The following is a 121,062-nucleotide window of genomic DNA, read 5'->3' on the forward strand; positions in this document are numbered from 1 at the left end:
AATGTTCAGTAGATGAGTTTAACTCTTCGGTGCCCGATAATGACACTTCCCTCTGTTCGTTGTTGGACACCCCAAACTCCAGTTGCCAGCTGATCACTGTTACCTCACAAGTCTCTCTCGCTGCCTGAAAGGAAAGCCACTCCCACCAGACGTTCTCTCTTGGGCGACTCCACCCATTTTAAGGAAGACCCGTGGTGTTACGTTCATCCTGGCCACCTGCCTGCTTTTTCGCAATGCCGTGGTAAGTTTTGTGATTTCTGTAATGGCATTGTTTGTTGCTAATTTCATTAAAGGATAAAATGCATACAAGCCAACAGCCTATTTCAGACTTAAACTTAGGAAATATAAACAGCATGAAGTGTATTGCTTAGTAATATTTGATAACGTACTTTCCTCTTAATTGGTGCACTTTTTATTTATTTTTATTTTGGTGCTTGAAAGGTGAGGGACAGTGGTACCTGCTACATATAGTAAGGCACCATGCGTGCTTCCCCTCACAATGTGTGTGAGAGAGAGAGAGGGAGCACCTCAGTCCTGACCTGAACACCCCCTCCCTGCCATTCAGTCCCTGGCCTCTCTCAAGGCTGACTGACAATTGTGTGAAATTGTTTTGGGTTGTCTATCATTCATTTCACTTGGACCGACCTGATCCAGATTTGAACTCAGGTCTCCTGAGATAAAAGGCATGAGTCTAGTAAATTAGCCTGCCGCTCCACCTAGCCTCCTCACACCCCTAGAACATGTTTGTGTAACAGTACAAAGTTATTCCCTGCTGTACTCAATCGAAACTACAGGAAAAATATGAGTGCTGGAGCACAAACAGATCCAATTGCAGGCAAGTTGTTTAATAACTGTGTAGAAACACACAATCCAATTGTGTGATCCTTGTAGCCATTCATTGCACATTTATAATGCCAAACATAAAAACAACAAGTTTCATTAAATGTGCATGGAAATTGAAAATACACCTCAGTGCTTTGTTTTTTTTTTAATAGACCTATTCTTTGGCAAACAGATTCATGTTTATATTAAGAAATGGATCAGTTAAATTCGCACAATCTATAATAAAGAAGCGCAGGCAAATTGGGCCATTCTGTTCAATGAGATTCTGTTCAATGAGATTCTGTTGAATGAGTTTCTGTTCAATGAGAAGGCTTTTTGATTGGCTTTCCTCGCATTTCCAAATGCTTGCCTGGAATACCAGCTGATGGTGATTCTCAAAGCTTTTAAATTCAAATTATTGTAGCACATTTACATTCTGAATGAAAAAAAAACATACAAATCTAAAATGAATAATAACTTCAGACTTTTTGCAAGCCCCTACAATTACAAGTCTGCGTTGTTTATTTCTGGTTTGGTATCTGTACTGGTGCATTCTTCCATTATGAAGACATGGTGTTGATGGCGATTTGGAGCAAAGAACCCGTGAGAGTCAAACCCTGTTTGTTAGGCCACTGTGACAAATGTGAGTGGTGTAGTGAATACAAAGACAGTCCAGACAGTGAGTTTCTCCCAAAAACGTCTGTATTTTTAATAAACAACACAAAAAAGAGCCGCCCCTCTACCAGCAATGGTATCGGGGGGGGGGGGGGGGGGGGTACACGGTGAGCGTTCACACTCCAAAACAAAAAAACAACAATTGCATTCCCACGTCCGGTGCATGAAAGTGTGCTCTTCGAAATCGGGTCCATGGTGTGTGCTGATGAGGTGTGGTGAGGGAAGTGCTCAGTGCGGTGTGGACTGGCTCCATGGCTGCAGCCCCTTGCTCTCACTGCTCCTCTGCAACAACAAAACAAACACATAACACCGAAAACAACAAACACAGCTCCGGCCATCAGTTTTACTTTTCAGCGCAAGGCAGCATACTGACGTAGCTGCTTCCCCTTTGTACCCATACACTCCTCCCTGCAAACAACCCGTCGCCATGATTTCTCCAATAGAGGGCAATCCCACAGCTGTTTGCAATGGAGCCATTCCAGGTTCTTGCAACTACACGCCCCTCCTAATATGGTCACCTTCCGGTTTCCACCTACCATCCATCTAGGAGGCAACATACCACCATCTTTACACAACGTCCTTTCTCGTTGGGAGGGAGATTTACAACATCGATCCTTTATCACATCTCACCCCCTCAGAGTGATGACGAAGGAACACTCGGCCAACTCTACATTCCCCAATGGGTCCCCTTCCCTTGAAAAAAAAACTGCATTTTGATGCTCCTTACCCGTGCGATGCTTCACATTGTAGTGGAAGGGTTGCAGCCCCAGATACCATGAGTTATTCTGGCGTTATTGTCCTTCATCTTGTGTAACCACCTTAAAGGAGCATGAGTAGTTAATCTCCTTAGGAGCCATTTTTTGCACAAATAAATGATAGGGTGTTCTACCCCATCAACTTGCTGGGACAGGCCTGCCCCCAGACCAGTGTGGGAGGCATCGGTCTGAAGGATGAACTCTTTGCTGAAATCTGGTGAAATCAGAGCAGGAGCTTGACAGAGTTGCTTCTTAATCATATCAAATGCCTCTGGACGCTGCCCTGTCCATTTAACTAATTTTGGAGCAGCCTTTCGGGTGAGCTCAGCCAGGGGGTTGACTATGGTGGCATACTCAGGGATAAAATGGCGATAAAAGCTGGCTAACCCCAGTAGTGATCTCACCTGTGACTTGGTTCTCAGGATTGCCGTCTCCACCAGCGCCTGGATTTTGGAGGCGATCGGCTTTACCCGGCCATTACCCATAATGTAGCCAAGATATTGGGTCTGTTGTTTGCCAAATGCACACTCGCCCAGCTTGGCTGTTACCTCTGCCTCCCTTAGGCACTGTAGGATGGCTGAAAGCCTAATAATATGCTCCTCCCAGGTGGAGCTAAAAATCACCACATCATCAATGTATGTGGCTGCGTAGTGATGATGGGGAGCCAAGACCTGATCCATCAATCTCTGAAAGGTGGCGGGGGCTCCATGCAACCCAAAGGGCATGGTCCTTAAATGGAACAAGCCATCTGGGGTAGAGAAAGCAGTTTTCTCTCTCGAGCTCTGAGTGAGCAGAATCTACCAGTATTCCTTCGTCCAGGGTTGAGATTAACCATGCCTTACCCAGACGGTCGAGGAGTTCATCCACTCAAGGCATTGGATTGCATCGAACTTGGAGATGGCATTAACCTTTTGAAAGTCCACACAGAACCGAGTGGAGCCATTCTTCTTGCCCAGCATCACGATTGGACTGCACCACTCGCTCTGGGAAGGTTCAATGACTCCAAGGTCGAGCATATCCTCCACCTACTTGCGACCAGGCCCCTGCGACACTCCAGGATCCAGTATGGTCTCTCCCGAATCCTGACACCTGGTGGAGTAATAGTAGCATGTGAAATATCATTGGTTCTGCCAGGCAAGTCAGAAAAAACATCATTAAACCTTTCCACTAGAGTTTGCGTTTCTGATCTGGAAGTAACTATTCCCCCGTCAGAATATTAGTTGTAGCAGGTTTGACAGTGGGACCAAAATCCTCTTCACAACTGTCACCAGCTATAAATAGGGCCTCCCTTTCATTCCCGGGCTTTACCAAATGAACATGATAAATTGTGGTTTTATTTCGGAGATTGGGTTGTCTGTTTTCATAATTTGAATTACCAATTCCCCGTATCACCTCATATGGCCCCTGCCACTTAGCATACAACTTAGGTTCCGATGTGGGAAGTAGCAACAGTACTTTATCACCTGGCCGAAAAGTCAGAATTCGTGCTTGTTTGTTGTACTGCTGCTCCTGGCGATGCTGAGCTAGTTTTAGGTTTTCTTGTGCCAAACGACCAACCAATTCTACGTGGTCTCTTAACATAATTACATACTTGACCATGTTTTTGGAAGTTTTTGTTTGCTCCTCCCACCCTTCTTTTACATGATCAAGGATACCCTGTGGTTGACTCCCATACAGCAGCTCAAAGGGAGAGAACCCGATCGAGCTCTGAGGCACCTCTCTCACTGCAAACATCAGGTAGGGGAGGAGTTTAGCCCAATGTTTCTGCTCTTGGTTGACAGCTTCAGCATCTGTTTTAAAGTCTGATTAGAACGTTCCACCAAACCATCCGTCTGCGGATGAAAATCGGACGTTTGAATGGATTTAATTTGCAAGAATTTATATAATTCTTTTAAACATTGTGACATAAAATTCGTTCCGTGATCAGTGAGGATTTCTTTTGCAATCCCTACTCTCCATATAATATGTAAAAGCTCTCAGGCAATTGCTGCAGCACTAGTGGATCTCAATGGTACTGCCTCTGGATATCTGGTCGCGTAATCCACCATTACTAAAATGTGCATATATCCAGAGTCAGACTGGCTCAATGGACCCACTATGCCCATAGCAATGCGTTCAAAGGGAACTGAGATCAGGGGCAGTAGGACCAGCGGGGCCGGGCGAACCCGCCCCGGCGATACTTGCTGGCATTCCAGACACTCCGCTACATATCGTGTTACCTCACTAAAAACTCCCATCCAATAAAACTGAGCCAATATTCGTTCCCGGGTCTTATCGTTACCTAAATGGCCCGAACAAGGGACATCGTGAGCCAACCGCATGATCTCATGTCGAAAAGACTGGGGAACAAGTAATTGTGTTACAATCTGACTTTTGCTCGTGGCTTGGGATACTCTATACAGTAAGTGCCAGACAATAATGTCGTGAGGATATGTCAGCAGCCGGTTATCCTCTACATCCTTCCCCTCGATAGACCGAACCTGCCACCAGATGTCTGCCAGCGAAGGGTCGTTCTTTTGTTCCAACGCTAGGTCCACATCTCGGTCCCAGAATTTCGGGATATCGAGCAGAACTAAAGTAGCTTCAGCACTGGGGGTCTCAGTAGCCTACCTCCATAGGTCACACTGAGTCTCGATCCCCTTTCCCTTACATTTGACTCATTCTAAAGTTTCCCCAATCAAACCCCAGCCTTGTTTCATTAACGTTCCTTCCCATTTTCCAACCCTTGGTTCTCTTTTTGTTTTTCTTGGGCGAAATTGGGAATGGAACAAATCAGTGTGTAGAGGAAAAATATCCCCAATAGTTTTCCCCAATGCTCCCAAGGTCTTACTGGAGACTGGCTTTACCGTTTTGTTAATCATAGTATCAAAATGTGGCCAGTCACAACCTAAAATAACTGGATATGGCAACTTTTCAGCCACAGCCACGATTATGCGGTGGGTATGACATCCAATCGTCAAATATAATTTAGTGAAGGGGCAGTCCTTGTTATCCCCATGGATACAGGAAATGACCACAACCCCACGTGACCACCAAGGTACCCCCACCAATAGAGCTTTTCTAATTAAAATGTTTGCCCACATCCTGAGTCCACTAATACATGGGTGATCACATCACCAACCCATACATTAACAATACAAGGCCCCTCACAATCATTACCCCTGGACTTACCTGGTGCTGTCAGGACATAATGGAAGGTCACACCACATTCCATTGCCGCTGGGCAATTCCTGGCAAGGTGGCCGACCTCATGGCACCGGTAACAAGTGGGGCGAAAGGGTGTCCATGGAGCTTGTGTGTCCCGCTGCCGGTTCGACAGCGGGGAGGGATGCTCTGCTCTTACCCCTCTGGGGGTCACATTTGATCTCCATTGTGCTGGAGGGAAGCCGCCCAGGGGGTGGCATTGCAGTGCTGGTCTATGGGTAGTGGGGGTGAAGCGTTGTCGTGGTGGTCCCGCCAGTCATGGCTTGTTGGAGGCAGGAGCAGATGTGGCAACCACTAGAGGGGTGGGCAGGGCATCCTCGAACCCTTCAGCCAATCTGACTGCTGCATTTAGTGTAGTGGGACAGTGGCTGCTGACCCAGTTCTGTGTGTCTGGCCCCAGCGCCTTTATGAACTGTTCAATGGCTATCAGTTCCATTATTTTTTCAGCATCGTTGGTGCCGGGGCAGAGCCACAGGGTCACATGGTCCGTGAGTTGTTGTGCCCCGATGTGAGGTTGCAGTCCTGGGGGTCGCTGGTATTCACGGAACCCGCGACGGTGTATTTCCTCCGTGATGTCTAGTTGCTGGAGAATGGCCTGCTTCACCTGGTCATAATTGAGAGCATCTTCATTGGTTAGGGCTTGGTAGGCTGCCTGGGCTCCTCCAATCAAATTGGAGCCCAGCTGGGTAGCCCATCACTCCCGAGGCCACTGTGCTGCAGTTGCCTGCCTCTCAAAGGCTACCAAATAAGCCTTGGGATCATCCTCCAGCGACATTTTTACCACCCTTATCTTTGGAAAGCCAGTTCCTTCCCCCGATTGGCTTCCAAACATGGTGTGTGTCCGCTCCATCATGGTCGCCATCCCCTCCTGGTGTCTTCGCTCCTGTGCCTCCTACATCACTCCCAGTGTGGCCACATCCATCTTGGATCCCTCTTCTGATCACCAACTGTGACAAGTGCGAGTGCAGTGAATACAAAGACAGTCCAGCCAGTGAGTTTCTCCCAAAAACATTTGTGTTTTCAATAAACAACACAAAAAAGAGCCGCCCCTCTACCAGCAATGGTATCAAGGGGTACATGGCGAGCGTTCACACTCCAAAACAAAAAAACAACAACTGTATTCTCATGTCCGGTGCATGAAAGTGTGTTCTTCAAACTCGGGTCCATGGTGTGTGCTGATAAGGTGTGGTGAGGGAAGTGCTCAGTGCATTGTGGGCTGGCTCCATGGCTGCAGCCCCTTCCTCTCACTGCTCCTCTGCAACAACAAAACAAACACGTAACACCGAAAACAACAAACACAGCTCCAGCTGTCAGTTTTACTTTTCAGCGCAAGGCAGCGTACTGACATAGCTGCTTCCCCTTTGTACCCATACACTCCTCCCTGCAAACAACCCGTTACCATGGTCACAGCCACCATAAAATTTTGCTATGTCAAATTTGTACAGTATTTTGGGGGTTTACCACCCTTTTCCCATACCTCAACCTTAAATTTATAGGCTTTACAACATTTACAATACAACATTTTGCTGTAAACTTGTACCCTTTGAAATCCAGTGATGATTCAAACATGTTCACATTAATTTCTGTACAGGTGACAAAACAACATTTTGAAAAATATAATTTTCCAAAACAATTCAGTCTCAGGTACATTAGAAACTGTATTATATTCATAAAAAACATAGACATACCTAAATCACACATCTGGATTAATACAGTTATAAGTAATGTTAATAAATAAACAAACAGATCAATGAATGCAATGACAGCCCACATATTATCTATTCACTACCAACGCAGAGCCACTGAATTGGACATTTAAGCAATAGAGTGTGATGTCTGTCATTGTAAGATATTGTAGTGATAGTGCTTTTAGCCACCCGGGAAGTGAAAATATCCCACAACAACACACCCCCTCAGTGCCATATTGAGATCATACAATAGCTATGAGGTAAATTAAAATGACAAACCACTAACGAACAGAATAAGATCTGTGAAAACATTTTGAGATATTGCCATGGTCATAACATCACACAGCCCATTGAAATGAAGAGGAGGCTGGTTCTTGCAAATGTATTATTGTTGTTATATTACTCCCAATATATATATATATATATATATATATATATATGTGTGTGTGTGTGTGTGTGTGTGTGTATGTGTATGTATATATATATATATATATATATATATATATATATATATATATATATATATTTATCAAACAAAATAGTTTGGGTCCGTGAAACTGGTTTACTTAGGTCCAGATTCCAAGGTTAAAGCCGATTTATTGTTAAAATGACAGTGCCTAACCCACCTCTTAACGGACCAGCTGCTGGAGGAAGAGTTTGGTCCTACGCTATTATTTTCATTCGCGGAGGATTGTACAGGGGTTAAGTGTCCTATTGTTTTGCCATCCCTTTTAACAAACGGCTCCCGCGCATTAAAGAACCTCCCCCTTCCTAACTTAAATCTCAGATAAATTTTGGGTCTCATCAGGCGATAGCGACACTACGTGTAGTGTACCCTGTTCGGCAATGACATCTGACAACTGACGGACTAATTAGTCCCCGCAAATAGTCGTTCACCAGTTCATGGACCAAAACGGTTTGGGCCCCTTGTTTGTCACGGCTCTGATCGCAATCACACAACAGTTTAAGCACAGAAGCGCAACTTACTGACATTGTATATAGAGCGGTGTGCAAATGTATTAGAACAGCTCAAGATTTGCCATGTATGTCCTTTATATACCTACCTTACCAATTTTCGCATAGAAACAATAGGCACTCATGTGAAAAAGTTGACCACTTTGTGCTTTAATTAGGCATCTTAACAACTTCTAAAAAATCTCATGCATTTTATCATATGTCACTATGTGTTCTTTTTCTCTTACTTGTTTTAATTAATTGCATGTGTTGCCTATTAAAGTCATCAATTAAATTAGACAATCACTATTTTGACAGATTTCCAAGATTATTTGTTACAGTTTGATTTCTTATGCTCAACAAATCAGAACTACAGAAGCAATGGGGTGTTGTAATAAATGTGTACACTGCTGATTTTACAGATTACAGGATTTCCATTACATGAGAGTAGATGTTGAACTTCATGCTAATTTGAACACGGCTCTAGCCAAGATAAGTACCAACTAAGATGTAGCTTTGCAGTAAACTAGTGTGATTCATCTGCATCTCCATCCATTTGCGCTGTTTTCCATCTGATGATGTAGATATCCTTCTGTCTGGTGTTGATTGCTGAGGTGTAATGCTGGCTCCAGGTATCAGCTCATTTTGCTTCCCTAGTTGGGAAGGTGGATCTGCTGGTTCTGCTGGTTCTGTGGATCAACCCAGTACGGTCTCCCCAGCGCATCAGCATGACAATCGTCTGGATTAAGCTAAGCAGGGTACATCTCTGGGGTCTTCAAGTGGGCTCCTTCCATCCTCTGTGTTTCGTTGACTAGCCCACGACACCTCAAGAGGGCTCAACAGTGATTCTGGCGTCCCAGCATCACCCCCCTCCATCCCCACTCAGCTCAGCTCAGCTTACTTACCTGTACATCAGCGTTGCTTTCTTTCTATTGTGCTTGAGATCCCCATCCAGAATCTGTCCGTCTCAACCACAGCCAGTTGCTGCTCCTTTCTGCTGCTTCATAAGATCTTCACTGTGCGATGCAACTCTTGGCCACTGAACACGATGTCTCTGAGAAACCGGGTTGTAGAGTGTGCCACATATCCTCGACAACCCACCTCCACTGGGTAAACTCGGACTCTCCACCTTCGCTGTTCCACATCAGCAGCTAGTTGAGCATACCAAAGTTTCTTCCTCTCATATGCCTCATCCACAGCATCTTCCCATGGCACTGTTAACTCTACCAGATGAACAATGCGTGCTGATCCAGACCACAAGACAATGTCTGGTCGAAGATTAGTGGTGGCAATCTCAGGTGGAAAAATAAGCCATTGACCAACATCTGCCAGCATCTTCCAGTCTCTAGCAGCTTCCAGTTGTCCTGAACAAGGCTTGATTTTAACACCTTTTCTTGGCGGTTGCTCTCCTGGATGGAGGAATATTGTCTTTTGTGTGTAATGCTTTGATGGAACTGCTGGCAACTTATTGGTCAGGTTACGCTTGTCTTCCAATGCTAAGGCCAAACATCGCAGTACCTGGTCAAGACACCAAGTAAACTGTCCTTGTCTAAGACCCACCTTACATCCTGTCAAAATGTACCTTAATGTTGCAGGTATTGAAAACAAAGGACATGAGGGATCCTCACCCACCCAGAGGTTTAAGTTCTGTGGTGATGGGAGAACATCATCCTTTTCTGTTCCATTGTCCATAGGTCTTGCCAGCTGATCTTGCTTTGTTCCACACTCTAAATAAACAGTCATATTTATTGAGGGCTTTACAAACAGATGTAGTTTGCTTCATTGTTTGTAAATGTCAATTTAAACAGTTGCTGCCTAACTAGGAAGAAAAAAAAACAACTCAGCAGTTTCATGTAAAGACTCAAAAGTGTGCTTGAAGTGTTTGTTTCTATTGTAACATTACAGTTCTCATTGTATTGATGTAGGTCTATGTCACCCCTGAACACTAACACAGAATTTGTCTTCTTGATTTTTTTTTTTTTTTTTGGTTCCTGGGTAGTAAGTGTTATTTCCTAATTGCTTATGCCTCAAAAGTAAAGGAAATGGCTATTATTCCCCACAAACTTTGCTTTTGTGACCAGGACAGTGATATTTTGAAATTTACCTATTTTCCAGAACATTCCAGATAGATTCAGTGCTGAGTAAACTTGGAGTAACTTCTAGAACTTTCTAGAACTTTCCAGTAATATAAATAGTAGTATAAATACAGGGTCCTTTTGCCCAGCAGTTCAGTTTAGTTCCAGCTGCCTAAGTGGATACATATCTGCATTTTTCTGAGATGGCATCAAGAGGCTGCAGTGGTGACATTCCTGATGGGTCTCCAAGGCGGTTTTACCAAGTTTCCCTGCTATCTTTGCCTTTGGGACAGCAGGGACACCAAGGCGCACTACCACAGGCGGGACTGGCCACAGCGGACCGAGTTCTCTGTGGGGAGGAACAACGTCAAGTGGGAGCCACTGGTGGACCCCCGGAAGGTGCTGATGCCACCACTGCACATCAAATTGGGCCTTATGAAACAATTTGTCAGAGCTCTAGATAAGGAGTCGGCAGCCTTCAAGTACCTTCAAGACTTCTTCCCTAAGCTGTCTGAGGCAAAGGTCAAAGCCAGTGTCTTCATCGGACCACAGATAAAGAAGATCCTGGAGTGCAATGAATTCCCCAAGAAGCTCACTAGTAAGGAGAAAGCGGATTGGAACAGCTTTGTCGCAGTGGTTCGGGGCTTCCTGGGCAATCACAAGGCCGAAAACTATGTGGAGCTGGTTGACTCTGGTGAAGAACTACGGCACAATGGGCTGTAGGATGTCCCTCAAAGTCCATATCCTTGATGCTCATCTTGATAAATTCAAGGAGAACATGGGAGCGTACTCGGAGGAGCAAGGCGAGCGCTTCCACCAGGATATACTGGACTTTGAACGCCGCTACCAAGGACAGTATAACGAGAACATGATGGGAGACTACATTTGGGGGCTGATTCGTGAAAGTGATTTACAGTATAATCATAAATCCCGAAAAACTACTCACTTCTAAATCTTTTGTAGTCGTTTTTGTATTACTTTAGTATAAATACATGTTAATTTGGATTCAAATGTTGTATTTTTCTGACTTTATGTGAACGAAAAGACCGTTTTCTCATTGGAAATAGGTAAATTTCAAAATATCACTGTCCTGGTCACAAAAGCAAAGTTTGTGGGGAATAATAGCCTTTTTCTATACTTTTGAGGCATAAGCAATTAATTAAGGGTTACACAGTGGGTGCTGATTCCTAATTGCAGTTAATGCAGTGAACAAAAGGTGTGACTTCTATTGAGTTGCGGGTTGATACCAGGTGCTTCCATATCCATGGGCAGGACTGCACCTATTACCACAGTTTCAGAGGAAGCAATCACAACCCCAGAGATTGTTTTGAAAACACCTTGGGTTACACTGCCCCCTGGTGGTACGACTCGGTAAATGTGGTACTGCATGAGAAAACTCTAAAGTCAGTAAAACACACATCATTGAACAATTTTGGTATATATGACGGCAGAATTGCATTGTACTCATAAACATTATTTTAATACTGCAATATAAAAAGTCTTTGCAATGTAGAGCTTATCGAAGATCTATATGGGAACTGTGACATTTTCAAATCTAGTTTCAAATCTCATCTCAGTGTAATGGTGTTTATCTTATCTGAAACAAAAACACAATGAAAATGTGAAAAAGCGCCAAGTTATCAAAAATGCCCAGCCATTAAAGTGGAGATATCAAAAACACAAACCAAGTTTCAAAAAACCACAGGGGCAACCTTGCCCAGCACAAAGCAAACAGGCACAACTGTAAAACCGATGGGGGCCAAGGTTGCCCAATTGTTTCTACTAACTTGGGTTGTGTTTTCGATACAAGTTAGAAGAAACAACTGGGGCAGTCTTGGTCCCCATTGGTTTTATAGTAATGCCTATTTGTTTGTTTTTTATTTTAGTTTCATACAGTAATTAATGGCAGTGTTTATATCTGATAGTGAAAAATAAATAATAAATATAAAATATATTTAAATAAATATCATGTCTATTGAAATGTATTGATTTATGTATTCATTTATTTCAATATTTATTAATGTATTTATTTATTTTTGTTTTACTTTTATCATAGCTGTATCCTTCAGCATAGCTAATTATCAGAAATGAATGTTCCCATTTGTCCAGTGGGGACCACAAATAGCGTTACTCTCATCATCCAGTATCGAGAGGAACGGTACTTCCTTGCACCAATAGGGACCACAATGAATGTTGCAATGACAGGAACCCAGCATTTTTTAGAAATCAGGATCATATTTAAAGACATTGCAGGTTCATGAAAACACTTTGTTGTTGCAATTACTCATCCTTCATATATACAGTGCCTATAAAAAGTCTATACCCCCTTGAAATTTTTTCACATTTTGTGTGTCAGTGCCTCAGAGTTTCATACATTTAAATGAGGATTATTTTCCACTTATCTACACACCATACTCCACACTGTTAAGGGGAAAAAAGTTTTTATTGAGAAAAAAATTATATATTAAAAATACAAAACTGAAAGATCATAATTGGATAAGTCTCCACCCCCGAGTTAATACTTGGTGGAAGCACCTTTGGCAGCAATTCCAACTGTGAGTCTGTTGCGATAGGTCTCTACCAACTTTGCACACCTAGATTTGACAATATTTGACCATTCTTCTTTACAAAACTGTTCAAGCTCTGTCAAGTTCCTTGGGGAGCATTGATGGACAGCAATTTTCAAGTCATGCCACAAATTTTCGATTAGATTTAGGTCGGAGCTCTGACTGGCCCACTCAAGGACATTTACCTTTTTGTTCCTTAGCAACTCCAGTGTAGCTTTGGCTTTGTACTTTGGGTCGTTGTCATGCTGAAAGTGAACTTCTGTCCCAGATTCAGCTTTCTTGCAGAGGGCAGCAGGTTTTCCTCAAGGACTTCTCGTACTTAGCTCCATTCATTTTCCCTTCTATCCTAACAAGTGCTCCAGTCCCTGCTGATGAGAAACATCCCGATAACATGACACTGCCACCACCATGCTTCACAGTAGGGATGGTGTTCTTTGGGTGATGTGCTGTGTTGGCTTTGCGCCAAACATAACGCTTTGCACTCAGGCCAAAAAGTTCCATTTTAGTTTTGTCAGACCACAAAACTTTTTGCCACATGACTCCAGAATGTTTCTTTGCATACTTGGTTCGAGGTGGGCTTTCTTGAGTAATGTCTTCCTTCTTGCCACCCTACCATACAGGCCAGATTTGTGGAGTGCTTGAGATATTGTTGTCACATGCACACTTTGACCAGTCTTGGCCATAAAAGCCTGTAGCTCTTGCAAAGTTGCCATTGTCCTCTTGGTAGCCTCTGATCAGTTTCCTTTTTGCTCGGTCATCCAGTTTGGAGGGACGGCCTGATATAGGCAGGGTCTTGGTGGTGCCAAACACCTCCCACTTCTTAACAGTAGAACCGCCATGGGATTAATGAGATTTAAAATGTAAACGAACCTGCGTACTTTCACTGCAATGCATTACATTCACATGCACAGATTCATTTACATTTTAAATCCAAACCTGTTAAAATGACTACCGTGGTGGTTCTAGTGTTAATAATCATCTTGACTGTGCTCCAAGGGATATTCAGGGCCTTTGAATATAGCAGAAGGAACCTACAGGAACTGCTGAATTTATCCTGAAATCATGTGAATCACTACAGTTTAACACAGATTGAGGCCACCTAACTTGATGTGTGATTTTGAAGGCGACTGGTTACACATGAGCTAATTTAGGATTGCTATTACAAGGGGGTGGACACTTATCCAACCAAGCTATTTCAGTTTATTTTTAATTAATTTTCCACAAATATCTAGAATATTTTATTATATTTTAATGCATTTTAATTCCAGGCTATAAGGCAACAAAAGGTGGAAATTTTGAAAGGGGGTGTTGACTTTCTATAGCACTGTATATTTAACTTTTTTGATAAGTCTGTGTTAAAAAGAAAACATCAAATGCAGGTGAACATTAAATGCTTGCTGTGGAGATTCAAAACCAGTTAAAAAAGACATGAAGACTGAAAATCACTGCCTAACTTGTCTAACACTGTCTAATAAACAATGACTCAATGGGCTAGAAGATAAAATCTACTGAACTGGTAGGATTCAAAACGCTGAGATGAAACTACAGGACTGAACAGCGTTGCAGGCAACAAATATTAGCGTTTCCGTCTTCCAGAGGGGGCAGAGCGTGATCGCCCAGGGAATTCTTTACTAAATGGCATCAAAATATGTGGTTCTGAAATTGGACTAAATCCAGCATGTACTTCGCATGTAGAGCATACGGCTTCTTCTTCAACGGGACAGTTTGGAACAGTTCAGGCTCTACTCAAATTGCAATGCACTCTGGTAAGTGTAGCCCTGCAATGCACTCTGGTACGTGTATCCCTGCAATGCACTCTGGTAAGTGTAGCCCTGCAATGCACTCTGGTAAGTGTAACCCTGCAATGTACTCTGGCAGTGGCGCTGGCAACAGCACTGGGCACTCCGGCAGTAACGCTAGCAACAGCACGGGGCACTCCAGCAGTAATAATGCTGGCAGCAGCACAGGGCACTTCAGCAGTGGTGCTGGCAACAGCACTGGGCACTCCGGCAGTGACGCTAGCAACAGCACGGGGCACTCCAGCAGTGATGCTAGCAACAGCACGGGGCACTCCGGCAGTGACGCTAGCAACAGCACGGGGCACTCCGGCAGTGACACTGACAACAGCACGGGGCACTCCTGCAGTGACGCTAGCAACAGTGTGGGGCACTCCGGCAGTAATAATGCTGGCAGCAGCACAGGGCACTCCTGCAGTGACGCTAGTAACAGCACGGGGCACTCCGGTAGTGGCGCTGGCAACAGTGCGGGGCACTCCAGCAGTAATAACGCTGGCAGCTCTGGACACGCAGATGCTTGACCCTCTGGAAGCGTAGATGGTAGGTGGCGCTGGCGGAAGCATGCCTGGTTTCTGACATGCTCCCCTCGGCAGCATGTGGTGGGGCTGCTGAGGGGTTAATTGATAATCAATTAGTCAATTAACACCTGGCCTCCTGCCGCACAATAAGTTTCAGTAAGGCAGGGAGGGAAATCTAACCTCCCACCCCAAAACATTTGTATTTACAATCAAAACAAAACCATATTTTATTTAGAAACTCCGCAAAATATACATTATTTATAGGGGCAGGAAGTCCTGCACAGGGTTTGAGAAACCACCCCTATGACTGTCACTAGTAAAAATAACTCCTTATTTTTTAGACTCTTTTTACTACATTTGTTTTAAATTCTAAGCAGACAGGAAAAAGTAAGACAAAAAAATCACAGCTATACACACCATTGAGACAGGCTATTAAATACTTCCATATCAGAAGACAGCTTTCATTTAGTTTTTTTTTTTTTTAGCAAACACCACACCTTTTTATTAATACCTGCCAAATTAAAACATGTTAAAGGCTGTAACTTAGATAATGTGTCTTCATTCCTCTAATACGTAGAACACAATAAAAGTTCTATTGCTTGGCCATTCCAGGTTACTGACAACTTGCACCCTGTTCCCACTTGCAGTTTAGGCCGGCATAGGGCCACCTTATCTCATGTGTGAACGCTCGAAAAATGAAAAGGCGGCCCTGGGCCGGGTGAAATTTAGACCAGCTTTTTGATGTGGCCTAAAGTATCAATACTGCCTCAGGGCCGGCCTGTCTGTATGTGTGAACCCAACACAGGCCCTGGGCTGGCCTGGTTGAGCATAGTAGATCAAAACAATATTGGTTTTAAGGGGTAGCACCTGGGACGATGCAGAAATTAACCCTTAGCGGTCAATTTATTCAGCGCTTGTCAGGCGCGTCAGGTCCAATTTATTTTCACACGCGCTGTTTTAAATATTTTTTTTCCAGAATAAAACATGTTTAAAATATATTGAATCGCAAAAGAACAGTCCTGCATCTCCAGCCAAGCCCCACCCCTTAGTCGCTGTGTTTTTCACATACCTCTTTATAGACATAGATACTCTCCTGATCACTCGTTTTATCACCAAACTCCTCAATAATGCGATCCAAGTCATTATTTTATTACTATAACATCTCAAAAAGCTCTGCAAATGTCTGTGATATTCTTTGAGTGTTGGATGCAGAAGCAGCTATCTCCTTTATGTCTGTGTTATCTCTGGTGAAAACCTGCAAGGTTGTCCGAGAACTCTCAGAAATACTGAGCAGCGGGCCAGAAATAAACCCACCACGTATCTTGGATTTTATGGAACCTACAGCGATCTCCAGCCCGGAAAATAGCAATGGGGAATGAATTGAATACACCGACACCTTTGATGATGATAATGCTGGGTTAGTCATGAATGGTAAGTATTTCTTCATTGTAGAGCTTTCATTAAAACGATAAAACTTGTGCTCTCTCTCTCTCTCTCTGTATATACACATTTCAGATTGTAGCTAAGATTGTAAATCTCAATATTGATAAATAATGCATGCAGCGTTGCATATTCAGTCATCATTAATATAATAATCTGTATTGTAACTAATGTAATGTACATGTCCTTGTTTGCTGCATTTACACATGATCCAACATGATCACTTCTTTCCACAGTAACCGACTGCACTGTCAACACACGCCTTTATCTTATCTTATGCAACAAGTGCAGTACCAAAAGTGTTGCAAAAAATAAGATTGCCATATTTACGTATGCAAATTTCCCAGCTCAATCTGTTATGTTGACTTCCGGGGATGCGGTGTTTATGTCACTGTTTACATTCTCAACAAGCACTTCACCGCAATTTAGGCTTCCTTTTGAGCCACATATGTGAACGCACTTAGGCCTCCTAAAACCTCAACTGTGAATGGAAATTTTGAGGCAGCCCAGAGGCGGCCCAAGGCCGACTCAATAAGTGTGAACAGGGTGTTGGTTATCAACAGTGTGTATGGAACAAATTTATGTCTTCTTAACCCATAGTCCAGTCTGTAATAGATCTGCTATGAAATTGGGGTCCACCCTGCAATCTAAGCTAATGATGTTGAAGTGACTTGTCTGTACTTATCTATTACAGCCTATATGGAAACTCACATTGTCACAGATTAAAGTCAATCAACTGCCAATATAGAGCAGATGAGTAGCTCAGGAAGCTATTACTGTAAGTCATGAAGTGTCAGCATTACAAGAAGAACTTTCTCCATCTAACAGTAGCAGCTGCAATCATTTGTGTCATTTATTTCCAAAGCACACAGAAATGTGATTGTCTAGTTCGGTGAGTCAGATACCATTTTTATAGAAATAAAATGTTTGTTTATATTTAAAAATACATTTTAAAAAAATCCCTTGATCCCTTGACATTTTTTGTAAGAACAGAATTGACAAATGGGAATCTTTAAGAAACATTGTGTTAAATATAATTTGCAGGCCACGGTACAGTGGGGGTTTAGATTTGCCATGGACTATTAACAGTAATGAACAACAAACATATTTGTCTTTGAAAGTGTACAAGTACCAGTTTTAGATAGTGCTGTGAATATTATTTTTTCCGGATTTAACTTGACGTAAATCACAATTTTTTTTAGAGTTAACCAAAAAATAATAGTGACTTAGCTTAATAGATAAATGATAACAAAAACATTGAAATGTGTAGCCTACTTTCAGATTCAAAATATTGAAAACATGTACCATAAATTCAACATTTAAAGTCAATATGACAATTCAATCTGGAAAAATTACATTAGTCAACATTTGGCAGTCAACATTTAGCTGACACGTTAAATCTGTGAATCAAACAGTGAAAATAAATCAGTGAAAAAATACATGGAACTTAAATCTTTATTTTCAAATGGCAAGGTGAGGTGAACTGCTGGTATGGAAAGAATGGAGGGAGATGGAGAGAATCCCTAGCATGAACAATGAAAGCCAGGATCCAGTTTTGACTGAAGGAATAGGATGAATCCGATTCTGGGTGCAGAAGTTTGAAAACACTGACCAGGCTGTAAAATATGAAGCTCTTGAAGGGGCAAGGGCTTCAGACATGTAATGCTAAGCAGGTTGAAGAAGGTTACTAAGAGTTGGATTAAGTCGAATAGCAGCTTCACCACCATGGGAACACTACCTGCACTGCAAGAGGAAATACCAGGACATGCTGTTGGCATTCCTCAGTAGTTACTGCACTGCCACAGTGCCCACCCCCAGCACCACATCTGGTCCTGACTTCATAACCAGGGGGAGAAATGGAGCTCCCACTGCCGCCTTCTGGGCCAGGGGCTCCCTTCCTGGCTTCACTGCCAGGGGTTGCCTGTCTCACACTGCCTGGGGGTAGCCTGTCCCGCACCCCCTGCCTGTTCACACACACACACACACACACACACACACCTATGGGTTTTCTGAAGCTAGGGTTTAGCTACACCACTGTGGAGCTCTGCAGGGCTGGTGTGAGGGACCACTGTTTTCTGGGACTTGTCGTCCTTCAGATGTTCCCTGTATCTGACTAAATCTGTTCTAAATTCCCCCCTATCCTGACATATTTAAAAAACATGACACCTAAACTGAATATTTTCTGAATCAATGTCTGTGATAATGAATGTTGTGTTATTTTTTCTTTAGAAGTCAAACAGGCTGTGGAATTGATACCTGGGCTAAAGGAGGAATGACAGTTGTATACAATGTGCCTCTGGTAGGAATGGAGGGATCTTGAATGGCTCTTGGAAGAGTGCTGAAATCAACTCTCATGAGTCATATTCTGACAAGAGGTGCTTATCCAGTGCAGATTCGTGGAGAAGTTCTGTTAGAAATGCATGTTTCAGGAGTGATTATCAGTAACACCGTTTTTTTTTGGTTCCTGGGTAGTAAGTGTTATTTCCTAATTGCTTATGCCTCAAAAGTATAGAAAATGGCTATTATTCCCCACAAACTTTGCTTTTGTGACCAGGACAGTGATATTTTGAAATTTACCTATTTTCCAGAACATTCCAGATAGATTCAGTGCTGAGTAAACTTGGAGTAACTTCTAGAACTTTCTAGAACTTTCCAGTAATATAAATAGTAGTATAAATACAGGGTCCTTTTGCCCAGCAGTTCAGTTTAGTTCCAGCTGCCTAAGTGGATACATATCTGCATTTTTCTGAGATGGCATCAAGAGGCTGCAGTGGTGACATTCCTGATGGGTCTCCAAGGCGGTTTTACCAAGTTTCCCTGCTATCTTTGCCTTTGGGACAGCAGGGACACCAAGGCGCACTACCACAGGCGGGACTGGCCACAGCGGACCGAGTTCTCTGTGGGGAGGAACAACGTCAAGTGGGAGCCACTGGTGGACCCCCGGAAGGTGCTGATGCCACCACTGCACATCAAATTGGGCCTTATGAAACAATTTGTCAGAGCTCTAGATAAGGAGTCGGCAGCCTTCAAGTACCTTCAAGACTTCTTCCCTAAGCTGTCTGAGGCAAAGGTCAAAGCCGGTGTCTTCGTCAGACACAGATAAAGAAGATCCTGGAGTGCAATGAATTCCCCAAGAAGCTCACTAGTAAGGAGAAAGCAGCTTGGAACAGCTTTGTCGCAGTGGTTCGGGGCTTCCTGGGCAATCACAAGGCCGAAAACTATGTAAAGCTGGTTGAGACTCTGGTGAAGAACTACGGCACAATGGGCTGTAGGATGTCCCTCAAAGTCCATAACCTTGATGCTCATCTTGATAAATTCAAGGAGAACATGGGAGCGTACTTGGAGGAGCAACGAGCGCTTCCACCACGATATACTGGACTTTGAACGCCGCTACTAAGGACAGTATAACGAGAACATGATGGGAGACTACATTTGGGGGCTGATTCGTGAAAGTGATTTAAAGTATAATCGTAAATCCCGAAAAACTATTCACTTCTAAATCTTTTGTAGTCATTTTTGTATTACTTTAGTATAAATACATGTTAATTTGGATTCATACGTTATCTTTTTCTGACTTTATGTGAACGAAAAGACCGTTTTCTCATTGGAAATAGGTAAATTTCAAAATATCACTGTCCTGGTCACAAAAGCAAAGTTTGTGGGGAATAATAGCCATTTTCTATACTTTTGAGGCATAAGCAATTAGGAAATAACACTTACTACCCAGGAACAAAAATTGTGTTACATAGTGTAATCAAAAGATCCGATATGGCTGTTTGCTTGACTTTAGTACAATACATTTCTATAGTGCTTTTTGTGGTCAGCAGCTCAAGCCACTGTACAAGTTAAGAAGTTAAGAACAAGCTTAAACCTAGTCAAAAACCTTTGTCAATAATTGTCCCGCCAGTTTGTCAATTTTACAAATTGTTTCATGCACTTGCTGTGGATAGAGGACAGGGGACAAGGAGATCTGCATTTTACAATCGTGGGGTGTTTTCTGTTACTGATATCATTAAATGAGCTAATTACGATAGCTATAATGTTTTCTTGACAATGTGTTTCTAATTATTTTGTATTTACAATGTGTACTTTGTGGCGGAGTGTCCCGCCCCTTTGTGTTTATTAGTGTTTTATGTTGTATGTAGTGTGTTAATGTTGTTATTTATGTATAAAATACATGGGATATAAATATGGGTTATGAGCATGAGTGTTGAAAATGTATATTTGTATTTAGGCACGAAGATTGCACAGCACTTCACGTGCAGGTAAAATGTAATAATATGTGAGCACAGGGAATTGCACTTTTATTAATTCACGTGCAGTTGTACCTAGACTCCAATTGAATGAGTGATTAGCAATTGAGTCTCGGTACAGCTGTATAAAAGCAACATGTTTTCACTCATTCAGGGTTGTGTGTTCGGAAGTGGAGAACGGGTGAGAGAGGGGAGAGTTAAATTAAAATAATATAGCAATTGCTACAGAGTGCTGGCTGAACCAGCACAGTACTTGTTTGTTGGGTTCGTCCACGTCCATTTTCTGTTTTGTCTGTCTGTCTGTCTGTCTGTTTGGCCAACATGCCCTTTATTTTCAGTGTTGTGTTTTGTTTAACTCTTTTTGTTTGTATTTTTATTTAATAAAACGCTGGACGTCGTAGCGTCTCAGGTTCACCGCCATCACATGTTTTTGTTTCTGTGTTCTTCCGGGTCTGATGTCACCACTACCGTCATCCTGGTCACAACTTACACAATTATGAATAATGTCTTTTTTTCAATATTCTTAAAAAATAAAAATAAATAATTTCATAATTATTTGTATTTCATACTAAAAAAATTCACATTAACAAAACTGTACCACTGCTGCGAGACTACGTGTACTATTCGCCATGTGCTGTCAGATCAGGACTTCACTAGCTGAGCTAGGGAGCTGTAGCATGCTGCCTCCACATTACAACTGGACACAATTAAAGGTACGGTTACCAATTCCATACACAACACTTACAAATATTACAAATGTAAAAAAATGCTGCGTTCATTGCAGTCATCAGCCGCATAGATTAACCATTCAGCAGAATAAGGCAACAAACAATTGAGTAGAGACACAAACCTAGTTGTAAGGGTAAGTCTTGGCTTTACAACAGCCATTTAAGATTGCACATGGTTACTAGTACATGACCGCATCCAATCATTAGCCTACCTCTTGTTTTATCTGCCTTTTAGTTTAACCAATTAGATAATAGTCCAGATACTTTGCTTCATTTACTCCCAGAGTGTATTTCTTTGGGTTGTAAGTTGAAGTCCAAAGGGCAGTAAGTTGAAGTCCAAAGGGCAGCCGCACGTATTGGAACAGGCCGTTTGGGTGGTAGAAAATGCTGTCTTCTCGCAAGTTGCGGGGGTCAGAGGAACTTGCCATTACCCTTAGTTAGGTCAAGTGTACTAATAAAACGTGCATCTCCTAGTCTTTCTATCAACTCATCTATCCTCGGCATGGGATAAGCACCCCATTCGGAAATGGCATTCAACTTACGGAAGTCGTTGCAGAATCGTACTGATCCACACCATTACTATCGGGCTAGACCACTCGCTGTGTGATTCTTCAATGACTCCCAGTTCCGACATCATCTTCACTTCTTTTATTGCCATTCTCTTCATCTCTGGTGCCCGGTAAGGTTTTTGATGGACCCATATCCCGGGAGGTGTGATGATGTCATGTTAGATGTTATGGGTGTGTCCTGGTAAGGAAGAAAACACATATTTTTTTTCATAACCAACTCACGTAACTCCTGGGTTGGGAAGAGGATACATCTCTGAAGGCAATTACTTCCAGCGGGTTCTTTGAAGAAGAGGAAGTGGCCGAAAATACTGAAGTCTATGTTTTGTCCACAACAAAGTGCTTCTTGACTCAACAGGTTAACATGATACACCTGTTCTGGCTTTCTCCATCCTGGCTGACGGATGAGGTAGTTCACAGGGGTTAAGTGAGATGATTGTACACTCGCCTCCGGGCTTCTTAGGCCTTTATGCATTCTCTCATTTCTTCGATGTCTTCTATGACAGTGTTGTGTGGACTGGGCTGTTGTTCCCAGTTCTCCTTAGTCACATCTAACGATCCACTGGACCTGTGGGAAAACAATAGTTCAAATGGTGAAAAACCAGTGGATGCCTGGGGCATCTCTCTTATGACAAACATCAAAAATGGAGAACCCAATTTTGCCCATCCCGCTCCATGGTCTGTCTGAGCATGGATTTCAGGGTTCTATTAAGTCTCTTGTCTAGGTTGTCAGTCTGGAGGTGATATACAGAAGTGCACAGTTGTTTGATTCTAAGTAATTTAGAAAAAAGTCTTTCATTACCTTGGACATAAATGTCGTGCCTTGCTCCATCAGGATTTCTCGAGGTAAATCTACCTGGGAAAATATCTGTAGAAGCTCTCTGGTGATGCTCTTTTTGTTGGCACTATGCAGGGGAATGGCCTCTAGATACCTGGTGGTATACTCTACTACAACAAGTATATGTTTGCAGACCATGGTAATAGTCCAATTAAATCCATAGCAATTCTATCGAATGGTGTGTCTATCACTAGCAACGGGATTAATGGATTTTGTAATAATGAAAGTGGTGAGGTTCTCTGACAGTCAGGACACCCCTGGCAACACCTTACCACATCTGCATACACCCCCAGCCAGAAGAACCATTGTAACAACTGTTCTTGTGTTTTTTAAATTGTAAAATGTCCACCCAACAAATAGCTGTGGGACAGGCTCAGCGCTGTTCGCTGAAATGGGGTGGATACCAACAGCTTTGCCACTGTGATGTCATTGGACTTCGTGCCTTGATACAAGAGATTATTTCTCATGGAAAAATTAGGAAAAGTAAGTACATAAGCAGGATTTATAGGTATACCATCTATTACCTTGACATTCTGTCGTGCACTCTGTAGCGTGGGGTCTTCCAGCTGAGTGGTACCAAATCTTGATTGTCATAAGGATTTCCAGGCCCCTCGCCCTGCTCTTCCGTTTCCTCCTCTTCCACCATTTCTGGACCATTAATCCCCTCTGGGTTTCCTGTCTCTTCCTCTCCAAAGAGGATGCAAGTGTTGATCAAGGCAGTTGGCAGGTAAGTACCAAGTCGTTAATTTTCCTTTTACAGGGTGGGGAGTTCTTTGTCTTAGTTTTCATTTTCTTTTCACTGGAAAATGTAAATGGTACCTGGCATGCCGTATTACTGGCACATTCGTCGCCTTTGTCTTGTAGTCCTTTCCACAATTCTTGAAAATATGGACAGTCGTGGCCCAGTAGCACAGGATATGGTAGATTTTCAATCAGCTCTAGGTTACCTCTAAAGTGCCCTCTAGTGGTGTAAATCATCTGCAGTTGGATAAGATTTGGTGTCCCCGTGTACACAGGTGATGTCCATGGCTGGAGCAGCAGCCATCTGTGGCTGGGTTAGTAGTGAAGGTATGATGAGGAAAACCATGATGCCAGAGTCTAGAAGAGCTTCTACTTCTTTACCTCGCACTTGTACTCAACTGAGGTGCGGCAGGTGGAGGTGTGCTTGTACATGGGCAGAAATGACATGACAGTGGTGTAGGTTGGAGGTGTTGATCTTCATGGGTTCCTCCTTCTTGGGACAATTCCAGACGATGTGTTCTATTTCACCACAGCTGTAGCACTCTTGGGTGTCTGTATCAACAAACCCTCTATTCTTTATCTTCACTTCAGGATGGGAAAAGTGGTCCTGGAGCATACGTTCCCCATCCACACCATTTGGATCCTTTCTTTCCAAACCCGGGGTGGCTGAAGTTGGGATGCTTTTCTCCCTGCTTCTTTGAGGACTCTCTTTTCAGGGGTGGTTCTTGCCAGGTGGCTGGGTTTGAGCAGTTCGTCGGTTGCTCGACAGCTCTCAATGAGGTCCACCACGATGTGGTAGGACTGCCCCGACTGACCACCTTCTTCGTCTCATAAGGTAAGCCCCGGATGAAGTGGTCAATCACTATTCTTTCCATGATGGCACCAGTACTGAGTGTCGTACCAGACATTTTTTTGTGGAAAGGTCAAACATCTGGGACCTGGGTGCCTTCTTGGCTTGGAATGTCCAAGTGTGGAACTGCTGTGCCCTCACAGAGACAGTGACTCCCAACCATGCTAATATTTCCTTCTTCAGTTCATCGTAGTCATTGGCTTCTGTGGCTTCCAGATCGGACCACACCTTTCGTGCTTCACCACAAAGAAATAGAGCCAGTATTCCTGCCCACTTTGTCTTTGGCCACACCTTTCGTTCCTCAGTGTGCTCATCATTTTCTAGAGATACCTTGTGGCCACAATGGTAGACCAGCGGTCTGTTGAGCAATTTTCAAAGCAGTGATTTCACAGTCAATTTTTGCATGTAAATTGTTTCCGCTTGTTACCAATTTGCTTCTTGTTGCATGTTATTGGAGGTGACTAATTGCCTCAACAGGTCTTCCATGGCTCCACCAATGTAATGTTTCCTGGGGCAGGTTCTTTGTAAGATGGGGATTACACACAAAACCGCATAACACAAGAACAAGTAAAGTTTAAAACTTGTTTATTTTAACAGGCTTTGCAGAGGATGAGGGGCTTTGGGAGTGTTCTTTGCAAATGTTAAAACATTAAATAAAACAAACAAAATTGTCAATCAATCAAACAGACAGAGGTCTTTCAGTCTCTTCATCGGTTCAGGCCAGGGTTCGTTACCATGAGTAGTTTTCATACAGAAAAATTGTCCAAGTTCTGTACAGGTTCTCCAGTCCAGCCTTAGTTCATTGTTGGGTGTTCAATCCTCAGTGTAATTTTTCTTTTCTTTCTCCAAAACTCTTCTCCAAGGTATCTTCTCTCTCTCTCTCTCTCTCTCTCTCTCTCTCTCCTATTCCTTCACCTGCCAGGATCAAAAGACAACAAAAGAAAGCACAGGGACCAGCTAAGTAGAGCAGACTGATTGGTCTGCAGATTTGCCTTGATTACACCTGGAAACAGGTGTGACTGTTCTACTGCAGTCTGGAAATTTCCACTGAGCTGTCTGTGGTCCTGACTATGGAATCATTCATGCTGCTGTCCGTGGTCCTGGCAGTCAAAAAAGAGAGAAACCTTGCAGGCACAAAACATCCATTAACAACACAATCCTTGAAACTGCTACAATAGATAGCAAGAGAAATAGGGGAAGGATAAAGGCAAACAAAAACTAACTTGTAATCATTTTATGTTCAACTCCCAGTTTCCTTCCCTCACACAATGATTTTATTTAATTAATTATTATACAAAAATAAATGGCTTGAGCTTTCATTACTCACAGCTTCAGAACCCCAAAACACTACAATATCTAAAACAAATACTCAGAGATGCTCTTCTCGTGTTGACTTGCAGAATCAGCCACCCCTACTGCATCACTTACAGTACCACTTAGTAAGTTTCTTGAATGCATGTTACTCTGCTACTTGTTTCATGAATGCATGCTGCTCTGCTGTTTGTTTTGTGAATGTATGCTGTTCTGATGTTTCTTTTGTGAATGCATGCTGCACTGTTTGTTTTATGAATGCATGCTGCTCTGCTTTTTGTTTTGTGAATGCATGCTGCTCTGCTGTTTGTTTTGTGAATGTATGCTGTTCTGATGTTTCTTTTATGAATGCATGCTGCACTGTTTGTTTTATGAATGCATGCTGCTCTGCTGTTTGTTTTGTGAATGCATGCTGCTCTGCTGTTTGTTTTGTGAATGCATGTTGCTCTGCTGTTTGTTTTGTGAATGCATGCTGCTCTGCTGTTTGTTTTGTGAATGCATGCTGCTCTGCTATTTGTTTTGTGAATGCATGCTGCTCTGCTGTTTGTTTTGTGAATGCATGCTGCTCTGCTGTTTGTTTTGTGAATGCATGCTGCTCTGCTGTTTGTTTTGTGAATGCATGCTGCTCTGCTATTTGTTTTGTGAATGCATGCTGCTCTGCTGTTTGTTTTGTGAATGTATGCTGTTCTGATGTTTCTTTTGTGAATGCATGCTGCTCTTTTTGTTTTGTGAATGCATGCTGCTCTGCTGTTTGTTTTGTGAATGCATGTTGCTCTGCTATTTGTTTTGTTAATGCATGCTGTTCTGCTGTTTGTTTTGTGAATGCATGCTGCTCTGCTATTTGTTTTGTGAATGCATGTTGCTCTGCTGTTTGTTTTGTGAATGCATACTGCTCTGCTGTTTGTTTTGTGAATGCATGCTGTTCTGATGTTTCTTTTGTGAATGCATGCTGCTCTGCTGTTTGTTTTGTGAACGCATGCTGCTCTGCTATTTGTTTTGTGAATGCATGCTGCTCTGCTATTTGTTTCATGAATGCATGCTGCTACTATTTGTTTCATGAATGCATCCTACTCTGCTGTTTGTTTTGTGAATGCATGTTGCTCTGCTGTTTGTTTTGTAAATGCATGTGTTTTGTGAATTCATGCTGTTCTGCTATTTGTTTCATGAAAGCATGCTGCTCTGCTGTTTGTTTTGTGAATGTATGCTGTTCTGATGTTTCTTTTGTGAATGCATGCTGCACTGTTTGTTTTCTGAATGCATGCTGCTCTGCTGTTTGTTTTGTTAATGCATGCTGCTCTGCTATTTGTTTTGTAAATGCATGCTGCTCTGCTGTTTGTTTTGTGAATGCATGTTGCTCTGCTGTTTGTTTTGTAAATGCATGTTGCTCTGCTGTTTGTTTTATGAATGCATGTGTTTTGTGAATTCATGCTGTTCTGCTATTTGTTTCATGAAAGCATGCTGCTCTGCTGTTTGTTTTGTGAATGTATGCTGTTCTGATGTTTCTTTTGTGATTCCATGTTGCTCTGCTGTTTGTTTTGTAAATGCATGTTGCTCTGCTGTTTGTTTTGTAAATGCATGTTGCTCTGCTGTTTGTTTTGTAAATGCATGTTGCTCTGCTGTTTGTTTTATGAATGCATGTGTTTTGTGAACTCATGCTGTTCTGCTATTTGTTTCATGAAAGCATGCTGCTCTGCTGTTTGTTTTGTGAATGCATGCTGCACTGTTTGTTTTATGAATGCATGCTGCTCTGCTGTTTGTTTTGTTAATGCATGCTGCTCTGCTGTTTGTTTTGTTAATGCATGCTACTCTGCTATTTGTTTTGTAAATGCATGCTGCTCTGCTGTTTATTTTGTTAATGCATGCTGCTCTGCTATTTGGTTTGTGAATGTTGCCTAACCTGCAGTCTGCATTGTCATGTTCAGTTAGCTTAAAATAATAAAGCATACACCCAAAAAATGTTAAATATCTTGTCCACATGCCATCTTGCAGTTGTGTCTATCGCAATGCAGTTTCTATTCATATGTTTTTATTAAGCCTACATGTAAAACTTTCAACATTAGAGGTTTGGTAGAAATATTAGATCAAGAAACCCCAATATTGGCCACTTCCCTGGCAGGACAGGATAGAAATATCTAGTGAGATAGAGTTTGAAGCCCAGGACTCAGAATCTGAAAACCACGTGCACTGAAGTGTATCCTAAACATGCTCCCCCCTGCAATAATGCTGAGTTTCTGTTTCCGCAATATGCCACTGATTGCAGTGGGACTGTTGCAGCAGGGAGTATGAACTTGATACACAGCAGTTTTTAGAACATTCCTGAGTAAGAGTTAATTCCCTAATTGATTTGGAACAGGGATGCCCCAACAATTGCTCGCAGAAGGGTAGCATTCAAATTATTATAAACTACATTCAAAAACATAATTAATTTAGTTTCCGCTTTGAAAGTTTATGACAAAGATATTAGCAGTTTAATATATATTTAAAAAGCAACAGATTGTTTGAGTTATTTTAATTTTATCACTGCCCTGGGGTCCACTGGAAATAAACTTGCCCTCAAATGTAGGTCTGTGTGTGAGGAAGTACTGGTGGAGTGAATTGCATCCTTATTGGTGTGTTTACACTTACAACTTGGACCTGAACTGGCTTAGGTTTACACTTGAGCACAGACCTAGGCTGGCTCTGGCCCTATATGCACGCATATAGCCCCTGAACTGTAGTGCGTGACCGATGACGTCATATCGAATTGACAATCTTTGCATGAAGACATTTCTTCACCCCAAAAGGTCCTCGTATTTCCATATGAATCACAAAGTACCTGAAAGGGTTAAACATACTCATGTAAAATTCAGTTTATTGGATTACTGCCAAATACAATCTGAAACTAGGAATGTATGATTACAGGTAAGTGAAGGAAATTATCATGTTTACTATGTAGAGAATTGGCAACAGATAGACAGGCAGGCAGGCAGAAAGATGGACTGACAACAGTCCCTATTTTTTTGATGAGGACCTAACCAGTAGTAACAAAAATAGTGTTCAAAATAAATAAGAGTGCACTAACAAGTAATGTAATCCATTCAGAACTGTACCGCATTGTTCAAAGTTATTTTATTAATATTAAAATTAGACAGCCCACCTGTTCACATACTGTAGTGTGAAGTGTCACAGTATCACCAGTGCAGCTGAGATGAGGCTCGCTCAGCCCTTTCATACTAAATATATTCCTGGAATATAAACGTATATACAAATTCATACTTCAGAACGTCTACATTTTCCGAACATTTATTTTCTTAAATGTGCTTTACCATACCTCTGTGTATTGCAATGCTTACCTATGCTGTATTACACTTTGCTATGCTTCTACTATCGGAAACTTATATAATAGAGGGCCCTGGGATTTACTCTATCCAGTCTGTAAATAAATAGACATATACATTGCACTCCAACAAGTGTGAACAGATGAATAAATGCAGAATCCCTTACTACATATCTTAGCATTTCCTGAAAATGATCCCATCTCCCAGGAGTCTCATTCAGATCGTATTCATTTTACCTGAGTTTTGCTCCCTCTATATTCACTCTGTGTTTGCGTAAATATGCAGGTCAGTACTGTATGTCCAGGCCTAATAAGTCCTAGTAGTTCTACAGGACAATGCTGCTGTAGTGCGGATCACAGTTCCCATCCTAACTTGTGCACTGCAGAATACATTTAGTATCCAAAACCAGGACTGAATTCCAGAGATGCACTCAAACAAAGCTGGGAAATGTGACAGCACTGCCTCATCCCATATAGTACAATGGCCAATTGAAAAGCATTGGGTCAACACATACAGTAGTTTTTATACCAGTAGTTTCAGGTCTTTATACCAGATGAATCCATTAGAAAGAAACTCAATTAGATTAATTGATGCAGTCTGGTCACAGGTTTAATGTACAGAAGCTGTGTTTCCGATGGAAGTCTTCCTGAATTCCACGAAATGCAGTGTGAGAGATTGAGGCCAAAGCAATCCGAACATTCGAAGAGCAAAAACTGCCGAGCACAGATTTCACAGATTGTATGGTGCACGCATACAACTGATCTTAAAAAGGTCTCAGATGTGCAGTTGTGAAAGAAACACATGCAGACCTGTACTTTTATTTTAAAACATAAGATCTGGTACTACTTTAGGTTAAAGGAAACACAGTTTCTGTGCCTTTTGCTCGGGTTATCTGTTTGCACTTGTACTTGCTGGGTCATTTCACCTCAGCAGTGCCTTCAGGATCAAAGCATGTTACTGGCTGAAAGCATGTCAGTCAGTAAAGGAAGCAGCTGATTATACAGTGCCTATAGTAAGTATTCACCCCCTTGCACATTTTTACAGTTTGTTTTGTTACAAGCTGAAATCTGGATGCTTTAAATGGGATTTTTTTTTATTTGATTTACACAACCTACTCAACACTTTGAAGAGGCAAGAGAATTTTTTATTGTTAAACAACAGTTAATGAAAAATAAAAAAACTTGGTTAGGTAAGTATTCACCCCCATTTGTCAATACTTGGTAGAACCACCTTTGGCAGCAATTACAGCTGTGAGTCTTTTAGGGTAAGTCTCTACAATATTCGCCCATTCTTCTTGGCAAAATTGTTCAAGCTTTGTCAAGTTGGATGGGGAGCGTTGGTAGACAGCAATCTTCAAGTCTTGCCACGCATCCCATTGAAATGTATCAAGATTTCAGGTTGTAACACAACAAACTGTGAAAACATTCAATGGGGTTGAATACTTATTATAGGCACTGTAGACAGGAAAGAAGCCACTCTCCAAGTGAAATGACCTTGGAAGAGCAAGATCACCTAAAAGCTTGGCTTACAAACAGAGATTTAGTCTGTTTTTTTGTTTTCTTAGGGTATCCGATTTATAATTTTTCCTGATTTTCTCCCAATTTGGAATGCCCAATCGCTATTCCACCGCATTGCATCAATTCCCCACATGGCTCAGGAGACACAAAGATTTAGTGGATGTCCTCTGATCACACGATCAAACCAGCTTCTTTTTTCACCCAGGAGCTCAAGAGAATATCTCAGTGAGCTATCGACCTGTGAAGAATAAAGGCCAGCCCTGCAGGTGTCCGCCTGGCAAGCAGGGTTCGCTATAGAGTGATGAGGATAAACAGTCCCTGACAGTTTTACCTCCCCCCCTAACCCACGGGAGCGCCTGAGCCAATGCGATGCTCTCTTCAGAGTCCCCAGCAAAGACCTGCCTACTTCGCACAGCCAGGACACCAACCTGCGCTGTATGACTCTCCCTGTGCCCCATGTGGCTGCGCTTCTACCATGCGAGCCACTTTGGTACACTGTTTGAAGTGAAAATACAGGTTTGCTATACGTGTCTTTCTTTCTAAATTACACATTTGAGATCTATATAATGTATGGCTGTGCATGGCAGAGAAATGTATATGGAATTATTTTGTTAGCTACAATTACTATAACTTCAAAGCAGACTGATTGAGTGAGACATTTTTTCTTATTTTTAAGCCCCAACTGATGGTTTTCTACCGTGGATTTACAAATAATAAAAGAAACTTAATACATTCAATGACAAATGTTTAGACTACATGTCTTTTTCAATGTCTTCAAGGTACAGTGTTCAATGTGGTTGCATTGCCAGCACTCAGGAGTAAAATAAACCCAATGTTCTTCCAGTTGTATCCACTCGAATGTCTCAATATTTGTATATCATTTGAATATAAAAGAAGACGTAGAACAGTTCCTTTTAAATGGCGTACAGCTTCAGTTGTTCTTCCACGTCTACATCTGACATCTCTCCAAAGGCGTCCTTGTTCTCCTCCAGCAGTCTGAAGATCGCGGTCAGCTGCTCTCTCTGCACTCTGAAACACAAACAGCACAGATTGGTGGAGGACCTTTCTTTTGGCCCCCAGTTTTAAGAAGCTCTGATCCCATAGTGCCTAGTCTTTACATTTTAAACTATTTAGTAAAATGTTCGAAATTTGCATTCGAGCAAATGCTTAACCGACATTACAATTTTCCCTTTCTAGCTCGATGTTGGATCCTGTCCAACATCACCAAAAAGAAGTCAAGCACAGGTCTCTAGTCGTTTTTGCTCTGGAGAAAGCAGAGAAAACCTTTCAATGGCCGAGTGAAACCGATAGGAGCCGACAGAAGCGGAAAAAAGGGGCGAATATGAGCAGTGCAAGTAGCCCCTGCACCACAGAGATAACACGGATATAAACAAAAAGGAGATAGCTGCTTCCGCATCCAGCGCTCAAAGAATATCACGGACATTTGCAGAGCTTTTTGAGATGTAATAGTAATAAAATAATTACTTGGATCGTTTGGCAATAAAACAAGGGATCAGGAGAGGATTTATCAGTATGCACAACTATGAAGAGGCATGTGAAAAATACAGAGAACAAGGGGTGGGGCTTGGCTGGAGATACAGTACTGAGTGTCCTTTTGATATGCAGTGCCTTTTAAACCTGTTTTACTGTGAAAAAAACACAACATTTAAACAGCGTTTGTAACATAAACAGCGCGTGTGAAAATCTAATCTTTCTATCAATTACATTTTGGAGGAAAAAAAGCAAGGCAGGCCTTTTAGACTGCCAGGCAATGCAGACTCCCCTATATTGGGCATTGTGGTAATCCCACATTAAATTAGATAGCATTATGTAGAAATTAATAAAAGGGCTACAGCGTTCAAACAAATATACATTTTATGTTAGATTGTTCTGCTTACTTCTCCTGATCCACGTATGAGAAGGTCTTGTCATTCCAGATCAGGTGTTTGTTTCAATTATGTTCTGAACTGTTAAACTGGACTAATCAGGCCTCTGACCAGGTCCTGAAGCAGGACATTATGTCATTGTAACTGTTAAACCAATGGCCGTCCTGGACCAGAGATCCGCAGAGTCCACGAATAAGACATTGTTTGTGAAGTGCTGTCAAAGTATCTGTGCTGAAACGTCAAGAGAATGGTAGTCTCTGTACACACAGGGAATAACGCAAGACAATGCACATCACTTCCTTGAGATAGAACAGAGACAAATTTCAAAGTCCTGCATACTGTAAAACAACAGCAACACCCAAGGCAATGAAGCAGAAAAGCATTTAATCAGTGACACAAAGCATATTTATATATAGACAATTACAGGATACATTGCAGTTACTATTCTGTGTGCACACTGTGGTACAATGAAACCCAGCTACAGTACACAATATATATATATATATATAGATAGACACACCCACACAGACACACACAGAGTAATGTGAACCCTGTTCAGAATAGTTCTTGTTCCAAGTACTGATTAGAATCTGAATCACATTCAAAACTGAAAATCAATCCAATCGAAATCAATAGACGTTTACAGGACTCTACAGGAATGTGTCGCTAGTTTACAGATCTGTCGGAAATGCAAGAAATCTATAGAACACGGTGTCAATCTGTAGGAAAATGGCAAAACAAAAACTACTGACTCTATAACAATATGAAAAATTAAAAAAAAGACCCTGTCACTAACTGTTCAGGACATAAGCATAAAATACCTTAAAGAAATGTAGACACATGAGCATTACACTGGATTAAACAATTACATTTATTGGTAATTAAGTTGGTCATAATTCAGGGAGTACAATATAGCACATACTATGAACTATACCCATATGACCCTACCATTTTCATTATGGCTTTTCATTTTTAAATATATATTTTTTTGTTCATTGCATATACTCAGATGACCATAGTTAATATACCGTAAACCAAAATAATATATATGAAAGTCAGTTAAGCAGACTAATAATTATGTTTATCCAACCAGAATATAAACCCTTAACCTTGAAAAAAACAACACCCTCAAATGTTAGTGTGTATTCATCCCGAACTCTTTTCTATCCCACACCTACCAGAGGCAGTGCTCATTGACACTCACACACTGAGATCTTGTCTTTCACTTGATTCCCAAGAGCTTTGTCAAATATGCAGCCATTTCATGCACAAAGTTATCATAATTAAAGGTAAAGATATGTCAAGTGTTAAGGGCATGCAAGAAGCAATGTGTTTGTGTGACGGGGAACTCCCCGTCTATATGAATATGTTTGGAACTGGCAGGGAGGGGGTTAAATTTCTCCCTGCCAGAAAAACATGCAAGAATGTGGCTGGAGCTCTAATTAAATAATTATTGATTAATTGGGCTCCAGCCACAGGGAATAAAAGCCAGGGGAGAGGCCCAGGGTGGGGGTGTTTTCTGTTTGTGTGTTTTTCTGGAAAGGTGTTCTTTTGGTTTGGGAGTTTGTTTTATTGTTTGGTGTTAAAGCCTTGGAACCTGACCATTTACTTTTGTAAGTTCACTTATTTTTGTTTGAACCTCTTTTCTGTTGGCCCTTGTGCCTGTTTGTTTGACTATTTTTGTATAATAAAGAACTGTATTTTTGCCTTTACTCTGTCTCTGAGCCTCAATCCACTCGCCAGCCTGTCAGAGTTTGTCAAACCACAAACCAGCTCTGATAACTAAAGTCATTGTGTGCTTGTAACAGTTACTTCAATCTCACCCGTTTTACACTGCCAGTGTGCAGTCTCAAATGAGAACTTAGAAACTGGAGGAAGCACTTTGAAAATATGGCCTATTAGGTTTTAAAATACAAATACATATTTAGAATAGCAAGTGTTTCTTTCAAAACATAGAACAAACAGAAATACACAAGTAAGACTTCTGGAATTATTGTGCCTTACTGAAGTATCTGTAATTCAAACCAACAAATTGTATTATTGCATTCCAATGCAGAACTCTTGATCCATTCCACTCATTACCATTTTATATTGCTGTAATCCGTTGCCCCTCTTTGTCAATCGAAAATTTGCAATCTGATTTTGAGTCCATTCAACAAGATTGAATTAAGCTTCTTTTAAATTTTAGTAAGACAAAAGCTAAGGTATTCTCTGCTACAAGGACAAATGTTACTATTGATTCAACTTTAGTTACTTTAGATAACAAAGTCACTGACTTAGTTGACAATTACAACTATCTGGGTAGTTGGCTGGATAGTAATTTTGATTTCAATGCCCATATTGACCATCTTGCAAAAAAATTGAAATTTCTGTATAGACTCAAATCTTATTTTTTTCTGTGGTTACAAAAAAAAAAAAAAAAAAAAAAAAAAAAAAAAAAAAAAAAAAAAAGGCTAATTGATTGTATATCTACCATAAATGAATTATGGTGACACAGTCTATAGGTTTTCATCACCCTTAACATTAAGCAAACTGGATCCCATCTATCATGCAGCTTTGAGATATATTACTAATTCAAGTTACAGCACTCATCATTGTGTGTTATATGGTTTGGCTGGCTGGATCTTGTATATGTTTTTATACAAGGACATTCCATCTAAGCTTCTTCCATACACAAATGAATACTTTACAGTCGCATGTAGTAACTGCAGTCTTAGATCACACTCGTGTTTGTATTTTACGGTTCCTAAAGTGCGTACAGAGGCTGCTAAAAGATCATTTGCTTATTTTGCTCCTTGGTCTTAGAATGAATTACAGTTTAAACTTAGTTACAGTCCCAAATAACTTTAGTATAATTCCAGAGTAAGCTGCATGATTATCTAATTGACAGTTGTGCTTCTTTTAAGTAGTTGATTGCACCTGTCACTAATTGATTGTTTATTATATTGAGTATGACTTGTCTGTTTTAAAAGTATTTTATTTTTGTATGTTTGTACTGAAATATGTTTTATTGTACTGCTGCTACCTTTGTTGGCTAGGTCTCACTTGAAATAAAGGTTTAATAAGGATTACAGTACAGCCAAAATAAACTGATATTTCACCAGTGTGGAGAGCACTGCATAGGAACCTGCATTGCTATCTATCCACTAACGATTGGCATGGTTCTTTGAGTTTTAAAGCATTCAGGATACCTGTGTATTCCCTTTACCGACACTAAAACACATTATCTGAAAATAAATACATAAATCATACATACATACATATACACACATACCTAGGCACAGTTGTGCCTAGTCAGGTGTGTGTATCTTTGTCAAATCTCTATCAGTTATAAAATAATGTGTTCAAAGTTCACTCTAAATGTTCAAAGGGGGGGGGGGGGGGGGGGGAGAAAAAAAACAGTAATACGTTCATCCTAAAGATTTTAATACGTGAATACATTGTGGAATAAATGGTTTTCAGAGTCAGGCATGCAGACGACTATTTTAAATAAATGGAAAAAATAGAAGTACAGGTGTTGATGTGACTAGTGTTGATACACTTTTACAATGTAAAAAAAAAAAAAAAAAAAGTGACATTTGTTGTAAATCTCAGACAGATTTGATATTGTGCTGTGGGATAGTCCAGCAGCCTTTCAGTTCTGGTGAGTGAGGTGGCACTGCCAGCGACAGTGAAGGCCAAGCTGTGCAGAGAAGTCTTCAAGAAGTCCTGAAGAGGCCTTGTCTCAACAAGAAAGGGGGTGGGGCTTTAAGTCTTTACTTCAGTTCTGTAAGACACAATTAAAGAAAGGACTGTTGAGTTTGTTTTAAGTACAATTTGCAAACCGCAAATACAACTGCACACCCCTGTATTCTGAATCTGTCCCTGTATAATAAACCGTTGAGCCAAACCGCCTTGTTATCAGTTACTCTGTGGTAGAACTGGGACAGATTCAGAATACAGGCTGTTTGCTGGCAACCCTATTTAGAGGATGTACCAACACCAGTTCTTGTTTGTGCAACTTCTTAATTGATGCAGCAACAACCCTGCACATTGTGCAGCATCAATATAACTTAAATACACTTAAAGACACGCTAAATACAAATATCCAGCTATTTTGGATTCTTGCTTTAATGGGTTTTTGCTTGACAGAAGATGTGAATTTTCCTGGTTTACAATCTTATCAACCTCTTTGACTGGATTTCAATTTCAAGCATGGCTAGCAAGTTTGGTCACTCATTGATCCCAATTGCAAGACAATGTTAAGTCTACCTCTACAGGACAAAATTCCCACACTGCAGGATTGTTCTGAATGTCATTCTTCAGGTTCCTTGAAAGCAGACAGTGCTGTGCCGCCCACATTTGCACTCAAACCCAATTGACTGCCCAGCTCGATATGGACTGTAAATGTGTTTGTGTTTAGCAGTGAATACACCAGGGAAGAATTGACACAACTTCCTTCTTCACAGATCTGCTGCCAAGTGTGAGAGCTCTAAACATTATCCTCACACTTTTTTTCGTCTATCTCTATGGGTTTGTAAAATATGGGCAAGCACGTTACATTTCACGGATAAACGCCTGCTCTTGCTGCCAACCCCTGCATATGCATATGGCACTGGGGATTAATTACCATGAGTTTAGAACAGGACACTTATACCAGCACAATGAGAGTCACGGCGAAGGCCACAAGTTCACAGTTACGCATTCCTGTGTATGTCTTTGATTTATGTGACCATGGTGCTGTGTAACTGTAAAGGAGATGTTGCTTCTCACAGTGCTGACCTGTATAAATATTTTTTAAAACTAGAAATGAGAATTTTTGTAAACAAAAGTAAAGCCTTCCCAGGGCATACTGGCACATCTTATTGAATGACATGCTTAGCATCATGTGTGGCAATGCACCTGGGACAAGCCGCAGCAAGGGTCTTACCACACACCTCGTCATGGATTACTGCGCACTAGAATAGAAAGAATATGGAACATGCTAATTCCAGCCTGTTGGAACGGTTAGAGGCTAGTGTACTGGTGTAATTGTTTTACTCTGATTTGAAGAGCTTCTGATCTTGAGAGGGTTACACAAAAATGCACAGAGAAAGAGCCTGTCTTCTTTAGCTATCTTTCTGGCTTGTAACAGTCAGTCAATTATAGTATGTCAGTCTCTCAGTATTTTCAATGTTGAAATTAGTTTGGGGTTTGATGAGGCCTTGTCAGGCATTAACCTTCTTTAGATGCGAAAATTCAACTACTATTATAAATGTAGGGTTTTAGTAAGAAAACAAGATAAACATGTATGCAAGTGAAATACAGTAAAACGTGAAATTATAACAGCAAGCAGCAACAAACAGAAATGAGAGGTGTGTATTATCTTCTGGTACACTCTTGTCAGGTGACATAATCCTTTGTCAGCCTCTCACTTTAACAGACTTGTATCAGGTTAGTATGGACCATTTGGATAACAGCTGGAACATTTGAAGCTTGCAAGGATTTCTGAAGCCTTAGCCTACCAAAGTGTTCTTTATTCCTGAGCTGCGTGGTGGTATGGAGCCCTGTAAAAGGCAGGGGGTGAGTTAATAGTCAGCTACATGCACTTAGTAAATATAAAAACAGGAAAGCCAACTTACCAGCGGTGAGCATCTCAGTGAGTGCTGGGGGGTGGGTGGGTGGTGGGGGGGGGGTTTGTTGCATCATGCGGAGAGCAGGAGAGGCGAAGCAAAGCGCAGCAGTCCAAAAATGCAAAGTAGATTAAATAAAAACTAAACACAAAAAACATTTAACAGCTTGCTAGAGGAGCCCCAACATTACGATTAGTTTACTAGAAAAGATCCAGACATTTGATTAATTGAAAATATTACTTTAAAGTTCAACGCTGAGAAAAGATTTAGAAAAACGTCCTCTGGTCATACCTTTTAATGTATTTAAAAACACATTATAATTAAAACATGAATTATTTTTGTAGTCATAATAATTACTGTACGGATTTAAAAAAAAAAATGTTTCAGTTTTTTTTTTTTTTTTTTTTTTTTTTTAAATTTAAAGATTTAAATCTTGCCATCACAGTGCAAACTAGAGGCACCAAATACCATTTGAAGTGACAGTGAGTTTCAGCTTCATGGCTCAGCCTAGGGAAGGCTAAAAAAAAGTTCCAAGCTTTTAAAAACAGAAACAAAAATCCTAAAACAGCAAAGTATTTTACTGAACATAATTTATTTTTAGTATCTGGTATTGTAAACCAGTATAGAGCCCAGTGAAATTTTTTATTTTTTAAAATTTCTCACTTTATTTTTCACAAATTTGGTTTTATTTTGTTTTATTACAGATACACATTAATAAAACTAAAATATATGTATATCAATAATAGTATAGTATACATCATGTTTTAACTACATACATATTTTTTATTAAACATTATCTGATTTTTGTTAACATTTTGACAAGCAGACCTCTCACAGAAAAATTATTTGAAATCATCAGCAGCAGTAATGGTAAAGTACAATCCCCCACTCTTCTTACTGAACTGCCTACTTACAGTAAATACTGCCCATGCCCTCTATAAAAATACAATAAGATAAAATAAATATGTACTTACACTGCTCTGCTATTGTGGGGCTGTCATAATTGCACACATGGCAATCTACCCATTAAAAAAAACAAAAAAAACGATAAGAACTATTTCAATCCCATTGCAAGGAAGCAAGGGCTTCGGTACACAAAACAAGCTTGGGGTTTCTGTATTTAAACCCAAATTGTTTCAGTGTAATGTTTGCACTACTTGAAATAAAAAAGCTACGTTTAATTATTTTCTCACCGACAACTGCATACATCCCCTCTCCGCAGCGTTATCGAATTGTCATGCGCGGTTTATGCATTTTAGAAACAAACGTCTCTTCTCTTCCATCACAATCTGAATGCCCAAATCTGCGCAAGTGCTAGTCAGAGGTTCCGTTTCCCTTCAGACCGTGTCTACGGTAATGGCTGAGCCTTGACAACTATGACTGCAAGTATTTATTTCAAAGTATCTTTTGTGTAAACCACCCTTTTAAAAAAAAAAAAAAAAAGTCATTCTAGGTTTGCATTTGTTTATTTCGTTTTTCGTTTTATTTTTCATATTTGCGAAAATAGTGAATCAAGGCCACTTTCCCTTTGAAAAATGTAGGTGACAATTAATTAAAAAATAATAAATGCAGAACACACTATTACAATCACTATTCATAACTGTATTAATAATACAGACGAGTCGCTTATTAAAATGTTGAGTTCTCGTTTTAGTATTCTTCATTCTGCTTTTAAATGAGATAGTCAAGACTTGGACGATTTAAAAGCACATTTAGTTTCACATTAAAAGCCCATTGTGAAAGGGTTATTTCTACGGATTGTGGGTATTCACTTGTTATGAACTGAACCCTCACTACGATATTGGGGATCAGTAGCCGGACCTCATAAACTCTCCCTGCTTCCACAAAGACACAAGTCCTGGTTCACTTACTCGCTGATCTCAATCCTGACGATCGAGTCACAAACAGTGTCTTGTTGCTGTTGTCCACGGTCTTGTTTTATTTCGCTCTCACATTTCAGGCTAGGCAACACTGTCACTGATAATTCTATTGAGCCGAACGCTGACCCTTTCAGCCAGACCTGGATGCAACAGCAGATGTGCTGTAGATGCGATTAGGAGGAGACTGAGTGTTCAGTGCAACCTCTCTTTATGGTCAGGAGCACCTCAGGATACGCCCCTCCAGCCAATAAGGGACTTCGGGTCAACCAAACCTTGACAGAGCCCCGTTATTTAATTAGCTGTTAGTGCGTCCTCATCGAGTACCCGAGCTGCATGGTAGGAAGTGACAATCATTGATACAAAATAAACAAAATGAAACGTTAGGTTATTTACCGTAACCCTGGTTCCCTGAAAGAAAAGATGACCAATGACGACATTATGTATGGGATATGCCTGTCCATTGGGTAGGTATCGCTGAGCTCTCTATACTAGAGCTGCCGATAGGCCCCTTTCTGGGATGATGCACTCGGTCCCGCCCACAGAGGGATTAAAATCGTCATCCTGAGGAAGCCATTTCTCTTTTTCCATCGAACCCGTGGGGCGACCCATGCGACCTCGTGGTTGGTGGTCATCTTCTCTTGAGGGTTACGGTAAGTAACCTAACGTTCCCTTTCAATTTGAAGACAATCACCAATCACCATCGACATTATGCATGCCAGTGGTTTTCAATATTTTTAGGCCCCGTACCCCCATTTGGAATATTTCCAAAAGCTAATTTGTTTAAAGTAGAAAGGGGATATTTATATCAGGCAGTCAAAAATGACTTTTAGCAGAAGTCTCCAGACCTTCTCAAACAAGGCATGAAGCAGTGGTATCGGCGGGAAAGCATACAAAACGCATTGGGCCACTCGTGGACTGCTCTCAACTCCCACACATTTATGTGCAGGGATGTTCAGCGATCCTAACAGGGTCCACGAACTCCTCTGCCTACTCAGCCCGCGCCCCAACCAGAGTTGGATGCATCTGTCATCACCAGTTGATGGTTGTGTATCACTCCCATCCTTATGCCTTCGCTCGGATGAGAGGCTTGCCTCCACCAGCGTAGAGCTTCCCAGCATAGGCGAGACACGGTCAGCTGACTGTGTCTTACGCTTGGGTGCGGCTGAAAGCCACTGAGCCACACTTGAATCGAGCGCATGTGGAGTAACCCTAGTTGGGTGGCTGATGAAGCTGCGGCCATCAGACCCAATAGCTTAACACAACACCAATTATACTGTGAACCCTTGTTGAACAGGGCCAGACACCTGTGAACAGCAGCTACTCTGTCGTCCGACAGGTAGGCTAACATCATACGGGAACCAGCCGGAGACCCAAGTAGACTGTACTTTGCACCGGGATTAACTGGCTTGTCACAATCACTGTGTGGGCCACTCCTGCTTTCTGCGACTGGGACAAATCATCCAGCTATCCAGATAGTTCATCAACCTGAGTCCTTGCAGCTGCAAGGGAGCTAGGATGACATCCATGCACTTTGAAAACGTTCAGGGGGCTAAGGAGAGGCCGAATGGCAGCATGGAAAACTCAAAGATGCTCCCCTGAAAAGCAAAGCGGAGATACTTCCTGTGCACTGGACGAATAGGGACATGGAATACACGTCTTTTCAGTCCACTGTAATAAATCATTCGCTTGGCCAGACCGGACTATGGCGGTGCCAGCATCTCATTCTGTCCCATTCCAGAGTACAAGAGGGGAGCCGCGAAGCCGCAGCAGGAGAGTTGAAGGCAGATGGCAAAAACACGGTAGAACAGAAAGGGGATAACACACCCGACTCACCAACTGGCAGCCAACAACAGGCCCAATCCAGCTGCCAGACGCCGGCTGGGGGAAATCACTCGACAGCGGGGAAGCGGCAAATCCCTGCCCAGTGGAGGAATGGTATTTTCCCCCAAGAAAGAAATAGACACAAGGTGACTGCACAGGACACACACAACAGACAGTAAAAAGTAGAGCAGACTACAAAGTAAGCTAGGAGGCTGCTGAAAAACAAAAAGAAAAGACTCAAAATAGAGAGTATGTGATTCCAGTAGTGGCAAGCCGGCTTTCAGCACGAATGCAAGGGAAATACAACACGACAAAACTCTTTTCTATCAACACACTCAGTTAGACATAAAGGTCTTCCCAAACCATCTTGAGAAAGAAAAAAGAGAGATGGCTTCCTCAAGATGATGGTTCTAATCCCTCGGTGGGTGGGACCGAGTGCGTCATCCCAGGAGTGGGCCTATCAGCAGCTCTGGTATAGGGAGCTCAGCAATACCTACCCAATGGGCAGGCATATCCCATACATAATGTCATTGGTGGTCATCTTCAAAATGCAAGGGAACTTTAATTCCCTGTGCAGAGCTAACGCCCTGCCACACCCATAAATCAATTAAAGTGATTTTACTATTATTACAACATACATTTTATACGACGGCCTGGTCTCATTAGTAACATCTTGTAACAGTACTTTCAATCTGCAACCATAATATATCTGCTTGCATGTATTGAAACATATTGTTAACTTTGTTTAAAGGCACTTTATGTTACTGTAATAAATAACATATTGCTAGTTAGGTTTACCTATACAAAATGCAGATAACCGGCCAAAGGTAAATAAACACACTGCAGTCTCACATAGACAGTGGTCGTCTTCTTGTATCCCAGAGCTGGCTGTGCTTGCTGCTCTTGGCTGCTCTCCGTTTGATGTCACACGCAGCTACTAGAGAAATATGGAAGGCCACCTGGATCAAAAACGCGTAGTACATGTTTAAAATATTCGCTACACATACTCATTTGGACCAATCAGAGCACAGAAACATCTACGTGTACCAATTTTAATTGGTACGTGTTCTAAAGAAATGGCACTGGCTATGTATTTCCAATGTTGGCGTCTAGTCCTTTTACATTAGTGGCTTGTCATGACAATGTATTCACTTCTATATGGAAGTTCATCTGGGTTAAAAATGTGTGCTGTTAGTACATGTTTCAAATCAATTATTAAGTGTAAAAACAAAATTGTGTGCCCCTGCACTATTGGAGTGTGTGTGTGCGTTTTTGTATGTTTTGTTTGTTTATTTATTAAACAAATAAACACAACAATAAATAAAATGAGCATCAAAACAACCACAAATACACACACACACAGCTGGCTCTTTGAGCTAAAATTATATATACATATATTTATTTATTTATTTAACAGTAAATTAATTAATTAAATAAAAATGATTGGACAGGCTCCACAGACCCTACGAAAGTGGGCACAGGTGGCAAAGAAAGGCCCCCAAAAGCAAAAGACCCAATGCCTCGGCTTCCCTCCTCTACAGGCGACAAGGGCCCTGACTCTTGTGCTGCCATGGAGGGGGAAAAAGACAAGCCTCCCAAGGTGGTTCAGGGCTCCGCAGAGGAAGCGGAGCCCATGGAAGAGGCTCCCTGCGAGAGCCCAGAGGGTCAGACAACGCCCTTGGGGCGGAAGCCCTCTCGGACGCACAGGAGGCCCTTGAGGCTGGCCCTGAGCTTGCCACTCGAAGAACCCGAGAGCGCACAAGATGGCAGTGCTCTTGGAGGAAATCTTCTCCCCCAAGACGACACGGATCAGGAACCTGGCTCCCAGCCCACCGCCGAGGGGCCGCAGGGAGGGAAGGAACCCGAGAGAACAGAAGATGGCGGTGTCCTCGGGAGTTGTCCCCTCCCCCAAGAACAAATGGACCGGGAACCTGGTACCCATTCCACCACAGAGGGGCCAGTTCCCGTCGCGGTCACCGAGGGGCACAGGAGGGGCCGCTGGAACATCGAACACCTCAGGCTTCCCCTTCTGGCAGCGACGAGGGCCCTGGCCCTTGCACAGCCGTTGAGGGGGAAATGGAAACATCGCCGCAGAGGGAGGGGATGTCCCTCCCTCTGAGGACTGGGGATGACCCAAGACCATGCCTCGGCAATGCGCTCGTTATTTTTTTTTTATTGCTTTGGTTTAATATAATATAGCAGGCTAATGTTCTGATTGAAGTAGGCTACAATATTTTTTTTTTTTTTTATTAAAAAGTTGTTGTTGTTTGTTGAAATGAATCAGCTTTCATATTTTGTTGTGTGCTACTCATTTACTCAAACCATGATGTTTTTCAAATTTAGTACCGGAAGGCTTTTTTGTGTATAAAAATGACACTGGAGTTGCAGCCAGTGTCATCTTACTTAAAGGCACTCAAGCAGAAATCGTAAAGTAATTTAAAAGTAGGCTACAAACGTGGCAGCAGACTGTCTCTCTTTATCCTGCACAAGAACTTGCAGACTTGATACAACTGTGTTGAGAATTTAAAAAGAAAGCATTATGAGATTTTTAACTAGAGGTACCGGGAATATGACACTGCACGCCCACAGTTTCCTTCAGATTTCTGGCCAGTTTTTGTAGCTTCAGTATTCGGCCGAATCTTTTGAGATGGGTTTGGTATTAAATATCTTGCATTCATTCATATATAACCATTTCCATTACATGAGAGTAGATGTTAAAATTTCATGCTGATTTGAACTTGGCTCTTACCAAGATAAGCACCAACTAAGACGTAGCTTTACAGTAAACTAATGTGATCCATCTGCATCTCCATCCATTTCTTTCCATCTGTCGGTCTTCAAGTGGGCACCTTCCATCGATGTTTCATTGACTAGCCCACGACACCTCAAGAGGGCTTGACAGTGATTCTGGTCCCCCAGCCCTGCTTACTTACCCGTACATCAGCGTTGCTTTCTTTCTATTGTGCTTGAGATCCCCATGCAGAATTTTTTCATCTCAACCACAGCCAGCTGCTGCTCCTTTCTTCTGCTTCAGATTGAGACAGAAGAAGTTCTTCACTGTGCGATGCAACTCTTGGCCACTGAACCCGACATCTCTGAGAAACTGGGTTGTAGAGTGTGCCTCAAATCCTCGACAACCCACTTCCACTGGGTAAACCTGGACTGTCCATCCTCGCTGTTCCCCTTCAGCAGCTAGTTGAGCATCCTGAAGTTTCTTCCTCTCATACGCCTCACCCACAGCATCCTCCCATGGCACTGTTAACCCTACCAGATGAACAAGGCGTGCTGATCCAGACCACAAGACAATGTCTGGTCAAAGGGTAGTGGTGGCAATCTTAGGTGGAAAAATAAGCCATTGACCAACTTCTGCCAGCACTTTCCAGTCACTAGCAGCTTCCAGTTGTCCTGGGTGAGGCTTGGTTTTAACACCTTTTCTTGGTGGTTGCTCTCCTGGATGGAGGAATATTGTCTTTTGTGTGTAACTTATTGATCAGGTTATGCTTGTCTTCCAATGCTAAGGCCATTGATTAAAATAACAAATATATTTAAATCAATCACCTCTGAACTTTAGTTCAGCTTTTTGTCTTTCATCTTGTCTGGAGGCTCTGCCTGCTCTGTAGATTTGCTGTGTTTAAGAACTTTGAACTTTATAACAGCAACACAAAGGCTAGGCTCAAGTCATCTGGACACCATGGCACAGAAGAAAGCACAATAATAAATAAATAAAATGCCAACAGATTTAATTGAATACATGTAATGTCATCTTTTGTTTCAGTAGGGGTCTTTACCAGTGAAGTAACGCTACACCCCGACTGACTAGGACAGTGCCCAGTATTCCACTGTCTAATGGTCCCAGACTGTGCTTGACAGAGCCCCGGGAATGACTGACAGACAGGCAGAGTGCTAAGGAGTGACAAGGGTTAGGTATTTCATAGCTGGAATGACGTTTGTTAAACATGATGTACGGGACAAGTGTGGTGTCAAGTTGTTGTATTTTTATCTTAATGAACGTGTCCAGTCTGTGCCCAATATGGATGTAGCGATACACTAATGATAAGATACATGTGATGGCCTTGATGGGCTACTTGTATGGTGCATACTAAGATCAAATGATCATTTCATGTTGGACCATTATGTTAAAACACACAATTTAAATGGGATATAGAGAGTATGTATTCATACCACCTAGAAAACATACTTATTCTTCACTTAAGACCCATTCGTAGAACTACAATGAGCTATGTTGTGCTTTATGTTTTGTTTATGATATGCTACACCATATAAAGAAAGTATCATGATTTATCACTGCACAGTGAATTATTACACCCCTAGTTCCTAACATACTTCCCTGAAAAATATGCAGCTTACCTTGCTGTCAAATATGTGTGTTGTTTAAAAGGCAACTCCTCATGAATGTGGCTTATCTTGCCAAAAAGGTAAAGTGCTACCTACTGATAGGGAAGTAAAACACACAATGTGTACAGCTGAGCTAATGAGTCTTTGGGTAACTCAATCCTTCCATGCAACGATGATAAATGAGCAGCATGTAGAGTGTGACAGGCAGACAAAGTGATCATCATTCATTTGTTAACTGTCCCTTTACCTTTGTATGATGTTTGTCTCATGCACTGCCAAGAAAACTAAAAGAAACTTGTTTCCAAAGTGGCAGGTCACTGGCTAGCACCGGCTCGCTCTTCTGAAAAGACTAGGACACATAGGTCTGTGACAGGCAACTACAACTGAAGAGAAGGTGCTGAACTCGGCATGACAACTTATTCCTTGGCTTAGGTGGAAGTCAGCCATCTAGAAAAGAAGCGGAGCTACAGTACCCAAATTCAATGACTCGGACAGGGAACGGCACAGCACAGCATCTGCGGATTGGAGGAGCGGATGCGCTCGTTAATGTAAGGGTCATGGGGGAGGGTATATAAGGGGTCGTAGCGTAAGTAACCTGTTCCTTGGTAAATGGTTAGATTCAGCCTTTCATTGTGAAGCCAAAAAAGTAAGTGTTGTGTTTGTTTGTCTGTGGAAGTAAAAACTGTTGTTTGTCAATTCTAGACTACTAACACGATTCGGAGCCGTCACTATTCAGGCAGCATCAAAACTGGACACCAGCACTTTCCGTTTATTCACGGAGAACTGGCTGCACCACGAGCACTAATATCATTCATTGCAAACTGTGTCTGCGTTTTGTGTCGGTGTGCAGGACTGGACATTTGGTTACGGGTCAAACCCGGGAATTATAAATACAGAGGGATACATTATTATTATTATTTACAGTTGTTTGCCATCAGGCTCTGGATATTGTTCATTCAGTAAACACCTTCGCACCCTTAAATTGTTGTCTGTCTGTTCATCCTACCCTACTGCATTGCCTTCACCTGCACTCACTTACCCACTTCTCCACACATACACACACAAAACAATTTTGAGGAAAAACTATTTGAGGAATTGGAATTAGGACCACTGAGAATGACCGCAAACATCATCCAATAATATGACAGTAAAACAATGTATTACTCTTTAATACAATTAAAACCAAAAATATCTTTCTAGAGAGGAAAAAATAAATACATAAAAACTTTGCCTGTCTCAAAGTACAATCTGGAGCCAACAGATATAAATACATTCCATTCATCTGACAGCTCAGTGCTGGTGAGATCCCTGCTGCCCTCAACCCTGACGTTATTACTCAATTTTACTGACCTCTCGTGAGTATGAAATCCCTGTGCACAAGCATGGCTCAAGGCAGGACAGGGTGCAATATTTGTTTCCGGTTAGGTTTCTGCTAACTCTGGTTCAGTTGTTGTGATTTTGAGGTGACAAATGCAACAATGAAAGATTATGGCTGTTTTTCAGGTTTTTCCAGCTCCAGCACTAACTAACTTCATCATAGAGGTGGACTCCTAAACCAGCAGAACTTCTTTTCTACATGCAACGTCATTTCATCGTTCTAAGATGACAGCACCCAAAGAAAAGTGGAGTTTGGAAGAGGAGGCTTTATTAAATTTATTTTCTTTGGGACTGTGCTTATTTTAAAAAAGGCAAGAAGGAAATGCTGTATTCTGAACTTGCATTCAAATTCAACATAGCAACCAGTTCAATTATTTTAGCTGTTCTTGTGGTTATAAACAAATTTGTAATTGTAGTTTTTACTAATTATGTTTGACAAAGAAATACATTGTAATACAATAAAATACAACCTAACCTACTTTTATAAAGCGCTCTTCATGCAAAGCATCCCAGGGCTCTTTACAATAAAACCAAAAAAGAAAATGAAAACGCTGAAATGATTTGCGATTGAGTTCCAGGAGCAGGGAGCTGAAGAACTAAACGACCTTGCCAGGACAAGCCAGTGCTCCTCTTTGCTGGCATCTTCTAATGTTTCTAACTAATATTTTGTGGTTGTTTATCTAAGAGTATGTTTAGCACTAGACCTTTAATTTATTAACTAAGCTAATTGGTTTGCCCTGATGCACAAGTGATCACAATGTGGCTACAAATTCCAGTTTGCTATACTGTTCAATGAAGTTGTGAAAATCCAGACTGATGATGAATATGTGCCCTCTGCTGGATATTGAAAGTATTATTCCAGCACACTATGGGCCTCATTTACAATTTAAATTTGGAGTTAGTGCACATGTTAAATTTACTGCCCCATTTACTAGCAGAGAATGCATTAATTACATGCACAGTATTTGGCTAATTTACACACAATACTGTGCACACTATATGTATTGTGAGCGATAACTTAAATGTGCACGATAATGTCAGAGACTTACCCGTGACCACTGTGATATCAAAAGCCCCAGCAGTCCAGGTGTATCTTTTGGTCAGTAGCTTATTGTGAAGGTGGAGGTGGCTTACATTGACAGAAAATGAGCAAATCAACACAGACACAGCACTCAGCAGCAGGACAGGCAGAGGCAACGTAAAGTGAAACTGCACTGCTTACCCTTTAATTAACATGTATTCCTTGTCTGATGGAAAAAGGCTTTATTTTAATGTATTTATTTTTAAACTGTCGCCTTTAATGAATAGAGCCCACCCACTAGTTTCTAAAATTGATGTAATGATTATTGTGTAGTTTTGGAATTCTTTAAAAACAACCCGCCTCTTTAATATAACATGCATATTCAACATGTGCAGTCTGCATTGTATGAGTGACATTCCCTTAAGCCAACCACAGCTCAGAGAGCTAGTAAAATAGCCAATCAAATAGCACAAAGGATCTGTTTCCACATGCACACACCACACATAATTGTGATTAGAATAGCAAATTGAAGGCTTGTTTAAACTATTTATTTTACTTTGTGTAAAATTTAAAATCGGTAGCAAAAAAGTAGGTAGCTGGAGATGTCACAGAAGCAAAAGGTGGAGGCAAAGACAGAAGATTCAAACAATTTTAGACGGATGATTTGTTCAATGAATAATTGAAAGCAGGACAATGTCTGATTTGCACTGCAACAGTTGCAGTTATGAAAGATTATAGTCTTACATAGTCACTAGAGCATATTCTTCGTATTCTTATTCCTAGCCCCTTTGAGATTGCCCTTTTAGTGTGTACTGGATGTGCAGAGGACATGTGTAAATACTGGTGCATGTCAGTAGGTTTATAGAAGAGGTCAGTCTCAATTGAACCTTCAAGTTTTACTATGGTATCTAAAAATTCTATTTCTTTTCTTGTCCATAAAAGGTCCACCTTAATATTACTGTTTATTTCGTTTGCCATTTTATGAAACTGGAAAAGAGATTCTTCTCCATGTGTCCAAACCCCCAAAATATCATCTACAAACCGAATGTATTCTAAAGGTTCTCTTTCTGATTTTCTAAGTAATTGTTCTTCCCATTTCCCAATGTACGTACTGGCAAAATGCATTCCTAATTTAGATCCTATTGCTGTACTATCGTTTTGTTTGTAATTTTTATCAACAAATGTAAAATAACTTTTGTAAAACTACATTGATCATGTTGAGCACCTCTGCTGTTGGTATTGATTTATCTAGTCTATTATCTAGTGCTTTTTGACAAGCTTCTAAAGTTTCTTTACGAGGGACACTTGGATACAAGGATTTTACATCTATGCAAAATAAAACTGTATTCTCTGGAAGGTTGCGCTTTAGTGATTCAAGTCTTTTTAAAAGTGTGATGTATCCTTAACAGAGCTTGGTAATTTCTCAACATGTGACCTAAGTTGTTTTTCTGCTGTTTCACCTATTATGTGTGTTGGATGTGCTGACTATCATTCGCATAGGGTGATTTTCTTTGTACTATATAGGTTTCTGTAAAAGGCCAGCTGATCTGCCATAGCTGTATGTTTTTGAAGCAAAATCATTTTTTAAAAAAAGGCTTTGTTAATATATATATTAGTTATTTTAACCACTTCAGGTTACTGCCACGTTTGTAGCCTACTTTAAATTACTTTACAATTTCAGCTGAATGCCTTTAAGTAAGATGACACTGGCTACAACTCCATTGTCATTTTTTATACCCAGATAAGCTTACTGGATTTGAAAACGTCATGAATGATACAAGCAGCTTCTTACACTACTTGGTTTGATTAAATGAGTAGTACACAACAAAATACAAAAGCTGAACATTAATTTCAACAAAGAACAATGACAACTTTTTAATGAAAAAAAAAATTGCATCCTTCTTCAATAGGAACATTAGCCTGCTATATTACATTAAACCAAAACAGTAAAAAAAAAAAACCTATCTGGTTCTCTATTGCCTTTTTCAATGAATATAATTTAATCAATACAGACTAAAAACATACTACGATAACAATTATGTAGCCCAAGTTTAATAATTTTTGTAATCTACCAGCAGCTTCTGTTGCATACACATCGCTGATAATAGTGCAGACCGTGGGTCAAACCAATGTTCATGCTGGGGTGCGTATTTTATTTATTTATTTATTTAATCAATGTTGTCCTTCTAGAGTCCTCTGAATGCCTGTTAATTTGTTTTTTTAAACCATAAGAAACGTATAGAGGCTTTTTTTATTATTTATTATTTGTCCTGCGGTTGCCTTTAATGAATTTTTCGGAATGTACTACTACCTTGAATATGATGAATATGTGAATGTAAACATCTAATACTAGTATGTACAATACTCTTTCAAATAAATGTGTTATGATTTTATATGAGGCTGTGTAGTCCAGTCGTTAAAGAAATGGGCTTGTAACCAGCAGGTCCCCAGATCAGCCACTGACTCATTGTGTGCCCTTGAGCAAGTTATTTACCTCCTTGTGCTCTGTCTTTCGGGTGAGATGTTATTTTAAGTGACTCTGCAACTGATGCATAGTTCACACACCCTAGTCTCATATCGTATAAAGCGCTTTGTGATGGTGGTCCGCTATGGAAGGCACTATATTAAAACAGAAGATTATTATAATTTTTAATGTACGATTCACGGCATTATTGTTATTGCTCTTTTTACAACTGGACTTGCAAAACTTTGAAACACTCCTGCTCTTAAAACCTTTCTTCAAGCTCCACAAGGGTAAATAGATCATTCTTAACCTATCAAGAGTTGCCTACAGCTATTAGATTTAGAATATCCATTGTGTTGTCTTTGCTTATCCATGTGTACTATATAATAAAACTAGTTAAAAATCATTATTTCTTAAATTGACGGTGTTTTTTTTGTTTGAAACAAAGTGCACTTTTACAGAGAGTAAACATTCATGATTTAAATCAATTAAAATTAAGCCAGAATTACAAATTACTATTGGAGTAATGTATTGCTGTAGTTTATAGCATAATTGGTGAACTATAGTGACTAAGTTCTTTAATAGCAATTTGTGAGGAAAGATGAAAAAACGTAAATATATACGACACAATACAGTGATAAAACACATAACTGATCCACCCATCCGATGTGTGCCGATGGGGAGGGGGTTGGGGTTCGTATTGTACATTTGTACTATTGTACCCAACTCCAGAGTGGACTGTTATCCCGACTATTTGAGCCAGCGGTGCACAGTTATTGGAACTAGCGCATCGCAATTATCGAGCAGATATTGGTATATTCAGATGAATTAGGGCTTTCGCCCAATTCAAATTTAATTGCGCTGTGTGCATATAGAATATCCACCTAGAATACATTTGCATCACATGTTTCTATTTACCAATGCATTACCATATGCTAATAGGACTGTAGTGCATGTTTCCACACTCGTCTGTTGGGCATGGGAATACGCTATAAACATCACTATGATATGAACATGTTATATATGTTATGGAAACAAACAAAAAAAAAAAAAGTGGCTTATTGCTTGTATGTTTTTGCCGCAAATTGACTATGGTGATGCATTATATAGGTTTGCATTACCATCAACTGTAGGTAAACTGGACTCGCTATATCATGCAGCAGAGGTACAATACAAACACAAGATTTAATACTCTTCATTGTATATTCTGCAATTTGGTAGGCTGGACTTCTTTGGCTTTACGAAGGTTGAAACACTGGTATATTCTGGTATATAAGGCTATTCAATGTAAATTATATGAATATACTTATAAATGAATACTTTATAGCTTCCTGAAGAGGAAAATTATTGAATTCTGATGAACTTTAAATCTTGTGTGTTACGTGTGCACCCTGCATTTCTATATACATTTAATTGAACACAAGGTTCCTTTGAGACTGTAGCAAGCAGTGAGTGCATCAGCTGCAGCTGGCCTTTTCGGCTTGTGAACAACAGCGATCCCCCATTGCCAGGAAAACAACTTTGATAACTCTGAGACTGTCTCTGTTCTGATTCTATCTTGTGCTGTGATAACGGAGGATTGCCAGGAGAGAAGTTACACCACAGTTGACACCCCATCAGATCAAAGGATTTACAACCTGGCCCCAGGAAAGAACTGCCCAGGACAATTGGTTCTGGTAGGCTCCAGCACAGTTGGAACCACATGTAATGAACAAAAGGCCTTACCACAAACTTATGCTATATTCCAACTAGACACACACCCTATCTTGTAACTCTGTATAAAATCTAATGTAACCCTTCCTTGTACAACAGTCTCTTGTAGACTCTTCCCTTGTATACATTGATTCAAATATCTAGAGCTGATAATAAACCTGAATCCTGAGTCTCTTTGGATAGCAGAGAATAAATCCATTACACTTCCCATAGTAACCATACCTAAGATATCATTCTTTTTCACATTTTCACATCCCAAATGTGCATACTGAGGCTGGTAAAGGATCCTTTGCTTATTATGCCCCATGGTCCTGGAATGAGTTCCAGTCCAAACTAAAGCTGCAGACCCAGATAGCTTTATTGAAATTTAAGAGTAAACTGCATGATTTCGTGACCTAGAGTTGTAATTGTTTTAAATATGATTTACCTGTGTCTTAATTGTATTTTATTGTGTACTTGTTCTTGTTGCCCGATTGACTTGCTGCTACCTGCTTGGCTAGGTCTCACTCGTAAAAGAGGTTTTAATCTCAATGTGACTACAAGGATAATAAAATAAATACAATTATATAGCCAATGCTACATATTAGTAGGCTGTGGCATGCATGGGGTAGGGGTCAGGACTGGTAGGTGACGCAACGCAACAATATTGATATACTCGTGAGAGGTCGCGACGCTTGTATAGCGGATCGTCGCTGTAGCCGCTGTGCTGGAGGTACAGGGTTAAATCTCTGCCTGTGCAATGCATTTTAATTTTTTTAAATATGTTTTTATTTACAAATATAAATATATATATATATATATATATATATATATATATATATATATATATATATATATATATATATATATATACACACACACACACACACACACACACACACACACAGCGCTCTGGAAAAAATTGAGAGACCACTGAAAATTTTTCTTAAATCAGCATCTCTACATGTGTAGCAGCCATTCCAGTCCAGTGTCTGTTGAAATCCAACACAGGCACACCTCATTCTACTGAATGAGGTACTGATTAGGGGATCACCTGAACCAAATCTTATTTAAAGAGGAAAAGTATAAAAACCACTCCTGTGGTCATCACTATCCTCTTGCAATAGGACCAGCTGGATGGCAAAACAGTGCTACTAGTACCTCAAAAGTAATTGGAATAAAAAAATAACTATTGACCATGCCCAAAGAGTTGAAAAGGAAAGTTTTGAGTGAGGAAAAGAAGGGTTCGATTCTTGCTTTACTGGCAGAGGGATACAGTGAGCGTTGGGTTGCTTCCATCCTTAATTTCAAAGACGGCAGTTCATAAGAACAAGGTCAAGCAGCACACATTGGGGACAACAAAGCTACAGACCGGCAGAGGGCGAAAACGACTCTCCACTGACCGGGATGACCGCCAACTCATTCGAATGTCACTCAGCAACCGTAAGATGACATCAAGTGACCTACAAAAAGAATGGCAAACGGCAGCTGGGGTGAAGTGCACGGCGAGGACGGTTCAAAACAAGTTCCTAGGGGCAGGGCTGAAGTCATGCAAAGCTAGAAAAGAGCCCTTCATCAATGTAAAGCAAAGAAGAGCCAGGCTGAGGTTTGCAAAAGACCATAAGGATTAGACCCTAGAGGACTGGAGTAAGGTCATCTTCTCTGATGAGTCCAATTTTCAGCTTTGCCCAACACCTGGTCGTCTAATGGTTAGATGGAGACCTGGAGAGGCCTACAAGCCACAGTGTCTCGCACCCACTGTGAAATGTGGTGGAGGATCGGTGATGATCTGGGGGTGCTTCAGCAAGGCTGGAATCAGGCAGATTTGTCTTTGTGAAGGACGCATGAATCAAGCCAAGTACAAGGTTGTCCTGGAAGAAAACTTGCTTCCTTCTGCTCTGACAATGTTCCCCAACTCTGAGGATTGTTTTTTCCAGCAGGTCAATGCTCCATGCCACACAGCTAGGTCAATCAAGGTGTTGATGGAGGACGACCAGATCAAGACCCTGTCATGGCCAGCCCAATCTCCAGACCTGAACCCCATTGAAAACCTCTGGAATGTGATCAAGAGGAAGATGGATGGTCACAAGCCATCAAACAAAGCCAAGTTGCTTGAATTTTTGCACCAGGAGTGGCATAAAGTCACCCAACATCAATGTGAAAGACTGGTGGAGAGCATGCCAAGACGCATGAAAGCTGTGCTTGAAAATCAGGGTTATTCCACCAAATATTGATTTCTGAACTCTTCCTAAGCTAAAACATTAGTATTGTGTTGTTTAAAAATGAATCTGAACTTATTTTCTTTGCATTATTCGAGGTCTGACAACACTGCATCTTTGTTATTTTAACCAGTTGTCATTTTCTGCAAATAAATGCTCTAAATGACAATATTTTTATTTGGAATTTGAGGGAAATGTTGTCAGTAGTTTACAGAATAAAACAAAAGTGTTCATTTTACCCAAACACATACCTATAAATAGTAAAACCAGAGAAACTGATAATTTTGCAGTGGTCTCTTAATTTTTTCCAGAGCTGTACATATATTAGACACACACACACACACACACACACACACACACACACACACACACACAATACCAGTCAAAAGTTTGAGTACACCTGCTTGAAACCAGGATAGACATACAGATAGACACTACCAATTGCTCACACAAGGCATGACTGCGCACGTTTGTCTGGCCAGGTCATCATGCAGCATGTGGCATAGATGAGTCGAGACGATAACTGGGCACGATTTGCTCATTGCTGAGCTCCTCATATGTGTGCCGAGGCCAGTGCACCCTTTCAGCATATCTTCACTTATGTCGGGGCTGCTGTTGCTGGATGTGCTTTGCATCATTCACATCCACATGTCGACGGACACGCTGCATGCTACTCACGTTTCCCATTGTTGCCTGTTTGTAGTCAGTGCTGGAATGGTAGTGTGCACGAAGTTAATTTGCGAATTCGAAGATCGGGCCCTCAGCATATAAAAGTGTTGCTAGTGCTAAGAGGGAAGGAAACCAATTTGAAACCCTTGGTTATCAATACTTTAAGGGTACTATCTGAACAAAACGAGGGCGATAAAGAATGCATTTAACCTGGAACATTCACAATGATAAACTACGCAAAAAACATTATGAAAATCGATCATTGAGGAAGATCTGTCTAGTTATGTCTCCCATTAGCACCAGTTCCATGACTATTCATTTGAAATAGTAAAACACACGGGGTACACTTCTACACAGTGGTGACTCTAGGATTACAGGCTACATGGCCACATGCCAAGTTATACATGTATGTGAACTGTTGCATTAGACGGAAGTGTTGGGCTGTATCGTTAAAGAACCCAGGAAAGGGAAAGAGGCTATACCTTACCAATGGATTTCTAAAACAGTGGCTGTCCTGGTTGTTTAAAAGAGAAGTAAAATCGGTGGTGAACTCTACCCTGGAAAAAGATAAAAGGCAGGGAAAGCCATCATAGAGAGTTCATATATATATATATATATGTTGTCAAGATGGGTCAAAGACCTATTCAAGGATATATGTTTAGTGAGCAAGTGATCTAAATAAATGAAACCTTACCCAATCAACATCCATCCAGCAACCTATTCTAGTGTATAGTATTCTCTATAATTCCACATTTAGTTCAGTTGACATTAGGGCTCAAGGCAGGGCACAATAAAGAGCTCTGTCTGTATGCAGTGGTTTTCCTGGCACAGTCCCTGTTGCCTGCCTTGTTTTTATATCTCTCCATAGGAATGCAATGAATTGTCACCATAGGTTGGGCTGGTAGAGTCCAAGCAGTTTATTTTAGAGACTGATGCAACTCCCATGTTAAAAGAAACATAAGGCTTTCTACAGCTTCAGGGCCACAATCTATATGTGAACATCACATTGTTCCTTAAACTCCACTGCATTCTAGCTCCACCCCTGCAAGTGAAACCTCATCCCCTGCGTTCTAGCTCCACCCTTCAGTGTTTTAGCCCCACCCGCTCACTCTGGAACGACGGCTCTGTTGCTTGTTAGGGGTTTCCACGCGTAGTCCTCTATACATGAACGCAGTCTAGTTAGGTTTTTTCAACATCCTAAATATTGCTTTTGTATCTAAAATTCCTTTCCAGTGCCCATGATAACTGGTGTTTCCTTTGTGTGTGTCACAGATTATAACACAAGCCTGTTCAGTTAGAAATCTCACACACAATTTTAGCATTTATAGGGTGCAACATCTATTAATTCCCAGGTGACAGTAGACACACATTTACCCTTTACATCAAGCACAAACATAAACTAATGCAGCTTGTAATGCAAATCCAGTAATAACACAAAAAACAAAAATAACTAAATACATACATAAAGCCAGCACACAAACACATTGCTCACTTTAATAACCTTGCACAGTCCTTTCATTTAAACAAGTTGCTGTTTTTTAAAGCTAACAAAAGAATTCCAGTAAATCTCACCTACTAGACATTCCAACATATCACAAATCTCACATTTCCTTTATAAAAGTTATAGGTTATGTTAAACATGCATTTGATTGATCATCAGTGCATCTCCTGTCATGAAGGAATGAAGGGTACATCTAGCAAATTCACTCAATTTAGAATGCTTTTGTTTTTTATCTATTAGGATTTTTATTTTTAAAACTACAGGCGATTCATAATTCACGCAACACTGATAAAAAACTGGAGAGAAAATTGCCGATCGTATGCAACCGAAAAGCCTGACAGTGACCTGTCTATGAGGCACTGTTTGGCCATGAGGGGGTTGTTTACCAAGGTTAGCATTTAAATAAAACTTGGAGGGGGAGTGGGGGATGAAATAAAAAACCTTTACCATAATGTCATATTTTCCTACAAAACGTAAACATCTAATAAATGACGGCAATAGACTGGCAATGATTCAGCTAGCTCTGTGTGCTTTGAGGCTGTTGTATAAGAGATGTGTCTGGCAACACTGTGTGATGTCTGCAGCCTCGCTCTGAGTTAATGGACTGCAAGGAATTTTTGGATGTGGACCGAGTTTGGTGTTCTAGAAAGAGTTTGGAGATGCCCAAAGGAAAGACCTGGACTGGGTTGTACAGTTACATAGTTCATTATCAAAGATACATTGTAATTCTGCCATTGCAAACTTTCATTAATCCTGCCAAGTCAAAACAAAAGCTGCCAAGAATAAAATATAAAAAAGTATATATCTATTTAGTATATGCACGAGTAGGATTAACTGGAACTCCTGCGAGAGGGCGAGGCCCTACCTCTGCTCCTCCTTCAGCTCCTCGCTGCTCATCATAGTCTCGTACTGACTGGCTCTCATCTTCCCTGGGCTGTACTTCAGGTTCACTTTGTATTCTTCTTTGTCATCTTGGTCATCACCATCTGCTGAGAAACACAACGGGAACACAAATTTAAACCTTCTCTAAAACAGCTGAAAAGATTTCCGGAGCTGCAAACTCGATTTATTTAGTCAAAATGGGCTTTAAAAAAACATTAATTAAAAAACAAACAGTCTTGAGAATAGGACCCCTAGGTATCAGAGTGGTTTCAATCTCCTCCCTGCCTGATCCAGGAATACACTGCTTACAGTGATTTAAACAACTGTTTTCAATAAATCAATTATCCACTCATCCATCCATCTGTCTATAAATAAAGACTGAGGCTACAGAATGCATTACACACAAGCGTTTGAGGCTTGGCTTGGCTTCAAATCCAGCTTAGGCCAGTGAAATTATTGCAGTGGTCAAAACCACCACACAGCTCGGTAGAGCTTCGGTGAATGTTCAGGTCAGGATTAAGGGGGTGAAAATTCACATTTCCCTGGATTCTTTGTGCAGGGCTCCTACTGCAAGTCAGGATTGCCTGCTGGAAATTCTGCTTATTTCTTACCTATAAAATTTAACTTTGCTCATGTTTCACTTTATTTCTTTTCTTTCCCTCTGTTGGCTACATGAACAACTGCACCTAGTGACAGTGGACCAATTTGCATGTATTGTATACAAGGGTACAGTCTAATATGTGTCACATTATCATAAACCGAGAAAGAGACCACTTTACCAAAGGATACAGGAAAGTGAACCAAAAGGGGATGAGAGAAGTGTTGAAGCTACACATACCCAGCTCTGGAGAAGCCTGCACTGACTCCACAGTCTCTGCCTCACTCTCTCGTTCCTGAAAGACAAAGAAAACAGCAGTTAATTAAGGTTTGATACACAGGACTAACAGACAGTTACACCCTCTGCAAAGATACATTAAAACAGTAAGGCTGACACTTCTTACTGCAAGTCTTCCATTTGAACTGCAAACCATAAGTTAATAGTCCTGTGTAGCAGTTCTTACTGTTCAAGGAGGACCACGAGGCCAAGCTGTTAACTGCAGAACACTGCCGTATGTTTTATGCAAATTTAAAAAATTTAAAAAAATACTAAAAGGGGGAAATTCACAATGCCTTTTCTCCAAATTGTCATTAGCACATTTGTGTCTTAAGAAAAGTGGAAAAAAAAACTTAGTTAAAAAGTACAAAACTAGAAATGAACAATGTAAAAATAATGAAAAGCCCTTGAATTAAATTCCAGAGTTGTTTATTTCTAATATTGACATAATGACACATTGGAGCACGTGACTAAATTCCCGATTGCCATTTAGTTTGCTAACCGCTTAAACTTGTAGACCTATACAGCTAGAATCACGATTATAGCATAATTGCTGATTTCTTCACATACAATGATATGGTAAGGGTAGCAATGATTATCTCTTTCAAAGACTGATGAGTTGATTTAGCGGATCTTAGGACCATCAAAAACACCTGAAGCCATTCAGCCCATCAATGCTCATCCGGTTTCTCGTAGCTGTTTGCTGTCAAAACTTTTTCAAAGCTGGGCCCGAAAGGATCCCAGTGGATCAGTATCAACATGACGAGGTATCCCATTCCATCACTCACTCTGAGTGAAGAAGCGTCTCCTACCCTCTGTCTTAGGTCTATCGCTACTTAATTTACAACTGTGTCCTCTGGTTTCTGTGCTGCACTTAGTGCAGGTGAAAGGGTTAACTTTAAAGATTTTAAAGACAAATCAAGTCATACATGATTGCTAAAGAAGGTGATGATGTGGCAGCGATAACGAGTTTTGACTGCACTGTTCACTGGCTCAGATCAATCTGCAGCTAAAGGGATTGAAGCCACAGACAGTGAGTCAGCAATAAGCCCTCCATTTCCTAGCTCTCTACATCTCCACAGGCAGCTAACAGCTGGAACAGAAACACTGCTATTTGCTTTCTTAAAGCAAATTTTTTTTTTTAAATAAATAAATAAATAAATAAATAAATAAATAAATAAATAATCTACAATTAACTTAAATCACAGGATTTCTTTCTTGTTCCCTTTTTTTCCATAAATTTTTGGCAGCACAAACAGGCTTGGAAATGTTAAAAGTTCAAATAAAACCAGGCAGTTATTTTTTTAATTTTATTTATTTCCAGCCCATCGTATACTATGCGTTTCCCATGCTTTACTTGCGTGTGCTTTGATTTGCCACAGTTGCCCTTTTCTCCACGCTTACTGTGCTGTGCTATACCAGCACCACAGTAAATGTTACTAAAGCATGGGTATGTATCCAGCGCATTGACTAAAAATAACAGATACATGAAATAGTGCAACAGTGACCAGGTAAATGCAAGTGTAAACTGCGGCAGCAGAAACACCCAGAGAGCTGTCCTAATGATATTAACCCTCGCTATAGATATCTAGTACACACTTATGTCAAACTTTCATTTTTGCATCAATCTGGAAGACCACTTGCCTATTGGTGACGAAACTTTGTATGAACATCATGAAGCAAAAGTCACATGTTTACATTATAGGTATATAGGAGGATGATGGTCTGTAGATGTATGCCACTTTTTTTTTTTTTTTTTTTTTTTACACATACTTTGGTAACACAAGAAGTTATTCCACGAACAGTTAAATACACTTTACATGATACCAACACTTGACACTTCCCTTATAAAACTGTTAGGCTGATTATTAACAAGCACAATGTGTCTGTCCACTGGGTATGCATATTATATTTTTTTGTTTAAATAATTGTAGATGTAATTATTTATTTTATGAATCTTTTTCAATTCTTTCCAGGTAGGTTTATTTAATGGGAATTTAGTTTTTAACACAATGGAAGAATAGCATAAAATTAAACTTAGGGTAGCTGTAATCATGGTTATGGTGCTATTGAAGGTACACAAGGACAGGCACCACTAGCTCACTGGCGATATGTATGGAATGTACTGTCTGCTATTTCTCAGCTGTTGCACAGAGCCTCCGACCATGTACAACATGGAAAACAAGACTAGAGATAGCAGGCTGAATAATATCTGTGGAATATATGAAAATGATCCAATGACTCATCCTGGAATGAACAACCCAGCCAGCCTGCATCACCCCTCAACTTTCCACCAGTGGCAGCAGCACTGAACTCTGATACAAACAAACAGTCTGAACAGCACACACTTTGAAGCTGCTAGCTCAAAGCAGCTTTTAAAGTGATTGGCAGCTAGCAAAACAATAACATACATTTCTAACGATTCACTATATAGACATCAAATGTGTATTTCTAACTTGGTTAAATAAATCTCTGTTTTCATGCCTTTCTTTCAGATACTCTTGCACTTTCCTGGTCTCTTCACTTTGAGAATAAAATTGTCCCCATTCAAGGCCTTCTTTCCGGTCCTTAACCAACCAACCAACCAACCAACCAGTGACTTCCATCAATTGTAGGCTGCTATAGCACTGCCTCTAATAAATACACAAACCAGAGCTGAAAGGTCACAGCATACAATTCTACAGGTGTCCATGAAACAGGATCAGAACACTCAGAAAAAAAGAAAAAAAATAGATAAACCTCTCGTTTATCTAGTTTGAAGGAAATAAATATGTTCAACGGCACTTTTTTCCATGTTTAGTTTTGGAGAAAATATTTGTTTTCAAAAGACTACTTGGGTACAGCGCATTGTGTGTAAAAAAGTTTCAAGAAATAAAATGCAAGCATGCACAAGCCCTTTATTTAAAAAATAAATTAGCAGACGCCGTGTGTACGAAGATCAGTTTACAGCAACATCTGATCTGTGTTCAGCAGCTAGAAGCACGTGTCTGTGCTTTGAGGTCCCGCAGCAATATCCAGCACAATAATAATAATCCCAGAGTGAAACTAGAAAATCAAAGGTTTGCAGCATTGTGTCCCTGTAAATTCTCATTGGTTAAAAGTGCAGTCGGAAACAACAGCTGACCGACAGAGGGATGACAATGATTGAAGAGGACTGTCACATCTGAACAGCATGAAATCAACAGTGCACAAGAACACCAACACTGTCCGCAGGGAGTGAGCAAGCTGCATTAACCAGCCAGAAATAGGGTGTACTGAGGGTGTGGCCACTTTATTATCAACAAAAAAAAGTCACCCCTACTCCTGAACATTCTTCATTCAGTTGTAATGTAGCCAGAGATTCAATTAGTTTAACCCTCTCCTTCCCTCCTCCCTCACAGAGCTCTCTCCAGAACCACTCCAGCACCAGCCTGACACTGACAGTCTCACAAAGGGTCCCCCAGAGTCCACCAGCCTGACCCTGACACTCTCACAAAGAGCCCCACACACTCCACCAGCTGACTGCTCAGAGTACCTGCTCTCCTCGACAGTTGCATGTGAGTGGTGTCTGCCTGTCTACCTGGCCCGCTGCTTGCTGTCAAGAACCAAACTGCACAACGCTCGAGGCAGGAGAGCATAGAGGAGGTACAGCCAGTCTTCTAGTGCAGGCAGAATGGAGAGGTCAGATGGGGGTGTAGGGAGGGATGAGGGTCTGGAGGTAGCTGGATGCAGTCTGGTCAAGGTATCGGTAGGCAAGTACAAGACTCTTGAACTGGATGCGAGCAGTGATCAGGAGCCGAGAAGTAGCATGGGAGAAGCGAGCCAGAGAGAACAGAGGGCAGAAGAGAAAGAAGGCAGCGGGAAAAAGGCAAGAGAAGACAGAGGTGTTGAGAAGGGAGGAGATGAAGCAGAGTAGAGCAGGAATTTCTTCCATCTCAGCCATGGAAAGCTGTAGGTCTTTCAGAGTTGTCATTGGCCTCTTGATGGCTTCTCTGACCAATGCCCTTCTTACCCGGCTCCTCAGCTTGGGAGGAGGGCCTGCTCTAAACAGATTCTGGGGGGTGCTGTATACCTTCCACTTTTTAATGATTGACTTGACTGTGCTCCAAGGGATATTCAATGCCTTTGAAATCTTTTTTATACCCCTCCCCTGATCTGTGCTTTTCCACAACTTTATGCCAGAGTTGTTTTGAAAGCTCCTTGATCTTCATGGTAGTATCTTTGCTTTGAATGCACTACCCAACTGTGGGACCTTACAGAGACAGGTGTATTTAATCTGAAATCATGTGAACCACTTTTATTGCACACAGATGGACTCCATTTAACTTACTGTGTGAATTCTGAAGGCAATTGGTTGCTCCTGAGCTTATTTAGGAGTGTCATAGAAAAGGCGGTGAAAATTTATCTAATGAAGACTTTTCAGGTTTTATTTTTAATTGATTTGACGTTTCACCCCCCCCCCCCCCCCCCCCCCTCCCATTTTTTCACACATTGAAAGTGTTTAGTAGGTTGTGTAAATCGAAGGAAAAAAATCCCATTTAAATGCATCAAGATTTTAGGTTGTAACACAACAAACTGTGAAAACGTCCAAGGGGTGTGAATACTTCCTATAGGCACTGTATGTCTGTGTGTGATTACGTCAGCTGCCAGCTCTGTTGCTGCCTTCCCCCGTGCACGCTACAATATATTGAGGGACACAAAGATAGTTTGTTTACTTGCATCACATGCCTTTTAACATGGTATACTGCAGGGTACTGTGCTATAATAAAGGAGCATCACCAAACAGGGCTCTGTATAAAATGCTGGCTCTCTCTTCCCAGAGTCCAGCTTCACAAAGCCGCTGCAGCCAAACCAGGAAGGCAAGTCACAGAACCCTGAATTTGTTGTCCACAAAAACAAACTGTAACCATGATGGGATGGAAAGAATGTCATGCTTAAATAAGAGATAAAAGGCTGATCACTTAAAATACAAATGTGTGTTGAAACAGCAGCAAGTGCTCGTGTTCTATCCAGCCTGGAGCAAGGTAGCTCACGGGACAGACCACAGGTTGGGTCTGTTTCTTAAAAGAATAAATTACATTGAAGAGTAAATCTGTTTTGCTGTTGATTATTTTTTTTACCCCCTGACACAAATGAGCCCATATCTCCTGAGACCACCCTTAATAGGACACCCTCTGAGAATACAGGCCCAAGAGGGCTTTCATGGCAAAAAGCCAAAGCATTGTCTAAATATTGTCCTGAAGTTTAGAGAAAAATATTTGAGAATCTTAATTTTCTTTTTCCACCATTAGTTAAAATGGAAAGGATGGGTCAGATGGGGTTCTGAAACCTTTAACACAGGAAGTGAACGGCAAGCTACTTCCCACAGAATAAATGGAAAGAAAAACTGCAACAGCAAAACCAGATGTAAGCAAAACACGTTAATGTGACATACAGAGGGACAGACAGACTCTGACTCTCTCGATAACATTACTACCACATTTAGTGACAACTGAATAATCGGTTCTCCAGATACAGTATATGCAAAAAAATTTTACATGTCTAAGTACCATGAGCTACATTTAGCCAGCCTTATGAACTTGTAAAAAAATTGTGTATGACAAGTTTAATAACAATGCATTGGGCTGCTATCAAGTCTGATATACGGTTACATTCTTAGTACTATGTTGAATAATGTCTTGCAACAAACTTGCATGCAAAGTTCAGAGAAATATTTTGCTAGGAGATACAAAAAGTCTGACCACCACAGTTCCCATGGAGCTCCTACCATTCAACTAGCTTTTCAGAACCATCCAGATAACTGAGCCCTGCACCCGTTCACCCTCCCTAATGAACTCTCTTGATCACCAGATATGGAATTCAATGGAAAGCAACGAGAAGCAAAAGCAAACACACCCTTCACATAGGGCTACATAGCCCAGATTCCTTTAAATCAAATCCTGTGATTAAACAGACATAGAAATCCTACTGGAGTTGCCTTGGATGAACAAGTCATTTATTATTTCTCTCTCTCGACAATAAAAAAATAACCGTGTTCCCAAAGCACATACATGGCAACCAACTAAAATATATACATTAAAAACATATTTTTATACTAAACAGTATTCCCCTCCTTCCTCTATATTGAATAACTCTCTCTCTATATATATGAAACAGTACCCCAGTCTCTCCCTGTATATTAAACAGAATCCCTCCTTCCCTCTCCCTCTTTTCCCTCTCTAGTGTGACATGTTAACGGTTTGTCCCTCAGGCTATGACAGGTCTCCATGTATGACGAGCCAGTATGGTTGTATGTTTGTCTTCCCCCAGAAAGTTTGACAGTTTTTGGGTTTCGTGCATTTTGGGGAATTGTGGGACTACAATCACCAAATCTGGGGAAGAAAGTGTCTCTTATGTTTTTATATTTTTCATAGTGCATTAGGAAGTGAATCTCTTTTTTGACCTCTCCTGTCTTGCAGTGACCACAGAGCCTGTTCTCCCTGCCAGCCAGGTTTGCCTGTGTCTTTCAATGGCTACGTTGTGGTCACTGAGCCAGTATTTGGTCAGGATCTGGCTCTGCTTTGTGTTTCTGACAGTTACAAGGTATTCCACCAGGGTGTAATTTGTATTTATGGTCCGATACCACTCGAGCTTGTTTTGTGTTTTCGTGTCTGTATCCGAATGGTCCAGATTTGAGTGTTTGAAGTGTTTCATAATTTGGTTGACACTAATTGGAATTGTTTTTTGCACAGCTGTCTTGAAGCTGACTGATGTCAGTGCTGCTCAGAGAGCTTCAGGACCAATTGGCTGAGGGGACTCTCTTCTGGGCTGAGCTCTTGGTAGTGCAGGACTTTATGATGGAGTGAGTTTGGGTCTCTATTTTAATGCAGTATTTTAATACTCTTTTTTGGAAATTAATACTCAATGGAGAAAGGCCCAATTCATTTGGTGTTTTTCGTTGTAATTTAATTGTGTCTCACTCTTTCTCACTAAGTGTTTTTCACAGCGGTAGGGCAGCATATAGTCAGAAGACTTATTTGCAGGGTGCTTTGTGGTGGCAAGACTATCAATCAATCACTTATTTTATATAGATCCTTTTATAGTGGACCACCAACACAAAGTGCTTTACAAGATAGTGAGGAACAATGCATAATACATTAAATACAGTGAAATATAGGACATAGTACATTAAATACAACAGTAAAAAACAATGCAAATACATTAAATATAGGCATAATACATTAAATAAGAGGGGAGGATGTGAATTCTAAACATTGTGGATGTGTGTGTCAAGCAGAACCATACGAATAACATGGAGTGAAAAACCTGATATAGCAATTTAGACAACAGCTAGTAACAGATATCAGGCTTAGAGAGCATTCAAAGCAAGAGAACAAGTGGGTCTTGAGAGTTGATTTGAAGCGAGTGACTGTGGGAGCTGCACGCACTAAAGCTGGGAGAGAGTTCCAGTGTCAGGGCCATGAAGCTAAAAGAGCGCTCTCCAAGTGTGGCGCACTTTTACTTGGGTATAACAAGCAGGCCTGAGTCAGAGGACCTCAGCTTGCAGGCAGGGACACAGAGTTGGAGAGGTACTCCAGACCTGTGTGACTGAAGGCCTTCTAGTCTAATCCTTATTGCAGGAGTTTTAGTTTGCTCAAATTCATTATGATGGTGTGTTTGCCAGACATTGAGCAGCAGTGCACCAGAGTTTCAGAGTTAAGTTGTGGAAACCATGCTGACTCCAGAGCAAAAAAAGGAGTCCTTCAGATCCTATTAGACTTGAGCAATGATTGTTTCACTGAACTCACTTCCATTCTGCACCTTATACAGTAAGAATTTTCAGTAAATTGAACTCCCTCGCTGCCACAGACAAAGCAACTGTTTATATATTACAAGTAAAATATTTGCAATCTGGTATAATTTTGGTGGATTTTATTTTCATTTCTTCCCACTTTGTGAATATGTAGAATATAGGGTTGCCCCTCCAGTCCGGTCGACCCAGCACAAGGGGAGTTTGTTGTTTTTAAAGTCAGTAAGAAGCAGAGACTATTCAAACTCTATATATAAAAACAAACTACAAAAATGAGGTACGTCAAATTATGCAAAGCATCTTTACGCATTTTACTTTGTCTGGTGCATTATGATCATGTTTGACAGCAAAGAACAAACCCCAGGCATTACAGTAAGAGATACAATGAGGTTAAGGTCTCACAAGCAAGTGGCTTGTTACTGGGTTTGTAACATTAACAGATTGCTTTTACTTTTATAAATCATTGTACATTGTGTAAAGCCACTTCTGAATCTGTCCTCTTGTACTTTACCATGCTACCAGATTGTGACTCTGCCATTTTAAGCCACCGTTATTTGATCGGTCTCTCTTTTTCCAACAAGCCATAAATTTGAGAGAATGAATCTCCCACTGAGGATGCCATTTCCTGTTAGTATCAATGACAAAACTCGACAGTAAAATGTGTGCAATATAGGAAGCCCCTGCATAACATAAAACACTAAGTGGATGGAATAAAATAAATAAATAAAACACAACAACCTACTTCTTGTGTCCAAGTCATTGCAAGCTTTTCTTATCTGTAGCTAATTGACCACCCCACTGAACCATGCAAATCAAACCTCATTGATAAGCGTTTCTAACATCAAGTTTATGTGCTTGCTTTCTAAGCAGGATGTTGCAGTCACATCTGCTTTATAAAAACTTGCCATTATCCCTATTAAAAGCTGTCCTGTATTAGAATCCTGATCAGTTTAACAGTAAAGGAGTCTCTGTCTACATCACTGCGGCAGTAACAGACTTCCTGGAAGGCAAGGAAAGCAAATTGAGAACGTTCTTTGACCTTGTGTAGCACCAGATGTCTGTTTTAAAAATGGAAATGGGTGTTTGCTATAGCATGTGTTTCTTTAAAACTGCACATTTGAGACTTCTGGAGCAAAAAGTAGTGCAAAACTGTAAGACTCAGAGAATTATTGTTAGGTTCAATTACTTTAAAAACAAGAACAGGGAGTGCTATGACATATAAAGACGTAACAAAAAAGGTTAGACCTAGTTACTTGCAAGAACATCTTATAATTCCAACTTAACACACTTACTAAAAAAAGGAAATAACTTGCAAAAGTGATCTTGGTTAAATAGACATGGTTGATTTACAATAGCTACAGAATATTAACAGAAGGGATCGGTCAGGTTACTAAACCTCATTTCAAAAATCGTGTTCTGAGGGGTAGAAATTGGCTTTATCAGAGAACACCCAAAAAAATCACAACCCTGTACCTGCAATACTTTGAAAACACAAACAAAGTCACGAATGCTGAAAAGTACAAAAACAAAAGGTGGAGTTTAAAATGACAAAACATAGTAAAACTCTGCTCAATCTGAATATTGTTAATATGCTACAGTGGCCAAGACTGTGGATTCATTTAGCAACATGGCAAAAATCACGGTTGGTTTACTCAGGGGAGAACGCAAATCCTTATTTCTTTTAGCATCAGTCACCTGGATAGGGATGTTGTAAATGCATTATGTTTTTAATTATTTGTGCTCTTTATCACACATGTGCAACGATGGCAAGGGTAAAACAAAAAGAAAAACATTAACTTTCTATTTTACTTTTATGATGTATGCAATTACCCAGAGTTCTGCGGCTCCAGTATAAAGATTGAGACCCTTTGGTCACGAGTTGGTAATGTCTTTCCTAACCTCACTTGAAAACAGTAATTAGGGACATCCTCTATCGGTTAGATGCCCAGTGAGTCCAGGCAGAGACAGTCCAGGCTGGGCCCAGGGCTCTCCTCAATAGCTTGGTAACATCCATTGCTTAGGTTTGTGTTAAAGTCACCCATTGATCTTTACTCCTCCTGATCAGTAAGTGAGTTACAGCTGCCAGGCTACGTTTCAAACTGGATAGAAAATGGAGTCAAATTGATTGGGAATCTCAGCCCCTTACTGAATTTTGCATTTCTTTCCCACCATATCATAGGTTTGTCATGCAATACTGTGACAGAGAAAGAATGAATCTTGGTTATAAATCTCCCTCCCGACCTGTGAGGGTGCTGTGTAAAGGGAACAGAGTGCCCCGGAATGGATGGTCCCTCAATTCATTCCATGAAAAGGTGGAAGTCGGCCATCTAGAAAGGGGGCGGTGCCATGGTACACCAAGTTATTGCCCCAGAAGGGAAGTGATGTGGCAAACGCGGATGGGAGAAGAAACGGTTGCACTTGGTAACCAAGGGGGTGTGACTGACCGTAAAAAAGGGGATGTGGCTAAACAATCTGTTCCTTTGTTATGGTTGCGAACGAATCCATGAAGGAGAACAATAAAATAACTGAGCGTTTAGCGTTTGTTTGTTTCGTCGTGTCTAATTGTACTCGTTTGTTCTTATTAGATGGCTAACACGTATTGTGAGCTGTCGCTTAAAGCCAGCACCAATCCAGACAACAATTCACAACTGTATACAAATAAATTGTATTTCACCACTTCCACGTTAGCACTCATTCTGGACTTGTGATTGCGTGTGTGTGTGTGTGCGTTATACTGGATTTATTATTTATGGACTGTAACTCATTGTTTGGAACAGTGCAATACACATTGCTGTGTATTGTCTGTGATTATTCTTTGCAGTCACCAGACCGGGATTACAAAATAAACGTGTTTGAATCATGAACTTTGTTGTCTGTCTTATGTTTCATAATCACATCACCTCTACACCTGCGCACTGCAAACCTCTTTGCCACAAATACTCATTACTTCATGGGTAATTTTGCCAAACAGATCTGTAAAATAATAACAGAGGCGACATGGAATTCCCCTGCTTAACAGACAGCTAATACCAAAACAATCCAGCTACACTGTTTACTGCAGATAGTGATGATGAGAAAATATCTCCCACACTGCATCCCATGGCCTTGGGAAGAGTACTGAAAGAAACCATTTAAAATTTAAATGAACCGTAGAATTTCATTACATTGCTACTGTTGTTACCGAGTGCTTAAAACCATGGATGATTTTAGAGTTTCTGGACACATGAAGAGTTGAATTCTCAGATTATGTTGAGAACACCAATGTTAGTTTCTTAACAGGGTTCAAGAAATTTACCTTTCCAACACCCCCTCCTCAGACGTGACAAGCATCTTGTCTTCTTAAATTAATGGAGCACAGAAAACTGTACTTGTGGTACAGCCAGTCTGACAGTACTCCCAATCACTGTGTGACCTACGTCAACTGTACAGCTAGCGTGAGAACACAGTCACAATCACTGTGTCACCTACCTCAACTGTGCCAATGGACAAGTCAGCTGAACACCCAGCAATGCCAGTATTGTAGAAGCAATGAGACTCTGGTGGTATATTGGAAGTTTCAATTGAAATCAGGGGCACTGGAAATGTGAAAGAGCAACAGTGCTGTAAACTAACGGTGCTAGGAATAGGAGCCTAAACATTACAGAACAGGAGTTTCATATTTTCCTCGCGCCAGTTTGTCTCTAGCCAGGAAAAAAAAACAAAATAAAACAAAAAACCTTCTGTGATATTTAATAGATTTAGAAAAAAAAGACATTGCCACTGAAATATAAAGAAGTTAACTTTGTTAATGATCTGTTAAGAAATAAGACAACATGACTATGAGCATCTCTCTCTAATATAATGCAGATTGGACAAAGAAACATCGCAAAAAGGGTCCACAGCCACACCTGCTACAGCCGAGCTGAATCCCTAGTTTAGTTCAACTCAGGAACATCGAAGGAGCATATAAACTTACTCTTCCCATTAAAATCCAGATCCAAAACATTTCCTTGCAATAACTACAACAAGAGCACATGGACTGTTAGTGAAGAAATGTCTGCTTTGCTTGAACACTCTACTGGGATTTTATTAGCTGGGAAGACTTCTCTCCCGATATACTTGATGCTCCTTGACAGGTGACACATTCGGAATGGAATGCACGCATTTACAGAGTTCCAATCATTCACATCAGCAGTTTGATCAATGAAAGAAATGGACAGTAAAGTGACTTGTCATTTAGAGGGGTCCTGCTTCTAATAGATCACTTACCTCATGTAATGTATGTTAATAAACTCTGTACAGGTGTTCACAATCCTTTGTGATTACTACCACTTGTTTTCTTTTATATATTTATTTTTACTGTTAAAAAGAGTACAACTACTTGCCTATTTTGTATTAGGTTTAGATGTAAAATTGAACAGTGGGTAAATATTCCTTACAAACTAACTTTAAAAGAAATCAAAATGGTTAAAGGGAATTATCAGTCTCGACAAACAGCAAAAGGATGAATCAACAGAAGACCTTTATATATGTTGCAGAGTGATGCTAATTGTAAGTATGTGTTTAAACAAACATCAACTGAAAATAGCACATTGGTGCCTGAACAAAAACTGGGATATTGTAGCACATTTTCCAGTCATGGAGATTACAAGCAAACCACTGTATTGAAGGTTAGTGTGGAGAAAGGAATCAGATTGTAACCATTATGGTGGCAGCGAAGGTTCACGTGGGTGCTGTCTCGGTTGGCAGTTGCAGTACCTGTTTGGATTCAATACGACGTATGCCACCTGCAGTTCAAACATAAAAGTGTTCACATCAGAACAGCTGCATATACCAACCAGCAAAAATGATCACTGTATTGAAATTATGAATAATGAAATTAAAACCAGGGATCATTGTGTTTTGGCAGTCACTGGTGTACTGTTTCTCTCTTTCTGTATGTCTTAAAGGTTTTCCTAGTAAAAGCAAATCAACATTTAATAAAGCATAGGTACAAAATCTAAAGTCCAAAGAGGTATGGTAAACTATATCTTTTTTAAAAAGCATGTGAAAACTGCGAAATTTACTATGGAAATGTACCATGGTAAATAATATTTTATAAAGAATAACCTACTTCTGAGATCCAATAAGCTGGAAAAGTGTACAAGACAGAAAGAACTACTAATAGTGATCACCATGCTGATTTTTAACCAATACTCCATAACTGTGTGTGCCTGTGGGAATCCTTTGTTTCAGTATATGTGCGTGAGTGTTGTTGTTAAATAGTCTCAGCCAGGACTGAACTTTAGCAACAATCACTGCAAGTTTGCTTTTCTAAGTGAAAGTTAACCAGGAAGCCATCATCCCTGTTCTTCACCAGGCCCTGGATTGTGATCTCAGCAGAAGGGTATAAAGTGGCGTTCCTAGACCCAATGTGGGGTTACAGCATTTGAGGTACTTTCAGAGGAGATGTTCAACAAAAGGTCCTGTCTAGACTAGAACACTCTAAATGTGACAACAGCTTAAGCAATGCATCCAGAGGCTGGGTTTGCATTACTGGAACATATCTTTTAACCAACCATTTAAAACTGATGACAGTTCTTCAAAAATATAACAACTGGTGGGTTGGGAGCTCTTAGTACATAACGAATAGTTGAACTACAAACATTTTCTTCTTCACAGAAAAGGTCTCCCTTGTGCAGGAAATGTGGCCGAGTCAAGATAAAACTACAGCCTGGAACTAAGGCTCAACCGCAGAGTGATAATATTGTTATTTTAGGGAGCTTTTAAAACAAGGCAAGAGAAATGGGAGTTCTATCCAGTCTCCCATCATGTGCATTTCCAGATTCCTTGTTTTCCTGTGCTAGAGCTTGCTGACCTCTGTATAAACTAGGAAAGGAAACTCTGTGCCGACTGGCTGCTATGCACCAACATAATTGGAGGAGATTGGAAATCGGGACGTTTTGACGACGTACGTTTTCGTTCCTGTTATGTTTTGCATGGATTTTATTGATTTACACAGACATCGTATATAATAATCAAATATGTTATTCTGTAGTATTTTCTAACGTTTGTGTAATTATATTCCGAATGACTTCACACCAGATCCTCACCAATTTCTTTTCTACCTGAAGCAAAAAGAATTTCCCTTTGGAAGAGAGCTCAGCCTCTTAACTCTCTACTTGCCCTGCACTGGCTGCTGCAAAGCCAAGGATATACAAAATACTAGAATGTCTGTAGCATATATTATTATGTTATGCATAAGACATCAATAAAAGATACAACATTATATAAGGCTGTGTGGTCTAGTGGTTAAAGAAAATGGGCTTGTAACCAGGAGGTCCCTGGTTCAAATCCCAGCTCAGCCACGGACTCATTGTGTGATCCTGAGCAAGTCACTTAACCTCTTTGTGCTCAGTCTTTTGGGTGAGATGTTGTTGTAGGTGACTCTGCAGTTGATGCATAGTTCACACACCCTAGGCTCCTATCTTGTAAAGCGCTTTGTGATGGTGGTCCACTATGACAGGCGCGATATAAAAATAAATAAATCATCAAGCAGTATACAAAAGCTGCATCTCCCTGTTTTAGTCATGACGGGTCAGCAAGCTAGATGAGAGGGTTGATAGCAGGAGCTTGGGTGTCAGGTGGAACAGGCTCAACATCAAGTAATATTTAGAGGCTGGTAGGGTACTAAACTAAGTTTTACTTGCACTGAAATGAACACATTAAGGGACCCTTTATCATTCGAGAAATCAGTAACACTGAACGGTGCTCTATCAAACAAAGATTACATTTTTTGCTGTCAAAATAAGCATTCTAAACAAGTTGAGTAACTATTTACTGTGAAGTCTACTTCCCTGTACTTTAACTATTTATCTCTTGAACCAAATAACACATGCTGGAAGAACTGGGCAACACACTGCTTTTCCCACCAATTCATCAAATACCTTAAGTTCAACTAAACGAACACCACCTGTATTAAATCCAGATCTTTCATTAAACATCCGAAATCATTTTGTAATTACAAATGCAATTACCGAAAGCAATTCTTGAAATGTTCTGGTATTTCAGAGTTTAATATTTCAGCGTAAAAGTTATTTATTGTATTCAGTGCTTTGGGATAGTGCTAATAAATATATGAAATTAATCAATTGTTCACATATCTGTTTTTAGGAATTGAGAGGAACAGCTGTTCCTCGCGCCAAGTTACAGCGAAACGCAAGAACTGCCTGAGACTCTCGTTACAGCACGGATACTTTACATGTTTTCGGGTGTTGGTGCAGCAAAAGCAAAAATCAGTCAAAAGCACCATTTCACTTTTAATTTGTAGTTCCCAACACTCTTAGCTGAAATGTAGAAAAAAAAAGAGAAGTCGTCGATACCGGTCATACAGTAAAAGGAAATAAGTCGCCAAAGGTAAAAATGTCCTTCTCCTCCTTTTTCTCCCGTATTTTTTAGCAGACCCGAGGGACTTTTATCCACGCATATGTATATTACAGGACATCCAAGTTTAATGACAATTAACTTGTTTTGTCAATATGGAAATATACTAGGGAACTGGGGCAAAGTGGTTGATTGTGTACAGGTGCAGGAGTGTCGCAGTGCGCAATAAACAAACAAGGAGAGTTATAATTCAGTAGGAAAGTTATTTTATTGTATCCAGGTCTAAATAACTGTACACAATGTGTACTGTGCGGCGTAAATAACGGGTTACAATCCCAAATAAAACAAATATCCTCCCCAAAATAATACAAACACTGTCACCAGTCCTGGAGTCCATGGAGTGCAGTAGTGCTCGTGGTGGGCGATACAGTTTATTTAGTGACAATCATGCAGTGCTGTTCCGGATTAGTGCTGGCCCTTGGCGACATGCTCCGGAATCGTGTTTAGCCGTCTAGTAATACACAACAAGACAATTACAGACAAACAAAACACTTATGAACGTCTCTATTATTTCTCACAGGGTCTCTCACACAGTCCTTACAGTTCAATAGTTTTTAAACCAAGCAAAGGAACAGATACATCGCTTTGAACCCTATTTATACCATCACTCATGACCCCTTGGCAAACGATTAGACGGCTGCTCCTGTAATCTGCGGCTGCCCCATTATATACCTTCCGGGTCAATGAGTTAGTATAATGAAGCTCTGTCTGTTTTCTACATGACCAACTTCCTTTTAACCCACTGAACAAAGTGGCAGGTCACGTAGTCCAGAGCATTCTGTTCCCGTTAATTAGTGCCCTCATAAGTTGGGAGGGAGATTTACTACCAAGAATCATTGTCTTTCTGTCACATTAACACATTTATTTTGCGATTATATGATTTATTTTGGTTTTAAAATGGAACATTTGCCTGCAAAAAATCTCTCTTTATATAAATATAAAAAAAATCTCTGGTATACGTGGGATTTGAACCTATAACCTTCAGTTTGCAAGCACTACTGACAGTGCTACACAAGTAGTTGAGACAAGCAATATTTTGAAAGAGTCAGCCACCTAGAATTCTCAGGACAGTTATATTTGAGATTTTTTGAGTCATCATTCATTTTCGTCATCATCCTCCCCCATGAGATTCTGAAAAGTTTCCTTTCAGTGTAACGCTCACTGTGGACCTTATTAGCGCAAGGAAGTACAGTTTCCTCTGGAGAGATTGGTTGATGACAGTAACGCTATTTGTGGTCTTTGTAGGTCCTGCAGACCTCCACTATGTATTTGCTTCTGATATTATTGACCTTTTCCTGCTTGATGGAACAAAATCTCTGTTCTTATTGTACACACACTCTGAACGCAGTCTGTCAATGTCTACTTCCTAGCTGTTCTTACTGTATCTATTTAAATTTAGAATAGCGAATAAAGTTTTTTATTCAATCGAAAATAGTGTTAATCAGCGGCTATAGCAACTACTCTATGGTTTTATTCACATTGTAAATCAAATGGATGCAGACTGACATTCAATAACTTTATTTCAACGGATCACCAGCAACAGACACAGTACCTGTTCTCTGACAGCACTTTGAATAACCTGTATGAACACAGCACCATGATTACCAATAACACATAAAAAGTAGCCTAACAGTAAATACTGCTATTTAGCCAGCTGTACAAAGATGCAGTCAAATACTATTTTAAAAAAAATTATCGATAACAAACACTTCACAAAATAGGGTACAAACAGCTGCATGTAAGTAGAATATTTTAATTAAATATGATACTGTATTAAATTGTTATTTTCGCCGCAACTGGAAGCAGCCTGTAGGGTCCACTGCTTGGATTAAACCAGAGAGCCTGAACAGACCGTGGAAGATTGAGAAAACTGCATTACTCATGGAATACTGAGAAACGCTTGGCAACAAAATAGTTCTTTTTTAAATTCTGGATAAAAAAACCATTAACAAAAGGTAATTTTTCATTTTGTTTAATGTACCATAGTGTGCACGGGCGTATGGGTCAGGACTGGCAAGTTCTTTTGTACAGCGGTATCGGCACTATGCTTCCGAGAGGGAGGTCCCAGGTTCGCGTCCCACCCGTCTGTCAGAAATTCCTGCCTGCGGGAACCAAGGTTTGTTACAGTATCCATATTCTAATAGCATTTGAGCCCTCAGGAGCCTTTTCGCCTTTGGCACAGACGTGGAACTGCACGAAGCAGACATTACCACACGATTACACCCGCTCCTTCGAGCAAAATGACCAATTATGTCTTCCCTGTTGATTTGCTGTCCAGTACTGCGAATTGAGTCTTCATTACGGTGTCCTGTCACAGATATGATTTTCCTTGTCTCTAGAGCAGCATCAGAAAGTATCAATGTTTATGTAGCTTTTTATGTTATGACATTTGTTGTAGATTAGCACACTAAAGGAAAAAAGCCAGTATTTATACGCAGATTGATTTTAAATTAAATTCACTTGAGCACGTTCCAGCAGGCATCTATGCAAAATAGAAGCCCGCTAGGTCTAGAAGCGGATGTTTGCACTCAATCATTTTCTAATTTTTTTATATATATATTATATATATATATATATATATATATATATATATATATATATATATATATATATATATATATATATATATATATATATATATATATATATATATATATATATATACACACACACACACACACACACACACACACACACACACACACAGTGCCTTGCAAAAGTATTCAGACCCCTGACCAATTCTCTCATATTACTGAATTACAAATGGTACACTGAAATTGCGTTCTGTTCAATTTTTTTTTTTTTTAAAACACTTAAACTCAAAATCAATTATCGTAAGGCGACACTGGTTTTATGTTGGGAAGTATTTAAAAAAAAAAAAACTGAAATATCTTGCTTGCATAAGTATTCAACCCCCACACGTTAATATTTGGTAGAGCCACCTTTCACTGCAATAACAGCTTTAAGTCTTTTGGGGCAAGTGTGTACCAGCTTTGCACACAGTGTCGGAGTGATTTTGGCCCATTCTTCTTGGCAGATTTGCTCCAGGTGGTTCAGGTTGGTTGGACGACGCTTGTGGACCTCAATTTTCAAATAGTGCCACAGATTCTCAATGGGATTGAGATCAGGACTTTGACTGGGCCACTGTAGGACATTCACCTTTTTGTTCTTGAGCCACTCCAATGTTGCTTTGGCCTTGTGCTTGGGATCATTGTCCTACTGAAAGGTGAATTTCCTCCCAAGCTTCCATTTTTTAGCAGACTGAAGATGATTCTCTTGCAGTATTTTCCTATATTTTGCTCCATCCATTCTTCGTTCAATTGTAACAAGATGCCCAGTCCCTGCTGATGAGAAGCATTCCCACAGCATGATGCTGCCACTACCATACTTCACTGTAGGGATGGTGTGTCTTGAGGCATAGGCAGTGTTAGGTTTACGCCACACACAGAGCTTTGAGTTTTGCCCAAAAAGCTCTACCTTGGTCTCATCTGACCACAAAACCTTTTCCCACATAGCAGCTGTGTCACTCTCATGCTTTCTGGCAAACTCCAGATGTGCTTTCAGATGGTACTTTGAGTAATGGCTTCTTTCTTGCCACCCTCCCATACAGGCCAGTGTTATGCAGAGTTCTTGATATGGTTGACTGGTGCACCATTACTCCACTCCCAGCCACTGAACTCTGTAGCTCCTTCAAAGTGATTGTTGGCCTCTCTGTGGATTCTCTCACAAGTCTCCTTCTTGTTTGAGCGCTGAGTTTTGAGGGACGGCCTTTTCTTGGCAGTGCCTGGGTGGTGTGATGCAGCTTCCACTTCCTGATTATTGATCCAACTGTGCTCACTGGGATATCCAAACACTTGGATATTATTTTGTACCCTTTCCCTGATCTAAGCATTTGTATTACTTTATCTCTAACTTCTGTAGAATGCTCTTTGGTCTTCATTTTCCTTCAGATTCACAGCCTTACCAATGATCCTTCAGCAGTGGTGTTTTTACTGTGACAGTAACTTTAATGGTTCACAGGTAGAGGCCAATGGTAAGGCAACTGTGTCCTCGTTAGGGCAATTTCTTTCATTGGTGCAAACTGGGAGCTTCCACAGCACAGGGGTTGAATACTAATGCAAGCAAGATATTTCAGTTTTTTATTTCTTAAAAATATTTCCCCAACATAAAACCAATGTCACCTTACAATAATTGATTCTGAGTTTCAGTGTTTAAAAATAAAATATCAAATAGAATGAAATTTCAATGTACCATTTGTAATGCGGTAATATGAGAGAATTGGTCAGGGGTCTGAATACTTTTGCAAGCCACTGTGTGTGTGTGTAATATTATATATTTTATGTAGCTGGAAAGTAGGACTAGTTAGAGTTTAAGTCCTGCCTTTTATATTTGAACCCTCACATATACAGTGCCTACAGAAAGTCTACACCCCTTTAAAAATTTTCAACATTTGTTGCCTTATAGCCTCTAATTAAAATGCATTAATAGTTTTTTTTTTTTTTTTTTTTTTTAATTTATCCACACATCCTAACCCATAACTTCCAAGAGAAAAAAAAAATACTCTTAAATCTTAAAATTAGGTCAGGTGTAACCAATCACCTTCAAAAAATCACACACCAAGTTAGTGGCTTCCACCTGTGTTAAACTGTAGCGATTCTCATGATTTCAGGATAAATTCAGCAGTTCCTGTAGGTTCCCTCTGCTGGGTAGTGCATTTCAAAGCAAAGGCTCATGGGCACCAAGGCTCTTTCAAAAGAACTCCGGGACAAAGTTGATGAAAGGCACAGATCAGGCGATCAGTATAAAAAAATATATATCTATCTATCTATATATATATATATATATATATATATAATCTATATATATATATATATATATATATATATATATATATATATATATATAATCTATCTATATATATATATATATATATATATATATATATATATATATATATATATATATATATATATCTATCTATATATATCTATATCTATATCTATATCTATATATATATATATATATATCAAAAGGCCTTGAATATCCCTGTGATGAGTCAAAGGGGTTTCGGTCTGTGATTCAGCCTCCCGACAGTAGGTGGCATCAAACCAACTCGGGACTTCCCTTACCAAGATCTCGTGACCATGGCAAAAGTCATCTTTTGAGGGGCGGCACCTTGGTGAGGGGCGGAAGTACGAGTATGTAACTTCCAGCCACTGGAGTCAAGTGAAGGATAAGGACACGTGTCGGTTGGGGATTGGTGTTCCACTGACTACAGAGGCGGGACATTACATACTAAAGGGAACGTACTACTGTGTTCGGGGTTGGTCCGAAAGTAAAAGTAGGAGGAGTCACGGTGAAGGGAGATACTGGTTTTGTGCAGCGGGTTTTTTTTTTTTGAAATACTAACATTTCTTTTGTCTTTTTTTTGTTTATGTATGGTCACCACGAAGACAAATTAAAGACGAGTCATCACAGTTTGTTTTGGATTTCACCCCTGCACTCCTTCCCTCACACCATTTTGTTTTTCGTTTGTTATTTAATCCTTTTTGTTGTGTATAGAAAATAAAAATAAATTATTTTATTTCTGTACACATAAATTACTGTCTGGACATTCCATTTAATACACTCTCGCCTCACACGTGGTGTCAGAAGTGAAAATGGATCCAGCTACAGTTTTGACAATGTTTAGGGAGCAGGAGGAGAAGCGAGAGGAGAGAGAGACACGGCACCTGGAACAGCTCGCCCAGTTCTTGGGACAGCTGGTAGAAAAACTATCAATATCAACATCAGAGAGAGCGGTTGCCCGGATGTTTGCAGCTCAGCCTAATCTTCAGAAGATGACCTCGGAAGATGATCCCGAGGCTTTCTTGATTACGTTTGAGAGAGTGGCAGAGGCTGCAGAGTGGCCTAGGGAACACTGGGCCATGAAATTGGCACCCTGCCTGACAGGGGAAGCTCAGGCAGCGTATCGAGCCCTGACGGCCACGAATGCAGGGGACTATGTTAAAGTTAAAGAAGCCATTCTCTCACGCCTCGGGATCACGGAGGAAACATACCGGCGCCGTTTTCGGGAATACCAGCTGTCCAAGGGGATGCGGCCCCGGGTTGCGGGACAATATCTTTTAGATCAGTGCACCCGGTGGCTGCGGCCAGAAGAACATACACCCCAAGAACTGGTGCAGAAAATAGTTATAGAACAGTTTGCGTCTATACTACCGCCAGGGAATCGAGAGTGGATTAAGAGGAATAGACCTACCACTCTCGAGGATGCCCTCCTCCTGGCGGAGGCCTACGAAGACGCAAACGAAGGTGCCGGGTCAGACCCCACTCCTGCCCCTAAACTAACTCGGACCAACCAACCAATGAAGCCCAGAGGGGGTAACCGGACCTTCAGACCATGGAGGTCGAGGTTAGCCCCATCCTGGGCGAGAGAGAATCCCCCTAACCTGCCGGTCGCGGACTCGCAGGACAGATTAACTCCGTTGATGCCTCCTAACCAAGTGTGCTACCAATGTAATGAGCCTGGACACATTGCCAGGAATTGTCCAGTAATAAAGGTGGACCTGGCGACAAGATCCTGGTCAGCAGTAACAGGTAGGAACACTGGGGAATGTCGGGAGGGCCCTTATCAGTTAAGAGTACAGGTCGGGGGAAAGAGTACTTACGCATTTGCGGACTCTGGGTGTGCACAAACATTGATTCGGCAAGCTCTCTTGGATGGGGTAGCCTGGGAGCCACAGGGTAAAGTGGCTATCTCCTGTATTCATGGAGAAACTCGGGTTTATCCCACCACTAAAGTTAGACTTATTGTAGGTGATTATTCAGCTTGCGTTAAAGTGGCTGTAGCGCAATGTTTACCATACCCTGTTCTCCTGGGAAGAGACTGGCCGTTTTTTGATCGTATTTTAGGTCGGGAAATGGTCTTAGTTTCTACCAGGGGACAATTAAAGCAACAGGAGAAAACAATTGGCGAGATTTTTCCGTTGCAATCCGACCTGTTTAACCCTAAAATCCGCCCAAGAAAAACAAAAAGAGAGCGTCGGGTGGAAAAATATGAGGGAACTCTGAGACGACAAGGGGAGGGGTCTGACACAAAAGTAAACCAATCGTTGAAACGGCAAGGAAAGGGAGTAGGTATTCAGTGTAACCGGGGCTGCGAGGTTACTGAGGTGGAAGGTCATGTAATAAAAGACACTCCTCTCTGTGTACCTAACCATTGGGACCGAGATATTGACTTGGGATATGAACAACAAAATGATCCCACGTTACAGTATGCTTGGAAACGGGTTAGATATATCGAGGGGAAGGATATGCAGGAAGGACAACCGGTGGTATTTCCGCATTTTTCTGTATCTGGGCACTTATTATATAGAATAACCCGGGCTCCCGGGACGGGACAGCTCGTAAAACAGTTATTGGTTCCTAGGCCTTTTCAGTCAGAAGTCATGAGATTGGCGCATGACATTCCATTTTCAGGTCATTTGGGAACTGAAAAGACTCAGGAACGAATTCTGGCCCGGTTTTTTTGGCCTGGGGTTTATGGTCTTGTGCGGAAGTATGTATCGGAGTGTCCTGAATGTCAATTAGCTGCCCCTAAGTCAGTTCGCCCCGCACCTCTGGTTCCACTTCCAATTATTGGGGTTCCGTTTGAAAGGATTGGTGTAGATTTAGTAGGCCCTCTGGAGGGAACAGAGTCAGGATATCGGTATATTTTAGTAGTAGTGGACTACGCAACGAGATATCCAGAAGCTGTTCCCTTACGCTCTATGAATGCAATAGCTGTAGCGAATGAATTGGTAAAAATATTCTCTAGGGTGGGAATCCCGAAAGAAATTCTCACTGATCAGGGCACTAATTTTATGTCAGACTGTATTCAGCAACTATATAAATTATTGAAAATTCGTTCAATTAGAACCTCAGTTTTTCATCCACAAACGGATGGGCTTGTTGAACGATTTAATCAGACTTTGAAAAATATGTTGCGCCGCTTTGTAGATCAAGAAAAACGCAATTGGGCTAAACTGCTTCCCTACTTGCTCTTTGCAGTTCGCGAGGTACCACAATCCTCAACGGGGTTTTCCCCGTTTGAGCTCTTGTACGGTCGGCAGCCGCGGGGTATCTTGGATCTCATAAGAGAAGGCTGGGAAGAACAGTCAAAGGAGTCTAAAAATGTAGTAAAATACGTGTTGCAGTTACGCGATCGCTTAGAATTAGTCGGTCGATTGGCACATGACAATCTCAAAGCGGCACAGCAGAAGCAGCAACAAAGCTACAATAAAAATGCAAGAATTCGGAACTTTCGACCTGGAGATAAAGTGTTGTTATTGTTGCCCTCATCGGAATCTAAGTTGTTTGCTAAATGGCAGGGTCCCTTTCAGGTTATTCGAGCAATTGGTAAAGTCAATTATGAGATCCGACAGCCTGGGCGTCGGAAAGAAAGTCAAATTTATCATGTTAATCTCCTGAAACCGTGGAAAGAACGGGAAGTCCATTTTATATCTCCTGTACAGGAGGGAGAGGATTTTGGACCCTCAATTGAGTCAGAGTCAGCAATTGAGGTCCCGATGGGGGAACAATTAACTCCTGATCAGCGTGAAGAGGTAAGCAATCTAATTAAAATGTTCAGTGATGTGTTTTCTAACGTGCCTGGAAGAACGCATTTGATCGAACATGCTATTATCACTCCGCCAGGTCTAAGAGTTAGACAGAGACCGTATCGCATTCCAGAGAGTCGGAGAGATTCTGTTCGAAGGGAGGTGGAGTGTATGTTGAAACTTGGGGTAATTGAACCTTCCCGAAGTGAGTGGTGTAGCCCAATAGTACCAATAGACAAGCCAGATGGGTCACTACGATTATGTATCGATTTTAGGAGGGTGAATGCTATCTCCAAGTTTGATGCATATCCCATGCCTCGAGTAGATGAACTCTTAGACAAACTGGGGCAAGCTCGGTTTATTTCAACTCTGGATCTGACGAAAGGATATTGGCAAATTCCATTAACGAAAGCCTCTCGTGAGAAAACGGCATTTTCAACCCCAGAGGGTCTTTTTCAATTTTGTACTATGCCGTTCGGACTTCATGGAGCGCCTGCTACTTTTCAGAGACTAATGGACAGGGTTTTACAACCTCATCGAGAGTATGCAGCTGCGTATATCGATGATGTAGTCATTTATAGTTCTTCCTGGAGAGAACATTTGACTAGATTAGAAGCCGTCTTACAGTCTCTGAGGAGGGCGGGGCTCACAGCGAACATGGCAAAGTGCGCTATTGGAAAAGAAGAAACTAAATATTTAGGTTTCATAATGGGTAAGGGTAGAGTGAAACCGTTGGTTTCAAAAGTCCAGGCTTTGTTGGATTCACCGGTACCTACCACGAAAACCCAGGTGAGATCACTGTTAGGGTTGGCTGGTTATTACCGCCGCTTTATTCCACACTTTTCCACTATAGCCGCCCCTCTCACTGATCTCACTAAAAAGAACGCTCCAAATAAAGTTAAGTGGAGTGCAGAGTGTCAGACAGCCTTTGAATCTATTAAAACTAATTTGAGTCAGGCCCCAGCATTAATAAGCCCGGATTTCAGCCGAGAGTTCGTCCTGCAGACAGATGCATCGCAGACTGGTCTGGGGGCGGTTCTGTCCCAGGAGAGAGATGGTATAGAACACCCGATACTATACATCAGTCGGAAGTTACTGCCCAGAGAACAGAGGTATTCGGTAGTGGAGAAAGAATGCCTGGCAGTGAAATGGGCAGTGGAATCTTTAAAATACTATCTTCTGGGACGACCCTTTGTACTCATCACAGATCACGCTTCTTTAAAGTGGTTAGACACGATGAAGGATTCAAACGCTAGGATTACGCGGTGGTACCTGGCGCTCCAACCCTTCGCCTTTCAAATAAGGTATCGTGCGGGTAAGTTACATCAAAATGCTGATTTTTTTTCCCGGGAGGGAGGTAAAAGGGAAGGGTTAGAGGTTTCCGAGTGTTCCTTCGGCTCCACTCTGAGGGGTGGGATATGTGATGAGTCAAAGGGGTTTCGGTCTGTGATTCAGCCTCCCGACAGTAGGTGGCATCAAACCAACTCGGGACTTCCCTTACCAAGATCTCGTGACCATGGCAAAAGTCATCTTTTGAGGGGCGGCACCTTGGTGAGGGGCGGAAGTACGAGTATGTAACTTCCAGCCACTGGAGTCAAGTGAAGGATAAGGACACGTGTCGGTTGGGGATTGGTGTTCCACTGACTACAGAGGCGGGACATTACATACTAAAGGGAACGTACTACTGTGTTCGGGGTTGGTCCGAAAGTAAAAGTAGGAGGAGTCACGGTGAAGGGAGATACTGGTTTTGTGCAGCGGGTTTTTTTTTGAAATACTAACATTTCTTTTGTCTTTTTTTTGTTTATGTTCACCACGAAGACAAATTAAAGACGAGTCATCAGTTTGTTTTGGATTTCACCCCTGCACTCCTTCCCTCACACCATTTTGTTTTTCGTTTGTTATTTAATCCTTTTTTGTTGTGTATAGAAAATAAAAATAAATTATTTTATTTCTGTACACATAAATTACTGTCTGGACATTCCATTTAATACACTCACGCCTCACAATCCCTTAGAGCACGGTCAAGAAAATTAAGAAGTGGAAGGTGTACGGCACCACCAAGACCCTGCCTAGATCAGGCCATCCCTCCAAACTGTATGACTGACCAAGAAGAAGACTGATCAGAGAGGCTACTAAGAGGCCAATGGAAACTTTGCAAGAGCTACAGGCTTTTATGGCCAAGACTGGTCCAAGTGTGCATGTGACAATAGCCCAAGCACTTCAAAAATCTGGCCTGTATTTTACTCAAGAAAGCCCAGAAATCCTGTGTTGAAGTATTCAAAAAAAACACTCAGGAGATTCTGTAGCCATGTGGCAAATAGTTTTGAGGTCTTATGAAACCAAAATTGAATTTTTTGCCCTAAACGCAAAGCATTATGTTTGGCGCAAACCCAGCACAGCTCATCACCCAAAGAACACCATCCCCACTGTGAAGCATAGTGGTGGCAGCATTGGCAGGGACTGGGGCACTTGTCAGGATAGAAGGGAAAATGAATGGAGCAAAGTACAGAGAAATCCTTGAAGAAAACCTTCTGCCCGCTGCAAGAAAGCTGAAACTGGGACAGAAGTTCACCTTTCAGCATGATAATGACCCAAAGCACACGGCCAAAGCTACACTGTAATGGCTAAGGAACAAAAAGGTAAATGTAAACATCCCAAGCACTCCACAAATCTGGTCTGTATGGTAGGGTGGCAAGAAGGAGGCCATTACTCAAGAAAGCCTACCTTGAGTCATATTTAAAAAGTATGCAAAAAATCACTCAGGAGATTCTGTAGCAATGGAAAATGGTGCAAACCCAACACTGAGCATCACCCAAAGAGCACCATCTCTACTGTGAAGCATGGTGGTGGCAGCATCATGTTATGGGGATGTTTCTCATCGGCAGGGACTGGGGCACTTGTCAGGATAGAAGGGAAAATAAATGGAGCAAAGTACAGAGAAGTCCTTGAGGAAAACCTGCTGCCCTCTGCAAGATAGCTAAAACTGGGACTGAAGTTCCTTTCAGCATGACAATAACCCAAAGTACACAGCCAAAGCTACACTGGAGTGGCAAATGAACAAAAAGGTAAAGGTCCGAGTGGCCCAGTCAGAGCCCCAACCCTAATCCAATCAAAAATGTGTGGCATGAATTGAAGATTGCTGTCCATCAACACTCCAAGGAATTTGAGCTTGAACAGTTTTGTAAAGAAGAATGGTCAAACAGTGCCAAATCTAGGTGTGCAAAGTTGGTAGAGACCTATCCCAACAAACTCACAGCTCTAATTGCTGCGAAAGGTGCTTCCACCAGAGGGGTGGAGACTTATCCAATTATGATCTTTCAGTTTTTTGTTTTTTATATATATTTCTCAAAAACTTTTTTTCTCCCCTTAGCATTGTGGAGTATGGTGTGTAGATAAGTCGAAAATTTCTCATTTAAAAATGCATGAAACTCTGACCCAACAAAATGACGACTTTGGACGAGGGTATTATATATTATATATCATATATATATATATATATATATATATATATATATATATATATATATATATATATATATATATATATATATATATATATATATATATATATATATATATATATATATATATACACCACACATACAAATAAAAGGCAGGATTTGTGAGATAGTGCCTTAACTAGTTATACTTTCACTCCAACTACATAATCGCTACACTGCACACATTCACATCTTAACCCTTTCAACAGAGTAGGCTACTATCTACATGTACCTTATCCAAACGGCACAATATAGGTTGAACAAGTTTCCCATTCCCATAATGTGTGCTACAAGTGGAAAAAAAAAATAGTAATATCTGAAACAAACACACTGGAAATGTGAAAAAAATGGCAAGTCATCAAAAGTGCCCAGCCATTTAAAGTGAAGATATCAAAAACACAAGCCAAGTTTCAAGAAACCATTGAGGCAACCTTGCCCAGCACAAAGCAAACAGGCACAAATGTAAAACCGATGGGGGCCAAGGTTGCCCCAATTGTTCGAACTTGGCTTGAGTTTTTGATGCAAGTTCAATCCACTTTTATTGTGTCTGCAAAACACAAGCCAAGTTACTAGAAACAATCGGAGTAGCTTATTTTTACAGCTTATTTGCTTGGTGCTGGCCAAAGTTACCCCAATGATTTCTTGAAACTTGGCTTGTGTTTTTGATATCTCCACTTTAAATGGCTGGGCACTTCTGATAACTTGGCGTTTTCACATTTCCAAAGCCTTTCCGTTTTACATAAATAAAATACATGAAACCCTGCTAGACTGTGTCCAAGTCAACAACAGTTTCATGAATAACAAACTAATAACTATAAAACACACTATATAAAACAAAACAAAAACACACACAAGAAAATAAGTGAAACAGTTCTGCAAAGAGTCCTGCCCCCCACAAAGGCCCTGGAGTAAACAGCTAATATCCTGAAATACATCAAAGAGCAGCCCTGGCAGGACAAAGGCTTTACAAAGACACATCGCCATGTATGGTGTGCCTCTCATTCCTCATCTGATGCAAGAGCTTGCAAGAATTGAATCTTGTTTGAAAGAGGGCTGAGTGGACAGGCACTGCCTCTCCCGAGAGGCTGAACCAGGGCCGAGGGAGGCAGACAGTTTACAGTAGCCATGAAAAAAGATACATATTTACACATGGCTTGGAGAATTATTAATTTTAAAATAATAATTCAGTGTACTTAGTTTTAGATATCTACACAGACATAAAACAGTTAATTGGACTAGATTCCTTTCGGCAAACACACTAAAATGACTGAAACAACTTCAAGCAACTCACAAGCCACAGAATCCAAGTTGTTTCAAGTTTTGTATGTTTATTGGATGCTATAACAGGGAGAGGAGCCCTGTACAGTATTGCTGATTTATTTTTAGAACGGGGTTTCCCCTCTGCCCCTGTGCAATTTATTGTTTTGTATTTGTGTGTATTCCGATTTATTTATATATTTAAACATGGACAGTGAGAGCTGTGTTTTGTATATGTATATGACGGCAAAGCGCCGTGTGTTTTGTTTTGGTAGTGTGGATGGGAAGCCCCATCCATTATTAGGTAAACTCGATCAGATCGTGGCCGAGGGGTAACAGAATAATTACGAGCTAGTTAAACCCCTCGGCCACGGTATAAAAAGCCTGTAGCTTTCCATGTTCGGGATGGACGTTCAGAGGAGGAATGGGAGAGCGAGAGGACTGACGAAAGTGAAACTAAAAATGTACAGGATCAGTGAAAGCAATTTGCCCAGCCTGACCTATATTACTGTGTTCGTGATTTTGTTTTTTGTAAACCTTTTATTTTGCTCTGGAAGCAGTGTTTTTGTTAAACATTATTTATTTTTGTCTTTAATAAAGGGTGCACAGCACATCTGTTTGAACTGCAGTACCTGTGTGTGTTGTGCTTCCTGAAAAATCATGCCAATGACAGTTTGGAGTTTAATTTAGAGTCACAGTTCTAATCAAAACAAATGGATGTTAATGAAATACTATGTCTCGTTACAGTACTTAGAAGGTACGTTTCAGGGGGTACTGGCTATGGCTTCTGGTATATTAGAAAACGATTCAGAACCATCAGTCAATCAGCTCTAGCAGGCTTCTATCAGACAGTAGATGCCCTCTGCTACGTCACAGCATCAACTGTGAATCAAACTTAATCAGCAGAAGTAACGGCTTTTCATTTTGACTTGCTGTACTGAAAGCTCAGGTCACATCTATTGAACAACAGCTAGTAAAAAGACACAATTGTTCCAAATTTACTGTATTTTATTATCCACCAAAACCAACCAATCAATACTCTGCACCAACGAAAGCAACCCATTCTGAACCCGCAACTGCCGAGTTAGCCAATCACAGCCTGTCAGCTCACTTTTGATTTGGGACGCATAACTCCAGCCGCGGTCAACTACCACATGGTAGAGCCTTCAATCAAGAGGGCTCTATCACTCAAATAGCCACAGAAGTTAAGCAGTAACACAAAGCAACAAGGCTACAGCTTGAGAGGGGAAACATTGTTTAATTCAGAACGGAACCATTATATACAATATAAAACACTGGAGATTAAAACTAAAATCAACTCATTCTTGTGCTAATGTACACAAGTCATGAATTGTAGCAGCAGACAGACCTAGCTGCAAATGGATCCAAAGGTCACTGTGTGCGTAAATATGTCATATTTAGAGATATTGTCATAAAACACGGCTCACAAACCATGCTTCTTTCAGTTTCACAATAGCACACCGCTGTACATTTACTGCATTCTTCTACAGGTCTGGGAATCTAGACACTACCAGACCGCAGACCATATCCACAGTATGGTTGGTTTACAGTCCCCAAATTGAGTTATATCATAAAAGACCTGGCCTGAAACCTGCTTACTGCGGTGTAAATGCATGCAAGTTATAAACACCAAGTCTTGAAGTTATGGTAGCAACATATTTAAAGAAAACAGCAATAAAGGAAAATCTTTTTCAATGCCTGCCTTGCTAGACCCAATGCAACAGTGGTATCATAGACAACACTAATTTGGATGTATGCCACAAATTGCTGAACACAAATCAATGACAGCGAAGGCCATTGCATTAGTACATCTGAGCCTTATTTGTGTTTCAACAAAATATCCACACAACAATATGACTGCATTGCTAGAAAAATGCAGACAGTAAGAACGTAAAGACCCAGCAGAGTCACAGACTAGGTGGAGAGATTATCCAAGCCCACATGCCAAGACTGACACAGACATGCAATCCAAGAGAAGCCCCTCATCACTTGATACAGAAGCTGCAGCTCTGTTCTGTGTTGTCAATGAGCCCTGCCTTTAGCTCCCTTATGCCTGAGGATCCTGATGCTGCCACAAGTGTCAAGCTGCCATGAAACATCATGGTCGATGTAGTTTCTAAATGTAAAAAACACTAATTCCAACAGGGGAATACATGCTGGGGTGGGGTATTTGTTGCCTTTATTATCCAGTGTATTTGCTGTTTAGATCATTAACTCTTTCAGTACTGATGAGGTAGATTTGATCAAACCTAAACGTTTCAAAAAAGTTTCAGAAGTCTCTTGCCATTTTAACGTTTTCCGACATACCGTTATGATTTATTGAGATGAACAGTAGTTCCTCACGCAAAGTGATCACGAAGCATGAGAACTGCCTGATTCTCATACAGCAAGGACAGTTTACATGTTTTCAGGGTATAGGCGCAGCAAAAGTAAATCTGCCACAAAGCACCATTTCAATTTTAATTTGTATTTCTTATATTGTATGTTAACACTCTTAGGTGAAATGTAGGAAAAAAGTCAATACCTGTCATACAGTAAGATAAATAAGACTCCAAAGTAAGGTAAAAATGCCCTTCTCCTCCTCCTTTTTCTACCAACGTATTTTTTTTTTTTTTTTTTTTTACACAGACCCAGGCACTTTGTATATTACAGGACATCCGAGTTTAATGACAATTAACTTGTTTTGTCAAAATGGAACTATACTAGGGAACGCACATATTGTGATGACTGTTTTAAAATGGAACATTTGCCCGCAAAAAAAAAAATCTTTATATAAAATTACAAAAAGAAAAAAGGTCTGGTATACGTGGGATTTGAACCTATAACCTGTTATACTACTTGTGTAGCATTGATAGTTGAGACAATCAGTATTTTGAAAGTCAGCCAGCTGAGAATTCTCAGGACTTTGTTATATTTGAGATTTTTGAGTCGTCATTCATCATCATCATCCTGATATTCTGATTTTGAGCTTTTTTTGGTTTCCTGTCAGAGTAACACTCATTGTGGTCCCTACTGGCACAAGGAAGTACGGTTTCCTCTCTCGATACTGGTTGATGAGAGTAACACCATTTGTGGTCTCCACTGGACAAAAAGGAACATTAATTTCTGAGAATTAGCTATGATGAAGGATAACCTATATATTTGGTAAAACTCAAATAAATAAATACAAAATACTGAAATAAATGAATTTATTTCTTTATCTTGATATTTATTTTTCAATATCATATAAAACACTGCCAATTAATACTGTATGAAACAAAAATAAATATTCAACAGTTCTTGTTCAATTGTATACTAGTGAAGATTTTTGTACATAAAGAATTATATTTTCATATATATATATATATATATATATATATATATATATATATATATAGATATATATATATATATATATAATATATATAATATATATATATATATATATATATATATATATATATATACACACACATACATACACACACACACACACACACACACACACACACACACATATATATATATATATTTCTGGGTCACGTTTTTAAAGGGGTCACGAACCCAAATTACGGCCAGCCTGGTCACAGGTGGAGTAAATTCACATTTCAGCAGGACAATGACCAGAAGCACAAAGCCAAAGTCATACTGGAGTGGTTCAACAAGAAGAGAATTAATGTTCTTGAGTGGCCTAGTCAAATTCCTGACTTGAATCCAATCAAATTTATGGAAAGACTTGAAGATTGCAATCCATCGATGATCCCCAACAAACTTATCAGAACTGGAGTAATTTTCCTGTGTAATGAGCAAAAATTTCACCATTGTACTGTTCAAAGCTAGTAGAGACCTATCCAAAAAGACTCATAGCAGTAACTGCTGCAAAAGGTGCTTCTATCAAATACTGACTTAAGGGGCTGAATACTTATGCAACCAGTAAATTTCATTTTGTACATTTTCTTTGCAAGTTTTACTGACATTTAACCTCCTCCTCATATAACAGTGTAAAGTTTAACCACTACAGCTTTGAATAAAAAAGTTAGTTTGAAAAACTGTGCATACATTATTTATAATTCAACAAAATGTGGGGTGAATACTTCTGCAAACCATTGTATGCGCCAGATACTCTACTGTGCACCACCGGTGAGCAAGCACACTTTGACGTGATTTGACCAAGTTTCTTTTTACCTGTTAAGAAAACACATACTTACAGATACAAGTTATGAAAAAAAAAAGTATATAGTTTGTTACAAAATACAGTACTAATATGAATTATATACAGTATTACTATGTTTGTATATAAAAGTTTAACATCTGTCATTAAATAGACTCAATTAAATACTGCAGCACCTTCTCTCTGGCCCGAGTTGGAGGCTGTCGTCGATTCCACAATGACACCACGTGTGACAGGATAGAGTGGTAATGTCAGGCCAGAATGAAGAAGCAAAACACGCAAAAGGTACTGCAGTGAAAATACGCGTTGTGCGCAGTTTATTTAAATACAACAAAAATAAAACGCTCACAGAGCACAAATAAAAAAACAATGAACACAAAACACTAACGGTCTGGCTGGGCAGTAGCCTTCACGGTTCCTCTATATTGTAGCGTTTCACGCAGGTGACTGAAGAATGGGAGACGACATGCTGGTTTGCAATTGAAACTGTTCCTTTTATTAAGCTGCTGTTTGTCAGCACCCTGTAGAGTCCACTGCTCTACCTGCTTCACTGCTTCACCTGGTACGCACTCTCTCCCATGTACCCGCTCCAGACACCCGCTGCTGGACGATCTCACAAGCACCCAAACCAGAGTAACCTAGATGGTTCTCCCCAGCACCCAGCTCCAATGCTCAATCAACCACGCAGGATTCAGCAGCAGGAACAAGCACAGGTGACAGCTTCATTCTGCAAACCCCAAACACACAAGCACACATAGCGGCAGCACAGCACCCTTTTATAACATGGCTCCATCCCTTTATGTTAATCAGGTGCCAGAGTAAACAGATTGGTTCCCAGCCGCAGATCAGAACCAATGGGCACAGACAAACAGCCAATGACGGGGAGGGAATCACAATACAACGGTAATAACAGTACACAAACACAGTGGAAATACAGTACACAAAACAGATGCACGGATCGCTACAATATTTTTAAATTTCTCTCTCGCTCGCTCTCATTCCTCCTCTGAACACCCACCCTAAGTGCAGAGAGCCGCAGACTTATTTACTATGGCCAAGGGGTTAACTATCAATTCTCTCATTACCCCTCGGCCACATTCTGCACGAGTTTTAAAGTTAGCAACTGGAAAAGGACAAGCTGGCAATCTCATCTCTGCCAGAACACATCTAAATAAAAACAAAACAAAAGGGCTAAGCCGTCAAAACAACAAAAACACACAGCGCGTCGCCGTCATATACATATACACATAATAAATAAACCACGTGGCTTTCACCGTCATTTATATACATAAATAATAAATAAACAAAATAGCACAGGGGTGGAGGGGGAAACCCGTTCTAAAAATAAACAAACAATACATTTACAGGGCTCCTCGCCCTGTCACACCCCACCATTTTATTAAATGAGAGTTTAATACTAATGTGTTTCAGATAAAAATCAACCTAAAAATGTATTACCATTTAAATATGTATTATATATATATATATATAATATTATATATAGTATATATATATCATATATTATTATTGAAATAAAACTTTATTGTCAATTATAATGCCAATGTGACAAGCACTCATGGATTTAACTAAAATTTGTTACGAAAATTGTCTTGTAAACAACGTACAGCTGAGTGCACTCATGGATTTAACGACAGTAATCTTACAGCATGGAGCCTATTTTTAGGGGTAATCCTGGGATAAGCATGAATAGGTGGATGATACACTCCAGCGTGATTTTACAATGCTATAAAATGCACTAAAAGAAAGACATTGTGCATGTGCAGTGCTCACTCATCCCCATCTCACAGTGTCTGTACTGTCGGGCAGAGTCATGCAGCACTGGCACAAGAGCTCACCCACAGAACAGAGCCACGCAGCACTGGCACAAGAACTCGCCCTCCAAACACAGCCATGCAGCACTGGAACAACAACTCGCACACAGAACAGAGTGAAGCAGCACTGGCTCAAGAGCTCACCCACACAACAGAGTCATGCAGCACTGGCATAAGAACTCTCCCACAGAACAGAGCCATGCAGCACTGACAAAAGAGCTCACCCAAACAACAGAGCCCTTCACATCCCTCATGAGTACCTCATTATGGATGAAGAAGCACAGTTCTTGCTTTAACTAAAACTAAGTTAAAGAACCCTTGCTTAATTGTTGCTGGGGTTTTTTCTTGTTTTTTCTAGAAAATGTCATTGGGGTTCTATTATAATATCAGCCATAGTGATAGTGCTAATTTATTAATACTAAAAGTTAAATCACAATCACTTTGATGAGAAGTCTCTCAATATCAAAATGTTTTTCACTGAACTTGTTTGTTTTCTTGAGATACCGTAACAATATTCTTAAGTCAAACTACTGGCAACATAATCTACTGCAAAATCAAAATTAAAAACAGAATGTTGATGACTTTCTTCAAACCTATGAAGCAAGTCAGAGCTGAGCTGGGACTGCAGCCAAAGGCTCCTCCTTTTTGTTAGACTGGCTGTTATGTGTCTTTGAGAATAGAGCTGCCAACACCAAACCAACATGGCAATGGACACTCAATGTCATCTCTGCACCAAGGTAGCCTCCGAAAGTACTGGATGGGTTTGGAGTGCTCTTCGGCACAGACTCGAGACACACTCGTGGTAATGGAGAGCGGGGCCCTTGAAAGTTTACTACATTAAAAACACAGCAAAGTCTAATAAAGCACAGTGAAAGCATGGTAAAGCATAGGCAAGTACTATAAAGCCCAGAGAGTAATGACAAACCAGGGTAAACTATGTCTAGTACAACAATGGGGAAAAGCATGGAGAAACTGCAGAAATACTGCACCAATTTACTGTGGTAGACTTTCACAGCAGGTAGCTTGTATTACTGTTGTCTGTCCTACACCTGCTCTGTACATTCAAATGTACTTAAACCAAAGGCTCTCACAGGTACCATATCATTTGGCTACTCATTGTTTTGTTTTCCAAACTTTGTATTGGGACAGGTGAAGCCCATTAATTTGGTAGTGTCTGAATTTTCATGGAAATCCTTGGTTTCCTAACCCTGTTCGATTCCTTCCTGCGTTACAAGAAACAGAACTCCTGATGGAAGCCTTGTTTCCTATTGGCAGCTACAAAGGGAGTGGATTGTGCAGACTGGGGCCTATATCTTGCAACACAACTTATGAACAATGAAATGTTGACTAAGACCACAGGCTGTCTCCAACTGTTCTGAACTTTACTCCTGTCTCTCACCCTACTCTGTGCAACAATTCATTATTGATCAACATTTGTTTCTTGTTTTTACATAATATATACTCCATGCATATATTGCATTAATATTCCATACATTTTACAACAGCAATTTCCCCATTCAATTTATGAATTGAGTTTACCATGTGCTTTACAATGCTTCCATATGCTCTGCCATACTTTCACTGTGCTTCATAACATGTTGCACGCTTTTACTGTGGGAAACCTTAAGGTATGCATAATAAGTTGCACATGTTTTTTATTTCAAGGCTAAAGAGTTTACACAATTTTGCTTCTTGCTTTTAAATTCAGTGTTCTCAATTCGCCCAGATTACTGACAATTACAATTCTGATATTTGATTCGCAAAATGTTTGCTCACTGTACCTCGAACACAATACATATGAATTTGTATTTTCATAAAAATCCTAGATAAACTGGGAATAAACTATACTGGGGTGGCAAGAAATCAAGTCGCTATTGCTGTAAAACGCACGTATAAAAGTCTACCCTTTTACAGAAATCCGCACTGTATCCCTTTAAAGGCTCAACTATAGCCCAGAGGTCACAAGCAGAAGAAGAAAGAAAGAAGAAAGCAGCACCAGATGTCCAGCCCATGACACATGCACTAAAAATAATTCTACAGAGAGCAATAGACAGCACGATATAGGATTACCTATAACAATCCTTTAATACTGGTCTACAGCATGCTATAGGATTACCTGTAACAATAATTCAGTTGTTTGGGTTTATATAAAGTGGCAATAGCCGCACCCTGCTCAAAATGACAGTAATAGCTGGTTAGCTGATGAATTGCAACACTATCTGGTTTCCTTATAAAACCCCAGCACTATACTATACAGCTATTATACTTAATGAGGACTATAAAACTTACAGAATCGCTTGACTTACGAATTGAAATTAACTTCCGATGGGTTTTTTGTTTTTAAATCAACAAACATTCTCTTGACCCAGGCTGGCCAATTGAAACCCACCGCAAACAAGAGATCTGGCCAGGATAAACAATGCAAACGTTTGCTAATGTAGAAACAGATGTACAAATGATAAAATAAGAAGCACTATGCATTGATACTAAAAAGACAAACTACTTCAAAAGTATATGCAGCCACACCTCCTGTTTGCAATAATGAGAAATCACCATCATTCTAGAATAGTCTAGAAATAGACTGTATTAGGTGCCCTCTCCATCACAACATACAGTACAGTGCAAATATATATTCGAGCACCCCACTGCTTCTGTAGTTCTGATTTGTTGTGCATGTGAAATCAAACCACTGTCACAGAATTGTCAAACTAGTCAAATTAGTGATTGTCTAATTTAATTGACAACTTTAAAAGGCCTCACGTGCAATTAATTTAAACTAGTAAGAACAAGGGAACACAGCCACAAATGGTAAAATGCATGAGACTTTTTAGAAGTTGTTTGTTTCTATATCACAGAATACGAATGGAAAATTTAAATTCACACCCTGGTGTATGGGTGTTGGAACTAGGGGTGCACCCCCTGGCTTTGCATGGGTTCCATCATATACAGGGGTTACGTTTGTGTAAACTAAATGGCTCAACTAACTTAGTGAACTGACAATAGTTTACACCGCGGCTGGCATTCCCAGAGCCACAATGGGTAATCTTACTTCAGCGTTGACTGTGGCATTATTTTCTTGATGGGGGTGACTCTGCTCTTCAGACTCGCCAACTTTGTCCACGTTTGTTTTCAGATTCCCCCTCTCCACTGCTCCGATTTCCTCCACAACCAGCGTATCTCCAACAGCAGCACCCCCGACTGTCTCCTTCTCTGCCGCCGCTGCATCTGCTTCGTTCTTTTCCTTTACATTTACATCTTCCCCCGTAATCTCCGCGACTTTATTCGCCTCCACGGGTTCTCCATCCTTGCTCGCATTTGTTTTGTCCCCGTCTGCGGTCTTTAAATCTCCCTCCAGTTGCTCAGAAATCTTTGCACCGTCTGTGGCGTCGTCGGATTTGATTGCATCTTGGTCTGTGGGTATGGCTAATTTCATTTTTAGAAATATAGCTGCCAAAACAATGGCTAGCACACTGAATATCATTGCGGGTACCGCGTAACTCATTTCTATGGCAACATCCATTATTATGCCTGTTTTAGTTTACTTTTTTTTTTTTTTTTTAAACAGATTAACGCTTGCAGCTTTCTCTTGCTCCCGCTATGTACTGCTCAGCTCTAAGGTTCTCTCGCGATCACTCCTGCACTGCGTCCAGCATAATTGCAGAGCACCAGACTTTATACTGAGGGATCAGGTTTCAAAACAGAGCGTCATAATCAAAACCCCGCCCAACTGACGTCCCTCGACCTTCCTCGTTAAAAACGTTTTATTCACGTGACGCAACAAAAGACAGCGACCCGTAAAGGTATACATTAAACAAAAAAACAGACAAAAAAAGAAATAGATATGTATGTTTTTAGAATTGTTATATGTCTGTATGTATGTACAGTACAAAATTGTACTGTAACATATTGGCAACATACGTAAGTAAAATGTTATTCTGGGCTACAGCCAGTTCTGGTTACATTGTATAGACCAACATTGCCTCGTGATTCCCAGCATGAATACAATTTATACAATTTCAAAACCTTGCATACCCGCATTAGATAAGTACTGACATATAATTGTTTGTTCAATTCATGTAGGCTTTATTATACTGCAGCAGTGGAGCATTGCATTGCACTGGTGTTTATTGCATCTTGCAAATTAAATACAAAAGTTAAATCAGCCCCCCTGGTGTGCTGTTCTGGTCGATACAGCGTCTCACTCACTACCTCAATTAGATGTTTACGTTATTGTGTGTACTGATTGACACTTTTCAACATTCCGAAACCTGTGCAGCCATCACCCTCACTGTCAGGCAGTTGCTGTAGTTTGATCACTAATTGTCTGGGATGTTTGCCATACCCAAAACACAGAGCCGAGTGACTGCATCGGCGTTGTTGTGAGATCGGCAGTTTTTAGATGGTCTCCTCAAGAAAGGGGGCTAGAATCTCAGAATCTTGTCCCAGTGGACAGTCATTGATCAGTCTGGGAGCAGCCAGAAGCCACTAATGACATAGGGAAATGACAATGGTTGCAGAAGACTGCAGCACCTGAAAGGCTAGTACTAAATACAGGTAGTAAACAAGTTGCATCGACAAGAACCTGCACAGAGAGTTACAATGGATTAATCAAATACTGAGATAGTGCTTATTACTTTATTAGGCAGAGTCTGCCATCTAAATTATCTAGGAATTGCCAGAAGTGAAAACCCTGCGCCTCAGATAGGACCAGAGCTTCATGTATAATGCTAAAGGATAGCACAGCCCCAACACCATGTTAGGGTACAGTGTGAAAAATTATAAAGGAGGTACGCACACCAATAAAGTTCTGAGGTGCTGGTTTACAAGGCAGTGCCGAAACTAAATAAAAAAGAAAAGAAAAGAAACCGCACACTCAAAAAGCAATCAGTGTGTTAGCATGCTACCTATTACTTCCCAACACCTTTCCAGTCAAAGTCAAACAGCAGATGAGTGCACAGGCACAAAATAGTGCTAGCATTGGGTAGATTGCCAGTAACAGGATGGAGGTATATGTAGGCAAGTACTGTATTTTCATTTTTACATATAACTTCTTATTCAATTGTAATAAAACTTGGTAAGGTAATTTGGTAACGCTTTATATTGCATAGCATAAACTAATATTAAATAGTTATGCAATTGCATATTAAATTAATGTTTAATTAATAATTAATACATATGCAATAGCTGGTTTCTTGCTAAATGTTAACCAAATGTTGATTGAAAATGTAATTGCATATCACATCCATTTATATTACGTTTTGTTAACCTTGAAACTATGTAATAATTTCCCATTGTTTACATGTTTTTAATTGATAATACAGTTAATCTGACCTAAATGTTAATGGAAAGTAACAAGGAATAATTGAACATAAATTTAATATAAATTGCATAACTATTAAATATTAATTTAACATTAATTTAATATGCAATTGCATATAATTTAATGCCACACAATGTAAAGTGTTCCCAGTAATTCTTCAGCTCAAATTCAGATGATCAGATTGTGTGTAAATGTCAAGGAATTAATTTCTCGGGAAAACTGAACTAATTTACTTGAGCATGAAATCAAGTCCACCCAACGATGCTCCACGTACCCTGACAGCAATGCGCCCATCAGCTGCGTAGGAATTGTGCAGGATTGGTTTGAGGAGCATGACATACTTCAGTCCCCATGTTCCAATCCATTTCAGCATGTTTGGGATGAACTTGAACCACACATTTGACAGCACCAATCCTCTGCCTACCTCAGTTACAGTTACAGCTATGGCAGAGGGAGTGTGTTACAGGTATGGTAGAGGATGTGTGTTACAGTTACAGGTATGGTAGAGGATGTGTGTTACTTGAATACTTTTTACATTTAGACAACCAAGGTCTTTGTCGTTGATTTATCTGAATTCCTTTCCACACCCATTGCTAAATCCAAAACTATTGTACATCCCAGTCATTTCTGTCCATGGTTCCAGGACCTTAACCACATTTTGTACCAGGGGACTACAGCAACTGTTTTCCAGGAATAATGACTAGGAGGTTTGGCTGCTGTTGGAGACTGATGGTTCTGTAATTCCGGCTCAGTACAATACACCCTCAGCAAGAGAATAATGCAGAATGCAGTTTGCAATGGATTAGGAGCCCTGTCAAGACTCTTAGTTTTCTGTTCAGCAACAGTTTCCCTTACAATACATAGGGAAACTACGTAGCAGCCTAGAATTTATGACTGAGATAGCGTAGAAAATGCGGTCCCATGTCTTTTTATACATTTACAATACTGTACACTCAAAATCTATATGCAGGTAGCAGTGCTGTGGAACTGCACAGCCAATGCGACTTAATTCATTTTATATACTGTGGAAACGCAACAGTCTAAGTTTTACATCAGTAGCTCATTGGGGACATACAGGTTATTTACATTTTAATTAGTGAGCAGATAGGTTTTTTGATTGTTTGTGTAGTACCTTGGGATAACAAAATACTGAGCTCAAGTCATGTGATTTCATAAAAATGGCAGGTGCTCAGTGTTTGGTATTTGAGTTGAGTTAAAATGAGTTGATTAAGACTCTGTACAAAGAGCCATTCGAAAAGACATGACTTTAAGTAACGCAAGAGCAACGAAAGATACAACCATGCTGTGCTTGAGTAATCAAGATCGTCTGGTTGCTATCGGCATGACTGAAGGTCCTGTCTGTGAGAGAATTTGCCCAGAGAATTAGATGTTCTGCTTCAACAATCAGCAGACTAGTCCAGAGAAACCAGGAAACTGGCTCTGTGAGCTAAAGGTCACGTCCTGGAAAGAAAGGGTCACTACACTTGCCCACCACATCATGGTGAGTGACTGTTGCATTGTTCAGCCAACTTGTGGGGCAGTGGAAGTGTGACGATGTGCGGAGGAATCTCCTTTAATACAAGAACGCCTTTGGTGCAGATTGAGGGCAACCTTACTGCTCAGTAATACATTGACAAAGTCCTTGAGCCAACAGTTTTTCCATTCTCGCAAGCCAATCTAGAAGTGTTGATTTTCCAGCAGGATAATGCAAGACCACACACTGCTAGGATTACAATTGCACGACGTCAAGAAAACAATATCGAGGTCTTACCATGGCCAGCTAGAACATCTGTGAGAACAAATCTCCAGTGCCATCCACAGGAGACAACCACGACCAGCCAACCTTCGCCAGCTAGCTGCAGCTGCACAGGAAGAGTGGCTGAACATCCCACAGCAGTCTATCTTGAGGCTGATCAAGTCTATGTGTCAAAGCTGCAAGGATTGTACTAATGCTCAGGGAGACCATGCCCGATATTAACTTTGTAATGTTTTCATTTTGACAGTATGTCACGTTTCGTACTGAAAACTTATCATGATTTTTTTATCTGTATTTTTGTTCACATTTTCTGTGATTTTGATATCTGTATTTAAAATATTTGATTAAATCCATTAGACTTGACTGTTACATTTCTTTTGTGCATTACTATATATGTAACATTATTTATTTAAAGGTATAAAATGACAGAAATGGTAAAAAGAAAATGAAAACAGAAATAATTCTAAATTACATTAATACTGTGTGCCAGAATGTTCAATCAAGTGACAACTAACAGCTGCAGGTTATTGGAGTATTTACTGAATACCAAAGATGAGACCTGTTCCTATTGCAGCTATCTCTTAACCACAGCTATTTTGAAATGTTTTATTCCTACACTGTACCCTGGGTGATTTAACAACTGTGAAATGAAACCAAACAGAGACCCCACAAAAGTGTAGATGAGACAGATGAGACTCTTCAGCACAATGTCTGTATTGGAAATTAGCACCAATGTATTGTATAAAGTTCAGATGGATGTATATTTGCATTATCAAAGCTTGACATGGACCTGTAACTTAGCTGGTACATACCACAAATCCCCCTTTTTGAACATAAATCAGTGCTTAAAAACTAACAGGGAACAGATTTGGATCATCACAATTAAAGACTGACTGATTGTTAACAGCTTTGCTTTACAGACATTAACAGAACATCAGCACCAGGGGGTGCTCTTGCAAATGCAGTGAATCGTTAGGTTATTACCAAAACCCTGTTTCCCTGAAAAGAATGACAACCATTACCAAATGGGAAGAGCCTCTCTAACCCGTCAATCACTGAGCACATATAAAAAAAGCTGCCCTAGGAGGGTCCTGCTGTGAGGGGGAAGTCCCTCCTACCTCCTGCTGAAGAGGGATGTCATCACAGTAGTATGTCGCCATTTTCAAAATCGAAGGTCAGCTGGGGACACGACCTCGAAGGGTAAAGGTTGTCATTCTTTTCAGGGAACCAGGGTTATGGTAATAACCTAATGTTCCCTTTCAAGTGGAATGACAACCATTACCATGGGAAGTTGTACCAAAGCTGTCGTGGCTCCAGATTGCCAACAGTACAGCACCACGGCGATAGCCTCAGAGCCCACATGATGCCTAAGGGCATGCCGCCTGCAGCACCCTAGAGCCCAGGGAGGGCCTCACTCGGTTTGCAACATCAAGGCGGTAAAAACGCATAAATGTCTGTCTACCTGTCCATGTAGCAGCATTGCAAAGCTCATCCAAGGAGGCGCCATGAAAGAGAGCCCACGAAGTCGCTTGGCCCCTGGTAGAATGGGGCGTAATGTTCCCTGGCAGTGTGGAGTCCGTCTGTTCAAAACCACTGGTTGGTTAATATGGAATGTAGATACCAACTTTGGTAAAAAGGCCGGTTTTGTTCTTAATGTTACCTGCAAGTCATTTCCAGTGAAAGCCATACATGTGTCATCGATGGACAGCACATGAAGCTCACTTACTCTTCTAGCAGACGTAATGGCTAATAAAAACTTCACTTTGAGGGAAACAGGGTGCAGTTCTGCTGACGCCATGGGCTCAAATAGGGGACTGTGGCAAAGTGCCCGCCTCTGTGTGTATTTTGTGTTGTATGTTGTGTGTTAATGTTGGTGTATAGTCATTGGTACACGGGATATAAACGGGTCTGTGTAACATGAGTGTTTAAAATGTATATTTGTATTTAGGCATGAGGATTGCACAGCACTTCACGTGCAAGTAAAATGTAATAATATGTAAGCACGGGGAATTGCATTTTATTAATTCACGTGCAGTTGTACCTCAACTCCAATTGAATGATTGATTAGCAATCGAGTCTCTGTACAGCTGCATAAAAGCAGCATGTTATCACTCACTCGGGGTTGTGTGTTCTGTAAGTGGAGAACTGGATTGGTGGATTGTTATAATAGTAATAGTTCAAATCAGCTCATCGTGTTTGTTTAGTGTTAGTCCATTTTGTTTCATCTCTTCATTTTGGCTACCAGTGCCGTGTCCTGTGTTTTGTTTGTCTTGCAAACTTTTATTTTCTGCCTGTCTGTGCACTATTAAATGCTGAGCGAGACCATTCGCTCAGCCTCACCAAACTCCATCTCTGTTGTTTATTTCCTGGTTCCTGGTTTCTGGTCTGGTGTCACCCACTGCAGCCGTCTTTGTGACAGGGACCAATAAAGGCCCACGGTACCAGTTCTAGAGCTCACTTGGGGACCATACTTTTCATGGGAGGACAAAGCCTCCAAGACCCTTTAAGAAATTGCACTGCCAGGAAATGTGCCCCAGGGGACACTGAGTCAGTTTTGTCATGGCACACTGATATTGCTTCCAGGTATACCTTGAAAGTGGATGCTGATTTCCCTGCGTCAAACAGGTGTTGTAAGAAGGTTAATATCGTGTCAATCGGGCAAGTCACCGGATCGTGACCTTTGGTAAGGTCCATGTATATGAGTACTGGGCTCTAGTGCTTGGCACCCTAGCAGACTTTAATGTTTCTACTACTGCATCTGGCAAACCTCGTCTGAATAGATGGCTCCGTTCAACGGCTAGACCCAGAGTTGGAGCTGGGCTGGGTTCGGGTGCCATAATAGTCCCTCTGCTTGGCTCAAGAGGTCCTTGCGCAGCGGGAGCTGCCACGACTGATCCGACAACATGTCGGAGAGGAGAGCAAACCAGGGGTGTCTCGGCGATCTGGCTGCAACCAGCAGAACCTGTGCTGTCTCCACCCTGATCCTCTCTAGTGTCAGGCGTAATAATGGTGGAGGAGGGAACACATACAAGAGCCCCTGTGGCCAGGGGTGAGCTAGCTCATCTACTACCAGGGGGCCCCCGTCTCTCTCCATGGAGAACCATAGGGGGCAATGAGTGGACTCAACTGGGGCAAAGAGATCGACTTGTGCTGGTCAAAACCTCTCCCATATCTATTTCACCACTTGAGGATGCAGCCTCTACTCCAAGCTGTCTGGAGCTCTTCTGGACAGGAGGTCTGTTGCCTTGTTGTCCACACCAGGGAGGTGAACTGCCCTGATGGAACGCAAGTTTCTGTGCGTCCAGGACAGGAGTCTGTGTGCTGCGTGGTGAAGGCCCGGTGAGCACAGGCCGCCTTGTCTATTTATGTAGGCTACTACTGTGGTGTTGTCTGTCTGGACCAGCACATGTTTGTGTGCTAATTGCTGGCGAATATTTTTGTGATAATGCCAAGCTCACTGCTTGCAGCTCTTGCACATTTATGTGCACTTGCTGCCAATGTCCATTCCATTATTCCTCTCCTGGTCCAGACCGCTCCCCAGCCCAGATTGGGGGCGTCTGTAGTGATCACTTCTCTTCTGTGAGGGGATCCGAGGGGAGATCCGAGTCGCAGATTGCCGGGATGGCACCACCACTCCAGTGTCTTCCTGCATTGTCTATACACTCGCACCAGCCGGTACCAATCTCAGACCAGGTGCACCTTGAGCGTAGTCGCCCAAGCTTGATGCTGGCGCATTCTTAGCAGCCCTAGTGGAAGGATTCTCGAAGCGGCAGACATAAGCCCCAACAACCTTTGATATAGTTTGACCTGTAGGAGAGCATCCTCTCTGAATAGAGAGTGTGTGGTCTCCAATGACCGAATCCTGTCTTCCGACAGTGAGGCAAGCATGCTCACAGAGTTCAGTTTGATCCCAGGAACAATGTGGACTGAGAAGGTACAAAGTTGCTCTTCTGTTGATGTATTGAGAGCCCTAACTTCACCACATGATCTATGACCTGTTTTGTGTGCGTGTGCTTTTGACTGCGCACAAATCAACCAATCGTCCAGATAGTTTAGGATCCGAATACCCCGCAGCCTGAGTGGAGCGAGTGCTGCATCCATGCACTCTGAAAATGTGCGGGGCGCCAGCGAGAGGCAGCACGCAGAATTTGTACGTGTTGCCATGAAAGGCGAAGCGCAGATATTTTCTGTGCATGGGACGAATCGGGACGTGAAAATAGGCGTCTTGCAGGTTTATCGATGTGATCCAATCACCTGGTTGGACGGACTGGAGGATACACTGTGCTGTTAACATGTTGAACTTCCTCTGTTTGAGGAACAATTTGAGGACCTTGAAGTCCAGAATTGGCCTGAAACCGCCGTCCCTTTTGGGCACCAGGAAATACCTGGAGTAAAAGCCGCTGAGAGCATCGTTTGGACTTACCAAGCAATTAGCGTTCTTCCTTCGAAGATTGGCGATCTCCTGTTGAAGGAGAGTATTGCCCTCGCTGGTTCGACGGTGGTGAGGAGCACACCCTTGAAGGGTGGTGGACCTATGCAGAATTGTAGTGCGTATCCGTGTCTCATAGTCGATAGCTCCCAGGAGTTCTGGGTGAGCCTTGCCATGGGTCGTTGCTGTTGGTCAGTCCGGTTGTGGGGGGGTTTGGTGGCAGCCGGGACCCCTCAGAGGCGGTCTCCCTTGGGCTTGGGATGGGGCGGGTTTTTCTTAGGCCCCTGCCTCGGTCTCCAGCCGGAGAACAGGTTACCCCTGGCCTGCAATGGTCCGCTGCTGCTGGCCAAGCCTCTGCCTCTGCCTGATTATCTACTCTGGGGTGGAGGGTGATGTTTAGATCCTTTTACCCCAGCAGACTGTGCATGTCATCTTGGGCACTGATTTAAGCCGGAAGGTGCAAGAACTTTGAGGCTACCTCCGTGGCCTTGTGGGACCTCTCAAGGTTCACATCAATGGTCGCCCCGAAAGTCTGCCCTGGTGTAAGGTCGCTACGACCTTAGCTTGCATCAGCCACAAATGCCGGCGCGCAGCCACCGTCACCGCCAGTGACCTCCTTGATGCCTGACCTAACTCCCCTGTTAGTTCAGTCATCGCCTTAGCCACTGCCTGGAGCTCCCCTGTGTCTGCTTCCGTGACTCTGACCTGCAGCCTCTCCGCCCAACTGGCTCTGGTAGAGCACCAGTGTGGCCATGGCATTTGCTGCTCGTATGGACAGTGCTGCCGACACATATGCCTTTTTTAGCATTGCGTCCGTTGTTCTGCAGGGTTTTGATGGGCATGTTGGGTCCTTATCCCCCTTGGTGAAAGTGGAACCTTGCACCAGCACCGTGACCGATGGTGGGGAATGCGCCTAGGCCCACTTCTTGCGCTCCTGCAGTGTGCACCAGAGACTCTGCTGTTCTAGAGGCTGAAGGTGCAGATGCTGGGTTGTCCCAGGAGGAGCGCACCAAATTCAGGAAGTCTTGGCATATGGGGAGGGCGTGCTGTGGATGTCCTCTCTGCTGGAGTAAGCGGTTCCCCTTTCCCTCCTGTTCCGCTGGCCATGGGACGTCTGTGGCTCCAGCTGCCCGCTGCATTAGCGCCCAGAACTCCTCCCACTGGGTCACGTGTGGCAAGGGCGGCAGGGTGCTCCCCACAGTGGCCTGCCCGACGGAGGTGGCTGGGTGCGACACGTCCAACCTGGATGTCGTGAAGAACAGTTCACCTGGGCTAGGTGGTCTCGGCAGAGGGGACGGGGAACGAAACTGTGGGGGCTGGGGCTGCCTGGTGGTAGGGGGCAGCCTGCCCTGGGATTTTAATAGGGTCTCCAGCATAGTTTGCTGAGCACTCACAGTCTCTGCCAGCTCAGCGAAGCGCCACTCGACAGCAATGGAGAATGTCTGCGTCTACGTGGTGAAGGGGAGCGGTGCCTGCGTGGCGACCTCCTGTCCCCTGGGGAAGGGGAGCGATACCTGCACGGCGACCGTCTGTCCCCTGGCGAGCGGTCCCCTTGAGCGGTATCACCTCGGCGGTGACCATCTCACCTCTTGGACCACTGATCTCATTCTTCCCTGGCTTGAGGAGAGAGACTCTGTTGGGGATAGGGCTGCTCTCCGTCGCGTTGTTCTCCTTGAGAACTTCCCACAGCGAAAGCAGTCCAGCTCACCTGCCAGTGCACACCGATCGCCATCGAGTCTCACACTTCTACTGATAGGGTTGTACTTAAACATTACCTTGGGGGAACCGGGGGTTAACTGGATAGTTTTAATCATTTCATCTAACACATCCTTTATAGTTTTATAATATCCTCTCTGTAGTGTATAGGTCTTAACGGTACTTGTTACTTCTGAAAACAGATCAAAAGTCGTATCTTTGTTGATTGTATTAAATGTTTGTGGATAGTGTATCTCTACTAACGCTACTTCCCATTTCCCGGTCAGCTGTATAGGTTTCACTAAATGATTTGTAAAACAGGCGCTTGTGCTGCCTGGAAATAACTCTAAACAGGCGTTGCTTGTCAGCGTCACGTAAAAACCGTTGTAATCCATTTATAGTATTTTCAGAAACTTTGACCAATGTCTTTCACGTCTGAAGCCTTGACCCAGCTATTAAATTTAGCACCCCAGCCGACCCACTTAACAAATAATTGTTTCTTGCCGCCTCTCCCGCTACTAGCCAATATGTTCTGTATGCAATAAGTTCTGCCAGTAGTGTTTTTCACCACCTGTAATTCTTCGACATAAAAGGACCCTTTAATATCATCGCCGGCGTAATCTTTCAATTTATATGTTTGTTTTACCCCCTTCACACATTCTTTGATTATGAAAATGTCATCTGTAAAGTCTGCTCGTATCCTTTTTCAAACGTTCCCTTTAATTTAGACACTCTCACATGAGCACCTTTTTTAAATACAAAGTCTGCTGATTTTCTTTTAGACAATTTTCCAAATCTTTAAAGAGTTAAAACTGTTAACATCAGCGGGTCTTGACTGGGTTATAACTGTACATAAAGTCCTCCAAAACATCTATATAACTGAACGTGTTTCTTGCTGTAAAGTAGCGCCACATTTTTGACTTTATAGTTCGGTTAAATCTTTCAACAACGCTAGCTTTCACATCGCTGCTTGTCACAAAGTGTATAATTTGCTTTTGTTTTAAAACAGCTTGTACAGTTCTGTTCAGAAATTCAGTACCCTGACCTGTTTGCAGTTTTTTTTTAAAGAAATGTAAGCATAGTTATATACTCACACGGCACACCACAAAATCCTGATTAGTAACAGCCACTTTACAAAGAAATGCGGCGCTGACTTCCAATGCATTCATCACCGCTTGTCTCTCCCCGTCCCTGCAGCCTTTAGCACAGATCAGAGCTATTCTTTCTAACATACAGTAAAACGTACCTGCTGTAACAATCAGAGCTGCATTTCCAAATGATCGCCGCAAAATTCCCTGGACCCCCATTCCCTGAACCCTCAACCAGCCGCCGGTTCCATCGTGTTTGTTTTTCAACCAATTTTATTACATGTTAGATTAGTAATTACAGCTTCCAGCACAGATTCACGACATATTTATACACTTATTCTCTCAGGAAAAGAGCTCCTCTCATGATCCTGTAAATACAGAGAACAAATGTATGGGTTACAACAGGGACACACTCACGCACGCACACACACACACACACACACACACACATTTATGCACCATTTTCTAATATCTGTGTCTGCGTTTGTAAAACATCTTGTATTGTTTCTTTTTTACAACACAATTAGCCATTTCCAATATTTCACGGTCTGCATTATCAAGAAGGTTTTTAATAGACAACAACGGCTGGTAATCTGTCCTAATAGCTTTTAAACGTCTAACAATTTCCTTTTCTGTTTCGGCTGTAACATAAATACAACGCTTGGCTTTTGCAATGCACAGTATTGTAGACAGCAGGTGTGAGATGCTTTTTTTTTTTTTTTTACAGATAATCGACACAGTTGAACCGACATCCCCTCGATCAGTTTCAAAGCTTAGGCACGTGTGGTGCGCAAAAACAGGACAAGTTAATTTTAGAAGGATTTGTGCAGCCCGCTGTTTCAGTTGCTCCAGCGTCTTCTCATTTTTATTCTAATAAAAAAAAAAGAAAACACTCTATAACTAAAATATTTAGGCAAAAACACCCCTCCATTTTAAGATGCAATAATTTTATATTTCAGATCAGATGACAAATCAAACATTTCGATTCCCGAGATGTTACTCATTACTTCCTCACTCGATAGACTCCACCACCTGTTCATCGAGTTCCCGGCGATCCCGCTAACAATATAAACAGCAAAATATTAAATACACATCACATTTTAACATTCTAAAATAGTTTAAACGTCAACATCCTCCTGATTGTCATCAATCGTAGCTTCGTCACTTGCTTGTGTGAGATAGACAGTCTCCTCGATGATTGTGGGTAAGACTTCAATGTTTTCTTCATCGTTTTGCAATTGAAGAGCCATTATTTAAAACAAAATACAAAGCCAACAGCACTTACAGTACAGCAACATAAAAGAGTAGTTCGTTCTTGTACAAGACTTTTCATTAAGAATTTGTGCATATTTATAACTCACAAGACAGAGGCCCACTGCCTCATGCAGTTATTTCTAATTGGCAGGCTTGGTAGACATTTTCAAACAGGCCCCATACACCCATTGGTTAGGGATATCTTCTAAACACGGGGGCTGGCCAACAAACCCTCTCCCCCATACAACGGACCAAGGATTAGTTTGCATTGTCCGTACATATATAGCTCTCAGACTCATTCAAGTGCTGAGGTGTTTAAGGTTTGAGGCGTTTTAAAAATGTTTTCTTTAAGCAACTTTCTTTAAGAGTCTAACAGCGCCTCAACAGCTGCCAATAACCGTGGTTTGTATTATTTTGTTTCGATGGCTTTTTGAAACAGACACCCTTCTCTGCTTTAGCATTTCACCTCTTTCAAACTTGTTTTATTTTTCAGCATTATATATTATTTTCAACCATTTGTACCAATCCATTTATTTTCTTGAGTATAACTAACTGTATAACCCTGTTTTTTCAACATTTTCAAGCTTGCTTTATTTTTCAGTACTATATACCAGTTTGTTTTCAACCATTTATACGGATCCATTTATTTATTTATTTAATATAACTAATTGTGTACCCTGTTTTACTTTGTTTTCAACCAGGATTTCTCTATTGGACTTCTGGTCGATCCTGATTGGTTGACGCCACCTGTCAAAACCAAATATTACATACAGATTGGTTAAAAATTAACATGGTGATGCCCCGTATAGCGCTATACTACTAATTTTAGACCCTAACTGTGTTCTATGTGTGTCTCTTGTTTTCCGAATGCCAGATGTATTCAGGAGCTGGTCTTGTGGCGACAGCACTGGCAACGCAGGCTCCTCTGCACATGTATTGTAGGTCTTTCTGGGATAGTACAGCCCGGAGTGCTACTAGCCTGTAGGTTTCGGGGAGGCAGTGCTACACACTCGGCCTCCTCGGCATCAGCTTTAGTTTTAATAAGTTATAATTGCTCTCTCATGTTCCAGCTCTTCAATTCTATATTTCAGTGCAGCCTTCTCCATGATCAAACCACCATTCAACAAATCATTCCTCTGCATTGCTTTGTTAAGCTCTGTGTTACGCAGTTGACACCTATCCAGGCTAGTCCTCAGATCTTGAATTTCGACTGCTATTTCATCTCCAAGCTCGGCATGCTCTCGCCTCAAAGCTTGATTTTCTCCAGTTACAGCCTGAAGCTCTCCTATCAAATCCTGATTATTGCTCCTCAAAACCTAAAATTTCTCATGCACCAAGTGCAACCTTTTACACTGAACAAAAATATAAACGCAACATGTAAAGTGTTGGTCCCATGTTTCATGAGCCGAAATAAAAGATCCCAGAAATTTTCATAAGCACAAAAAGCTTATTTCTCTCAAATTTTGTGCACAAATTTGTTTACATCCCTGTTAGTGAGCATTTCTCCTTTGCCAAGATAATCCATCCACCTGACAGGTGTGGCATATCAAGAAGCTGATTAAACAGCATGATCATTACACAGTTGCACCTTGTGCTGGGGACAATAAAAGGCCACTCTAAAATGTGCAGTTTTATCACAGAACACAATGCCACAGATGTCTCAATTTTTGAGGGAGCGTGCAATTTAACTGCTGACTGCAGGAATGTCCACCAGAGCTGCTGCCAGAGAATTGAATGTTCATTTCTCTACCATAAGCAGCCTCCAACGTCGTTTTAGAGAATTTGGCAGTACGTCCAATCGGCCTCACAACCGCAGACCACGTGTAAGCACGCCAGCCCAGGACCTCCACATCTGGCTTCTTCACCTGCGGTATGGTCTGTGACCAGTCTCTTGGACAGCTGATGAAACTGTGGGTTTGCACAACTGAATAATTTCTGCACAAACTGTCAAAATCTTAGGAAAGCTCATTTGCGTGCTTGTCATCCTCACCAGGGTCTTGATCTGATTGCAGTTCAACGTCTTAACAGACTTTTGTGGGCAAATGCTCACTTTCGATGGCCACTGGCACGCTGGAGAAGTGTGTTCTTCACAGATGAATCCCGGTTTCAGCTGTACCAGGCAGATGGCAGACAGCGTATATGGCATCGTGTGGGTGAGCAGTTTGCTGATGTCAACGTTGTGAACAGAATGCCCCATGGTGGCAGTGGGGTTATGGTAGTGGCAGGCATAAGCTACACACAACAAACATAATTGCATTTTATCGATGGTAATTTGAATGCACAGAGATACCGTGACGACATCCTGAGGCCCATTGCCATGCCATTCATCCGCCACCATCACCTCATGTTTCAGCATGATAATGCACGGCCCCATGTTGCAAGGATCTGTACACAATTCCTGGAAGCTGAAAATGTCCCAGTCCTTCCATGGCCTGCATACTCACCAGACATGTCACCCATTGAGCATGTTTGGGATGCTCTGGATCGACGTGTACGACAGCATGTTCTAGTTCCCGCCAATATCCAGCAACTTCACACAGCCATTGAAGAAGAGTGGGACAACATTCCACAGGCCACAATCAACAGCCTGATCAACTCTATGCGAAGGAGGTGTGTCGAGCTGCATGAGGCAAATGGTGGTCACACCAGATACTGACTGGTTTTCTGATCCATGCCCCTACCTTTTTCCTTTTAAGGTATCTGTGACCAACAGATGCATATCTGTATTCCCAGTCATGTGCAATCCATAGATTAGGACCTAATGAATTTATTTCAATTGACTGATTTCCTTATATGAACTGCAACTCAGTAAAATCTGAAATTGTTGCATTTATATTTTTTGAGTTTTGAGTTATTGAGTTTATATTTTTGTTCAGTGTAGTTGATAGACATGCTATAGTAACAATTGCACTAATAGGTCTCACAGCCTTAACTTTTAGTTGCTGAAACACATTTTCCTGAGCCCTCCTGAGATTCAACTCTGTGGGAGAAACTATGGGTCCCCTGGATCGGGAGCTCCTTGTGTATCCTGTTTAATCACCTCTATCAAATATTCATATAGCCCCTGCTCGGAAGCAACTTCCAATCAAGGTATCTGCAGCATAGAATCCGTGTCTCAATCTGAATCTACAGGCATGGCTATACTTTCTAACTTGGTTTAAGTCAAATTTAAACAGCCTGCGGTTCTACACGGTTAAAATACACAAGAAATCAAACACTGCGGCAATCAATATTTGATAAATGTGGTTTAGGGATAACAGCGTTGTTATACGCTGTTAGAAGGGAAAAGCAACTGCTTTACAGCACTCTGTTTTTCGATTCCAACCGCGTTTGTTATACACAATTGGAAGGGAAAACAACTACCACAAATTAAATTCCAAGTTTAATTCTTTGTGTCTTCACTTACTGTGCTAAATCAATCTTATCACGTCTGGGGACACCAGTTAATGTAGGAACAATTCAATAATTGATAATTTAATATGTGGGTTGATTAGTTCTCTTGATAACAATATTTAAATTGATGTGTTCAAAAGATTGAGGATTTACTATGAACAAACATTCATGAGCCGACACAAGGAATGGTTAATCAATAGTAGTATTTAATTAAGTACACAAATAACAGAAATCAGAAAAGTCAGAAAGTAAATCTCTTAGTCTCTGAGCACAAACACAATTCAAAAACCTCACTACATTGACTAGCAGGCAGTTGAAATATGACACCGCCTGTCTCCTAACACCTCAGCAGCAAGCAAGCAGGCAAGCAGGCTGTATTGTAGCTAGTCACTCACTCACATACGCCACATCCAATGCACAGAGTACATCCGAGGTAATGTAGACAATCTTACGAATACCCTATATCACATTAAGCTTATTAATGGTATATTGTCACGAAGATGCTGTAGTGGGTGACGTCAGACCAGAACCAGGAACTAACAAATAAACAACAGAGAGGTGGAGTTTGGTGAAGCTGAGCGATTGGTTTGGCACGACAATGGGCTTCAGGATCTTGTCACGGTATCTGTGCATTCAAATTGCCATCGATAAAATGCAATTGTGTTCGTTGTCTGTAGCTTATGCCTGCCCACACCATAACCCCACTGCCACCATGGGGCACTCTGTTCACAGCGTTGACATCAGCAAACCGCTCACCCACACGATGCCATACACAATGTCTGCCATCTGTACAGCTGAAACCTGAAAATAAAAGGTTGTAAAGACAAACAAAACACAGGACACGGCACTTTCGCCAAAATAAAGAGACAAACAAAACGGACTAGACAGACAAACACGGTGAACTGATATTTTAACTATCTATGATTATTACTTCCATCTCCAATCCCATTCTCCACTCACCGAACACACAACCCCAAGTGAGTGAAAACATGCTGCTTTTATGCAGCTGTACTGAGACTCGATTGCTAATCAATCATTCAATTGGAATCTCGGTACAACTGCACCTGAATTAATAACGTGCAATTCCCTGTGCTCGCATATTATTACATTTTACCTGCACGTGAAGTGCTGTGCAATCCTCGTGCCTAAATACAAATATACATTTTAAACACTCGTGTTACACAGACCCGTTTATATCCCGTGTACCAATGTCTGTACACCAACATTAACACACTACTCGTAACAAACAACACAAATAAATAGCCCTGGGGCACTTTGCCACATATACCCCACCCCCCCCTCTTGTGCAAAGCACACCTTGCCTCAATGGCTACCTCCCTCCTTAAAAACCCAGCAGTCCAGGTCAAAGTCTTGGGCTGGGAAGGGAGGCTTCACTGGGTCCATGGCTGAAAATGCTGTCAGCTCCTCTGCCGGTAGTGGCATGGCTGACAGCATGGTGGTCCACTCCCGCAGCAGAAACACTGCTCTGTCCTGTTGCACTGCTGGCAGCGGAAAAACTGCCAGGGGCAATGCTGTCAGCAAACCTGCTGACAGTTTCCGGGCTGACTCATTCAGTCGGGGCAGTCCTGGCAGCGGAAAGGCTTCTGAGGAAGGTGGTCTCCTTACCTCTCCCCCCTTCTTCCCCAGCAGTTCCCTCTGGTGGGGCTGAGGCCAAGCAGAGCTGATGGCGACCCCTGGCGAAGCAGTACCGGTGACCCCAGGCGAAACAGAGCCGGCTGCCCCAGGCGAAGCAGAGTTGCAGGCAACCCCAGGCGATGGAGAGAGGCAGGCAACCCTAGGAGATGTGGAGCGACAGGCAACCCCAAGCAATGCCAGGAAACCCAAAGCGATGCGGAGTGGCAGGCATCCTTGGGTGAAGTGAGACAGGCATCCTTGGGCGAAGCGAGGCAGGCATCCCTAGACAAAGTGAGGCAGGCATCCTTGGGCAAAGCGAGGCAAGCATCCTTGGGCAAAGCGAGGCAGGCATCTTTGGGCCAAGCGAGGCAGACATCGCCGAGTCATGATGTGCGGGGAGTCAGGACAAGCTGGGGTGCGGGTTTTGGCCCTCTTCTCGGCCACTGTGGCTGGGCGGTTCTTCCTTGTGCTTCCCTCAGCAGCCTATGCAAGGGCTGCTGAGGAGTGACAGCATCTAGTCCTGGTCCTTCTGGTGAAGGTAGAGGTAGCTCCTGCTCCTCTCCCCCTGATGGTGGTGGAGGCAGAGGCAGCTCCAGCTCCTCTCCTCGTGATGGTGGGGAAAGTGATACCAGCAGGCATTCATCCTCTACTAGTGGAAAGGGACCCAGCAGGCATTCATCCTCTACTAGTGGAAAGAGACCCAGCAGGCATTCACCCTCTGCTGGTGGAAAGGGACCCAGCAGGCATGCACCCTCTGCTGGTGGAAAGGGACCCAGCAGGCATTCACCCTCTGCTGGTGGACAGGGACCCAGCAGGCATTCACCCTCTGCTGGTGGAGGTGGCATAGGAAGAAGCAGCTCCTGCTGCTCTGCTCCTGGCGGTGGAGGTGGCGGAGGCAGAGGCAGCTCCACTGCTCTGCTCCTGATGGTGGAGGTGGCTGAGACAGAGGCAGCTCCTGCTGCTCTTTTCCTGCCGGTGGAAGTGGTGGAGGCAAGGGCAGCTCCTGCTCTGCTCTGTTCCTGCCTGTGGAAGCGGCGGAGGTAGGAGCAGCATGTAGTCTCCAAGCAAGGGAGGTGGAAGCGGTGTGTAATCACCTGGCGACGGAGGTGGGAGCGGTCTGTAGTCTCCTGGTGACGGAGGTGTGAGCAACGTGTAGTCTACCCTTGTTACAGGGGACTGATGCGGCTATCTATCTCACTTGCAGGGGACTGGTGAGGCTCTCCCTCACTTGCAGGGGACTGGTGCGGCTCTCCCTCTTGCTCTGGGGGTGAAACCAGCAGGCATTCTTCCCCTGCTGGTGGAGATGGGGACAGCAGGAATTATTCCTCTGCTGGTGGAGGTGGAAACAGCAGGCATTCTTCCTCTGCTGGTGGAGGTGGAAAAATCTGTCCCTCAGGCTTTGGATTCCCGCGGTCCCCCCATCTGGGTGCTGGATGCTCACGTTCCCGTCTGAGCGCCCACTCTGGGTCCCCCCTGGACACTCATGGTCCCCCCATCTGGCCGCTGGACGCTCATGGTCCCCCTGCCGGGGAACAGCTCTGCTGCAAGGCTCTTTAAAATAACCTCCCAACTGTCATCCCCGACCTCCTCCTGCTGTTGCTGCGGCTGCTGCTGCAGATTTTTCCTCTCATGGGCCGGTTCCTCCTCCTTCTCTTGGAAGGGGCAGACAGCCACCACATGCCCGTACACCCAGCAGGCAAGGCACCAGCCTTGGTCCTCCAGACCACTGAGGAGCTCCTCCAGCTCTGTGCAGCCATCTCTCCAACCTTCCATTTTTGTTGTTTTTTAGTTTTTTTTTTCAAAAAAAACACTGCAGTTCCCACTCTGGTCTGCATCTAGGAGGCGCTGGTAATCCCACGATGACACCACGTGTCACAAAGAAGGCTGCAGTGGGTGAGGTCAGACCAGAAACCAGTAACCAGGAAATAAACAACAGAGGTGGAGTTTGGTGAAGCTGAGCTTGGCTGAATGGTCTTGCTCAGCATTTAATAATGAAAAGACAGACAGAAAATAAAAGGTTGTAAGACAAACAAGACACAGGACACGGCATTCGGAGCCAAAACAAAAATACAAACATAACGGACTATACAGACAAAACACGATGAGCTTCTATTTTAACTATTATTTTTATTATTATTACAATTATCTCTGTCTCCAATCCCGTTCTCCATTCGCCGAACACACAACCCCAAGTGAGTGAAAACATGCTGCTTTTATGCAGCTGTATCGAGACTCGATTGCTAATCAATCATTCAATTGGAGTCTCGGTATAACTGCACGTGAATTAATAAAGTGCAATTCCCCATGCTCACATATTATTACATTTTACTTGCACGTGAAGTGCTGTGCAATCCTCGTGCCTAAATACAAATATACATTTTAAGCACTCATGTTACACAGACCCGTTTATAACCCGTGTACCAATGACTATACACCAACATTTACAGACAACATACAACACAAAATACACACAGAGGTGGGCACTTTGCCACAAGATGCATAAACTTATAATACTGTACATGTGATACCTAAAAAATTGTAGCGCTCTTGGTTAACTCAGGCAGGCACGTCACACAGGGCGAGACAATCCACACACAGGTGAAGGGCGGACCCAAACCTGGGACCTCTCGCACTAAAGCATAGCACCGATACTGCTGTACAGAAGAGCCTGCTCCTTTGCAAGGAGCGTATATCGGGCTTATATCTTTGTGTGTGATTACGTCACCTACCAGCCCTGCTGCTGCCTTCCCCCGTGCATGCTACACTATGTAAAAGTTAAATCATCACATTACCATGCAAAATACAGTATCAACATAATAGTTTATTCTGTGAGTGTTATTGTTCATTCAGCATCTGTATTCAAACATGAAAATGATCATGATTACACCGAATAATTATAAGCTCTTCAAATTTCACATCACTTAGATTGCACCGTTCTGGCCTGAATACTTTGCCTGCCACACTAAAAAGTCTCTCTACAGGTGCTGATGAGGCAGGTGTGGTGAGATACTTGCAGGCAAGTTGGGCTAAGAGAGGGAACTTGATCTGGCTTTCCTTCTAGTATGCTAGAGGATCAGCATTCTCTGACAGGCATAGTTGGTTCAAGTAATCAGTGAGATCGGCAGAAGCAGTAATGCTTTGTGTGGTGGGTATGGAGTGGCTGATCATGTATGAAAAAGGTTTTGTGCGCCTCTTTGGTGGGGGGGCGCCTCTTTTGTCGAATCCCTTGCCATGGCAACTACTCTTGGAGACCAACAGATGACCTTGTTTGCAAACAGTTCCCTGATACTGTGCACCTCTTCACCCTGCACCAATCTAGTTTGAAACACGGGTCCAGAGTGGCAGCCATTTGGAAACACTAGGCGTTTCTCCAGGCCACACCCTGATCTGTGTCACTGTCCTGGGCATCTGATTGTGGGAACACGGTGAATGCCTTCAGCATGTTAGCAGCATTGTCAGTTATTATGCCTGATAACTTGTTACTGAAGCTATATTGTAGCATGACATCGTTTCCTCATACATTCTAAAAATCTTTTCTGAGTGTGTTTGCCCATAAAATGCTGACAGGTCAACATGACACTTTGTAGTGTATAATCCAGGATGACGTGGCCTGTGATGCCGATAAATGACCTCATATCTCTGCTCGACCACAGATCTGTGGTTAGGCAGATGTCTTGGGCTTGCTGCATTTGACACCTCACTTGATCTTGGACACTAGCATTGTGCTGAGGAAGTATAGTTCGTTCAGCCATGCTGAGGATGTTCCGAAAGTCTGTGCTGTCTACAATAGACAGGGGCAGAAGGTCGTTAGCTATGAAGCTAACAATGCTGTTGGTCAGTTTAACTTGGCAAGAATCTGTGGCCTTCTGCTTCTTGGGTTGAGGGTCAGGCATGAAGCCATCCACTGTGGGCTGGTCAGGCATGATGGTGGCCTCAAGCTGCCTCAGGACCTCAGGGTGCTTTCACTGAAAATGCAAAATAGAAAACTTTTTATTATACACAGAACATTCTTTATTCATTTAATGCATTTATCTGTCTCACCGATTACTATTTGTGTAAACTCTCTCATAGGTTAGTGTTAGACATCAAGAGAAGTGAGTGATTTTCAAATAACTTGACATTAGTCAGCTAGCTGTCTATGTAAATTACTTTTGCATGTTAAAATGTATGCAGATGAATGGGAAGTGATGCATTTTGTCTAGGTTTCAGACGTTGCAACTTGAATGCTCTGCTCAATCGGTAGCCAGATGCAGCCTCAGAAAAGCAAAATAAATAATGGAATTTGTTTTCCATTTAGTAGTTCAGATGACTTTGTTTTGTTATTAGATAAATATCTCACCTTTTCATTTATGATACTCTCCATGTATTAAAAAAGCATCAGACCTTGCATTGGAACACTATTGAATTTTTAAAGTACAGTATTTTTTTTCTCCCATGCAAAAGGGACAGATATTGTTATAGTGCAAATTAATTTGAATGAAAACTTTTTGGTATGCTGTACCCAGTCGCAATACATAAATACTGCTTGATAATTTACTTAATACCTTTTGAATGTCTGTTATTGCTTAGGTTTTACTTGAGGACTTTTTCATGCTTATGGTAAACTCCAAAAACTATTGTGATGAATTGTTGAGAAAACACAGAAAATGCGAATTTGGGGAACATAAATTAACGTATAATCCCTTATGACAAGAACTCTATAGTTTTACTACAGGAATCGTATAGTAATATTTAGTTAATTGGGGCATATTATAGAGAAATACTGTAGAATTCAAACTGGGGTACGCGTACCCATGGAGGTACTCGAGCGCTCCTCAGGGGGTATGTAAGAAAAATCCTGTAATGGCAGACAACAGATTTTTTGGTTTTGTTTTTACCACAATGTAGTACTTTGTGACTTAGCAATCAAATTAACAATGTTGAATCTCCTTTGAAATAAAACCACAGCCGTACTGGTGTAAGTTTCCTTTCTCTTGGGGGAGGTTAACTATAAACACCCAACCGGCTGCTAACAGTGAGTGAGCATTGAGCGCATACATGGCTAAATTATATGGCAAGCCGTTTTAACATTTAATTCTCTTGCTGATATCAGCAATTTTAATATTGATATCAGTAATGTATTGCTGATATCAGCAATTCTATTTTTGATATCATCAATTCTCAATGTTATTTTTTGATATCAAAAATAGAATTGTTGGTATCGGAAATACAATTGTTGATGTAAAAAACAGAATTGTCAATATCAAAAATAGTACCTTTTATTTTGATATCAATAATTATATTTCAGATATCAACAATTCTATTTCCGACATCAACAATTCTGTACATGATTCTGACTCGATATTTGTTTAAGATAAATGTAAATAATGTTCACAAACATTACAACACTCCTGTCTCCCTCTTGATAACTCTCATCATCTTGTTCCACTCTCAGTTTTCCACTATGTTCCTGCAAGTAACAGCAGCAGGCACCTGTTTGTAGACATGCTCCACACACCTTTGGAGCAGGACAAACTTTAGACACTTAATTGACTGTTTAGAGTCTATATGTTTGAAAATCACATTTAAATATGGTAATGAGCTAAAACCCGACTAGACACCGATAGACGAGGCAGGGCATCTAAGGACATGAACGTGGAAATTTAGACATTTTAGAAAAATCGCTCTTACATTAGACCTCGGTCAAAACTTCTAAAAAGTTGAGTTACACCCATCTAAAGTCCTTAGTCGCCTTTGAAAAGCTACCCTTTATGTCTAGACTATATTATACCAGTGAAATTACTGATAATATAATTTAACACAGAATTACTTGCAAGTAGTTTTGCAGTCACATTTGCATTTAATGAAGATATGGGCCAAAATGCTACAACCAAGGTTATAGTGTCATGCTGATTCACCTATCAAGAGGCCAATGAGCAATTCATTAGCAGAAGTGACTATAACAATCTATGTGAAACTCATCTTCTTAGTGGCAACTCAAGCTACAATCTGCTTATCAGTCATGACATCTGTTGTTTCTGGGGACAGTGTTAACTACATGCAGATGTGTTAACTTGACACTGTTAGCCAGTCTTCACCAGGAATACCATGACACTTAAACTCTTCATAATCAAAATGCACAAAGCTTTGCAAATGTAACAGTCATGCTTTAGTACTTTATGATGAATATATAGACTATAAATGAAATATACATTTATCCAATTCAGCAGAATTAATATTGATATGAAAATGGGTGAAATGTTTTTTCAAGCAATTCAGTGAAACTTATTTGTACAAAAATGGGTGGAATTGAATGGAATTGAAATGGCATTGATACATTCCATTACTTTTAAAATGTCAATTACCATTTCAATTCCAATTCCAGAAATGAATTGGTGTTGACCAATCAATTCCAATTCCATTTGGAATTGACCCCAACTCTGGCTCTACAGAAGATATCAAGGAATCTTTACAAATACTACAGCTGATGATTTTGCACACTTTACATACAACCCAGCCTGCAATATCAGTTACAGTATTTCCTACTGTTGTGAGGCACCCTTTAGGGACATGGCCTGAGTCGTCGTGTTCAAGTGCAATTCTAAGGTGTGTGTCAAGTTCAAAAAGATCACCATCCTCTGTCATCAGAGTATTTTCATCACCATTGCAAAGTACTTGTGAACCAGAAAATACAGCTGATGAATGAGTAACTATTGGGGTCTCATCAGGCTGTACTACATTCCCATTTGAATATGGAAGCACACCACACCTAGCTAGGATCTTCTTGAAAGCAGCTCTAAACCTAAAAAAAGCACATTAGAATTATAAATATGTTTTAATAACTGAAAGGAATATCCAGCATGACCCACATTTTACTTTTTAGACACCATCAACAAACCTTTAAATTAGGTGAATGCATGTATATATAGGTATACAAATGCAGTTGGCTACTAAGAGGCATATATAAAAATAACAATATATTTTTTATAGATTTTAGCAAAAAGAAAAAAAAAAAACAACCTGTATCTTCTTTTCTAATGGTGTTAAAAGCAGTTCAATGTGATCCTGGCTGAACCTGTAAGTTAATATGTATGGTTGCATAGTTCTACAAATGCATTTTGAATGTAAAGTTTACGTTC

At 41.3% G+C, this 121,062-nt stretch overlaps 2 protein-coding genes across 8 annotated transcripts in view; both read right to left on the minus strand.

Moving 5' to 3' along the window:
* LOC121296563 (caskin-2-like) overlaps positions 1 to 131 on the minus strand; it is a 207,911-nt gene extending 207,780 nt beyond the window's left edge. For 4 of the 5 annotated variants that reach the window (XM_041222265.1, XM_041222267.1, XM_041222266.1 and 1 more), the window contains exon 1: positions 1 to 131. This exon is cut by the window's left edge. The gene's annotated coding sequence lies outside the window, so the exon portion shown is untranslated. The other variant, XM_041222268.1, reaches the window with a different exon arrangement.
* A 30,382-nt stretch (positions 132 to 30,513) lies between these two features.
* On the minus strand, positions 30,514 to 97,011 carry LOC121296477. Of its 3 annotated transcripts, none has more exons than XM_041222090.1 (4): positions 96,424 to 97,011; positions 58,813 to 58,867; positions 57,958 to 58,078; positions 30,514 to 31,644 (listed from the first exon to the last, which is right to left on the minus strand). In XM_041222090.1, exons 1-4 carry the CDS (start codon positions 96,892 to 96,894, stop codon positions 31,530 to 31,532), a joined length of 762 nt encoding a protein of 253 aa, XP_041078024.1. In that variant the 5' UTR covers positions 96,895 to 97,011; the 3' UTR covers positions 30,514 to 31,529. The 3 variants fall into 3 exon arrangements, with proteins under 3 accessions (XP_041078024.1, XP_041078023.1, XP_041078025.1); XM_041222089.1 differs by having other exon boundaries at positions 30,515 to 31,644; positions 57,958 to 58,081; XM_041222091.1 differs by lacking the exon at positions 30,514 to 31,644 and adding an exon at positions 35,911 to 36,267 and having other exon boundaries at positions 57,958 to 58,081.
* Positions 97,012 to 121,062: the final 24,051 nt, after the last annotated feature.

Source organism: Polyodon spathula, chromosome 21 (genome assembly GCF_017654505.1).
Source record: "Polyodon spathula isolate WHYD16114869_AA chromosome 21, ASM1765450v1, whole genome shotgun sequence".
Lineage (NCBI taxonomy): Eukaryota > Metazoa > Chordata > Actinopteri > Acipenseriformes > Polyodontidae > Polyodon > Polyodon spathula.

Bases quoted from the DNA above. Each gene is read 5' to 3' on its own strand.
- LOC121296477 (XM_041222089.1), bottom strand. From the start codon at position 96,894: ATGGATGTTGCCATAGAAATGAGTTACGCGGTACCCGCAATGATATTC. The intron at 58,082-58,812 runs GTATGTGTAGCT...TGTGTTTCTCAG, and splicing joins GCAGGCTTCTCCAGAGCTGG to CAGATGGTGATGACCAAGAT. The intron at 31,645-57,957 runs GTAGGGCCTCGC...TTTGTGTTTCAG, and splicing joins GAGCTGAAGGAGGAGCAGAG to AGTGCAGAGAGAGCAGCTGA.